Below are 142858 nucleotides of genomic sequence, written 5' to 3' on the forward strand. Positions count from 1 at the left end.
GAGCAGTGACTTCAAGTGAGGTTTATCTCTAAAGGACAATTATAAAAATGATAAGCTTGCCCTGCATTTGGCTTTCTGCTAAACACTTTCTGCTCTGACTTGCTCATGATGCCAGCTCCAAAAGCCCCTGTTCTCACTGTTCAGGGAGCTCCAAAAGCCCCTGTTCCCACTGTTCAGGGCAGCAGTCAGTGCTGGTGGCTGTGTCCATGCCAGGAGCCCTGCTCCCGTGTGCTGCCTCGTGTCACACAGATGCTGGACAGTTTGGCAGTGCCACTACAACACACTGTGCTACGGCCAATTCTGCTGAGGATTCACAAAATGCAGAGGTATGTTCAATCTGCTACACTAATAGGAGTTAAAAAAACCAAAAAGCCTCACAACAATGATAATAAACAGATTATTTTCTCAGTAAAAACCATCTCTTTAAATGGCTGTTTTCACGTGTAAGCCTGCACTCAGAGTTCTGGATCTTTTTAGTGGAATGTGGCATAGTTCATCTCCATAGGATCACTTACAGAACTTAGACTTTTTTTAATTAATTTTTTTCTTTTCATAAACCCAAATCTAATTAGCTTTGTTAAGAATGCTTACCTCATGATTGCTTGTAGCATCATTCCTCATTGCTTTTCTCTTCTTGTAATCTCATTATTATAGGGTCAAAAAAGCATGTAATTCTTTAGGAAGGAAAAGTGAAGCAGTTAAAAATAATTTTATTCTCATGCAGCCCAATTCTAAAGCATTTCAAGCACTGAGCTGTTAGTGCCTTCAGTGGACAGCCTTGTGACACCTGTGAGGAAGGCATTTATATAAATGACCTCTCTCTTGGGCCATGGCACGGCCTTTGCACACAGGCAGGCGTGACCCAGTGGACTGGCTGTTCCCAGGAGATCCCTTTCTGCTCCAGGGAGAGTGCCCTGACATCCTTCTGCCCACTCAGCTTCCAGGTAATGTGTAACAGGCTGCCTGACCTTTTGGGAATCATCTTCTCCATCCACTTGCAGCTCTGATCTGAAAGCCTGTGAGAGCTGAAGGTTAAGCAGTTCAAGTTCAGGCTGGAAGATGCTGCTGCCTTTCTATGTGAACTCTGAAATAGGCACTCAGAGCTCCGTGGCACAGTTGCCTCCTACTCATGCCCTTGAACTGACAAGGCCAGGAGGCAACAGAGACAGGGACAAACCAGCTCTGTCCTGCTCTGGGCAGGCTGAAGCCAGTCTGCTCTGCTGCTGCTCTCTTTGGAGCACAGCAGTCCCAATATGGAGTTTCAGTAGTGCTCAATTCAAAACTGCTCTGTGTCTGTCTGTCTGGGTGACAGCCACCTGGTGACTGTACTGCTTCTGCCTTCATCTAATGCAGTTTTTAAGGTGGAGGTCTCAATGTGCCAATAAATGTGCCCTAGACATGAGAAGCAGGCAAGAGACAGAAACAAGCTGGCAGAAGAGCACAGCTGTAATGCTGTTAAAGGTGCTCATTCTTTTTCTCCTCCTTGTGATGTTTACTTGGCAGCTTTTGAGCCAATTCTCTGCAATCTATTTGGGGCTACAAAAAAAGGCTACCAGCCTTTTTTCAGAGCTACTGTGTGGGAAGAGCACTGTTCCTCACAGTTTTCTTTTTCCATACAAGCACTTATCCTGAGCCAGACTCAGTGCCATTCAGGTGGGGTGTGCCAGGCAGCCAGAGCCTGGCCAATCCTCAGGAAGTGATCAGCAGCAGTCCATCACACAGATCCTTCTGCTTGTCCTGAAGTACAGGGTCATTGGGTTGAGCTGGTGGATGTTTCAGCTCATTACCTTCCTAAGTTAATGGTTCTTGTTACTCAAATTAGTACTGAGATGTAAATTAACCTTTTCCCTCTTATCTGTTAAATAAAGTGTATAATCTCTATATTCAGGATGTTTCTAGAAGATTATTACTTACTAGCACGTGGTTTCATTGATCAGTTCCAGTTCTAGCAATCATTAACAACTACTGGTAGTTTAAGAATTACTTCTTATTTCAAAGGGTGGAATTCATTTGGCTTTACACCAAGGCAGGTGCAGTAAACCCTGCTAAGCAGTTACCTTTCTCTTCAATCATACTTCTGTATAAAAAGGCAATGCATTCTACTGCTTGTGCCTTTTCAACTCTGAATTTCACCTTTACTGTTAAGAAAACATGTTGACATATCAAACAATGTAACTAACAGGCAAAGAAGAACAAAATGAGTCACTATTTAGGCTATTTTTTTTTCCTTTTAGACTATGCTTTCCCTGTTAGCATGTATCAATCAAAAGCCAGAAATACAACCTAAAAGGTAGATAAGCAGAAGAAAAACTTGCAGAAATGTGCAAGGTGAGATAAACTGGATAGAAGAATTGCATGGAAACACGCATAATGAAAGTGCAAGAAATGAAACAAAATGTAACTTCTTGATTAAACATGACTAACAGGGCATGTGTCTTCCTATCTTGGGAGTTTATAACTGCTGAAGTCATGATACAGTAAGTCAATGCTGGGGGGGAAACAGAAAGGTGGCTGGATGATGTTTTCCTAACCATAGTTATGTGAATAATTACATGTATCTGTTCTACATGCCTTCTGGCCCAAAATACTCAATACAGTCCACTTTTTACTTGTTGTCTTGAAGTATTTTTAGTTGAAAATATCCTCCCTACCACAGCTGGGCTGCTCAACTATGCCACTATTCCCCAACTCTGTTTTAGCAGAGCCAGTCCTCAAATATCCAATGAGACTTTAGTAGAACACAGCACATATAGCAAACAGCCTGGAAACAAAACAAAAATTCCTACTGCATGCACCCCAGTAGGGGCTTAGATTTGTTCTCAAATTAGGCCCATGATGTCTTGGGTGATTAGTGTGGTTATTACAAGGTTACTCTCTCTGCAACTATATGGCAGAATATGAGGTGTTCTAGTAACTCCAGAACTTGTATTTCCTAAAATCAATATAATCATATTATTCAGATAGGCAACTGGTTTGGCCTTATGCCTTATTATAGGGGTATCTGATTGCCCAAAACTCCATTTGTTGATCAAAGAACCAGATGAAACTTTATCTGACTATCCCAAATATCCAAGCCACGTGGTCATAGTTTAAAAACTGCCTGTGACAGGAAGGCTGTGAAGTCTGTTATCTGCCAACATCCCTTTCCTGCAGTACAAGGCCAAGTGTACAGAGAGAAACAAAATTATCAGCATTTCTTGGCTGCTGCTCTTCCTTTGAGCCCTTCTACAGCATGCTAATTCAAAACACCTCAAGACATGTTTCACAGCCTTATCATGTGAAACTCCTCTTTCTCAAAGCAGAGAATGGTGACCTGTCAGTTTGTAAGGCAGCTTGTTTCACTTCTGTTTTGTAGTTCAATAGCTGTCTCAGGACAGCTGTGGGGGAGTGACAAGCCATGGCACGTGCGTGGGAATGAGTGATGTTGCCACCAGCGTTCATGCCATGTTAGAAACACACCAATTTCCACATCACAACCCAGTCAGTTGAGGAAAAGCTCGAATAATTTGGTCTAATACTGCTATGAAAAGTATGCTGAGGGCTAACAATACTATTTAAAAGGTAGAGTTTCTTGTCTTGTATGATTTCCCATCAGCTCCTGACTTCTGAGAGTTGTTTCAAGCCCTGTCTGAGAAAATGGAGCATTATGGAGCAGTTAAACATGATGTGAAGAAGTTCTGTGATAGCAGTTAATGTTACTGAAGCACAAATCTTTGGCTTCCACAAGTGTTTCAAGTGCACCAAAAATACCATACAAAATTTTTGAATGTTTTTCTTCTTGGAATTTAGGATGAGCATACACATGTTTAAGCAGTAGACTAGTTACTAGCAAAAACATGTACTTAATCCAGATTATTTTGAAGTCTTGATTGCTCTGCCTTTTAAATCTTGGGATTCAGTTTTGCAGATCTTCAGTTTCCTGGCCTACTGTTGTGGAACTGTTCAAAAGTCCTTGGATAAACATTAAATACCCTTGGAGTATGAGGGTACACCATGTACTACTGGAACTGCTGTTGGTCTTTCTTGCTTTCACCTCGCTAAGAAAGTTACATGTTTATAAAGAGAGACTTAGATGTGGGGGGAGGAGGGAAATCTTTCAAGGTTACATCCTTCAAGAACTAAAAAAACTTGTCTGTTTTCTCATTAGTCTTTATGGGACCTTTTGTTTTTAAGTAAACAGGAGACTGAAACACTCTTGCAGCTTGGGAGGAGACTGGCGACTCACAGCAGTTGCAAAGGAAGGCTGAGGACTCGATCACCTGAAGCGTACATTCCTCTTCCCTCAGTGCAGCAAAAGAAATGAGAGGGTGCCAAAAATATCAGGGCAGAAAAGAAGCATGTGGTGTTGCTGATTAATTTGCCATTTCAGAGGCAGTGGGATTGTGTTGATGCTGGCATTATACCCTGTACCCAATCAGAGTGATTTCTCCTCTTCTTCCAGAGGAGCCTTCTGGAAGTGGAAGACTTTGAAACTATTTTGACTACCACTTATGATGAGACAGTTTCCATTACAGTCTGACTGCTTGTTTTGCTTGCTTCATTTTACCTTGTTTTATTTTGTTTCTCTGCTTAAAACTGGATGTTTTGTCCAGCTTAAGCTTCTACACGGCCACAAGTGTTTGTGAAAAAGTAAAACCAGGGCTTTTGCTTCATGGGATAATTTAATTGGAAGCACTTCTATGCTTTGGATTGAAAGCTTGCATCTTTCCAAGGGTCTTTTTAATGTGCTGAAATTCAGAGCTGAAAGCAACCAGCTTAGGACAAGGGAAGGATGCAGCACACACGGTCTTCTCCATCACTGTAGGGCTGAGGTGGCACGTGCAGATCGTGGAATGGATTTGGGTTGGAAGGGACCTTAAAACCCCCTCATTCCAAACCCCTTCCATGGAGAGGATGATCTTTCACTAGACCAGGTTGGTCCAAGGCCCATCCTACCTGGCCATGAGCACTTTCAGGGATGTGGGATCCACAGCTTCTGTGGGCAACCTGTGCCAGGGCCTCATCAGCTCACAAATGAAGAATTTCTTCCCAATATCTGATCTAAACTTGTTCTCTGTCAGTTTGAAGCCCTTCCTCTTGTCCTGGCTCTGTGTTCCCTTGTCAAAAGTCCCTCCCCATCTTTTCTTAAGGCCCTTTAGGGGCCTAATAACTAAGGTGTTAAGTCAGCCAGTGACTGCCCAGTGCTGTGGAGCTCTGTACATGACAAGGCAGCTGGGGCCAGCCCAAGTGCTCTGACCTCTGCCAAATGCAGGCACCAATTTTCCATGTCTGCTCTGAAGAGCAGCAAGGCATGAGCCCATGGGCTGCCCTGAGCTCCCTCATGCATGCTCATCTCAGGCATATGATGGGGCAGGTGGATGATGTTGTCACTTGTTTCTTTTTGCTTGCACAAGATCACCTAGGTGATATTTGAGCACTGGGTGTACAAACAGAAGATCCAAATTTGCTCCTGCTCCCTGCCTGTGTTAATATCAAGACTGCAGTTTGATTTGTTATCAGAATTAAGCATTAAATGTGACTGTGAGTGGAATGCATGGGGTATGTAGCACTGTGATTTAGGTATATTGTAGTGCAAATAACATGCAGTGTGCTGGATGCAGCAGGGAATGCTTTTCTGTTAGCTGCTCAAGGTAGATGTTCTGATTTGTGAAGAATTTTACATCTGAAAAACGCTAAGACTGATAATGAGAATGAGGAACAATGGTGCTGTCTCACCAACCAAGATGAAAGGAAGCAGGTTAACCAACAGAGTAATGGGAAAAAATTGTGCCAGTCTTTGCAGGTCATCCTCAATAACTCTCTTGTGTGATTTGCTTGCTCTTGTTAGGTATGCTAGAACACATCATATGCTGTCTGCTAACCACGCTAGGAATGTCCCAGGCCCTTGTAGTCTTTCTTCATGTCAGTCTCAGAAAATCCTCCAAATATTCTTGCCTTTGAATTAATTCCTCACTGCCTCTGTTTGCCTGGAATGTGAGTGATATGTACTGAACTATTGACTCATCAATGCGCTATGCAGGGAGGGCATTTTTGATTTTATTTTTATTGCTTGTCACTTGAGGTCACTCCCTCAACCATTTCTTTCCAGTTAAATAAATCCTCTGAATGTTTTCCTCCTTGTTGGATTTCTGAGCTATGATGCCCAAACATTTGAACATTCATTTTCTTAGATTAAATAGTAACTATGTACTGCTTATGCTTCCAGGCTCAGAGGAAACTGTTCTGTATCCTCTGTACAATCCAACGGGGAATGTTTGTTGTGACTGAGCACTTTTCCCTTGAATCAATATAAAAATGTTACCCAGAGGTGCAGCAAGTTAGCCTCACAAAAGAAAAGTATAGTCTTAGGAACTGCTGCTAGAATGGGTAGAAATACTTGAATAGATAATAGTTGTCTCTGGTCCTTAGTTCACTTTTGGAAAGTATCACCCCACAACAAATGAAATGGAGCCAACATAACAATTTAAAATAGTAAAGTAAACAGTTCATGTCGTAGTCAAGATAATCCTTAATTTCTGCTGCTTATCTGAGATCTGCCCTGCTGATCTGATGGGAGGATTTAACCTTCCTGAAAGCTGTTATCAGTGTATGTGCTTGAACTGGGAAGACCTCTTTGCACCTGCTTTTCAGAGCCCTTTCTCCTAGGAGATTAATGCTGCTATGCCCCTTTTAGAAAGGAAAACCTCTGAAATATGGATTATTTTTAGAGAGCTATACTTGGAATATTTTGCTACAATACAGCTTAAGGGAAATACTTTAAAAAGAATGCCTATTTAAATGATCCTCTTTTTTCTTTCCTGAAGAACCTTGTTGCCTTAAATTCAAATAATTTTTGTCTTACAAAAGAACATATATAGTTGTGGGAATTAAAAAGAGAATAATTGGCTTATGGCTACTGCTGGTTATGTAACCAACTCAAAATAAAAGCTATGGGGAATTTTAATTTCAAATTTCTTTGCTCTGTGTGGAAACCATTTTGTAATTTTCTGTTTCTCTTGGGATACTGTGTGAAACACAGAATGGCAGAGCAGATGGCGTGTCTTCTCTTTCCAGAGAGACAAGCAATATCACTGTGTTCAAAGGAGAAGTCTAAAGGGGGTTTCACAGGGATATGGGAAAGCCCAGTCCAACATCTGGATCAATACAAAAATCAGTGTCAGTTTAACAAGTTTAATGTATAATGCTTTCCCAAGCAAATGGTGGTGGTTTTGATGCTGTTTTTACTGCATTTCTTATGGCTTATTTTAAATTGGGGAAAAAAAAAATCTGTCTTCAGATTAAGAGTCTCTGGTATACCTGTGCCAGTGGGAGGAGGGGAGAGAATCAGTGGGTGAAATGTCTCAGGCTTAGTCATAGTAGGAGCAAGGAGTGATGGCCTGAATTATGCAGCAAAAGTTCTCAGAATAGTGAATGAGTCACTATTGCCCTTGAACTTTCTGGATCTGAAACTATATTTATCATTTTGCATTGTTCCCAAGCTGTGTAGCTGCAGTCCCACACAGAGCAACTTGCATTTTCTGCCCTCACCAGCTAAAAACACAGACAGGGGAATTTCCAGGGAGAGAAGTCGAGGATCGATTTCTTTAAGTGAGTTGTAAGAAAAGCTTTAATGAAGAGTACCTGCAGTAGGAGATGACTAATGTAGTAATGTGAAGGCAATACTAAAGGTTAAATACAGGAATAAGGCAATAGTGTACAAAATATTTTATTTTTTTTTTTAAAAAGGAAGTGAGTAAAATTAAAGAGTTCCTGTAGGGTCAAGTATCGTGGGGTACTGTTTTGAGAGGCAAATATTTTTGTGAATGTAGTAGCCTTTTCTTTTCCTTCCTACCACCTTATCTGAAATGTTCTGAACAGAAACCAGAGCACTGAAAGGAAAGATCCAGATCATTACATTTTTCATTCTTCCACTTCTTCTCCCCCTACAGTATAAGAGATGAATTAGACAAGTTTTTGCACCAGGTTGTGGCCAAACAGCTGGCTTAGAAAAGAGTGCAGCTGTCATACTAACAAACTACCTTGGCACTAAAATTCTGAATCTTGTAGTGTCTGCAGAACTGTGTGTTCAATCAGTGACCAAATGCACAGTCTGGAAGAGACAGCACTCAGAGTCTCTGGTCTTAGAACAGCAGACTCTAGAAGAAATGAAAAAGGTGCTTGAGAGACTTCTATCTTTAGAATATTTTACGTAACACAATTTTTAAAATGAGAAATATTATTATTGGTCAGCAGGATAAAAGAGGCAGTATTGGCTTGCCAAAAAGGACTTAGCAAATGGAAATCCAAAATTAGTTCCAGGAAATATAATAGGTAACGTAATAAGTACGTGAGAAATGCAGGTACTTTGCATTTTTGTATGTGAAGTTACTGCAGCACAGGATTACACATCCCACACTGGTATTTCTGCCTCCCTGGGGCCCGGGTACAAAATATTACTGAGAGACTTCCTGGACTGATTCAGCCCTCTGATTATTATCCACTGCTGATAATTCAGGCTGGCAGTGATGAGATCGAGAAGAGGAGCATTAAGGTAATCAGGAAGGACTTCAGGGTACTAGGTCAGGTAATTGACAAGGCAGGAGCACAGGTAGTGATGTGCTCAGTCCCTTTGGTGGCGGAGGATAAAGATGGAAGAAATAGGAAAATTCGTATCATTAACAAGTGGCTTAAGGGTTGGTGTCATCGACATAATTTTGGATTTTATGACCATGGCGAAACTTTTACAGCATCTTCTTTGCTGGAATCAGATGGGGTACACCTCTCCGTTAAGGGCAAAAGGATTTTAGCTCATGAACTGGCAGACCTCATTGAGCGAGCTTTAAACTAAGCTCGAAGGGGGAATGGGAACCAGCTGAGCTAATTGGAAGCAGGCCCAAGAATTGTAAACGTAAGATAGGGGTGAACTCAGTTGCCCAGATGAAGTGCATGTATACAAATGCACGAAGTTTGGGCAACAAACAAGAAGAGCTGGAGGCCATGGTACAACTGCAAAGCTATGATGTAGTTGCCATCACGGAAACGTGGTGGGATGACTCATATAACTGGAGTACTACATTGGCTGGATACAGACTCTTCAGGAGAGATAGAAAAGGAAGAAGAGGAGGTGGCGTAGCTCTTTATATTAAGCAAACCTTCGATGCCATTGAAATTGAAACAAAGGAAGAAGGTGTCGAATGTTTATGGATAAGAATTAAGGGGAAGGCTAACTACGCCGACATCACATTGGGAGTCTGTTATCGTCGACCTGATCAAGAAGAAGAAGTCGACGATTTATTTTATAAGCAGTTGTGCAACGTTTCAAGAGCATCAACCCTTGTTCTTGTTGGTGACTTTAATCTACCAGATATCTGCTGGGAATTTAACACAGCAATCAAGAGGCAATCAAGAAAATTCTTAGAAACTATGGAAGATAACTTTTTGTTACAGCTGGTAGATGAACCCACCAGGGAAGGGACTACATTAGATTTGTTATTTACAAACAGGGATGGGCTGGTGGGGGACGTGATGGTTGGAGGTCGTTTAGGGCAGAGCGATCATGAAATAATAGAGTTTTTAATACTTGGCGATGTTAGGAGGAGCACGAGTAAAACTCGTACATTGGACTTCCGGAGGGCGGACTTTGGCCTGTTTAAGAGATTAATTCAGAGTGTCCCTTGGGAAGCCGCCCTTAAAAATAAAGGAGTTCAGGAAGGGTGGGCTTACTTCAAGGCAGAGATCTTGAAGGCGCAGGAACAAACCATTCCTGTATCCCGAAAGATCAGTCAACGGGCCAAACGTCCAGCCTGGCTGGGTAAGGAGATCTTGGAAGAGCTTAGGAATAAAAAGAGGACGTATCAGAGTTGGAAAAAGGGTCAGGTCTCCAAGGATGTATTCAAGAGGGCTGCTAGAGTATGCAGGAAAAAAATTAGGGAGGCCAAAGCCCAGTTTGAACTCAGGATAGCGACCGCTGTTAAGGACAACAAAAAATGTTTTTATAAATATATTAATAGTAGGAAAAAAGGTAGGACCAGCCTTTGTTCCTTAATGGACACAGGTGGGAATTTAGTATTTACAGACGAGGAGAAGGCAGAAGTGTTCAATGCCTATTTTACCTCGGTTTTTAAAGAGAAGATGACTTGCCCTCAAGACTCCCGTCCGTCTGGACTGGTAGATGGTTTTAGGGAACAGAATGGTCCCCACATTATCCAAGAAGAGGCAGTTATGGAACTATTGAAAAGTTTGGACATTCACAAATCTATGGGACCAGACGGGATCCACCCCAGGGTGATGAGAGAGTTGGCAATTGAGATTGCAAAGCCACTCTCTATCATTTACCAACAGTCATGGATTACTGGTGAGGTTCCGGATGACTGGAAGCTGGCCAATGTGATACCCATTCACAAAAAGGGTGCAAAGGATGATCCTGGCAATTATAGACCAGTCAGTCTAACATCTATACCTGGCAAAATAATGGAACAGTTCATATTACGTGCCATCATGCAAAATTTGCAGGATGGCCAGGGTATCAGACCCAGCCAGCACGGATTTAGGAGGGGTAAATCATGTCTAACTAACCTGATCACTTTTTATGACCAGGTAACCCGGCTAGTGGATGCAGGGAAGGCTGTAGATGTTGTTTTTCTGGATTTCAGCAAGGCCTTCGACACTGTATCCCATAGCATACTCCTACACAAGCTAGCTGGCCGTGGTCTGGATAGGAATACCCTTTGCTGGGTTCAGAACTGGCTGGATGGCCGGGCCCAGAGAGTGTTGGTGAATGGTGTCACATCTAGCTGGCAACCAGTCACCAGTGGTGTCCCTCAGGGGTCTGTGTTGGGACCAGTTTTGTTCAATATTTTTATTGATGATATGGATGAGGGCTTAGAGTCTTTTATTAGTAGTTTCGCCGACGATACCAAATTGGGAATGAGTGTAGATCAATTAGAGGGGTGTAGGATTCTTCAGAGGGACTTGGAAAGGCTGGACATATGGACAGAATCAAACGGGATGAGCTTCAATAAGTCCAAGTGCCGAGTATTGCACTTCGGCCATAATAATCCCCTGTACCGATACAAGCTGGGGATGGAGTGGCTGGATAGTGCCCAGGTGGAAAGGGACCTGGGGGTGCTGGTTGACAGTCGATTGAATATGAGCCAGCAGTGTGCCCAGGTAGCCAAGAGGGCCAATGCCATCCTGGCCAGTATCAGAAATGGAGTGGCCAGCAGGAGCAGGGAGGTCATTCTTCCCCTGTACTCGGCACTGGTGAGGCCTCACTTAGAGTATTGCATCCAGTTCTGGGCCCCTCACTTCAGGAGGGACGTCGAGTTACTTGAGCGTGTCCAGAGGAGAGCAACGAAACTAATAAAGGGCTTGGAACACAAGCCATATGAAGAGCGACTGAGGGAGCTGGGGTTGTTCAGCCTGGAGAAAAGGAGACTAAGGGGCGACCTCATCACTCTCTACAACTTCCTGAAGGGTGGCTGTAGTGAGCTGGGGGTCGGCCTCTTTCTCCAGGCGACAACGGATAGAACAAGAGGACACAGTCTCAAGTTGCGTCAAGGTAGATGTAAGTTAGAAGTAAGAAGAAAATACTTCACAGAAAGAGTGGTCAGAAACTGGAATCATTTACCTAGTGAGGTGGTGGAGGCATCATCCCTTGAAGAATTTAAAAAAAGACTGGATGTGGCACTTGCTGCCATGATCTAGTTGAACAGTTAGAACATCGGCTGGACTAGATGATCTTATAGGTCTCTTCCAGTCTTGAAAATTCTGTGATTCTGTGATTCTGTGATTCTGTGATTTCAAGTTTCCTTGATCAGTGGGAAGCAAAACCATTGGTGTGTGGAGGCTCATTTTATAGGCATAGATTATCAGCTATCTTTGTATCTTCCTCCAAAAGCCCTCATGGCTGTTGTGACAATTTATTAGCATAGGGAATTCCTGTGGGTATTTGTGCTGCCGGGTGAGTGGAAGCACAAGGCAAGACTACTCTCCATGTCTATTTGTAGTTATCTCAGAGTGCATGAAAAATGGGTAACAGAACCTTCTCTGTTTTATGGGGTCTGTAAGAGGAAGTTACTATGCCTAAACAGCTGAAACTTTCAATCTGGAGGGTGGTGGAAAACAAAATATCAGTATCTTCAGAGTAAAGCATTTCAAATAAAGTGTACAGCAAGATCATTTCAACTCAGAATTGCAGCTTTTCCGCCCCCACCCCTGCCAAACATAATAAACATAGCAGATGAAATAAACCTCAATGCATGGGGAAATTGTTCACAAGGAAATTTAGCAGTAATAAACTCCCAGCTCCACAAGTATTTACATTTTTGCTCCGAAAATTAAGATTCCTAAACTGAGAAGACTAGGGACAATTAAAATCTGGTTTGCATGTTGGCATTACTGAGGAAGTAGGATGATAGGAAATCTTGTCTTCTACTGTTACCCATAATGGATAAAATTTGCTAATATAGATTTGTACTCATCCAGGACAAATTTAGCAGTTGGTGATGTGAGCAAAGTTTCACCAAGTAACTGCAAAATCTGTGACTCCCAAAATGCCATATCCTGACAGCTGTGACAGAAGCTTAAGTGTATATATGAAGAGTGACATTTACACCTTGTGCTGAAGCCCTGCAGTTATTTTCTGCTACTTTTCTCTGCTACATTTTTTCTTTTAGGACTTCACAACCATGGGTCAGTTGCTCCCAAACTGGGACCTGTAGGTGAGCAGCAGCAAAATTTCCACACTCTGATTAAATGTTTGATAATGTGAACATGAAGAATGGCCACACCCAGTTCACCTAGGCAGCCAGGTGGTTGATTTTTGTGGGTTTGTGTTTGTTTATTTATTTTTCTCAAAGCCCCCAAAATTTGAGACATTTGACCAAGCCTTACAGCCTCCAGAGTAAGTTTTGGCAATGAGCTATGCAGTTACCCTTTTATTGAAAGTACGTGGAAACCCCTTAGGAGCTCTGCTCCTTGCCAGAAGCGTTTGACCCCAAAAATGTGGGAACAACCATTTCTTCTGAGTCCATTTCCAAGGGGCTCCTGTTCCCTGAGCCTTTTCCTAAGGTGTCTGGTGGGTGATGGATGCAGGCTCTGTGCATTCTTCTCTCTCCTCTGGGCTGAGCACTGCAGCTGTGTCAGCAGAGGTTTAGGTTGGATATTAGAATGTGTTTCACCCCGAGGATGGTCGGGCATCCCCAGGGAAGTGGTCACAGCCTGGCAAGAGTTCGAGAAGGGTTCGGACAAAGCTCTCAGGCACAGGGTGAGGGTCTTGGGGTGTGCTGTGCAGGGCCAGGAGCTGGATTCCATGATCCTCGTGGGTCCCTTCCAACTCGGCGTATTCTGTGCTCCTGCCGGCACGGCGGAGGCGGTGCCCTTCGTAATCAAAAACATACAGTTTTAAAAAATGGCCATATCCATGGCAACCTGAACCCGACACCGCCGCAGCCCAGCCCGCTCCCAACGCCTTTACACGTCGCAGAGCGAGGGAGGGAAGGAGGAAGGGAGGGAAGGAAGGAGGGAGCAGAGGAATGAGGGAGGGAGGCGGCGCCCCGGGGCCCCCCTCAGCGCTCCGGGTCCGCCCGCTTGGGGCGCTGCTGCTCCCGCCCGCCGGCCGCGCGCGACACCAGCGGCCCCGCGGGAGACTCGGCCCGCGCCGGGGGCGTGGCAACGGCCTTGAGTGACGCTCTCACTGACCAATGGTCGCGCCGCAAGCCTGACAGTTAAGTGGGTTCGGCCAATGGCGCGCAGCGGGGGGCGGGCGCGGCGCGGTGCGAGAGGTGCGGCCGGGCGGCGCGGCGGGCAGTCGGCGCGGTGGCGCAGGATGATGCGGCTGTGGCGCTCGGCGCTGCTGCGGGAGCTGCTGCTGCTCGGCCCGCCGGGGGCGGCCGGCGGCGGGGCCCCGGCCCCGGCACCCGCCGCCGGGACCAGGCGCCTCCAGCCGCCGCTCGCCGCTCTCGGCGCTAGCCCGCCTGCCGCCCGCCGCGGCCCGGCGGCGCTGCCGGCAGCGCGAGGTCTGTGCACCCGCTCCGAGGGAGCCTTGGAGGAGCCGGGGAAGGGGGCGCAGGCGCCGTCGCCGACTCCCGGCGAGCCCCCCGCCGACAGCGGCCACAACAATAACCACGGCGGCGGCAGCAAGGAGATGGCCGTAGGCGGCGGCGGGGAGAAGTGAGTGTGGAGGGGGCAGCGGGCGCGGGGGATGATGCGGAGGCGCCATGTGAGCGCCGCCTCCCCCTCGCACGCGTGGTGCCTGCGGAAGGGGCCGGGCCGCGCCGGGCGGGCGCTTCCCCGGCAGGTGCGGGGACCCCGGGGCTGCCGGGTCCATCGCGGCCGTTCTCCGGGCGGTGCGGGCCCCGCTGCCGGCGGCTCGCAGCGGGAGCGAGGCGGGCAGGCGCACGCGCGTGGCGGGGGCGTGCGCGCCGCTCGGGGCTCCGCTCCCCGCGGCGTGCGGCCCGGGCAGTGCCCCGGCACCCCCGGCCATCCCTCCCGCCTGTGTGCGCGGCTGCCGTCCCTGGGGAGGCCCGGCACAGGTGGTAGGGTGCCTTCGGTAGCGCTTCCACTTGGCTAAAAATATTTTTCAAGAGGAGCGAAAGCTGTGGCACCTCGCATTAATTATTAGAGGCAGTGTGCACGGTGCGTAGTGCTGCCTCGGAGGTTTTGCAGCAATGTCTTCTTCTCCGTGGGTGCGTCCCTGTGTAACCTGCCCTAGGGTGACCCAGCCTTGGCAGGGGCATTGGGAACTGGGTGATCTGCAGAGGGCCCTTCCAGCCTTAACTATTCTGTGATCTAGTGCAGCCAGGCACAGATCCGTCTGTGGTGAGTACAGATGTTTATAGGTGCTGCAGGATGTGTGCCTGTGCCAAGGTCCTTGCTTGTCCCTTAGAGACAAAGGTATGTGCAGGTAGTACAATGGTGGGGCTGTATATTTCTATGAAGTTAATATTCCTTTAGTCAAATCGGAAATACTCCTTAAAAAGAAAAACCACCCAAAACCCGTGGGAGACAGGTGTATCAGCTCCAGTTTTTACACCTGGCAATGGATACTCAACCTCAATGGAGGTTGAGTATAATAATGAGGATAATGGTTTGATAGAGCATTCTTTTCTGTTAGTCTTCAGCATTATGCAAGTCTTGAGTATTCATTTCCTAGCATCCCCTGTCTTGATAGTCTGTACATTGGCTGGTTGAACCTGGGTACATTTAGAATCTCAGAAAACCTTTTACAAGAAGTTTGACCGCTTAACTGCCAGCCCCATGAAGACTTCTCCTTTGTATATGTTTGAAATGTACCCCATGGCATTTCTGTAGGCACCCTGTGCTCTGATTATGGGGTGGCATAATTAAAATTAAACCCAAGCTGCTTTCCCAGGCTTTGCTATGCTTATTACCTGGATGAAAAGAGCAAATGACAGAAGAAACAGGGCTGAGAAGGGAGTACCTTGTTTTGACACTGAGCAAAGTCTCTGTTAGTCTAACGCTAAGAGGAAGTCTGGGGAAGATTCCACAAAGCCAGTCAGGAAGCCTTCAGCCCTTAGCTTGTTAATAGTTCTGCTTTTGAGCTGTGGTTTGTGGGGTTTTTTTTAGCATGAACTTCAATATGACAGGTGGGGAGAGAGGCTATGACCTTGTTCTTTCCTGCTTTTTCCCTCCAGATGCATCAGCTACTCAGCCTGGTTCAGTGGGGTACAGCCTGCTTAAAAGGCATCACCAGTTACTTCTGCTGTCAGATGCCTTAAAAAATGCATGCCTGTCAGGTTATGTAACCCTGCAATATAATACACAATCATAACGGGTAGTATTTCTAAATTTATGCCCTTGTTCAACAAATATGAGGTCTCCTCTTTGAATTAGCTCTCTAGATAATGTTTTGGAACAAAAAAAAATATCCTTCTGTAGTTGAATAGGTGTGGTTTATAAAGCCTGCACTTCTGTTTTCAAGCAGAAATACAGACATTAAAAACTTTGGAAAAAACCAGCATGCCAGCTGTGATGGGTTTTTGAGGATATTGCAAAGGTGATTTATTGAGGAGGTAACATGTTAAACCAAGCTGTTAGCTTCCTACAGCTAGCATCAATTAGGGAAATTCTTTCATTTCTAACATGTGTGGTAAAGCTATGTAGTCACAAACCAGTTAAACAATTTAAATAATTTTTGGCTTTTGACAAAAGGATGTATTTGAAAGTCAGATGTTTGTTCTTTAAATCTTACTGCAAAATGAACAGGGAGAAATTCTATAAAGCATCTGGCATGTAGTTACAAACACAGAAAAAGCTAGAAACTTTCTTTTCATTTCAGGTTGTGCAGGAGTTCCTGGTGGCACATCAGTCAGGCTACTAGATACTTTCATTTTTACTTTTCTTGAGGCAGAACTGTGAAAGTCTTCCTTCAAGCATTTGTCAATGGTACATTCCATGTGGAAGTCATTGCTATGTTAAGACAGAGTGCAGGGTTAAGAAGAAAAGTGAGGTTCTTCAAGAGACGGGTGTCTGAACTGCACTGACACCTGGGCTAAGTCACTGCAGTCTGTGTCCTGCTGATTCCAGTGCTTTGCCATCCTTAGTGTCTGAACATTTCAGGGGTGTTTGACAAGTGGATTATGGACCTAACTGGCAATAGCCTTTTTCTTTTTTAGTTAGTGTGGGGGGACTTTTTTTTCCTATTTGATTACAAGGTCATGGTTCTGGGATACTGAAATAACCCATGATGTCAAAAGACAGCAGTAAGGTTTTCCTGTTTATTTGCTTTCCTAACACTCCTTGTGTACAGAGTAGGAGTTGCAAGTAAAAGCCTAAAATGTTCTCTGCAAAGATTACACAGAAATTTAGAACAGTTCAATTCCTCATAGTGAGGATAAATGATGAGGTCTGTGGCTGATGAAATAACTAGTATCCCATTGCATAACCAGATCCTCTGGTGCATTTTTTTCCATAACATCTTCCACCACCTCCTTATCCCTGCTTTACAGCCTTCACACTGTGTATCCAACTGAAACAATGTATTTTGGACAGGAAAAATAACTGAGCTTAAACTGAGAGTGGTCACAGACCGGTAAATTTAATTAATAGGAATTGTGGATTAAAACACATTAGTATCTATGCTCATGCCTGAGTTATTAAAACACAGTAGCCTAAGCCACTCCTCAGTTACAGATGTGTATAATATTTAATACCCTTTGCTTCTGCTTTCAATGTAACTGTTCTTCATTTGTTTTTACTTTCAGTATAAGAGTTCATTTTGTACTAGACAGTAAAGAGATGAAATAGTTTATCTTAGTAGAAGCTATTTCTAAATTAAAAAGGCCTTGATTAAGGTGAGAGGGAAAGCAAAATGTGAGTGACCCTAACTTTTGAAAGCTAAATTGGTCACTTTTTTAGCTAAATTGCAATAGTGCTAGACAGTGGTATATAGAATATCACAAAACAGTTAAACGAAATGGTTTTGTTTTGTTTTGTTTTTAATGACAAGGGAGTGGTAGTGCTCTTTTTTTAAGGGCAGGGATAAATTCTGGGGACACTTTTAAAAATTAATTTGCTTTTACAGACCAGATTAGAGAGGAATAACAAGTAACCAGGCAGTGTTTCATTTTGCTGATACTTCTGATGGAGTGTGGATACAATACTCAGCCCTGTGAGAAACAGAAGTGCACTTTTATTAGACCTTTCATGACTTCTGTAGAGGCCAAGGTTTTGAAGCTAGAGTTTGTTGTTTTTTTTTTACCAGAAACACTCTAGCTACTAAACATGTCTATCTTTGATCTAAGTTTATAAATATGTAGTTTGCTCTTGAACAATGGCAGTTCTTGGGTAAACAGCTGCCCGCCTCTGTTACGGGACCAGTGTTTCACTGTAGGAGTGGACAGAGAGCAGTTGCTGAGTGACTTGACAAGTGTTGGGAGATACAACCAAGATAGACAGCATCTGTAGTATGGTGACAACTTCTTCACAGTGCCTGTCTTAGGTAGAATGGCTGCTGACTGTGACTTGGAGCTTTCATAGAATCCCAGAATAGTTTGGGTTGGTAGAGACCATTTAAAGGTCACTTAGTCCAAACCCCTCTGCAATGAGCAGGGACATCTTCAGCAGCCAGATCAGGCTGCTGAGAGGCTCATGCAATCTGACCTTGAATGTTTCCAGGGTGGGGACCTGTTTCCAGGTCTGGACAGCCTGTTCCAGCATTTCACCACTCTCACCATAAAATTTCTTCATTATATATCTAATATAAAGCTGCCCTCTTTTAGTGGAAAGCCATTATGCCTCATCCTGTTCTGACAGACTCTGCTAAAAAGCCTGTCCCCATCTCTCTTATAGACTCACTCTAGGTACTGAAAGGCTGCACTGAGGTCTCCCAGGACCCTCCTCTTCTCCAGGCTGAGCAACCCTGATTCCTTGAGCCTTACCTCCTAGGGGGACGTGCTCATCCCTCTGGCCATCTTGGTGGCTTCCTCTGGACCTGCTCCAGTGGGCTGATGTCATTCCTGTGCTGAGGGCCCCAGAGGTGACTGTAGTACTCTGTGTGGGGTCTTGGCAGGGTGGAGGAAAGGGGAAAATCCTCTCCTTGACCTGCTGCCCACATTGCTCTGCATGCAGCCCAGGACATGTTTGGCTCCAGTGCCTGTGCCTGGGTTGTGTCCAGCTTCTCCACCAGCACCCACAGATCCTTCTCAGCAGGGCTGCTCTTGGTCTGTTGTTCCCCTGGGATGTGTTGATTGCAGGAGTTACCATGGCCCAGGTGTAGGACCCTGCACTTTACCCCGCTGAGCTTCATGAGGTTCGCACCTGGACAAGCTTCTTGAGTGCATCCAGGTCCCTCTGGATATTGGCCCATCCCTCAGGCTTGTCACCTGCACCTCTCAGCTTGGTGTCTTTGGCAAACTTGCTGAGGCTTCATTTGATCCCACTGTCGGTGTCACTGATGAAGATCTTCAATGGCCCCTGAGGGACCATTGTTTGTGACAGTAATTGTAACCTCATTTTTATGACTGGTGTCATATTTGTTACTAACGCCAGAAACTATTACTAGCAATATCATATCTGTATATCATTTGTTGTTCTGTAAATCCTGTTCTGCATTTTGGCAGTTCTCTCCTGAAGTACAGAGTAAGAATCTTCCACATTATTTGAAATTTAATATTGTTTTTATCCTAGAAATTCAGCGTTTGTTAGAATGAAGTCCCCCCTCAGAATCTGGTGTAGAAATTGGACTGATGCAAAAGGAAGATCTGAAAGAAGGACTGCAGAGTCCTTGTGGTTGGAATTCCTATATTGGCTTTTCTTTGTATTTAAAAAACCAGTCCACCTGTATTGTAGTCCACAGATTAGTATACTACCAAAGAATTCTAGTTGTTCAATAGTCTAGTGCTTTTTTTTTCTTTTTCAAGAAGGTAAAGAAAAACCAAGAGTCATTATTCATGAAATCAGCTAAACTGGAATTTCCACTTAATTTGACTGTGAAAATTGCAAGTTCCCTGACCTGAAAAACAGCTTTTTGCCATGTGTGGAACAGAATTATCTTGCTAAGTGTGTTCACAGTGCCAAAACACATCTTTTAGGTTAAGCAAACATCAGTTACTGACATCACTGATCTGATAAAGTGCAGAGCAAGCCTTTTCACCCCTTTAAACTTTACCAAAAGATGGACTATTTGACAAGGAGCAATTTTCTGTAAATATATTGAATGTCATCCTCTTTGCTTTGGTCGTCTGTGCAGCTCCATTGTTTAATTAGGCTGAGTGACCCAATATTGAACAACAGCAGATGTGAAAGATATGAAAACCACGTTGAGAGGTTTTCTGCTGTGGAAGGTGCACGTCTCTAAAATAGATTAAAATCTTGTGAAGAGGCAGGTAAAATCTTGGTTAAATGGCTGAAGTACTTTTCTGCATCTTTCCAGATACAAATTCCATACTTGGAACAGCTGTAAAATTGAGTAATTGCTCAGAAATGTGTAATTAAATAGGTTATCAGATAACATTTCTCAGTGTGTTTGCTGGCTGGTTTTGCCGGGGTGAAATAGGAAAGTTTCCTCTGCCAGACCTTAAGCAGTCTAGAAATCACTTGTGTAGCAGAGACACTGCTAAAAACATGAAATCTCAGCATTTTGGGGAGCTCAGTTGAATGCTTTGTATAAATGATGAATATGTAGGGGTGTAGATGATGTAACCTAGCATAACTTTTAGAATTAGTTCCCTACAGAATTAGGATGCAGACATCCTAAAGCTTTTGTTGCTGTGTTGGAAGTTCTGGTTCTGTTGGCTTGACTGGACATACAATCCCCAAAGGACTGAAAATGAAACATGCTGCCTGGAAGACCTGAATTTTCTTTAGCAAAAGGGCTGCTCAGTAATTTGCTTGAGGTAGTTGTAAGCGTTTGTCCTGGTTGAATTGCCAGCCTGTCTGTGCATTAGTCAGCCAGCATAATTTAAATAAAAAAAAATAATTCTAGACTGTAAGACAAGGAAAGTTCTGTTGGCTTACAAAGCTGTCTTCTGTTCTTAGTATGTAATACAGGGTTTTAAATTGGAAAATGAGAGGTGATATTTTTTACTACTGGTTTTCACAGCTAGTTACAAGGAAAGGAGGGAGGCAAGGGCAATCTAGAGGTTGTCTTAAATTTATAAGGGTTTTTGGGTACAATCAGATTTTTATTAAAAATTGTGTAAGTATTGGGAGAGGAAAGGATTAAACGTCAGCCAGTAAGATTGCATTGGCCTATCTAGGGTCTGTGCTGAGCTGGAGCATTTTGTTTTTGCAGTTGTAACCCTGTGTTCTGTTATTCAGAGAATTACTAATCTCTTCAAAACTTCAGTGACTAGAATTTGGACCCCCTTTTTGTAAACACATGCATAAATGTATAAAAATACATAAATTGCCATTGAGCATTCTAGTTTCAGGCAATGGTTTCTCTATTGCTGTATAGAAACAAAGTATTGCCAGTATTAATAGATTATAAGATAGACCTTTAAAACTGCTGGTTAAAATAATGTAAGACTGCATACTCTACATTTAGTTACTATCTACATATTTATTTCTTTTGGTTTGATGTGTTTTTGTTTGTCCAACACTGGAACATTGGCTCTTTTGTCTGGAAACAAACCTGGGCACTTCAGGTGACCAAAGAATCAGAATCCCTTTGCTGTCACTGCCCCTCAGTCTGGAAGTGCAGGGGGCACTGCTTACAGGGCAAGTGTAAAGACTTGGGCTCCTGCCTGCTGCAGGGAGCTCTGCAATATCAAGGAATATTTTTATATTTTTTACAGGTTAAATCTGTAAACTTCCAAGGGAAGGGAAAGCTGTCAGTACCACAGCTTTCTGTCGTAGAAGGAATCTGAGTGCTTTGTGTGGTAGGTTTCCTTCAGATTTCACATGAAATGGAGATGCAGGTAATGAAAACCTGCAGGCTAGGGAAGCACATCAGAGTGAAACAGGTAACCTGGGAGAGGGGTGTGTTTACACTGATAGGCACAGTGACCATTAAAGGTGCATCTACACTGGGTTTACTTAGCTAAGTAGGTGTGATGAGAGTCACTCCTTCTGCTTCAGGTGCTCGATTATGCTGCAGATGGCTTTGCTGGTCTCATGGTAACTGATGGGGCTTACATAAGCTTCTAGAAGGATAAGGACTTTAGGACTCCTCTGTGGAGTCCTGAAAATGGGATTGTTTTGAAGAAAGTATTACACATTTATCCTCTCCTTCTCTTGCCTGTAGAACAGTTGGGTCGGTATGCTCTACAACTTCATTATGAGGCATATACGTCCTGGGATCTTATAAATAATTTATCCTCTGCAAGTGACATACCTATCCTTGGTAACATCAAAAAGAGGGATATGTGATTAATCTGCTCCCAAGAAAACCTAAATATAATCTTAGTGGTAAATGTGTGACAGTAAAAATATGACTGAGTTACAGTTAAGAATGTCTGCTGCTGTTAAATCTATGTATGCTGCTTGTAATATTACCATTTTTTTCCTACTTGAAGTCTAACTAAGCTTTGTGTTCACTGATGAAAACGTTCTTTGAAATTAGTGGTAGCAGTGAAAATGTATTTGCCTGAGGATAATGCAAAAATGTGTATAAATAAAAAAATAGTCACTAAAATAATAGATTTTTTTTCTGTTTTCCAGTAAAATAAAACAAGGTCTCCTTCCCAGCTTAGAAGATCTGCTTTTCTATACTATTGCAGAAGGACAAGAAAAAATACCAGTTCATAAATTCATAACTGTAAGTTTACTGTTCCAAAGTGCTGTATGAAAGCTAACTACTGCAAGGTTATTTTAATATTTTAAATGCAAGAATGCAAAGAAAGAATTTCTGTTGTACATGTTTATCTAGAAGGAATGTATTGTTCCCCCCAGTGATGTTTTAGTAGTTAAGTAAGAGAATGAGTATATTCATGTTATTATTCACTTCTTTGATGTGCAAAAGAGTATGCTTGAAAGCAGCTGTGCCTGTGGCATAGCTCAGTAGTATTTGTGCTTGTGTAAAATCTATTTGGACCACTGGATTTCAAATAACATTAATGTTTTGACATAAAATGCAGCCAAAATGGCCAAAGGAAATTGCTAAAGAATCAGTAAAATGTCACAATGTCTCTGTTGATGATGCAGTGGCAGATCTCTTACAGTGTTAAATGCTGAGCAGTAGATAACTTGATTGTAATAAGACATCTTTTCACTTATTAATTGCTGTTTTATTGTAACAGGCACTCAAATCTACAGGATTACGTACATCTGATCCTCGATTGAAAGAGTGCATGGATATGCTGAGACTGACTCTTCAGACTACTTCAGATGGTGTTATGCTGGACAAGGACCTTTTTAAAAAGTAAACTTTCTGTCAATTATGTAATTCTGAATGAATGCTGTCTGTGTGTTACTGAGGGTGTCTTAAGGAGAGACACAAGGTATATAAAGCGATACAAGTTGTTCTCAGATTTCATGCAGCAGACAGGCTGTGTGATCTCCACAAGAGCTTAAATTGTCAGTGTTGTTTGCATGTGTGTCTGAGCCCATACTGCAGCTCCTGGTCAGGTGCCAAACAAAATTAATTGATGCAGCATGAAGTGTTTAGTATGATTACATAAAACTGCTCTCTCTGTATTGTCAGTTTTTAATCAGGAGTTCAGGATGCTGCTTCTGTGTGGTAAGATGTTCAGAAGGATGTATGTAATTCTCAAAGTGAGTGTGAAGAAAACAGTGACATTAAATTTCAGGATAGGTGGGGGTGAGAGGGGTTAGCATTGCTGACATTGGTCTGTTTTGGAAAAGATCTGTGTGCTGTATTTTAGTGATGCTTTTGTTTGGTTATTTTTAGCAAAGTCTGTAGTCAGCTGAAAGTATAAGCACTGTTCACGTTGTCTTCTGCTCATTTCAAGCACCCTTCTTTGCTCCTCTGCTTTACAGCTTTTGTGTGCCAAAAGACTGGAGATGTTGAGGCTCTTAAATTTTGAAATGAAATTTTTAGACTATTTTTCTGTCTGCATTTTTATTCCATTTGCAGGGTAAATCATAATACCTAAAACTTTCTTGCACATACAATTTTCTAAGTACATATATATATATATATAATACATACATTTTATGTACACATAGGTATATAAAATATATACAGTATATGCTTATGCTATACTATGTATTGACATAGCTTATATAAGCATAAATATAAATATAATTTTTTTGGAAATAGATTGAGAAAAAGTTAATGCCTGGATGTGAAACAAAAAAGCCAGTCAACTCCTTAAGCAGATGGACCTTTACCTTGCTTTGTTAAGGTCCTGCATGGACTAACTTTACTCCTGTGTTAAGTTCTAGACCAGGTCTTAATTTTTTAATTGTCAGCCAAGTAAGAACTCTAAATTGTTAGATTCAGAAACCTTCCTGGGTGCATGGATGGATTGGAAAGGAAAAGCCTTTGCTGTTATCTGTTATATTTGTACTAAAAGGCTTATTTGTCACAGTAAAGTGAATTATGTTTTAGGCAAGGGCTCTTCATTTGAAAAATAATTGATTGCTAATTAGCAGGATTATCTTATGTTCTGTGTCACATCTCTGGGATTTGATCCTCTGTGTGAGGACAGTAGTCATTACTGTAACGATTTGTGGAAAGATTACATGGTTGCTTCCTGTGTAGGCAGAGTTTTGAATGTGAATCTTGTTTCACATAGCAAGTTTTTCTCTGCAGTAGTAGAAGGTTCCTTTGTCACCTTTTTTTGTGAATTAAAAACCCCTGAACTTCAGTTACCTGTTTCTTGTAGGGACACTGCATTTATTGTGAAGAGGCTTGCACAGGGTCCCTGTATTTTCTTCTATGAGGGTTTAAGGTGTGAAATATAATAATGTGTCTAGTCAGCTGTACTTACCTCAGGACTTGAAAGCTTCAGTTCCCAAAACATAGAAGTCAGGGATGTAATTCTCCTCTTGAATTTGAATCCAAAGCTGCCAGATCAAATAAAGTATCAAGATTAAGTGATCTGGAGTGGTGGTAGCATAAGTTTGACTAAATCAATCAAGTCCAGTAGAAATTACCTGTAAAATACACCAGCTCATGCACCTGTATTGTCTGTCATTCTGTATGCCTTTTTAGTGGTTCTAAACATTAGGCTGCAGTTTGACTAAAATTGCATTATTTTGAAGTTTTTTTGGCTTTACAGCACTCTCCGCATTAGAAAGAATCTCCATATTACAGGCAAAGCAACTTGGAGTTTTAATCTTTCGTCTGCAGAATTTCATTAAATGAAGATTTCTAGACTGCACATTTCAGAGAGAGTGTTGATAAATTAATGAATTAGCTGTTAATGTTGCATTTGTGTAGCATAATGTGGTCCTTGCAGGGTGAGACCAGGCTGCTGATGAAAGCAGTGCAACATGCTGCTTAGCTTGCTATCAGATTTTTTTTTCTTCCTTTTTTTCCTTTTTGGTACTACTTAATATAATAGTACTCTGTTATAACAATAGTACTCAACAAATTCATCTGTTGTTAGATGAAACTTGGGCTGCTTTATGTAGGGAAGCAGTAATAAGCAATCTGAGTCAGAACTTGAAAAATAATAGATAAACCTAACAAGGTGGTAAAGGAAACAAAGTGATCCTAACTTTGTGCTAAAGAACGAAGATGCAATTTCCAAAACCCTCAAACTGTTGCTTTCAAAGTTGGTTATACAAGTCACGGACAGTTAATATTGATCATAAGACTTGCAGCCAAATCTTCCTAACCAAAATGTATCGGGAAAATTTATAGTTTGAAATTACATTTTTTAAAGCAGGGCAAGAAATACTTGGATTGGGATTTGGCAAGTGAGTTCTGGGGGTTTTTTCAGGCTGAGATTCTAAAGTTTGTTGAAATGGAAGAATGTAAAGTAGCACCTTTTAGAGTACCTATTCTGATCGCCACTAAACTATGCGAGAGATAAGGGCCAAGTTGTTCACAGTATTTGACTGTGGAAAGGTCTTTATTTATCAGTATAATTATTTACTTAATTATAATTATTTACTTTATTTATCAGTATAATTATTTACTTAAATTCCTCCCTATGATCTCTTCCTATTGCTCCACTTCTTCAGAGCCTGAGGCCAGCCATCTCCAGAGAGTTACCTGGAACATAATTAGTTAATTACCTAGGTGGGAGGAGATGTCAGCTGCAGAATTTTAGAGGCTGTCTTAGCTCATGTCCTGCCTGCCTGAAAACTGTCAATCCTGTTTACTGTCCTGTTAAAGGGAGACCCAAGAACTCTGTTATTTTGTCTGTGCACCTATTGTTCTGAATGCCCATCTAGATAACCTGAACCCTTGTATTTAATTTAGTCTCTGAATTCATAGGATTTGTTTGGGTTAAGGAGCACCAGGATAAATACCCAGAGAATGACCTTGGCAGAGCCTGGGAAAAATTGGTAACAATAAGTAAATATCCTTCACCAGCACAGCCATTTCTGTAGTGAGTTTTAATCCCTACATTAAAAGGATTGAACTGCTGAAGTGAGCATCATGGGCTTGGTGTAAATTTTAACTATATAAATGCCCTTCTTGTTTCAGAAACATAATGTCATCTTAAGAGAACTGTATTTCAGTGCACACTGCCTTCTTGTTTTCCAGACTTTGCATAGAATTGTTCTAAAAGGTTTGGGTGAACTTCAGATATTTGTTTTTTCTTATAGGAGGGCTTAATGCTGTCCAGGTAGTACAGACAATGTAGAAGTGCATCTGAAGTTTGAACCTAGTGCATGTTGTGTTGTTAGTCCTTCTGCACACATAGCTGCCATCAGTCTTATTAATTACTTTTGAAAAGGGGTTTTGCACCTGGACTAGGTGACTGTAATTGGAAGCTGTTGGGAACAAAAGTAAACAGCAGTTTTTGCAAGATACAGAAAAAAATGACAGATTGCAACAAAAACAACTCAACTGCAGTTTTCACATAGGCTAAGAAAGCAGCGAGTTACAGCCTGCAGTTTGTAAGGTGACTGTACATCGGAAACTTCAGTTTCTCTTTCACTTTCAGAGGAGTGCTTATCAGCATTTGAAATGGATATCAGTTCAATTTAAGATAAAGTCCTCGAAGTAGGAGGAGTTTAAAGGCCTAGAAAAAGAGAGAGGATTCAAAGGGAAGATAATTCGTAGCATGTGCCTAGATGTTCTTTACTTTCCATTTGCCTGCGGTAATAGTATGTGCCTGCTTCTGTCAACAGTGGCAGAAGGCACGGTGTGAAGGTGTTAACTGTTTGTTTGCTGTCAAACCTGCCTTTGTCCTCCTTGCCCTGGATGGGGCTGTTAATGCCTTTTATCAGGTCGTATTTCAACTGACTTGATAATGCCTGCCAATTGCTCCCCTCTCTCACCCACAGCACACTGCTTTGAGCATGTCTCAGTTTGTGTTTTCATCCTTCCTTCTGTTTGTCCTAGATAAGTCTCTTCCTTTTTACCTCATCGTTTTTTCGCTGTCCCAGATGGGCTGACGTTCAGAGGGTGTGGCCGATAGTGTAACTGTGTTTTCTGGGCTAAAAGGCAACAGAGATTCCTTGAGTACTGGGGATTTGAAACAAGAAACTTGCAGTATGGCTCGCTATTAACTTTTGCTTAGTGCAGGAGATGTTATCAAGTTTTTCCACAGGGTTTTTTCCTTATTAAGAGTGGAATCACATTCCAGTTCGGTCTGTTGGCAGGGTTCGCACCTCAGTTAGTGGTGAAAGGGTGAAATGAGTGAGAGAAAGCAACCCTGAACCTCCCAAGTCTGATTTGTTAGAACCTTTTTTAGACAAGGACTGGGTTAGATAAACTTCAGATAATTTGATCCCAAGAATTGGGTGCTTTAGATCCCTTTTGCAAGCTGAGGTGCTACTTGAAGGCAGATTGGTAATACCTTGCAGTTGAAACTTCAGAAGAGAGCTTTAAGTAGAAAGGAATAAAAATGCATGCAGTAAAGCTATTACAACTAATTTTAAAAAATGGAGTGGCAAATTGGAAAAGTAATATAGACTCCTCCTCTTAGGCATGTAGCTTCAAGGGACTGAAGGTCCTAATTAAATTACATGTAATTGCTTTTTCACGCTACATTGTCCAAGTACTAATAAATGTTTTGAACTTTTTGCAGGTGTGTACAGAGTAATATTGTGTTGCTTACTCAAGCTTTCAGAAGGAAGTTTGTCATTCCAGATTTTATGTCGTTTACTTCCCATATTGATGAGCTATATGAAAGTGCTAAAAAACAATCTGGAGGAAAGGTAATCTCTGTGTAAATTCAACTTCAAACTTCTGTAGATTTTCAGTATTAACCAAATGCATAATTTGTTAAGTAGACAGGTTTTTCTTAACATTTTTTGCAAAATTAAACTGGTAACTTGATGAAAGAGTTTTGAAATTCAGTTATGCCTGCACTGTGTAAACTGTGTTAGAAACAAAGTTCACAGCCTCTAAGAATCTTGTAGCATTTTGATGTTGGAATATGAAAAGAGCATTATTCTTTCTTGATATTACATAAACTATAAAGCTGTTGAATAATTTATCAGACTACACTTAGGCTATAGAAAAATTATGCAGCTCTACACATCTGTCTGGATTGTGTAATGAAAATAATTGTTAATACTGCACATTGGTTAGTAAATAAAATTTATTTTCATGCTTATTTTGCATATGTTAGTTGAAAAATCCCAGACTGTGTTACAAACTAAAAATTTTATATTACTTGAAAATGATGGACATGCTGTTATACAGAACACAGATACCTCTCTGAATAAGCTGAAAATTTTACTTAGAAAAATGTGTTTTATTTGATAATGATCTAGTGAATATAATAATTTCTAATGAAATTTTAGGTATATCAAGTGATAATTTATAGAATAAATCAGTTGTACCTTTATGTATAGAATAAATCAGTTGAACCTTGATATTTATTTTAATAATTGTAGAGTTAAGTATTTTGGATATTGTAATGTGTGTCTATTTCACACTGTGATAGGTTGCTGACTATATTCCACAACTGGCCAAGTTCAGCCCCGATTTGTGGGGGGTGTCACTTTGCACCGTGGATGGACAGAGGTATATTTTAACTTCTACATTTTGTAACTTCTGTATTTTGTTCTTGGAGTAGTTGAAGGAAAGATAGAGGCAATGCTTCTGTAGCAGTAATATTTGGAAGTTGAAAAGCTTTGTCTAACAGTACCTGTGCATCAAGCTGTATAACTTTCTGTATAGGTCACAATGTACTTAAGTGTTAGCTCCTTCTCTGCATTTTAATGTTTTAACTGTAACATTGTTATATAATCTGTGTGTCACTGAAAAAATGCGGATTCATGTTCTTTAAAAAGAAAAAGATGATGTGGGAACTGGACAGAGCTGAATACAATTTTGCTTTTCAGGTTTATCAAGCTTTCCCCTGTAAGGGTGTCTGTAGATCTTAGATCTGGTCAGAGTGATTTTATTTTTCTCAGTATCAGTAACTCAGAGTAGCAGAGACAGTAAGGAGCCTAGATGCAAAGGGATACCTTGCACCATCTAGCTGAGAAGTAACATGAGCTCTGTGTCTCCCTTTGTGAGTACACAATGCAAGGTGCTCATCAGCTCTGCTGACCTGCAGTTTGCTGTGCTCCTGCTGCAGGTTCTGGAAACTTCAATTTTTAGGTGTGTTGTTTGTGAATGGGGCATTCCTGAGAGCATCAGACTTGCTTCTGGTGACTGTGGCTTGGAGTTCATTTTGGAGTTCATCTTGCCACGATCTGTTGAGATCCATATGTTTGCTTATAATTAGCCATATGTTCTGTAATCTCAGGGGAGGAGCTGTAAAAGTAAGCAGAAGTATTTTTTTTCATCTCCCTGTTAAGGTGTCTGAATTAGAATCTATTAATAGTAAAAAACCTTATACTTTAAATTGACATTTTGCTTTGTTTTGGATATTATGTGCTAATGAAAGTTCTTATACTGTTAATTTTTGTAATGCTTAATGTTGTGTAATGTTAGCTTTTATAATGCCAAAATGGTATTGTGATTTTCACTGAAGCCTTCTAGTGTTTTCTGCAAAGAACAGAAGCAAATCCACTCCTGATTTTGCCATCAGACAAGTGACTGCTGCAAGCCTTTTGCTCTCTAGATGTGGCATATGCTGCTTGCATGAGTCACTCTTTGGTGCAGTCTGACATAGATGCTGAAAGTAAGCTTTCCAAAAGATAGCATGTAATAAGTGCTATATCTTTGCCATTATTAAAGGAAATGTAAATATGGCCATTTGATGATTGTGTTCAAATGGCAGAAGCAAGCTATATCTCATCTTTGTTTATATAGACATAAATCAGTATAGTGGCTCTATCTGGGTCAGCTGTACCCTGCTGAATATGTAGGTTGCAGTTGAGTAGGATAAGTGTAAGACTAGAGCTTTGAGGTGATTTTTGCTCTGGTACAAACCCATTTCTGAACTTTGTTTTAATTTTGTTATCTCTGCAGTAGTCAGCAACTGACTTTGTTATTCTTGGCTTATGGAGTCAGTTGCTGACACCTCTAAATCTCATCGTTATATTCTTTAAAATCAGACTTAGTAATAATATACTTTGGCTTTTTGGGATGTTTTTGTTAATAGTCCTTGTATGTTGAAGGATAGATGAAGCATTTAACACTCTACTGCCACAGCTGACAAACAGGAAATTTCAAGGCTGTTCATCTGTGTTTTCCCAGGCATTCTGTGGGTGATACCAAAGTTCCATTTTGTCTCCAGTCCTGTGTGAAACCTTTGAAATATGCGATTGCTGTCAATGATCTTGGCACAGAGTATGTGCACAGATATGTTGGTAAAGAGCCCAGTGGATTGAGATTCAACAAATTGTTCCTGAATGAAGATGGTAAGAGATACATTATACTTAATAATGCAAATACTCAGGTTTAGAAAATTAGGAGGCAAGCCTACACAGTTTTTTCAGTCTTTTTGGTTTTACTGTATCCTCTTAAATATTATATTTATATGTTTTGTCTTATTATTAGGCAGTGTCCCAGAAAATTTTGCTATCAGCAAGGTATACTTGGTCTCTGTTAGTCACTTTTGCCTCATTTAGAATGCTAGTGAAAGATGTTTTATTGCTTCTGTTCTATTTGCTAGTTACTGAGCTGTAGGAAAACCCAAACAGTGCAGGCATTTGAAATTTGTTTAGTTGAGGTGGTAGCAAGAGTTCTAGGTTTCTGTAAAATGGTGGTGAAAGAATCAAAAATGTTAAATTGATTTTAAAAAACATATCACTTGTCAGCCTTCTGAGAAGCAGGTGCTGGTGCCAAAGGCCAGCACTGACTAGTTTCCAGAAGGCAAAATCTTCCCACAGTTTATTCTAAATGGAATTTGGCTACTGATTCAAAACAATGTGTTTATTTTTTTCCCTGTGGCAGGATTATTTTAGCAAGAATTTCTCCTACAGCACTTACCTAGATTATTTATTTTTCATATTATATTATTTTTTAAGCATGGAAATGTTTTTTTTTTTAATTTTATGGGAAAATTTTGATAAAGATGACTCATGTAGCCTTAGAGGAAATACTGGATGTTATCTCTGAAACACAAATGTTTCTTCTAGTGGGTCTGTCTCAGTAAAAGAACAGGCAATGTTTCTGTTGCCATGGTATTGCAATTAATATTTAATTACCAGCATAAGGCTTGGATGACATTTTTGTCAAGGGCTGTATTGAATTCTGACTTAAATATCTGTAGTATTAATATATTAATGATACCTAATTATATCTATTATATTTTAAATAAATGCAAATGATTTATATAAAAATTATTTATTTATACCTTAAAATCCTCTTTCTATACATAAAATTAAAATATGTCTTTGCAATTTATTTCTTCTCTTTTATTATGTTAGTAGGAATACATTGCTAAGAAAGGATTAAGCATTTTGTCAAGTTATGTCATCTTGGTTTTGCTTTCCTAGTTTTTCCAAATACAGTGTTGTACAGTGTGAAGACTTGTCTTGCATATCCTACAAAAGCTCTACTATAAAAAAAGCTTTGATGGTGCTGAAAATTGCCCCTTAATTCCTTTGAACTAATATAGGTGTTCTATATTTTCTCTTTTTAATAACATGACAAAGCGTAGTAATTATTTTCTTCTTTTATTACTACTTTTAAAATTGAACTATTGGAGGAGATGAATTGGGGGGCTGTGATCTTTTCCATTTCTGTTATACTTCCAGAGTGTTTATAAGGCTGTTATACATAAGAGGATTTGGACAATTGAAGTTTTGACCAATGAATATGAACTTAATAGAGAAGACTTAATTGACATGATAGAAAATTGAGTTTTTAAGTATGTACTTCTGTGGCTGATAAGAGAAAAAAAATGCTGGAACTGACCTCCTTTACAGATGGCCTCTTTTACAGTCCTTAAGAAAAGACTAAAACAGAAAGTAGAAGTCTAATAAATAGAAACATTTCAGTAATAGTGAGAGAAAGGGAGGTTGAGTTTCTCCAAGTAAAGGAGGAGGAGGGAAAAGAAGGATTTAAAAGGTTAAATCTACACTTGTAGATTTAAACCACTGTATGAACTTCAGATATGCAGAGTATTTGTGAGTTTGAACATCCATAAATACTTTGAAGACGAAATTTGAAAATAAAAAAAAAAAGTATTTAATCTATTTACTTTCTAAATATTCAGACACAGTTAGATTTTATGTTTGTAATCCAGATTTTATGAAGTGATACACAGGTGTTTGAAAAGTGTTCATGCATCTGAAGGTGTTTTTTCTATACTAACTATATGGAAGATTGCTAAAACAGGATATTCTTGCATTTCATTGTTTACTAGTATTGAGATTCAAGCTGGAAAGAATGAAGAATATTTTAAGACAGTTATAAATTATAGCTAAAAATGCCAACTTACAACAAAAAGCTGTTGCTGTGTTTTGAGTGTGATCTGTGCTGTGTGATGGAAATTTGGAAACTTCTGCATGCTTATGAATATTGACTTTTAAAACTTGTTTTTGAAGATTGATAGTCATAGATAGCTAAGTGCCATTGACCATTGTGCAGTTTTTGAATCAGTATTTTTTCAGATTTGGAGGTAAAAGAACAGCAAATAAAGAGTTCAAACCTGTCATGGTATTAATGTACTGAGAATTGTTTGAAGTTTTCAGATACCACAATGCCCAAAAGTCAACATCCTAGTTAAAAGGCACATCAAAAATGTTAGTTATAAAAGAGAAGGGTAATATGTGGAAGGTAGATGATATGGGAAAAGTAAGATGGGTGATGAGAGGTTTTTGAGATAAAGGAGACACAAAAGCAGGTGATTTATTCAGCAGCCAAGAACAACTTGGGAATGCAAAGATACTGTTAATATGGAGATCAGTGAGGAAAAAGGAAAATAGAAGTGTAGCAGGTATGTGCAAGTCAGCTATGAAGTAAGCTAAATTCTTAAATGAGAGGATTTGTAATTTTCAAGAAAAGAAATGATACCAAACCCCCCCCAAAAAAATTACTGGATTATTAAGTAGCATAAGGCTGAGTGTGTTCTAAGCTGTAAAATATTGTGCTTATAATGGTAAAATATTGTGTATAGTGTTGGATGACAGTATTTTTAAAAGGTTTAATATTATATAATTGCTATTCTGTAATAGTAGCTTCTCAGTCATACTTAAATCTAGAATAGTTTTTCACTTAGGCACCTCACTGGTTTTGTTTGACAAACATGTCTTGGAATATATTTGTAATTGAAAACTTTATTTCACAGACAGGCCTCATAACCCTATGGTGAATGCTGGAGCAATTGTGATCACATCTTTAATCAAGGTAAAAAGTTAATTTTTAGTTTCTCTCTGAGTATTTTAGTAGAATGTAGAAAAAATATTTTGTGCACATTATAAACTATATTTGATTTTTGTCTGCAGTATCTGGTGGCACTTTACTCATTGGCAGGTAGACAAACTGATATTTTGGGAATTGTAACCCTTCCAAATGAATGCAATGTTAGAATGGCAGTTTCTAACAAGTATCAGTGCATCTGAAAAACTCTTTTTCCTTGATGGTATTAGATTTGTTTCCTTCTTTAGCTGCACAACACTTGATATTCTCTTGAGAGTGTTGCCTTCTACTTGATAATTGCTGAGGAAGTATATTTCTCAGGAATATACTTTCTAGAACTCAGAAGTACATTTCTGAGTGTCTAAGTGCTCTTAAAGAGCATAAAGTTACAAGAGTATTTCTTGCAGTGCAGAAGAAATGGAAGATGCTGTAATTTGTACAGGAGCAATGCTGCTATATCTGAATGTCAGCCTTATGTTGAATTTGTGTGTCATTAACATCCTGCACCACTAAATTATGTTGAGCTTCTATGGTACATAGTTGCTTTTGGGATGTAAGTGTGCTTTCATAAACAAGAGTGTTTGAAAAGAGGAGCTTATTTTGCCAAGCACACCAGGTCTGAATGACTTTACATCTTCAGTCCATAATCTTGATACTTTTGGAAAGCTCTATTTTATGTTTTTCCTAGAACAGCTGTATAAATGTCTCGAAGTTGTTAATGGTATAAACTCCATGTAACGTTAATGCTTGCCTGATACTTGACTTGTATTTTCTGCTGGTTTTAGTAGCCATAGGTACAAAAAATTATTTTTTCCTAAGGGTACCTGCATAGAGTTCTGGGGAACATCTCAGTTCCCTGGAATTTTTGAGTTGTGAACTTGATACTGTTACTTCAGAGGTCTGAAAGTCTTGTTTACAATCTGTTTCTTGGTTGCATTTCCAAGTCCATTAGCTACAGTGTGTTTCCTACCCCCTATTTCCAAAAGGTTGATTTTAAAATTACTTAGATCATGATTTTCTGTTATTTTATATTTAAAGAAGGTGTAAGAACTCCTGCTTAAAGACATTTATCTTTGATAGCTGTAGGTGAAAGAAAATGGCCTTAAGTATGACAGGTAAATTTATTCACATTTAATATTTTTTAAAGGTTGACTGAGCATTGAAATTCACTTGGATAATAGTGAATTTTAAAATCTGACTTAACACATTTGTCTGAAATGTTAAAATGTTAGTCCAACTCCAACTTGCCCTACTGATCATAAGGCAAAACAAAAGCCTGTGCCTCTTGTAGAAGGCACGTAGTTCTTGATAAATGGTGTACTTCTGAATAGATAACATGGATTTGTTTAATGCATGCAACTGTGCTATTTGTTAGAAGGATTGGGGATTGGTTTTGCTGGGTTGCTTTTTTTTAACTTTTATTTGGGTTTTCTCTGTAATGTTTTATAAAGAGTATTGCATTGCACTAACGTTTCTGCATGTGGTAACTGCACGTCTGGACTCGTATCTTACTTATCACACCATTATTTGTTCTCAGTGTGATTAAAATGTAGATTTTCTGTACTGCTTTCACTAAGATCCCATTTATCATTTGAATAACTAACCAAGCTAAATATATTCTGAAGGCAATTACATAGAGGGTCACCAGTACAAAACTACTTACTAGTTGTAATTTTTGTGAAGTAACTTCTTTACAGTCTGCAGCTTAACATTATTGCTACTAACCAGTGAAATACATAATTCACATTTGTATTTGATCTAATATCAAACTTACCTTTTTTTCTGAAAAAGGTGGCTTCATTAACTCATGTTTTGCCCTCAATTCCTCTGCATTTATTCATTTTATTTAAGGTGTTACTTACATGTCTTGAAAACAGTGTATGGCTCTTAAAGTACAAGAAAATTTAAATTCACTGTGCATTGCAGATTTATCTAACTATAGCATGTTAATAACCACAGAGAGATTGTTGCTGTATTTCATGGTTAGGAATGCTTTTACCTCCTTTGAGATTCATTATCTCTGTCTGAGAAATGGATCTAAGAACTCTTTCAGTGTTCTCACACATTGTACACATTGAGTTGAGCAGCTATTAGTAGATGTGATCTTGCACCCAGCTGTCCTTGGAGCCTGGCACAGATTATGACTGTGGATGAGGGATGATGCTTGGAGTAATCTCTATCAGAATATATTAACCTGCAATATGTTAACATTTTAGAGTTAAAAAAGGCTCTTGGCATCACATACCCAGCAGTTCTGAGTACTGTCAGAATTTGGTCTTCCTGCCTTGGAACAGATCAGGGAGCTAAACTATAGTGTTACATTGTCTTTGCAATCCATAATAATAAATAATTAGGGGTATGTGCATGTTAAGTGACAGGTTTGTTTGAGTTGCTTTGGCATGGCTGTATCCTACTCCTGTCATCTTAAGTGATTTTCCAACTGCCCTGTGTTTGGGATTATGCTGTATTTACATTTTGGTGCCTTAACCCCTGCCCCTGTTCTAATTGTACATCCATTACACTCCACAGACTGTTCCAGCAGTTCAAAGCATGTGTCTACAGTAAAAATGCTTTAGCAAAAGGACATCCTGCAGGTCACTTTTAATGAAATAAAGTTTAAAAAAAACCTGCTGAGGACCTTTTCCCTTGTTGATAATTGTACAGCCATTTGCCTGTATTGCTAGTTATATAAATGACATAGTTACAACAATTTTCAAATAATTTTTATCAGAAGAAAATTGTAGTGACAATTACAGGAGTTTATGGAAAAGTGGTATGAGATAAAACAGTATTTTTTATCATGTCTCCAAGGAAATATAAGTGCTTGAAAGAAGGTGATTCAACTCCTTGTATGGATTTAGTACAGATCCAGTGCAGCTTTCTGTACATCACATTGGCTGGGAAAAGTCTTTATTGCCTGTAGTATGGATAGATTTTACTGCTTTGATCTCTTTAAGTTTTCTTAAACCTAAACTCAATTCTCAAAGCTTGTTAACTCCAGGAATATCAGTGGTTTTGTCAGGAACTTCCCACTTCCACATTACCTTTTCTGTCACATTAGAAGCACAGGTGAGAGGAAGAGGAAGGGTTTAGATAGAAATATGTGGAAGAAGGCAGATGGCAGTGGGTGGAATCACCAGAGAACAATGGATTAATATTAAATATTTTTTATTGTATGCTTTAACATTCCATCTGTAGAGAAAAGTTTTCCTAACCTAACAGCAAAGGTTCAGGCAAATACAGCATCTTTAGATCATCTAAGTGCTGGTAGCCACATGCAGGACCTTTTTTAGGAGTGGAATGCTCATTGAAGGGAGGTGTGCTGTGGTCTTGGATTATATGGGAAGCATTTAGACATGTTGGCAATAGCAAAATTCATAGTTTTTGCAAAAAACTTGGTGTACTAAAAATGAAAAGGCTGATCTTTCTGACCTTTAAAAAACCTTAGTTCAGTGGAAGCTTATTTTATTTTGTATAAACATGAAGAGGGTTGTGATACATTTAAGAACTTGCTAAATATGCTGATAAATCACAAAGTAAATGAGGCAAAGAGTGGTAGAAAAAACGTGTCTAGCTGTGCCAAGGGTCTGTTTGCTGTCAGGATTCAGGTATTAGGAAACCTATGCAGTTACAGTTCAATACTTGAGACGTGGGAAAATGCATGGTTTATTTGACAATACAATTACAATGAATAGTACTGATTTAGCTTAATTGCTTTATGCTGTCACTGGAGTTATCCTTCCCGAGAGGCTGATGTGTGAATGTGCATACAAACCACTTTACAATGTGTTGGTGTTGTGATCTTCTCTGCCAGATACTTGTCTTCACTTTGGTGACATTCCCTCTCTTCCTAGATTACTGATTTTCTTACGGTAACTATTTGGGATAGAACTTACATCCATGTTCTTCTCCACTTTTTGTTAAAACTCAAGTATATTGGATGTTATCTGACATAGAATATGTAGTGGATTCTGTGAAATAACATGTGTTAAGTGATCACACGTGCACAGAAGTGAAGGATACAAAAAAAATCTTGCAGGTGTTTGAAATTTTGATAGTGTTGGACTTAGGTCAAATACTGTCTGTCACAGTGTACTCTCAAGTATTTCAGAGCTGAAAATGATGCACTAAACTGAAGACACAGAACAGGACCATCTTAACAAATGAAATATAAAAAGTGTGTAAACAGAGAAAGCTAAAATAAAGACATCAGTAGTTAACTTCATGAAAAATGCAGACGCGTTTTAAAAAAAGTTTTATCGCACTCTGATGTAGAATTATGATTTTTTTTGTTTCTGGATATTTTCATCACAGTATAGTGTTAGATTATAAATTTGGCTTTAAATATTGCAGAAATTAATTTTTAATTTATCTTCTATTATTAGAAGATTATGAACTTCTCATGGTGCAGGTGTATTTATTAGTTTTGCTTAGGTTCAAAATCGAGAAGTTGCTTTAACGAGAGACACGTGGTAAGAGCTTATATGTTCTAATCATAGAAACAGTGTTGATCAGTGAAAAGTGGCTAATATTAACTACTTTTCTAATAAATTTTGCCTAATTCTGTTGTTGCAAGCTCTGGTAAGTATCCATGGGTCTCTCTTTCCTATGTAGACATGTAGCTTTTGCAACTGTTTATATGTTTTAGTAGAAATACAAGTAATACAGTACAAGTACCTTTTTTAGAAAAAAAAAAGGGAAGATCACTAAAACCTGACACAGTCAAAAAATTCAAATTTATGATTGACAGCCATAGTGTCCATTGGGGTTTTAAGTGTTTACAAAATTGTATTGAGCTGTCTTCTGAAAGTTTGAATTTTCTGCCTATCAAACTGCTTCAGTCTTAACATTGTAAATTTAATTTTGTATTCATTTAGAAGTGTTTTTTCATATGCATATACACACAAGCATGTATAAGTGTGTATATGAACATGTTCCAGTAAATGTACAAAGTGTTTGTGGAGTTTAGTGCATGGAATGTTTTCTTTGGTGTTCTAGACAGGTTGAATTGCATCTGAACCTTAAAAATTCTGTTTAAGAAATGTTGTGCCCCCAAACTCATAGGTTTTTACAGTCAAGCTTAAAATAAGAAACACTTGTGGAAGAACAGAAGTTCCCTTGTCCCTTTATATTTGTTTAAATTATGATGGAAAAGCTGCTCAGTACTCTGAATGTTAGGATTTTATATTTGCAATTGAATTTTAATCATAGAATGTGTGTTGCCACTGTGTCTCTCCAGCTTTTTAGGAGGAGCAGGACACCTCTGTCAGCTGCTGGAAGAGGGGAAATAATCTGTTGGGGTTTTTAGCCATCATGCGTATGGAAGCAGAGTTTCTCACTTCAGTGACGTGTTGTAGTAAATCCCTGCTGAGGTTGTGATCATGTGGTTGCTTCAGCAAATAGTTCAGGTGTATGAGCAGTCTGGTTTCAGTGACAATGCTTTTGTGTGTGATGTGAAATACCTCTACAAGTGCGTGGAACATCAAGGACTAAAAACTCATCATCTGGCTTAGTGCGCAGAAGATTTGCTTCCCAAAATACGAGTTTAGTTGGGAACTTTAAAAGGAACTTTTTTTATAAGAAGTCGATGTGGAAAAAGTTTGCATTGAGTCTTTTGCCCACCAATTTTATGTGCTGCTGGTAAAGCCATGTTTTTGTTCAGGGAATATTTTTTCCACTGGGCAGAACAAAAAAGTAAAGTATTATGTATTTATATTTTTGCAGAAAGCATGATCCCTTTCTCCCTCTTTTCTTTTTTTTTTTAACAAAAGAACCTGTTTCAATTTATTATACATGTCTAACCATACAATTATCAATGCAGCATCCCATAACTAATGCTGACCCACTTTCCCAGAAAAAGATGTTCATTGTGCATTTGAAAGGTTAAAAAGGTTTTTGTGGTTTAAATGTTGTTACATATTTTACAGCATTAGGATCTATGGAATATTTTGACAACTGCAACAGTTCAATGAAGTTGGTAATTTCTTCTTTTAATTATTTTTCATTGAACAGATTTGGAGTTAAATTTTTAAGATTTGTGTTCTGGTATATTATACAGGAACATTTTGATAAAATGTATCATGCATTTTTTATCTAATTGCAAATTAGCTAGAGTTTATTGCCTTTAGGAGTGAGGTTATTAGCCTTTAAACATAAGGTAACCACTGGCACATAATTTTGAGAGAACAGTGTGGTGCTCCTTTCACCAGTGATTGTACGTGTGTGTCTGCACATCTTCCTGTAGATGAGCTGAAGCATGGGCTTCCAAGATTATCTGCAACACCCTAATCCACATACAGAGTGGGAAATGAGACTGGCTTTATGCATTTAATTAAGTAAAATACTGGTTGATATAAAGCTTCTGTTTTTTCCACTTTCTTCCCCATCCCCACACTAAACACAGTGCAAGTAGCGTCTTGAATTGTTTGAGATTTGTTAGTCTTGTTATTCTAAATAGAATGTCTTTAATATTAAAATCCTGTATTAAAATATCTTCTCCAGATACATTGTTCCACTTGTGTATGTGATGCCATTGGTTTTTAAACTTCCTCCAAAAATTCTACTTGGCTACTTAAAAAAAAATTAAAACTCCCCCCAGTGGACCCCGTGCTATCTTTTACCTCCCAGTCCTCTTTGAATCTCTTTGTATAGGAATTTGTGAAAGGTCACCTATCAGAGACCTCTAAAAAATTAATGTCTTTAACTGGCAGCTACTAAATTTGAGAATGTTCTTGAACAAGGAAGGAAAAAAATCCTCAAAATAACAACCCCTCATCCTCCCTGAAAAACCAAAATCAAGCCCACCCTAAGAATTAAGTTCCACTGTCATCCTTATTAAGTTGGGTTTAGATTTTCCTGTACATTGTTAGCACAGTGATGTGCCCTATAATGGAAAATTCTGTTTTTCTAGCTGTTCGACAATTATTAATAGGTAGGACATTATTCAGATATTTTTAAATTAATTGCATTTATTTTCATAGTTAGGGATAACACTTCATTTTAAGTCTTCAGTCTAAATTCTTAGTATGGGCGCTGGCTGTGGAAATATTTTAACTTAAGTAGCCTGAACCTCCCTATGCTCAGCTCTGTTGGTAATTTGAGAATACCTTTGCCTTACTAATCTATAAAAAGTTAGTGTTTTTACTGTAATTATCCTGTTTGTAGTTACTTTTGTATGTTTTTGCTTTAGCTACTGCATTTACTTATGCTAAGCATGTAAAGTTGAATAGAGAGCACTTAAAATAAAGCATACCTTTTCCAATTTAAATTAATCTCCAGCATACAGGTGTTTAAGATGCATAGGATTATTTAAATGATAATTAAAGATTTACTTATCTAACATGTAAATTTTTTCATTAATTTATGAAGTGATTGTAGTACCTTATTCTTAATTAGACTCATACCTTAGTTATTTGCATTAAAATCCTAATACTGTTAAGTGAACTAACTTTGCTCCTTTGTTAACAATTTTTGTAAATTATTTTTCTTTTCTTGCAGCAAGGAGCAAATAACGCAGAAAAATTTGACTACGTAAGTTAACATTTTAACTTCTCTTTTTAAACTAATTTCAGTGATAAAAGTTTCAAGATGGCAAGGGAATTGAAAGTGAAATTTTAGTCATAGCCTGGGCTTTATCTTTGTAGATGTACTTGGTTGCTTAAACATTTAGTTATTTGTATTGCATTTCTAAGATGGTGTTGCAAGATTTAGGGTAAGGCTGGGTTGAAAGTTCATAACCTTTTTATGTGTAAAAATATTGCTTTTCTTTGTCTTTGTCTCTGCCAGGTGATGCAGTTCATGAATAAAATGGCTGGTAATGAGTATGTTGGATTCAGTAATGCCACGTAAGTATTTTTTATTCACTTAGTAAGGTTAGGTGGAAAGTGGTTCAACTGATAACTGATATTTTGAGCCTATGAGAAATTCAGTTATTTACATTTCAACCAGCATTTCATCCCTTTTATTGGAGAGTGTCTTTCACTTACAAATTTACAACTAAAGTTGTGCATGTCTCTGACATCAGTGTGGCTAAATTTCACCTAAAAGTGTTGGTTACCTCTTTGAAAATGTCATTATTCTGTCTTAGTGCTCTGTTGGTGCTATGGCAATGAGAGCTGTAAGTGCAACTCTTCTCTTCCTGGCATTCATATTAAAAATTAAACTCTGCATGTTGGTGGCTGCATATCAAATATTTAGGAGGTATAGTTGATACAACTGGGACTTCTGCTTTTTTTACTTTGCATATTTAAATTCTTTTCTCAAACAAACAGTTCCCCTCCTAAACTCAGTGTATAGCATTCCAAAAATCTTGAGAGCTTTTTCAGGCAGCAAAGGGTAAATTATGAAGATCTCTTTAGCAGAGTTGTTTCCAGTGCATGTGCAGAGGTGTTTTCCTGAGCTTTGTTTCAGTAAAAGGTGTGTACTGCAGAAGGAACTGGGCAGGAGTTCCTCCTTTAGGCTTCATCCTTTGCTCTGTCATCCCAGTGAGGAGTGCAGCCTTTGTCTGAGCTGCTGTGTGATCCTCACATTCCTGTGCTTTGGGCAGGGAATAGTGACCCTTCCACTGTCCCAGTGTGGGATGGTCCATCCCACTCTGGCCTATTCAGAAATGCTTCCAGGATGAGGATTTTACCTTCCTTTGCCTTCTCTCCAGGTCAGCTTGTGCTGTGTAGGTAACCAGTACTGTGTGTATTTGGACGTCAGTGCTGATTCACTCCAGCTGGGTGAACTGGGATGAGCTGCTGTGGCCACTTCTGTCCCATTAGTAGAATAGTTGTGTTCAGAAGTGATGGATCCTTTACATGGAATTTTACTGAATTACTTTATACATCTTGATTTTGGGGGTTTTTTGGAAAGTCTGACATGTTGCCTTGTCTTTTTTTTTTTTTTTTTTTCTTCTCTTTTAGGTTCCAGTCTGAAAGAGAGAGTGGAGATAGAAACTTTGCAATTGGCTATTACTTGAAAGAAAAAAAGGTTAATTTTTTTTTTTTTATCTTAAGTGTATTTTGAAGATGATTTGCTGGGTTTTATTTGTAATATGTGAAGCCTTTTAATTTATGTACAGTATGGCACAGATTCATACTGGACATGTCTTACCCGTGTTATTCAAATGCTGTTGTTTAAAAAGTGTGATATTTATGCCATTCTTATAAAATACCTCTAATATTTTTCTGTAACATAGCCATGGCAATTTGTTTTCTTTGTTGTAAAAAGTGTAATCTGTGCTATAGAGGTGACTTTATAAATCTCCTGGATGCATTTTTCCATTTGCTTATGTAAACATGTTGAAAACTATACTGGAAAATATTTTAATACCTAGTTTATTGATATTGCTGCACTGTGTTATTTTTAAGTCTGATGTCATTAAGTATTTCTACTTACTACATTTGAATATTTATATTAAAATACACCTAATGCTTAGTATGCTGACAACAGTATAGCTAAAGGTATGTCTATCTAAAAGTGATAATTAAAGAAAAAATCATTTTATCTAAAGACTCTTTCTTTTTCTTCCTCAGTGCTTTCCTGAAGGCACGGATATGGTTGCTATACTAGACTTCTATTTTCAGGTAACTGACTTTAAAATTGAGACTCAGCATAGGCTTAGAATTGCTATTATAAGCAGTAGAAGCTGATTTGTGCCTAGACATGGAGGCTTTAATGACGTGCAGTTAAATGTCAGCTTCTGTTTAACTCTGGAAATGACAGATGTATGTGTGATGTATCCAGATTTGCTTTTATTTAGGTGATCTACTCAGGTGTCTTTGTTGCTAATACAAACTAGCAATAGCCTTTAAACCACTTGAAGTTAGAAGCTTGAAATGTCTTGTATTACCTCAGTGAGTTTGACAAAACACTTCCTCTTTGGGTAGCTGCTTCTTATGGTGCTGTGGAGTAGTTTAACCTCTGTGGCTGGAGAGTGCATGCTGAGCTGTAGGCTTGAGGGAGTGCTACAAGGGAAGGAGTGGGAATATCACCTCCTTTTGGTTTCATTCAATGCTTTTGAGTAAGAATATATATATATTTTTCTTTTTCACTTTCAGCAAGTTATTTACAACTGTCACAAAATGAGAACTTGCAAGTGTGAGGTATTTCCTCAGTAAGAGTTTCCTAATGTTTAAATGCTCAGCCCTGCTGTGTAGAGTTCTCAAGAGGCAGTTCAAGTTGTGTTACTGATTCACTTCATCTGGGAGAGTTTAAAAAAAGAAATACAGAGTTCTCAAAATCTGTTTTTGACTTGGAGATTCGTGTTACTTATGCAAATTGTAAGGCATTATTTTCAAAATGCGAATTTTGAGTTTTTTGTGGGGATGCACCTGCTCTCTTATGTTTAGATTGGATGAGTGTTTATGAAGTAAGGTATGTGTGATTAGGTGTAGTTGACCTCCTGTTGAGTTAGAAACTAGGTACAAGCTAATGGTCTATTATGAACTTGTGACAGAAGAGAATGTGTAATTTATATGAATTTACTGTATAAAAATGCTTTTTAAATGCCTTGTATCCCACTGCCTGATGTGTTTTCTAAGTGGAAGCTATTCATAAGTTAAGAAATGCTAAAGCTTACTTTTCTGATGTATTTTAATTTGGCCTCATTTTTGTGCATTCTAATCTCTGATTTAATGACCGTGTGTCATTGTTTCTTTTTTCCCTTGAAAAATCCCCTTTTCACTCCATGCTCAGGAAAAGGGTAGCTCATACACGAGCAGCATTTCTCTTTTCCTGTTAGGGTACAATGCCTACCTTTCCAACACTCAGATTCTACTTAAAAGTCTAGTTGTTTCTTTTCTTTGGGTTTTCTGTAATGCTCCTTCTTCCCTTTTGTGACTGGGAACTTTCTGAGCAGGAATAAACGTACTTGCCTATTATCTCTGTAAAGTGAGGATGGATTATTCTCAGTTTAGACAAAGGAGGTACAGAATGCAGGTGCTTAAACTGAGAACCTAGAAACAATTTTTTTTTTGAAAGTAGGTGATATTATGTAATACTTCATATGTTTAAAACACAGTTGCCATTTTAGATGCGTCTCTGACAATCTCTTGATTTGCAACTCCAGTTGATTGGACTAGGATGTATTGAGTTTGGCACCCGGAAAATAAGAATTCCAGGTAGTAACTACTCATGCAAACGTGGCTTAGGTAACTTCATGAAGTATCATGTAATGACTGTTTGGCAGAAACAAGGATAGGAGCACTAGTTTGTTTACTTTTTAGAGCAGCATTTCAGCTTCAGGTTGAAACCAACTTATCTTTTGGTTTCTGCAGAATTGAGACAGCATCAGGTGATGGCATCTTATCACATTTCCTGATGTGTCACCAAAGTATGTATAGTCTGTACTGAAGCAGGGATCCTGGGAAAAACTATGGTGTGGTTGTATCATTACTATATAAGAAATTAAATATGAGAAAGGTGAAATAAGGCTGCATCAGCAGGAAGTGCTGGCATTAACACTTGCATGTGCTAGAATTTGCAGCTTTAAATTGTACTTCTAATAATGTGTGGGATCTTCTAAAGCTTTAAAATAAAAAGAACCCACCACACGAAACAAGCTCAAATTGAAAAAAAATAAAAACCAGTCATTCTGTGGCTTTGCCATTTAAGCAGATGCAAAATACTTTTTTAGAGATTGTTTTACAGACCTCTTCCTCTCAAAGGAACATAAGGGGGGTGGGGGGAGGAATCGAGCAGAGACACTAACCCATAAAAATACTGTCCCCAGCTTTTAAGAGGGTTTACAAACACTGTCACTGGGATCTTTATAGCAGAAAGATTCAGACTGTAGTAATTGATGCTACCAGTGTAATCTGTAAGAAATGTTATGCTACAGGTGATTCTGAGATGTTATTTTAAGATTTCAGTATTTTGTTGGTCCTGCTGTAGTTGGCCTTACTCTGCTAGAAGTACCAGTGCTTATAATCTCTATTTCTTTTCCATAAGCTTTGCTCAATAGAAGTAACATGTGAGTCAGCAAGTGTGATGGCAGCAACTCTGGCTAATGGTGGCTTTTGCCCAATCACTGGTGAGAGAGTCCTGAGCCCCGAGGCAGTCCGGAATACCTTGAGTTTGATGCATTCCTGTGGCATGTATGACTTTTCAGGGCAGTTTGCCTTCCATGTAAGTACTTCACAGGTTTAAATTACAGCTGACCAGGAAGGTTAATTTCTGCTAGTATTTTCTATGTTCTAAGGATTGCTTCCTTGTTTTGAGGCAGAAGAGAAGGTGTTACACGAATTGTTTAGAAATTGAGCGCACTGTAAGGGAAAGTCTCACCAAGGATTCATGGCTCTACTAGTGTCACATACCCTAGAGCACTCTGCCTTTACTTCAGGGAATCCTTTTCATATCAAAAGATAAAAGTGTTCCTTAGGAAGGCTGTTCATGAGAGCAACAGAAGCAACATTTCTTCATGGCTGAAGCAATCCTGCTGTATGGGAGTCAAGGATAGCAGAAAGCCTTTGCAAACAGTTGCTTTTTCTTTAGTAACTCAGGCTCAGAAATTGTCCTTATATGTGTGAAAATGGCTGTCACACACACGGCACATGTACTGTGCTCCTGTTTTCTAGCAGTGTGTTCCTTACATGTTTATAATTCAAGATGGAATGTATCTTATGCTTTCAGTATTTTTTTTTCAGCATTTTTAGTTTTTCCTTACTGCATACACATAAAATTGATTATGGTGCATTGTGTGACATAAAAGTTGCTGCTTGGAGAGCCATGAAGATATGTGACATGTTAGTTCCTAATAAAAAAAGTAATGCCTTTGATCAGATTGTAATTAAGTAGGTTATTGTATGATTTCATAGATACTTTCCAATTTTCTTGTGGTTTTTTGCTTTTTATCTTTTCCAGTCAAGATTTTTACAGCTTCATTCTACCACCTTGTTGCAAACTGTTTGTGAGACATACTCTTGTGTAGTACTGCTCAGTCATAATTACTTTTAAAAAAAAATAAATTTAAATTATGTTCTTTCACAGCATTATTGACCCACTGTATTCCTGTGAGCAAATAGTTTTATGATTGTGAACCTTGGATTGTCACAAACTGCATCAGATTATTGTTTATCTAAAAAGAGATAAGTAATAATGCTTTCCCAGCTTCAAGTGCCTTCCAGATACATGTTTTATTAATGCTGCACAATAATCTTCAGGAAGATGCTGATGCATTGTGTTACAATAGTGAGGAACAATTGCAGAGGCCAGTAATTCTCTGATTATTCTGTAGGTTGGTCTTCCTGCCAAGTCTGGAGTTGCTGGTGGGATTCTTCTGGTTGTTCCTAATGTCATGGGCTTGATGTGCTGGTCACCTCCTTTGGACAAGATGGGCAACAGTGTTAAAGGAATTCACTTTTGTCATGTAAGCACCATTGCCCTTGGGGTTTGGGTTTGTTTTCTGGGTTTTTTTTGCTTTTGCAGCTGGTGTTTACTGAGCTTCAGTTGGCATAGCTGAGATCTAAGTGAATTAAATAGTGATTTCTGATTGTTCCCTACATAGCAAGTTTCATCTGGTCCAAGGGTGAAAGTCTAAGAATAGATGTTTGCTTTTTAGTAGTAAATAGCACTTGATTTCAGTGAGCACTGAAGTATGATGCCAGAAACACTGGAGAAATTGTTGTGAAAAAGCTTTGAGAAGGACCACATCATGGGGAAATGAAAGTGCTGGATTCCAGTATATACATTAAAACTGTAGAGCTCTATTTAGAGACTTGTTTCCATTTCTTGTCATAAAGTGCAGTTTTCAAACACTGGAAATGCAACTCTTATTTCATTGCAATAAAAGAAAAAGACTGCAATGAAATACTTCCATTTTGATGTATTTTTAAACTGATTATTGTAAACCATCTGACATAAAAGATATCTTCATAGATGATACCCAGATGTTGGGCAAACTCTTCCATGCTTCATGTTGAGCCAGTGAAAGAACTGTGGATAGTCTGCTGATAGGAGCATTAGAAGCAGGAGAGATTTTGGGGAGGACTTTGCAATGATTAATTAAGGTGTTTTGTGGGAGAGGAGAATGTAAAAAATTTCTTCCTTTTTTCTCCCTAAAACTGCCTAGTAATGATGATTGCTTAATTATAAATGGGAGGTTGAGCAGCAGTTAAAACTTTCCCTGCTTCTATTTATCTAATATTTACATAGTTTCAAATTAAGAAGTTACTGATTCTAGTTAAAGCTCTTTAAAGCTTCATATTAAATGGTGTGGTAATGTAATTCTAAATCCTAGAATAGAGGGGTGGGTGAAGGATGTACTGCATCAATTCTGCGTTGCAATGAGACCTAAAAACTGATACATGATTGTGGCATACAAGTAACATGAATGTAGCAGTCACTTTTAAAAACAGAACAGCATTGCCAAGTTTTTTAATTATAGTCTTTCATGTTGTAATTCATACTGATTGAGAATCCCTTATGTCACTCATTTCCTTGTTTCACCCTTTTGATTGAAGTTTTTCTGTTCCTGAAGGGTTACATACAGCTCATTTATGCTTTAAATCCCTCCCTTTTTTAATCTAAAACTCCAGACTTTTGATACGTGAGTTTTGCCTAATGGCAGAGTTAGTTTTTTCCTGCCCCTTTTTTTGACCCATCTGGATTTTCATGATTTTAGGAAGATGCATAAAACAGAGCTGATGTTCTCTGAGAAAGCAAGCTGCTCTTAATTAATTTGTTTAGGTATTGTTAATTTTGCATAAACATTTGAGAAAGCTCTGACTAAACCCTGAATAATCTTCATTTAGCAGAGTATTGTAAAAGGATGGGCTTCCTGTCTTCAAGTAGGAATGTATTAAAATAGATATTTTGCAAATTTGCTCCTTGTTTCATCCTTCTGTAAGAAGGAAGATGATATTATAAAGGTATTATTTAAAGGTATTATTTCAAGGCATTATTAGAATTTTATCCTGTAGATCTATTATGTTCAAAGTGCCTTATGGACATGGGTATTGATTTATTAAATAAACTTCTTACTGTTTAAGTTACTAGGATATGATGCAAAATGTAAGTGGTAGTATTATTATTAAGTGAGAAGCATTTGGCTATCCTATGCAGATAATAATGCATGTTCTCTAAATACTTGCAGGATCTGGTTTCTTTGTGCAATTTCCATAACTACGATAATTTGAGACACTTTGCAAAAAAGCTTGATCCTCGCAGAGAAGGAGGTGATCAGCGGGTAAGTTACTGTCTGTGTGCAGTGAGTATTGCTCATAGACTTCAGGGGAAATATGGCAAGTTTTTCTCTAAATGCCAAACTGCTCAATGACATGTATTGCATCAAAGCTTTCAGATCATCTAGTTAGTGTACATTATTAGTGGGCACTTACCTGGGTGGACCACACTGTCACAGGGTTTTGTGTTAGGAGAATTCATTACTAAATTTGTAACTCCATTTCATGCAGTTCATCCCCCCTGCTAGATTAGGTAGATGGTATCTGATGGAGGTTGCCAAGAGTTTTACTGTACTGGTTGCCTTTATTAAAGACTTGACCAGCTTGTGGGCTTAGCCTTTCTGGTGTGTGCTGCAATGCACGAGATCTGTGTGTAGCTGTGTTTTCACAAGGATATCTCTAACAGCACATGACCTGCTGAGAGTTGCACAGGCAGTGAATTCAGGCATGAATAGTGCTGCAGACAAGAGCCTGCTACTTAGGGAGCAGCATAAGCAGTGTCTGGGAATGAACTGAATCCACTCCAGCTGCATTTACAAATGATACAAGCATGAGGGCATTGAGATAAGGAAAACCTCTTTGTTTTCAATACCATTAATGTTTTGACTAAGGCATGAAAATTTCAATACAGTAGAATGATTATTAAAGTGCTTCTATTTGCATGTATACATCTAAAAATCACCCAGTTTTGAGTTTAATTTTTTTATAAGTGGAAAAGTGAAACTAACAGTTTAATTGAAGAGCTGAAACACTTGAGTCTGTTAGCAATGACTGCAAGTATGGATTTTTTTTTTCCTTCAAGTACACTAATAAATAATGTATGTTGCTTGAACAACTAGCATTCCTTTGGACCAATGGACTATGAGAATCTCCAGCAAGAACTTGCTTTAAAAGAAACAGTATGGAAAAAAGTGTCACCTGAATCAAACGAGGACATCTCCAGAACCGTAGTGTATAGAATGGAAGGTCGGGGAGAGCAGAACTAAACAAATGGGTTCTAGCTCCATTAAATTCTTCATTTTAAAAACCCTCAAGCATCTCTAGATTTAATTTTGATTTGAATATTGTTTACCTGGTGTTTCATTTATATATATTTTTTGTGTAAATTTTGTATGCTATACCAAAAAGATTGTCAAAGTTCAAGGGTGTGTGGGAAAAAGCATGTGCAAACAACCCCAAAGCTGTAAACTGACTTTTGTAGTTACTTAGAACACGTTTAGTTAAAGAAAAAAAGTAAAGGTAAATCTTAGTGTTTTCAAAGATACATACCACTTTTGTGGTGTATCTGTTTATTTTTGTTTATATCTGAGATTTTTAAGTATATGAACTTTGAGAATGGGCAAAAGCTTGTGTCCACTGAGCAGGGTCAGCATGTAAAGATAGAATATTAATTAAAATATAAAATAGTATTTGGCAAAATACAGCAAATTCCTGAATTTCTAAATAATTGTATATTAAGTGGAGATAGGTTCTGAGTCATATTATTACCATATCAGACTTTCTTTAATATGAGCTTTCAAATTTGAAGAGAAATGGACCTTTTACATATGCCATGCTAGTGAAGATCATTTTTTCTTTTTATCAAACCATTAATAATTATTAATGCTAATATTGTAATAAAGGGAGCAAAAATGCCTGGGCAGGAGTGGGAGAAGTGGGGAAGAGGAGGAGGAGGAAAGAAAACCTGTCTTGTTTGCAAGTTTACTAATGCAGCAGAGAGATTTCTGTCCCAGCTATTTGGAGTGTCTCTCTTGCTGCCTGTGCTGCCAGCTGGTAGTTATGACTCAGAAATCTGCCTCACTAATAGTGCTGTGCTCCACCCTGGAAAGGAATGTAAGCAATCTGGGGCTTCGACTGGTAACCAACTGAGCAGTGAGCAGGAAATATGTTCACAGGGAAGCAGATAGGTAGATCTTATTGGGACTGTTTAGAGCTGTTTTTCAAACATAATTCTGTGCATATGTTCATGTATGAGGTTTCATGTACACAGGAGCAAATTCTTAAGTTGTAATTAATTGCTATTTTTTTGAAATGATTTTGGGTTTGCAGCTCTGTCAGCTTACTGAGGAAGAGGACTTGCGTTTTTCCACAGCCAGCTGCATCTCTTAAGCTGCATAATTTGATAATTTGAGTATCATGAGTAGGGTGTAGCTCTAAATGATATATTTAAGCTTCAGATAGGCTCAATAGGCAGTTCTGAACAGAGGTCAGCAACTTGCTAAATTCTTAACACTTGCAGGAATTAGATTCTTAATAATGCAGAAAGTCTTAGAAAAGCATTCTCTATAAAGGCTTCTCCTCTATAAATAGGCAAATAATCTGATGTGTGCCATCCCTAGTACACATCACACAGAGTCCTGGTTTATCAAACTGGAGAAACTTGTCCAAGCCATGATAAATAGAATTAGCTGGTAGAGGATTTTAAGAGACAGTGACAAGCAGTTCTGTAGTAACACCTTCACCTCTTCTCTCTGCTTCCTTCTCCAATCCCTCTCCCTTTTTTTATCTAAAACTCCAGACTGTTGATACGTGAGTTTTGCCTAAAGGCAGAGTTAGTTTTTTTCTGCCATTTTTTGACCCATCTGGATGTTCATGAGTTTAGGAAGATGCATAAAACAGAGCTGATGTTCTCTGAGAAAGCAAGCTGCTCTTAATTAATCTGTTTAGGTATTGTTAATTTTGCATAAACATTTGAGAAAGCTCTGACTAAACCCTGAATAATCTTCATTTAGCAGAGTATTGTAAAAGGATGGGCTTCCTGTCTTTGAAGCCTAGGATGGCTTTAAGCAAAACAGTACAGAACATCAATTTTCAGTGAATTTGATGCCCTACTGGGATGAAGAGGTAAATCTGTTGTGCAAATGTCAGTAATAAGTGTCAGTCATGAATTGCTGAATAATAACTATTTTATAATCTTATCTCTAATGGTAAGGTTAGGTTTGTTAGTGCTTATCCTCAGAATAAAGGCAAAGTCTTCAATTATAAAAATGTCTTGCCTGTTTGAGGATTTTGCAGTAAACTAGTAGCTAAGAGACATAACAAGTATTCAGATCCTGCAGAACTACTTTACCTGAAATACCCTCAGTTGCAAGAGGGAACATAATGTGTCTGTGCTGCTAATGGAAAGTATTTACAGTGGTGACATGTTGCTGGATGACTTGCTGATTTAATTAAAAATGGAAAAGGCATGATGCAGGATTTACTTGGTCTGACTCTACCCACCTTGATTTTCAGTACTGTTTGAAGCCACTTCTAAAGATGTGGTTGAAGATGGACAATTTTTCCATATGTGGTAAAGTCCTGCATGGGAAATACAAAAATGAGAAAACTACTAGGTCTTTAATATGCATAATAAGAATATTTAGGGTACAGCTTAAACAATCTTTAAATATATATATATAAATATATTACAGTTCTGTAATATATGCTTTTGAAGCCTGCCTCAGAATTGAAGGCAGCTTCCAGCTAGGAAGGGTCGGGAGGAGACTCCTCTGAACCAACTGTTCTGTAACTTGCCCACACTTGTAGTTTCCTGCCCTGGCTGCTGCCACGTGTGCAGATGGCTCCTGGTCCTGCAGGGCACCTGGGGGCCAAGGTCACCACCACGGGCCAGGGCCACCCAGGTTCAGTCATTCCATGTGTGAAGTCTGCAACGGTTCTAGTGTTCACCTGTGCTACAGTAATAGCAATTCTTGATATTCAAGCATTTTAGCTGTTTGTTTGTTTTTCTTTGTCAGCATCATTAACATTTCATTAGAAATGTAAATGCTTTTTAAAGATTTATTTTAGCATTTGTGTTGTACCTTTTGGCTCAGTTGTTAAGTTACCTGTCTCGTTTTCCATTTTTCATTTGCATTGTATGTTATTTATGTATCTTGATTTCCAGCATGCTTATTTTTGTATTGTTTAATAAATTTATTTTAAGCTGATTTTTTATTGTATTTTTTTTTCTCAATGGAGAACAGATTTATTCAAACACATTTTTTAGATTGAAGTTGAGATAGTGAGTACTCTGTTCAAAAAAAGATTCTGGAAGAGTAGGTGGAATAAGCATTTTTAGTTAAACCAGTCACTGAAAACTTTCCTAAGATTTTGTAAACATTTTCTACAATAATTATTTTTCTATTTGAACTGTTATCTTAGGAAGTTGAAGGCAAAAAATCAAGGTAGCAAAACTTTGTCACTATGATTTTTTAATAAAGAAGTCCTGGTGCAGGTGAATTTTAACATCACTGTGCTTTTGTCTGGTTTTGAAGATACTGATTCAGTCACATGGAAAATGTATGGTTAATGGTGCCAGTGTAGTAACTGCTGATCCTGAGCATTATGAAGGGAAAAAATACAGCTTGTGTAGCAAGGGAGGTGGTCCAAGCCCCACATTGTTCTGGTAGTGATGCTGGGGCCTGCCTCTACTGAGGATGGGTCAGAATTGTTAATTTAGCTTTTCTGCAGACTGGTTTATAAGCTGAAGTTCTTTGTCCTATGGTTGTAAAATGAGCTGTATGTTCATTATACTTAAAAACATCACATATCAAAAGAGTTTATTCTCTAAAAGTCATAAAGATGAAGAAAAGAAAAACATTAGTAGGTACACAGAGCCACAGGTGATTTACTGTAGAATTATTTTGGCTCTTATATTTTGGTTTTCAGTATATATTTGTGTCAGAAGACCAATGGGTGGGTAGATGAATAAAAAGGCAATGGATTCTGAGGAGGGAGGGTGGGAGGGGGAGATGGATTATGTTGGTTTTTTATTGCTCATGTATCTCTTGGTCTTGATACATACATGTCATTGATGCACAGTAATTTGTGAACAAAGGAATTAATTATGAGCATAATTAATGTATGATGTTTTAGTATCCTAAACATTGTTTGTAGGCATGTACTGTTTTTCTTTTTTTTTAAATTTTAAATAATATTTCTGTAGTTTTTTTGAAGGTTCAGAATCAGTTATTGCAGTGAAACAAGAATAAACTTGTTTCAGCAGGTTTCTTATTAGAATGACAAATACACCTAATAATTTGCCTTCAGTGCAGTCTCCTTGAGGATTTGAGTCACGTGTGTCTGTGGTGGTTGGAGGGTTGGCAGGAGGCTTTAAATTGGGTAGAAATCTTAACTAGAGCTATTTTTTTCAATCATGCTGGTACCTTGTCTGTTCCACATTTGTCTAGTCTGGAAAGTGCATGACTAACTAATATATGTAAAGACATGGTTGAGTCATGCATAGCTCCACTTTCTTTCAGGAATTCATGTCCTAGTGTGTTGAATAATTAAAATAGTCTAAATTATTAAACTACCTGCCTTGAATCAAGCATGGTTTCTGATTTGCTGTTTGCTCCTAGAGTATATTGTGTGCAAAATTAAAAATGCCCTCTTTTCTTTTGGTTTTTTTGCAAGTAGGAGTTAATTTTCTTATGGGCATCTAATCTTGCTTTATGCAGACTTTTTGGTATGACTTGGACATTGAACATTTAAATGTTTCTGCAAGGCTTGAGTGGCAGCACTGTGCACATGGCTCAGCTACTCCTGAAAATGCCACGTGCATTTCTCCTGTGCATAGCAGGGGTGCCTAATGGTCACATCTGAGGCTGCAGCTTAGCTGAATAAAGCCTGGAATGGAGTTCAGTGGCAGAACTGTGGTGGGGGCAAGGTTGTTGGGTATTTGGTTTGTTATTTTGGTTTTTTACCAGTTTAATTTGAGCAGGACTTAACTGAGTCAGTAAAGCTGGCATGGGTGCTTGACTGAGGACAAGGCAGGTGGATGTCTGGAGAATAATGGACACTTTGCACCTCAGCACTAGGACTGGGGAGGAAATGGGGTTGAAGGAAGGACAAGGGGAAAAGGAAGTACTTCCAGAATGTCTTCCTATCCTCAAAAATGTTCCAGCCAAGCAGACTTTGATGTATTTAGTGCCGAGCAGGCACGTGAGGCAGTGTATCTGCTGTAAGGTGCTGCTTCCTGTTGGAGCTGCTGCTCTGCTCTGACTCTGACTCAGCTGGCACACAGTTGTGCCTTCATCTGGTTTTACTAGCTCATGTGCACACTGTGAACTGGACATTTATCTTCATATTGTACCTTGCCTTAAAGGTCAGATTTACTCAGCTGGGTGCAGTTATTGTAACCTATCTGAGGTTCAGGGAGCGCTAGTGACTGTCAGCAACCTGAGGAGGAACCCACGAGGTGACAGAGGCTGGGAGGGATCTCTGGAGATCTCAGAGTCCGGCCCCTGCTCAAAGAACCATCTCGTGTCACTTGGATTGTGTTGCTCAAGGGCTTTGCCAGTCAAGTGTTGGAAACCTCCCGTGATGAGGTTTTATCATCTGGCTGGGTGAGTTATCCCAGTGCTTTAATGCTTTGATTAAAGAATTTTTTCCTAGCCTACAGTTGGAATTTTCCCTTTCTGTAGTTTTTGATGGAGACTTCTGTGTTTTCACTGAATGTGATGATTTTACCATCATGCTGTAATCTGTTGGCTTTTGGAGAGTCCTAGAAGTGGCATAGGTAAAAGTGGCTTTTGGGCAGCAGTAATTAGTATTTTCACTTCCTGCTGTATTTTTCCTACCAGGTTCTAAGTATTTTTTCATTATGTCATTGGAAATGAAATGATTTAGGGATTTGAACAGGCCATATTCCCTTTATTTTTCTATTGAAGCCCAACAGGCTGAATGCAGACATGGAAGTGTGCTATTTGCTGAGGGATGGCACGGTGCTGTTAGGACCCCTTGTGATCAGAGCACTTGTCAAAACAATGAACTGAGAGCACAAGTGGAGTGATAGGAAGAGATAATGCTACTCATTTCCTGTTGATGTCATCCACTAGCCCAGCTTTTTCCTTGAGGCAGGCAACTTTATTGTTTGTTCAGGAATTACTCATGCAATAATCAGGGTTTTTTTGGACTCATAGACCTGCTTTTGGTTATATGTGTAGCTTTTACTTTCTGAATGCAAAGTACATTTCACACTTCTTTTCAAGGACCTCTCTTAGAATTCTTCAGCCTGTTATTATTGCAAATCAAATAATTAAAATGTAATCTTGATCTGAGAATGAACTGTTTTGATTAAACATGTTTTAAAAAATTCTCACTCATTGCAGAGCAGGATTAACAATTATGATTGAGAGTATAGAAAAGCAGGCTAAAACAGCTGAGTATATTTTATTCCATATACCAAGGCTGCTGGGGAGTAATATGACTGTTTGCAGTGTTTAAAGATAAAAGCAGGGAGGAAAATAATTTATTTAAGGTAATAAATATTTTTAATACAAGGAAAACTTACCTTTCAATACAAGGTATTGAATGCATAGCCTAAAAATAATAAGTTTTATAGAAACTTGATCAGAGTATTTAGAGAGAACCTTCTCAGCAAGAGCAGAGTGCAAGCATCTGGTAAGATTTGCCCATTCTGCTTTCAGCCTGTAGGGTGGAGTCAGTCTGTTGGCAGTGCAGGTGCCCTGTGTCCTTCTGGAGCAAAGTCCTTCCTTTTGGCTATAATTCCAGTTCCAAACCTGTATTTAGGAGTAAACTGTCATCCCCAAATTGTGAGTGCCTACAGGCTGGGAAGCAGGAGCATTGCCCCGCTCTGCTCTGTTGTGTGGGTATCGATGGTGTCAATAGGTCCTTGAAAAGGCAGACATCCTTTTGTGCTGTCTGCTTAACACAGCTCTGTCACTAAAGCAGCCATCAGCATTCCACTGGATTCATGTGACAGCGTTGATCCCAGTCCTTTGGTCCCAAATCTTGCACTGTTGGTGATGTCTGTATCCATTACTTCAAAGGCTCTTGTTATTTTCCCCTGCATCCAGGATCAATGGCTTAGCATTCATTCCCCCTTTTAAGGTTTCTCTGTATATTCCCAATGCTCTTTGTTGCAGGGGTTTAGTCTTTGAAAAGCAGCCACCAAAGTAGGTATAACATTTCTGCAATAGTTGACTGCAAGAATTGTTTTACTGTTTTTTAACTTCCAGCCATCATTGTTTGCTGGCAAAATGTTTTATTGCTGATGAGAAGTACTGAAAATGTTTCACAGTGTGGAGTAAGTTAAACTCTTTAAAAGGGTCATTTTTAAACAAAAATTGGATTCTTTGGACATTGGTGTCATTACTGAAGTATTTTCATCCAAGCTGCTGATGGCAAATGCATGCCACCTAGAAATGAAAATTTGGTCTTCACCTCAAAGGGTGGAAGTCTTCATGCTTTAGATTTTTCACTTGATCTGGTGAACTTTTTGTTGAAAGGATTAATCGACCTGCCGTTCCTTTGCCATACTGTTCATGGCCAGCAATGCAGCAGTAACACTTCTGGTCATCCAGGACAGGAGCCAGGCCAGGTTTTTCTATGACTCCCTCTTGTTAATTTGCAGTTCTGTGGAATTGCCTGATCCATTATTATTCACTACTGCTATTCTAATTTGGTTTTCTTTATTAGGTGTTCAAGAACTTCTCTTGCTGGCACAATTTATGAGATTATGGATGTCCATGAAAGATCTTCTTTAAAAATACCAAACAAAGTGGAATCAGCCAACTTAGCTCTTAAGTCTTGTGAAGGATAATTCAATTCTCACTTGATATTTTGGGTGTCTTTTCAGTGATGTGCTTAATTCTGTTGTTTCCAAAAGCAAAAAGAGTGTTCATTCATTGGTACCAGAAGACATTGGGAACAGCAGGTGGAGGCTGTAATCTAGTGAAGGCAGCTTTGGTGCTCAGTTTTCTCTCTTCTTCCCAGTATTTGTACCTTCTGAAATCAACGGAATCATCCCCAAAATAGAGGGATGGGATGGATATACCCATACCAATGTGGGTATTAAGCAAAGGATAAGACATAACAAGAAATTGTTAGTGAGTAGCTCTTGAGATCAGCTCCTCTTCTGCCAGGCTCATCTGTTTGTCCAGGCACACATGGAAAGGGGCAGGGGAGCTCTCCAGTCACAACATTGTCATCTGAGCACTGGTGAAGCTTCAGCATTAGGTGCTGTAAGGCCTCCTGTGTTGAAAAATTTAGGATGATCTCTTTTTCAGGGGTGTCTGTGACAGCAGTATTGGCTGGGTCCATCCTAGTACCTGTTATTGATGCTTCATATCAGGCTTTTTTTTCCTGGAAGTTTCTTCCAACTAAAGAAGCATCTGTTCCTGGGATCCTGTAATCTAATACTGATGGAGTCAATGGCTCTGAATCTTGAGCTCTGATTTCTGTGGAGTTTTTTTTCTGTGTACCCCTTGAACCTAGTTCATTGTTAGTATTGGTTTTATCTGCTAGAAAGGGGAAATACAAACCCAATCTGCTTCCTACAACATTTCCTGCTGTCCTGTTCCTGATGATGGCACTGGAAAGGAGAAACTGCCCCATCCACTCAACCTGGACGTTCTTATGATACTATGTAATTTTCTTGTAAAATTGAGTTGGATGCCTTGATTCCTGGGGGAGAGGAATCACCTTGTGTGCACTTTGCTTTGCGTCACCCACCCTCCACCTCTGGAGATCAGGATTAGGGAATGGTTGTTTCTTCTGCCTCCATCAGGGGAGGCAGAGGTGGGAGTGGGACAGTTCAGGAACGTGGCTGGCCAATGTTCCAGCTTGTCTCACCCTGTGGGGTTTGCACATCTCAGGAGTGGAGTAGATGGGCATGGTCTTTGTGAAGGAATCTCAGTTGCAGAAGGTAAGTAGATGTTTCACTTATTCTAGTAAACATTTTGTTTAATTACTTAACTCTTAATTCATCATGATTAAATAGTCTTATCTGTAATTTAAACAGCATCAGTTTACTAATACTTCAGAATGAATCAATAGTCAGAACTGTAAATAACAAGGCATTACAGATTCCCAGTGTGTGTTGCCATGAAACAAGGTTTCTGCTTCCATGGCTTGTCATCATCGAGGGCTGTTCTGTATTTCAGGCTCTTGAGTAAAACCAAACACAGCATGAAGCAGCCTATACCTATGGAATCACACACTATATTGGAAACACAGATGATTTCAAATTTCATTTACAGGATTCTAAATCCCATTTAAAAATTAGAATAATTAAATGTAATAATCTCTGAGCATGCACTCGTTGAATTAATGGTAGAACTGAGCTCAGTCCTATCTGTGACTCTTTATTCTGTATTAATCAAAGAATATTTTTGGGCAGTTGAAGAACTTGCACCTCCTGCCTGATAGTGTTTAGGGTGATTTCACAGGTAGAGAGATGTTGTTTTGAGGAATATAGGTGTTACAAACTTCTTCCAGAAATTTGTGTTCACTTCATGTCCATCTTATGAGCATGGGGTTGGTGCTGGAAGAGAGGAATTCTGTCTTTCATGGCTCCAAATGTGATTGGAGGAAAAGCACCTTCTACTCACTGTTACTATTTCCTGTCTCCTTAAGCTTTTTAAATTTTGTGCAAACTAGTACAGTAGCAGAGAAGAAAAAAAGGGACAAATTCTTATGGTATTGTGCTCATTTTTAGTAAATGCAATTTTAGATGCTTTTGAATACCTCCATTAATTTAAAGTATTTTGACAAAAAAAAAGGGCTTCAGGCAGAGATGGATGAAGAAATGCAGTTTACTGTAACATGTGGTTTCAATGCTGTAATTATTTGCAATTTTGGGTGGCATAATCCAGTTCTTATCTCAAAAAGGCTTGAATCAGAGGAAACTGATGAAATCCATTTGATGGATTGAATGATGAAAATCCATTTGATGCCAGTAGATGGAAGAGGGGAGCAAACCACCCCTGCTCAGCCTTCCCTCCAGGAAAGCTGCACTTCTCCTTTAGTGGCCTTTACTGTCTGTTTGCCAGTAAAGCAGACTGACACTTGTTCTTAGGTTGAAGAAAGGGTCCTGGTGTCAGGACAAACCTTGGATGTGTATATTTGGTTTAATTATTTCTTACATTCAGCTGCATGCACAGCTTCTGTGACAAGCTCCAAGACCGAGCTGCTGGTTACAGGCTTGTTTCCATGTTCATGAACTGAACCTAGTCAAAACTCCTTGCTCTGTTTTTGGGTTTTAAACAGACACTTTTAGGACCATTGAAAATTCTTTATTGTCAGTTCTACCAGCTAGGATTTGAAACAAAGTGAGTAGTTGAATTGCAAGAAGATATTTAAATACCTACTGGGATTTTGCCCAGCTTTAAATAAAAGTAATAGCTAACCAGTGTGCAGGCCTGCCTGAGGGTTTTGCAACGCTGGCAGCACAGTTGCTTTAGAGCTGCTTTGTGTTTGAATACATGAAAATACAGCCTCTTGTGTGCCTGCAGTCTAGACATCACTCATGGGAGAAGCAGCTTTCAGTATTTCAGTACATGGGTTGTGTTTGAGCAGGGCTGCTGGAAACTGGAGTGAGGAATAAATAAGCTTAGTTTTGTTAGTCTGTTAGTTTGATATCAACAGCACAAACTGTATGGGTAATTGCTGTGCAAATGGCATTTCAAGTTAATTCCACCAGGGAGACTCCAGAAATAAACTCTGTGGTAGCAGCTTTGAAAGTCACTTGTGGCAGCTTTGAGTCCAAAAATAAACCCTGCACCCACGGCTGGTGGAACTGAAGGAGCTGGGTGTTGTCCTCTGTCCCCAGCTGTGAACAGGGAGGACCTTGCACCATCTAGAGGAAAAGAAAGGATAGTCAAAGGGTTAGAAAAGGAAGTGGGGGGAAAAAACGGACAAAATCTTGTTTCCTATGTCAGTTTTAAAGCATGGCAGAGCAGATTCTAAAGTTAGTTTTGCACTTTCGTCACATTACATGAGGAAACAAGGATCAGTAGTGCAGAAAATAGCCTGAAGAGGTGGTGGAAGTTATCAAGAAAAAATGTGCAAGTTTTATGGAATTAACCTAGTCTATATTTTCAAATATATCAATATTTTAATGTGTGAAGGGATATGCATTAATTTATTCACACATCATCTAATTATTTATAGTGCAGTGGGAACAAAGGCTCTCCCAGAGAATTCTAAGTTTATAACTTCTTAAGACCCTTGTGTTTGTTTGAGGTCAGGGCAGGAGGCTCTGTCAGAGGCAGTAGGTGTTGTAGAGCTCTGTGAGATCATTTGATCACTTACTGAAAGCCTCACTTCTGTGTGCTTCAGGAAGTTATTGAGAGAAATTGCCTGTTCTTGTGGAACTGAATTTTCTGTAGAATAAGGTAATGTTGAGGCTTAATCCAGAGGGTACTTCAAGTGCCTTCAAGGACTGTCCATCCCTAAAAATATTCATGGGCACAACCTCACTAGCAAGCTCTGAGACCACTTCAGAGCCAGTCCTCCCCTGGGTGAGCATCTGAATTATTCTGGGATTCCTTTAGTGACTAAAACATGGCACTTAGGCTGGGGGTTGTGTCCTGGCAGGCAGCTGGCACTGCACTGGGGCAGACAGGGCAGGTGAAATGGAGATGGCTGGGCTTGGAGGGCTTAGAGGTTGGTTGGGTAGTTGTCTATAGTTCAGTCATAGTTTTGACTCTGTAAAATATGTGCTTTACTTACCCTTAGGTAGTAACTTTGACTTCATTTCATGAGAAACAAAGCAGAAGTTCAATTGCAAAAACAGGCTTTGAGATTTCTTCCCTTATGCAGTACAACTTACCTTCATATTGAACATGGTATTTTAAAGGAGGACTATGGCTGTCTCTCTTAGATCTGGATTTTTTTTCCCAATAATAGCCTTGTATGTGGACACTGGAGAGTAGATTCCAGGTTATTGAAAATTAAATGTAAATGCAAAACTGGCCTATTTGTAAAATAAGTGATCCTATCTAATGTCTGAACATAGAGATACCTGTGTTCTACTTTCAGATCCATCCCTGGTTTATTTTTGTCCTTTTAGGGACTACTTGCATTCTAGTTTCGGAGTTGAAACACCAAAATTCATTTTGTGCAGGTTTGAGGGTGTTTTTTTTCTGTTTTTACTTTATTTTTAAGCCCTCCATGCCAGGAAAAAGCCATCTAAAGGCTGTGCTCCAGCATAGGTGAGTTACAAGTTCAGTGTGTAAAAACTGGATGACTAAATGGTTTGCTTTGTGCTCTAGGTTTGCTTTTCATGGTATCTGTAGGTCAGCACTGCTGTTTCAGAGTTTATATTGGCATCCTGGGTTTCAGGGATTGTTTTCCATTAATAAAATAAGCAGCTCTTCCAAAGAGCAGGAGGAAAGATTGCCTTTTGGTGGTGACCCTCATCAGGGCATCAGCTTTAGGGAAAGCAGCTGACCAGTGCTACTGTGAAAGTGAATTCCTGTTGACTTTGGAGCTTTTATGACTTTGTGAAATCACTAGTGACTCATGTAAACTCCTTGCTCCTGCCTTCCCTGTCAGTGCCTGGCCGTTTGCAGAGGATGGGGATAGCAGAGTCCCTGTGTGGAGCATTAATCCCTGTTCCCTGGCCGGGTGCTCACCTTGGGCAGCTTATCAATCTATTTTCTGCCTCCTGAGCTAATGCCGTGCTGAGCCGGATTAGCCTGGCCGTGTGCTGGGAACAATGGAGGGAGCCAGGCGTGTGCAGGGCTCCTGTGTCCCCTGCCAGGCCTCAGTGTGGGACAGCAGAGCCTCCTGGCCTGAGGGAGCAGTGTGCAGCTGGGCTGTGCAGTTTGGAAACGCCACCTGATGGGTTTTCAGTCTTGTGTGCTGTGTCAGCCTCGGTGCAGGTGGCCCAGGGAGGCAGCCAGGCTGTCACAGGTGCAGATCAGCTGTGCTCAGCACTGTGGGGGTTAGTGGCTTGGAGAATTGTGCCTTGGGGACACTTCCAGACAGGGCTGGGCTGATTGGATATGAGGAAAAAAATTCTAACTGAAAGAATAATAAAATACTGGAATGCTCTTCCTATGGAGGTGGTAGAATCACCGTCTCTGGATGTGTTTAAAAAAAGACTGGACATGGCTCTTGGTGCTATAGCCTGGGTGAGGTGTTAGGGCCTAGGTTGGACTCGATGATCTTGGAGATCTCTTCCAACCTCATTATTCTGTGATTCCCTGGTGAAGAGCTGCAGGAGTGCATTCCAATTGCTGTGCAGCTCTCCTGGGGCTGGGATCAGGAGCCTGGGGGGACATAACCCAGATCCCTGCTTACCTGGGGGGACATAATCAGGGGTCCCTGCTTACCCAGGGCCCTTCCTGAGGTCCCAGTGCGTCAGGCCCTGGGGTTGGTGTGACAGCCATGCGTCATTAGGCACTAAATTTAAATGCCAGTTTATCTCTGCACCTCTGTGCCATGCAGGGGAACATTTAACTTTGTTCTTCAAGCCAGTTGGCCAGAAGGGCAGGGTTCCCTGAGAGGAAGCATTGTGTCCCATTTTAAGCACAAAAATGGGATGTGAGAGAAGAGCGTGGTGCATGTGTTCTCTCAACCAGCTCTGCTCTCTCTTTCTAACTCTTCTTGCTGTATTTGAAAGTCTCCTGTCAGCACACTTGGTCTGGTGCACAGTAAAATTCAGATACAGCAAAGTTCCTGAGAAACAATATCCATTCAAATATTTTTTCCTTAATATTTTGAACATCTCTTCAGAAGGCTAACCTGTGGTTATCCCTAAATGTCATGGAAAGAGCATTGGCAAGTTTAGGGGAGTTGTTTATTTATCCTTGTTTGGCTTGCCTTGAGCAGCACTACTATAAACTACAGAACTTGACTATATTGCTCAGCCACCTGGAGAAACATAAAGTTGGAAGTAATACTTTTTGTTGAGAATGTTAATTCTGTAACATTTTCAAAGAAATTATAGGGGGCGGAGCGTTCTCAGGAAGCAGGACACGGTAGGAAATTAAAATCCAGATTCACTGACCTTTTTAGCTAAGAGCTTCTCATGGAACTAATCCAGCTTTGAGCTAAATTAATTTTTCCTGAAGGATTTGCTTTCTGTACGCGCACAGCTGTTTGGCTTTTCTCTCCTGACCCAAGTGCAGTGCGGGGCAGAGGCTCTCCCTGCCGTGCTGGAGGCACTGGAGCCATGGCAGAGCAGGACAGAGCCCTGTGGTGACAGGGACACAGCACAGTGTGCTCAGCTCCTGCTCGAGCTTTGGGTGTTGTGCATTATCAATGAAGGCAGTGGGCAGGCAGAAGGTGACAGGCCACTCTCCCTTCACCATGAGACTGTAGCAGTTCATTTCCATCTCTGGGCCTCAGTTTCCCATCTTAGTGCCACTAACAGTGTCAGGGTGCTGTCTCTGAGGTGTTTGGAGAGGTCTTGTGTGGATGGCATTAGAGCCAGGGAGTGGTGGACACCCCTGTCTTCAGTTAAAAAAATTATCCTCTGAACTGGTCTCTGTTAAGAGAGGAGTGATTCTGTCTCAGTCTTGTGTGGGCATTTGCTGTTAGTCATTGTGAGATTATTTAAATAAGTCTGGATTTGGGTGTGCAGCTCAGGTAGGAAGTTACAAATACTTTTTTTGTTTTGTTGCAAATACTGCACCAAGGCAATTCCTACATTCCAGCCAAGCCTTTTAGATCAGTTAGATGATGTTGAAATTTCACTTGCAATGAGTAACTTCGGCATATTTATACTTAAGTTAAACTTTTTTGTTTAAAATTTAATTTTTCCAGTTGGAAATTGAAAACTGTGAACTGAGAAATTGAAAACCAGCCCTGAAGCTCTCCTGTCATGCCCAGGTCCTTTGTGCTTGCAGAAAAGGGGAGCACAGCCATGCTCTTGCTGTGTGCTGGGCCACGTGCTCCCCTCTGCAGTTCCTCTGTCCCTGTGCATCCGCTCGCGTCAGCACTGCTGCTTGAGGGAGGCTCCTCTGAAACTGTCACCATAACCAGGCTCTGGAGATGTGCAAAACAACTGATTGAGGAAAGCTTCGGGCTAGGAGTCACTGACACTGAGTTTCACTTTGTAACTGGCCCTGTGGCTCACTCAGTTTGTCCATCTGGGTTTTGGAATGGTGTTTTTGCTCTTTCATTTTTTGCCTTTTTGTCCCCCGTGTTTGTCTGAAGTATCTGCTGCAGCGCTGTGACTTCCTGCTGCTCTCAGCTCTGGCTGTTTCCTTGCTTTAGCTTGACCTCAGTGCAGTCCTTGAGCAGCAACACTCTTGATTTTTCTTTCTTGAGCTGCTCACGTGCTGACCCACAGACTCACAGAGCCATTAATTGGAGAGGTACCTTGGAGACATTGGTCACTTGGCCACCTCTGATGTGAGGCAGGACTTGGCTCATTCATTGCTTTGTCCAGCTGAGTCCAAGACCTCTAGCACCTCCTAACCTGACAGTGAAACTGTGTTTCTGATTTCTGCCATTGAGTGACGTGAGTGTTTGTGAGGAACCTTTCCTTGCTGGTTTCACTGCCTGGATAACGAGGATTGTACCCAGTGCTGAGGAAAGAGTGCTGAACAGAGAGAGTCCCATTGTAGTGAGTGAGCCGTGCTCTGTGCTGTTGGTGTGGTGAGAGGAGAGCTGCCAGGTCCCTCTGATTCAGTGCATGCAGCTTTTCCCTCTTGTTTCACACAAGGTGCAGCAGTTTCTGCTCTGGTTTGGTCCTGCCATGCAGCTGTATGGCAGTGTCAGATCCATCCAGCTCCTAGAAAGCAAAGGGACTCCATCCCTTCTCCTTCTGTTGCATTTTCAGAGTCAGGGAAGTACATGCAGTAGGAAAAGGTGGTGAAAAACAAACTTTGTGTTTCTAAACATTAGGGAGGCTTGTGTTCACCAGGGCAGTTATCAAAACACCAACACTGAATGTTCATGAACCACTTGTTTAGAGACTCTGCCAGTGAGTTTCTCACCACTTAAATTAGTTGCCTTGTGCCCTACTTAGTTTGAAGGAATGGAGCTCATCTGTCATGTTCACTCTTTTTTTTCTCCCCAAAATCGTATGTTTGCTGCTGCCACTTCAGAGTTTCTTTTGCTTTTTTTTTTTTTTTTTTTTTTTTTGCAATGAACCTGTTATTTCAAACTAGTGCTGTGAGTTTTGGGTAGAGGATTTGAACTTGACTTTGTGGCAGCCTGCGTGAGATTCTGCACAGATACAAAGCTTATGGCAGCAAGTGCTGTTCACTTACTAAAGGTTTTCTCACTGTAAATGATAACCTCTTACATAATGATTTAGTATATGTGCTGCTTTGATTAATATTCTCTTCAAAGCTAAGGAAGACCCATAAGATGCTTGTGGAGATGGTATACTCTTACTTTGAGTTCAAAATGTATTTTGTATTTGCAGTTTCCTAAATTTTATTGAATTCACTTTTTACGTGGACTCAGTAAAACTTCTTTTTTTCATGGCTGCCTTCCTAGTAGTTTCATTTCATACCTTATGAAGTTTGTTAATTTTTTGGCCTGGTCTATGCTGCTGTCACAGTAGGGTGCAGTTATGGGGTCAAGGTGTGTTTTGTTGGTAGCAAATCCAGTCAAATTCTCCCATAAAATCATTGAAGTCTCTCTTAGAAGCAGGAGGGAGTTGTCCCAAAAGGATTTTTTCAGCTATGATGGCCACGCTTGCCTTATTTTAATTTGAGTTCACCTTTGACCAGCTTTGGGTAATTACTCTGCTAATAATTGTCCCACTGAATTTGTTGTGTTTCTCCTGCTTTTAAATCCCATTACTTTTAATGTTGGACACAGAACAAATTTCCTTCTGAGGTAAACAAGCAGAGATGTTTTTGTCTGGACTTAGATCAAAACAAAAACAAACACATCAAGAAGTTCAGTTTTAAAGTAAAGTAACCTTTGATTCTACTTTATCTTAAGGAAGGAGCAGCTTTGGCCTCTCCCAGACTGCTGAGAGATGTAATCTAAGGTGATTGTGTTACAAAGCCTCAGGAATCTCCAAATTACATTTTGTCACATGTTTATAGAAAACAAAAATCACTTTTTAGCAAAATGTTCAGCTGAATCCAGGATTCTGGGTTCTGCCTGCACTTGGAAAGTTTTTTTTTGAAGCAAGGAATGCACGCTATTTTTATTTTATTACTTTACTATATATTTGCGTTTCCCAGAAACGTCAAGAAGCCCAGCCAAAATGGTCAGTTAGCTCTGAAATGGCTTTTGTGTGAGACAGTGTGTCCTTTGCTCATCCCAGCCCCTGGAAAGGGAGATTATTCACCACCTGCAGGAACCCTGTGAGTGCCCCAGCCTGGTCTGCCTGTGGGTTGGAATGCCTGACTCATCTCGCTGAAACGCAGAGATTATCCAGCCAAATTCCCCCTCTCACCTGCACTCAGCTGCTGTCTCTGGGACAGCCTTTGGCATTTCGGGCTGGCTGTGGTGCTCCCCATGGAGACCCCAGGGAGGGTGTTTGGGTGGCTGCTGCAAGTCCGTGTGTCCATGTGTCCGTGTGTCCGTGACCCTGCACGGGCAGAGCCCAGCCCTGGGTGCTCCCAGCAGCTCTTCCCGAGGGGCTGAGCCCTGCACGGAGCTGCCGTGGGGTGAGGGCTCAGCTGGCATGGCTGGCTCTGCCTCCCCAGCAGGGCCCCACAGACCTGCCTCGAGTCGTGGTCGCTGCTTTGGCCTGTGGCAGAAACTCTGAACAGAGAGGTCTCTGTGGCAGGAGTGCAATCCCTGCATGCCAGCCCTCTGTAAGGCTGGAGAGGAGGCTGTGGGGTGAGATGTCAGGTTTGCCACAGCTGAGGGTGGTGTGGGGTCAGAGCTGAGGGAGCCTGAGCAGGGCCCAGCCTTTGGGGCCACTCAGGTGTAGGGACAGCCCAGCCCTGAGAGGGGAGGGAATCCTACAGATTTGCATCCCACAGCCCCCACAGTGCCAACTGCACAGGAGCTGCAGGGTTTGTGGGTGGCTCTGTGTCCCCTTTGCATTTCCATCCTGGCCTTTGTGCCTCCTTCCCCTTGCGTCTCTCTTTGCCTCAGTGCATATTTACACAACAACAAGCAGCTCCACAGCTTTGGTTTAGAAGAGACACAGATGCTGGCTACTCTGTGGCCCTGTGAAAATACACCAGTGTTCTTGCAGAAATCTGTGGGAGGCTTGCTTGTGGGTGGGGATTTCTCATTCTGTTTGTTTCTCCTCCTTGGTGTAGAAGGTCAGTGCATCATCAGCTCCCTCTTTCCTCTCTGTTACTTTGTTGGCTCAAAAAGCAAAGCAGCCTTTAGGAAGTTTGCTGGAAATTACTGGGAAATGGTGCCTAGAAGTGGCTCTGTCAGTTTATGAAAGAAGCTGATGTGGAGACTTAAAACCATCTAGCATGTCATTTTTGGCTCTTGTTAAAACCTGCAGAGTTGTTATAGCCAGGATGTATTAGAAATATGCATGGGACAAGGTTGGTGCACCCTGACAGTATAATTTCTTACTAGAATAATTAATACAGCTGAGAAAAAGCACTTACTTAGCAGAGACTTTACCTGTGTTGTGCTTTAAGCCCATATTTATCTAAAAAGATCCCACTTTATCTGCCTGGAAACCTTGCTTGTTACATAACAGAACTGCTTAGAATGGTTTTTTTGAGCAAAAGTGTGTGCATTGGATGTGTGCAAGGATAGTCTGTAATACATAGAAAAAAGGGTAACATTTAAATAAATTTATGTCTGCTGACATAGATTTCTCCTGGCATTAGGAATCTTTGCAGTTAATAACAAAAATAATCCTACTTTTCCAGAGGAGTACTTGTGAGGAGTTCATGGTTTTATAAATTGGGCAGAGTGATGCTGTCTGTGCAATTCAATACTTGGGCAACTGAAGAGAGAAACACAGTTTGCCTGTAGAGCAAGGTTCATATTTTTTTCCCACAACAGAGCAGAAATTAATTTGTTTTAGTTCTTTTACTGTCCTTAAGGACTTCAGCCTTGGAAAGACAGACCTTGCAGTGCTGGTAGCAAAGCAGGCTGTGCTGCAGATTGTGGTCAGGCAAGGGGAGGATGCAATTCACAAGTTCATAAGCACTGGACCAACTGGCCCCACTGGGTTTTCTGTTTGAGGGAAGAAGATCAGTAAACTGGAACTTGATCTCTCTTTGTAGGTGAAGTCTGTGATAAATCTGCTGTTTGCTGCCTACACAGGGGACGTGTCTGCGCTCCGGAGGTAAAAACCAGTGGGGGTTTGGGAATAGGAATTTGGGAACAGGAATGCTGCTTGTTTGGTTCCTGCTGTTGTTGTTCAATTATGAACATGCACATTCACTGTGTCTGGGTTGGGGACATTGAGCTGCATGAGCTAGAGATTGAATGTGTTCACCCAAAACCCAACCAAAATCTAACTATCAAAAAGGTACCCTGACACTATCCTGAATCCCACTGTGTTCCATTTCTTTATATCATAGTAAAACAATTTATTTAACCATTTTTTATAGCAATGGCAGAAAATCCTGTCTATACTCTTACCTGCTCTAATATTCAATTCTGAAAGTGCCACAAAAATTCAGATTGGAAAATGCACATTGTTATTGGACAGGTTAGGGCATCTAGCTTTGCTTTTGAAATCTGGAAGAGAATCTGGTAACATTTAAGGTAATAATGATAGTAGACTAAATAAGCATTAATTTATCTAGAATATATCTAAATATAATTAGTGGGTGGGAAAATCTATGGTGTATAGTTTAACTCTGCTGTCCCAAGGAATCAGTGTGAAGCAGGAACCCTCCCAATCCCTTAATGCTGCTCAGGATTTTCAGACTTGGGAGACTTCCTGGGATTTTCTCACCTGGTATAAATTTACTTTGCCTTAGGTGGCTTGGCTTGGCCATGGATGATTTTAAATCAGTTGTGTTGACTGTTACGTTTTCTGCAAAGATGTTTTATTTTTATTTATAAGGAACAGAAAGGAAGTTAAGTTACTGAGCTGGTTTTCGAAGCCAAAGCCCTTTTCATTATTAGCAAAGATACAATATGCTCCTGGTGCTGCTTGCAGCCTCTTGTGGCAGGGCAGTGTCCTGCCATGCTGGTTTTGTGATGTGCTCTAAGACTTGCCTCTGCAATCTCCTTTATTGTGTTTTATTTTGTTTTTAAGGTTTGCTCTGTCAGGAATGGATATGGAGCAAAGAGACTACGACTCGCGGACAGCCCTGCATGTGGCAGCTGCAGAAGGTACTGTCTCCTCACACAGCATTTGCTGTCTGTCTGTCTGTCTGTGTGCTTTAGCACATCCTTGCTGTCTCTGCATAGCTGCTTTTATCTGTACATAAATGGATGTATGGAAGTACAGGCACTCACAGAGCTGCTTTTCCTGCAGGACACGTGGATGTTGTCAAGTTTCTGCTGGAAGCGTGCAAAGTGAATCCTTTCCCCAAAGACAGGTGAGTGGTTTTATTGATGGTTTGGAGGGAAGGTGCTCCCATAGCAGTTCCCTAGTGTCTGTGAGGAGAAATAAGAGTGGAATGTGTTGAGCCAGGCCACTGGAGCAGGGGAATGGGATCCTGCTGGTTCTCTGTAGGTTCTGCAGACTGAGCAGGAATGAAAAATGAGCCACTAAACCCATTATTTCAAAGGTTATGCTCAGCTTAATGAAGTTCCACAGTTACTGTACTGAATGGGGTCTCTGTGCTGAGCCATTAGTGCAGAATGTAAAGAACTGGATTTGTGGTGCTCTAATGTGCTGATCTTAAAAATCCTGTGCTGCTTTTTGTAGGTGGAACAACACTCCTATGGATGAAGCTTTACATTTTGGACACCATGATGTTTTTAAAATTCTTCAAGAGTATCAGACCCAATACACGCCATCAGAGGATAACAACGACGGGAAGGAGAACCGAACGGTTCATAAAAATCTGGATGGCTTGCTATAATCATCTCCAGCTAGACCCTAAGAATCAAATCACTTACCTATTTAATTGTGGTATGCATAAGTAATGAAGAGCGTGTGTGTTTCTATCTGATAGTGGTATATATTTTACAGAAGTCTCTGTTACTTCAGTGTTACGTTACAGGAGTTTCTATACGCACAGGACAAATCCAATCTCTTCAAAAGAAACAAAACCAACTAAGAATCTCCCTCCATAATGTGAGCAATATTACCTCATGCTGCATATAATTGATGTATAAAAATATTTAGCTGTTGTTGGCTTTACTGTGCACTACTTAATTTATTTTTGTGTTCTATGTGAACTCTAGTCTGTGGTCAGGAACTTTTCTGCTGAATTTTTGTTTCTTTAGCCCTCTGTTTCCAGTATGGCCAGGATGAGCCAGAGTACTGTCAGGTGTGAGCGTCAGTGAGGTTTTTTGAAAGCTGAGGATGCTGATGTAGATGTTTGCTGGGTGTGTTAAGTAAGGATCTGCACTTATCTTTGGGAAAAAAATAGAAAAAAGAATTCCACACAACCTTGTTTACATAATATAAATATCACAGAGTATATAGGTGACACTTGTCAATGGTCTAGGCTTGTTCTTAGAGATAGTCTTGTCAGGGAACGTGTTTTTAAGGTTTGTTTGACCAAATGGTGTAGGGGAGTGTGACGTGTAGCTGGGTGTGTAGTGGGATTTGTGTCTTGGGAGCGTTTCTCTCAGTTCCTCTGTCTTGCCTCCCTCCTCTCTCTCCACGTTCAGCTGCTAAAGTACTTCCCTGTGGCCAGGGAATGTGGGTGCTTCCACTCCGTGCAGGTGTTCCTTGCAGGTGTATTTGCACTACCCTGGGGGGCTGGCAGGGGCTGCTCCCTCCTGGAGGCTGCACCAGGAGCCAGCCAGGGCATGGAAGTGCTTGAAAGGCAAAGAACCAAACCAAATACAATCTGAGCTCATTGAGGCTTGTGGCAAGGAGCACGCGTGGAGTGAAACAGCTTTAAGGAGCACAGAGCCAATCCGAACAGGAGCAGAGCAGGAGATAAGCCAGGTTTTGGGATATGTTCTCTTCTTGCACTGCCATCAAACCAGGGAGCAGGATATTGCATCACTGGGATTCCCCTGGTGTAGGACAGGAGTTCAGCACCAGGAGCACAAGTGAGTAAATGCCTTTTGTGGTGAATGGTGGCATTGGTTGTCTTGCCACTGAAGCCAGCACGACACGTGCCCTGTTGTGGAAAACGTAGATGCAGGTATTTGTAGTTCACACAAGTCCAATATTGCCACAGCTCCCTGTCCCAGGTACAATTGCTTCTGCCAGTAGTGTGGCACAAACCTCAGAAGTGGGCAGTCACTTCAGATACTCACAACACACTGTAGTTGTTGGATGCAGGCAAGGATTTTAGCACAAGAGTTTTAGGCAGGAATCATTTAGCACATGGAAAAGGAGATTGTGCTTGAGAGTTGTGTATATGGTGGTATCCTAGCACGTAGTGTACAAGTCATTAGTAGATCTCAGAGGTCAAATTTTCTGTGTTTTGGCACCAAAATCTCCTGGAATCATGCCCAAATTCTTCCTAGAATGCCCAAGCACTTTATAAAGATGATCTGAACCACATTACCCTCCTTTAGCAACGAGGACACTAAGGCTTGGAGAGAAGTCACTTCTCCAGAGCGACCCAGCAGGTCAGTATAGCTGAGAACTAATCCTTTCAAGTTCCTGTACAGTCTCTTGTCCAAATGCCATACTGCCTCCCTGCAGGGAGGACAAGCCACGTGGAAAAGTGCTTGGTACTCATCACAAGCTGTGACTGTCTTCACCATGAACGAGTCTGAAAGTCTAAAGCCCTCAAACAGCATGTCGAAGCTGGCTGGCATGGTTATCAAACACTTTTTCTTAAGAATCCTCCTCTTCTTAAGCTGGTTGGGTTTGTTTTTTCTTTTTGTTTTTTCTTTTTTCTTGTGTTCTTCTGAAGATCAGCTATTTTTCTGAAGGCTTTTAACCCATTCTCTTCACATCCTGTGTCTGGCCACCCCTGTTGTAAACAAGAACTAAATGAAATGGCCTCTGGCTCTTTGTTGAGCCACGTCAGTCACTGGGTAGCACAAGGGAACAAAATTATGAGCTTCAGTGTAAAGGAATATTTTTAGATGGATCCTAGTTCAAAATGATGGATTTCAGTGCTAATCTTCCCTATCTTGCCCCTGTTACAACACATTCTGCAGCTTCTCAGAAAAATACCTGATGTAGCTTTATTTAACTGACATTGTGTTGTTCAAACTGGCATTTTTAAACATAGGTATGTTATATAGTACACATGATATAAACAAACCAAAACCAAAAGGATTGTAACTGAGCTAACATTGAAGATCTTGGCTGTCCCTAAATTAATGCTTTCATCTGGAGTGCTTTTAGCCAGTCCTAGCTTCAGTGCATTTTTGCTGGTTAGTTTTAGTATTTTCTCATTGTGAGAAGACGGATTATTTTGTAATGTCCAATTCAGCGATGCAGCTACTTAGACATGGCGTTATTTATAAATAGAAATATATGCAGTACTGCATTGGTTTGGCTGTTCATCATTCATGACACTGACATGTAGATTTTCCAGTAAATAGCTTTTGGTTATCTTATCCAACGCTGACTTCCTTACGCTCCAAAGAAGATTCCCCCCACTCCTTTGTTTTTATGTCATATATGTTTCTTCTGTATCACAACCTACAATCGTTCAGCTAACTTAATGCTTTGTACTCAGAAATATTGTGGTAGTCTTAGCATTAATTAGCCTTTGTGAACAAACTGTATTGTACCAGATTTTTTTTTGCTTCAGAGCTGGACTATCCGTGACTATACTTACTGGCAGTGTACTTCTGGTCATTGTAACTGACTGGGCTGATCTTGACTTTTAGATTCTGTATTGTGGGGACTAGACAGTGATGAATGTATTTCTAGCAGTTTCCCATGAATGAATCTAAACTTGAGCTGTACTGGTTCTGAAAATGAAAGTTATTTATTTTAAGAAATAAAATCCAGATAGTGTTGCTTTTTACAGCATAATAAATGGAAATACCAAGGTGGTGGTGGTGCTGGTGAGTTTTATTGGTTGTCTGTGAGATTGCCATTGAAATAAGTCTTCATTTGTGGGAAGGCTGTCCTGGAAAACCTACTCTGGTCATTTCTATTGTTCAAAGTATGCAGGAAATCAGAATGAATTTCTGCAATGCAGTGTTTTCCTGATTTTTTTGGAGTTTATTTTGAAACCTACATTTCCAGAGCTGTGGCCTTTCACTGGTGGTTGCTTTTTGTTAATGTTGGAATTCTGACCAGGTACTCTGGACAGGTTGAGCTTTCTCTTGACTTACTCTGTTGTCCTTCATCACACCAACAGTTTCCTGTATTATTTTTGGCTGTACAGTTCATGTAAAACCTGACAAGTGTGAGATGAGGGATTTTGTCACTTACTAGCCCCAGAGAAAAGCAGCAGGCTCCAGCTTGGTAGCCCACAAAGATGAGCCATGGATCAGTTATCCTACTGAGGACTCAAATTAGAAATTCAGGTTCAGTTTATTGAAGGTTGTGTGGGGATAGAAACAAATGAATGAAGGGATACAACCAGTAATAAAAAAAGGTAACAGCCACCTTCTAACAACTGCAGTGCAGACAGGCCTGCCACAATACAGAGAATTAAAAGCATGGAAACTGCCTCAGGCTTCAGAGCTGTAACTCTTTAGTTGCACAAGCAAGTTTAAAATGAGATACAGAGTAGTAAAATACAGACTGGCACATCCACTTTATCATAGACGTAGCCAAAACATGAGAGAGGACAAAAGTGGCAACTGAGAGTTCCTTTTATTTAAAATATATAAAAGAATATTCCATTGAGGAAAAGTCACTGCTTCTAGAACTACTGGCTATGGAAAGACCAAACTGTAAATAAGGCCACTGCTTTAAGTCCCACAAAACTGAAGAATAAAATGACTTGTAGAACATGAATACAAAGCATAGCTCAAAAAACAACTTGATTTTTGTATTAGCAACAGATAGACATCCAGCTGTTACAGTAAGATAAAAGCATTAAGTCATTTCCTGTAGCACTGTTAATCCCAGTAACTCAGGTCACCAAAAAGAAGTCAGTTTGCAATGCTTTCATTTAAATACATGTGTTAAATGCTCTAGGTCCTTTAGTTTTTCTAGGAAGCTTTTTCAGGGGGCACATCAGATGTCTTGGGCACAGCACACCAAACTGAAGCAGCCCTTTTGTTCCCAAGCAGCAGCTGATGGGTGTGGAGGGGCCTCTGGAGGTGCCCCTGTCCGAGCCCTGCTCAGGCAGGGCCCTGCAGTGTCCCTGTGCCTGGACAGAGGCTGCAGCCCCTCTGCTCAGCTCCTAACAGGGACCCTCAGGGAGACACAGCTGCCTGAACAGCCTTGCCTCTCAGCTGAGAGCTGATCATTGCCTTTAACGTGCTGAGAGACCGACCTGTTCCTCCTCTGGTTCATCCTTTGGGTACTGCAGACTGCATACCCTGCAGCCACTGCTCTGGATAAACTTCTTCACTTTCCTGTGCCTTACCCCTAATTACAAAACCACCTCATTATCAAAACCTGTAAAGTATTTTAGCCATTTGAATTAACAGTTAAATAAATGCCCTAGTTCATGATGCATGAGAAAACTGAGTTTCATTCCACCTATTATAACCTACAGGGGCTCTGTATTATTGCAGAAAATGGAGGTGACCAGATCCTCACCTTGGCAGATCAGGCACAGTAAATAAAATCATAATTCAATCCCTTTTGCAGTCCTCTAAGAGGAAATTCTGATTCTGTCTGATGACTGCAGTCTGCAGAGGCTTTAGTCGTGATTATGCACCTTGGGCTCCAAGCTCAGCATGTGCCAATGCAGCTTGAAGGTGGTGTGCTAAGAAATGCTTTTTTTGAGAAAGACTGTGCTAAACATCCCTACACATGCCTTGTGCCTTGTGAAAATGAAATGCAGGTAACATTTTGGGCTTCTGCTCTCTCCATGGGCCATGCCCAGAAGAGCTAAAAGCACAACAAACCAGCAGCACATGGATTTGCTGTGGCATGCTATGTGTAGAGCGTTTCCCTTTTGTGATGCAGACAAAAATTCAAGGTGTAACCTTTCTGAACAGAACCTCTGTAAAAGAACCAGCTTTTCTTTGAAGCCTTCTATGTACAGTTAACTGTTTTAAACTTTTAACTAATTTCTTCAAACAATGAATGCATGTTTCTGCCATCACTGTCATTGAGGAGCTCACAATCTCACCTTCCTCTTCCTCCACTCTGGCACAGTATCTTGCTAATTAAACAAAGATGTGCATGGTATCTTGCTAATTAAACAAAGATATGCTTGTAGGGAGGCTGCTCAGGCTGCTGCTGTTGGTACTGCCATCAGCTGAAACTGCTGCAGGACCTTGAGGGCGAGGAACCAAGGAAGGGAAGCGCTGTCCCCAAGGCACTGAGTGCAGCACGGGAGGCGTGAAGCGGATGATGGGCCGTGTTAATGACGCAGGGGAAGCTCAGCCAAGCTCAGAGCTGGATGTGTGTGCACATCTGCCAGGAAAAGGAGAAAAGGAAACCTCATTACAGAGCCCCAGCCCTGCTTCTCAAGTCCTTGCTAACCGCAGAGCATGACCACCTTGTGTTCCAGCCACACTGATTCACATCAGCATTCAGCTGCTCAGGGTGGGGATCACTTGAATTTGTTTCTTTTTCTGAAGCACACCCTGGCAGGGCAGCACTTCCAAACTGCACTGCTGCTGGGGCCCTCCCCACACAGCCCCCACCAGAGGCACCACAGGGATGCTCCTTCCTCCCCTGCCATCTCTCCTCCACCTGCAAGGCCCACACAGAAGCTTTGCTCTCCTGTCCTTCTCCTGCAGACACATGTGAAAAGCAACTGCTGGCAATCCCAGTCTAACTCTGGATCCCAGCTTTTCCTATGCTTGTGGAGAGATGTGTTCTCTGCCTCAGTGTCTGAGGTATGTCTCAGGGAAAAAAAAAAAAAAGGGAAGAGCAAGCTGTGTCTGAGGCCTAGAGCTCCTGGCACATACCACAGTATCGATCTCTGCGGGGCCCACCATGCGAGACACCTCATCAAACTCCTCGGGAGACATGGGCAGCAGGTTTTCTGGAGACTGCAGCCTGGAGGGGTGCCTGAGGGACAAGAGCAGGGATTAAAAGGTGCCTGAGGGACAAGAGCAGGGATTCACTGCCACCGAAGAAATGAGGCACAGCTGGGCTACTCTGCCTGGCCACTAACCAGGCCTCTTGAGGAAGAGCAGCCTTTGCAAAGCCAGCCTGGCTTTAAATGAAACTCAGACTACTCAGGGGTGCACATCCTAACCAAAGAAGTCCAACAAATGTTTGAAAATGTGCTTTTCACGAAATTACTTGCCTGTAAAACTCCCTGCAAGTATTTTTACCTAAAAATGGTGTTTTGAACACAGCAGCGCATTAATGTGTTGTGATCAGATTCTCAAAGAATCTGGGGCATCTACAGCTTAAACAATATGAAGAGACATGAACTACAGCTAAAAATCTTATGATCAGTTCTTAAAAATCAGCATTTTTGTGAGAACTTACACTTCTGATACAGAGATTAACTCAGTCTTGATGTAGCCAGTTCCCTTGGGACCATCCAAATCCATTGGCTCTGGTGCTTCAAGGAGAGAGAAAAAAAAAAGCTTCTGGGTTTTTTTTCCCAGTAAGTTTACATCACATTTTCACCTTTATTGTACCAAAAATACAGCCTATGACCCAGATAATGTGCAAATCTCTCTGTTATGCATTTTATAGCACTATGGTTAATTTATCCCATTTTTAGTCAGTTTTACATCTTTTCCTATAGAAAATGGCAAAGAAACCCCTCCCATAACCAGTCATGGTCAGGGCTGTCAGTAGGAGCCTAAATTTCTGCAACAGCTCACGGGCTCACATGGCAGCCAGTGACAATTAGGGGTTTCAGTTTTTGGTCTGATTAAGTGTCATGTTGTGCCTGTTTAAAATCAAACCTTTTCTTAACCTATAACCATGGGATGGGCTGCCAAGGCATTCAGGCCAACTGCTCCCTTTCCTTCCATGCCCCAGGAATTGTGCAGTGCCCCAGCAGCTGAGGAGCAGGCAGACAAGCCAAAAGGCACGAGCCCCACACAGCACTCACCCTCCTTGGGCCTGGAGTAGTACTTGCCAAAGGCATTGTCCTTGGGGATGTTGGGGTACAGGAACCTCAGAGGGTTCTCGGGGATGTTTTCGGCCGCCATCACTTTGTAGTTGCGGATGATGTCGGGGAAGGTCACGGCAGAGAGCTCCTTCTTGGTGTAGGGCTCCACCGAGTGGAACTGGGGCTCTGCTGAGGAGAGAAGCAGCACTTGGTAAAGCTGGCTTCAAAGTTTATTTCTGAAAGTGTCCAGAAAAGCTGCAGCCACTTCCAACAAATTCAGAGATCACGTGAGCAAAAGCCTTGCATGGATGGCACCTACAGTGCTGCAGGGAATATTTAATTCCTGCCAAAGGGAGCACAATTGTTCTGGGGGTAGGGAGGTGTGGGGGGATAGCACACAGTGAGGGCTCTTGGTGTGTTGTGTACTCAGAATGACTGGTGTGACTTGTCCATGGAAATTAACTGCAATATTTCATTAAATAATTTAGCTTGTGCTGCCTTTTTAACCTTCTTCCAAATTATGTAATTCAAACTCTGCTGTCTGTTAGGGAGTTTGATCCAAATACACCCCTTGAGGCTTTTATGAATCATCAGGAGAGACATATAAGCCTTCCTGAATGCTGCAAATACTATCAACCTTCTTTGAACTTTTGGATGTCTCAGGAATGAAGGCAGCCAAGGGAAAGAAGTCACCCTTCAGTACATCAGCAGTTTCTCTTCCACCTGCTGCTGCTTTTGGGCCCATCAAAGTGAAGTATCAACAGCTGCCCCATGCAGGCAGGTGGGGCTGGTAGGGAGTGTGATAAGGGGAGAGCCCTGACTGGGTACAAGGGAGGCTTTAACTTGTGGCTGTGATGCCTCCAGGTTTCCTTAGGAGAGGATGAGAACTAGTCCAGCTCACAGAAGAAGCAAGCTCTTCACTGATCCATTTGGCCAAGGGGAGGAAGGAGAATCACTTGGAAAATGAGTGAGTACATAATTAATCCAGGGGGAGTGTGGGAAGGAACAAAAGCTGCATTTGGGCTTGGAAGGAGATGCAATTGTGTGTGTACTGAAGGCTGGGAGAGAGCCTAAGGAGGCAAGGAAGACAGTCTGGGCAGTTTTTCCTTTCCAACTTCCAGGCCAGAAGCAGGGCTGGGAAGTGCTGCTTGTCCTAGCTGAGACCTTGATCCATTGATTGTGTGGTTGGAGTTACCCCAAGTGTGGTGTGTCCCTGCTATTGCCTGTGCCCCACTGCTGCCAGGGGTGTTGTGCTGGTCCTCAGGGTGGAGGAGAAGGGCCCAAAGACTTCTTGTTCTGGTGCAAGCAGGTCAGCAAAGGCTCTCTGTTGCTGACTTACCATTCTGAGACTCCTCTACCCAGGTAAAGGTGATTGCTCCCTCCCTGCTGCTTTCACTGAATCTCAATAAAAATGTTCCTGGGCTCTGGTCCTTCAGCAGAGCACGTTCTCTCTCTTTGCTGATGAAGCCCACAATGCAGCTGTAATGTTGAAAACAAAGAGCTGAGTTACTCCCCAACATAAAAACCAAGCTGTGCTGTGCTAGCTGGGAAAACTAAAAAGCTCTCCCTCACTTAAAAGAGCTGAAGTGCTGGTGGAAGCCTCACAGAAGGCTTTGTCCTGTGGACAGCTGGCAGCAGGACTGGCTGGCTGCAGTCAGGGGGTGATTCATGCCTCGTGGCAGTGTGAATCACCACAGCTTCCCTCAGCACTCTCACTTCAGCCTGGGGGCATAGACAAACATCTTTCTGCACTTGGAACAAGAATGATTGTCCATTCTGCTCTCAAAGCTGGGCTGTGGGAGCAGAAGTGACATTACATGTGTGTAACAGGGGCAGACCCCAGCCAGCAGTAAGTCTTGGGTTCAACAATATGTTCAAGGATAGTTGTTTCTCCTTTTTGGCTGATGAAACAAATTTTGCTGGCTGGCAGATTACTCTCTTACAGGTGTGAGGTTTGCTTTGGGCCTTGAGCTTGTTTTCTACAGGAACTGTTAAACTTTTGTGACTTTTTCACTGTACTCAGCAAATGTTCCTGTATGGACTAGGAGGCTGGTGTGGTAATTGTAAGAGATGGATGGATCTGGACAGGTACTGGGGAGGGAGTTGTTCAAGTCAGCACCAGGGTATGACCCTGGCCAAGCCCCAGGTATTTGGTTTGGGTTGCTTTGTTGCTTGGTATTTTGCTTTTGTTGGTGGCTTTTTTTTTTCCCAAAGGTTTTCTCTGTTTCTTATTCCTCAAAATGCTCCATCAATAATGATCTTTTGAGTACTATGACTGTCCTCGAGTGCATTAAGTTAGAGAAAGTGGGGTTTGCACAAAAACTCCCTAAACAAGCATTATTTTGCTTAAGAGTTTCAGATGCAGTGAAGTGCCCTGTTTTATGGGGTTTGATTGGTGAGTTTTGTGTTTTGCTTGGTTTAAATGCCATGCTTTAGGTAACAAATGTGTTCAGTAGTTAATATCCTGTGTGTGAGGGAAGTCTTCTGCCTTCCTATCTCTCAAGTATGAAGAAAGGCAAGTGTTCCTGAGGTTGTATTTACTCTTTTGTATACAAGGGGAGTCTCTGCTCTTCCAGTCTGTCCCAAATCCACATGTAATCCCAGGCCCAGAACTGCCACTCTGCTTCAGGAATGGTGACAAATATTGCCACTGCACTGCAGCACAGAAAGGGGGAGGTGTGGGGCAGGGAAACCTCCTTGCACTGCACAGGGCTTTGACAGAACTCTTCTGGAGTTGGGGGGCAAAAATGTGAAGGCCACTGCTGAATGCAGCAAGGCAAAGCAATCCTGCTGCTGCAGAAGTGTGAGACACTAGGATGCTCCACACTGTGAGTGTGCTGTTTGATGAGGTTTCATAACGTGGCTAAAATTAAAACCCAGGATTGTGACCTTGGATAAGCCTAGTTTGGGCAGAATTACATCTGAAATCGGAAATCCCAGAATGAAAAGTTTCCTAAACCAGTATTAAAAGGGCAAATGGAACTGTGTTCCCATCTGGCAGAGTCCTTCTACTTGGTAATACTCTAAAAAAATCAGTGAAGACTGCCGGGTTCTGGGCACACGGCGCAGGCACAGCGCTCCGAGCCTGGCTGCTGCCACCTCCAGGCAGCTCACGGTAACTCTCCTCGGGCAGGGAGCTGGGTTTGGGATTTTAAATGGATATCACCAGCACTTACACTTTCTTGTGCTTCAGTGTTTCTTGGCTGTGTTCTAGGATGTAGGAAGAACCGACTAAGAGTGGGAGCAAAGGCAAAACAAAATCTAATCTAACATTCAAAGCCCTGCTCTGTGACTTAAATGGGACGAGTTGGTGATCTGATGTTCTTGCTTTTACCAGTTCCTCTTCAGAGGATTCCTCCCTACTAGAATTCATTTGCTTCAGATTTTTCCAGTTTCAAGATCCACCCTCTGCACAAACAACCTCCCAGCCTGAGTGTGCAACTGCTAGCCTAAAAGTGAAGTCTGAGGCAATGACCACATCTTTAAATTCACTAAGGTCTTACCCATCGTTCCAGAGACACAGGAGATGTTTCTTAATAAGCTCCAGGATTCCCTCAATCCACAGCCAAAAGGGGAAATTTTTATCATTTATATTTTCCTGAAATTCAGAATATAGAAAGGCAGGGATGGGAGGGGGGGAACAGGGATAATGAGACATGAGTTAAAATGCCTGTCTGAGCCTCCAGTACCCATAAATGTGTGATCCATCACCTCACATGTGACAACACTGGTCTGAGAGCAGATAAAAGGCTCTTGTGCCAACTGGGATAGCCTGGGTGCTACTGGAGTTGTGGGACATGCCAAACCCATGCCACTGGGGTTTTTGAATGGGTTGGCTAGCAGAAAACCTTAGAGACACTTTCTGTTGAGACCTGGATCTCAATGTCTCATGAGGCATCCGTATCAATGGATTAAAGTGCTTGTAGGTCACCAGAGCCTTGCTCTTCCCCTGGAGCCTGCTCCTGGTTTTTGTGATCTTCTATTTATCTACACCAGCTTAGGGTCTAAAGCTGAAAAAAATGTGAAGAGTCCTCCTGTCTTGCTTCAGCAAGGGTTGTGAAATTCCTGATGTGGCTTTGTCATCATACTGACCCTCTTGGCCACCCCATGTTAATCCTCACCCTGGTCCAATTTCCCCTGGTCTGGGGAATGTCCTTCACTAAAATACAGAAGATCTGTTCATCTTGCTGGCTTTTTGTTTACATTTTCTGTAATAGTCAAAATGGAGAGCTATTCTATTAATAGCAGCTGCATTAATAATAATGGAGATGCTGTGTTTGAAAGACACATTTTTTTTTTTTTCCTATGGAGTTTACATGGATCAAAAACAGTCTCAAAATCATGTACTCCTTGCCACTGCAAGCTCTTTTTCCTCCTGCTGCTACTTTAACCTCACCACCAAAGCCTCCCATGAGCATGTAAGGGCTAGAATAATCAGGGGATGCTACTAGAAAAGTAGGCACCCTAGGGGGGAAATCAAACAAAACCACAAAAAGGTGAGATCCCTCTTCCACCTCAGTTTTTACAATGGTGTGCATACCTTGCAGAATCTTGTCCAAGGAATAAGGCCATCCTGAGATCCTCCAATTGTTGGCCCTGAACACAATAAATTTGAGTTCAGTCATGTTCCAGAAGTTAGTAAGGCTAAAAGTACTTAGCAAACCAAGTTCAGAGTGTTTGTTTGGAAGGCAGCTGTTGGACTAAGAAAGAAGAGGAAGGGCAGGCTGCTGTGCTTTCACAGATACTGCAGGGGAGATTTCCAAGTTCCTCTCTGGGAGGTTTTACTGTACCCCAACCTGTGTGAGCAGCCCTGGTGTCATGGGAACCAATCCATCCTGACACTTGCTGTGCTGCACCAAACACTTGCCAGCTTCAGAATGCTTCCAGGAAGGAAATTGAATCCTGCACAGTTCTTGCCAGCACAGCAAGAAGGCTGCAGCCCACAAGCTCCTCTGCAGGCTCAGCAGACCCTGCAGCATCTCTCTAAGATTGAGCACAGCACTTTCTTACCTTGATTCTGGTGATTTGCAGGATTTTGCCCCAGAAACTCTTGACTCCTAGGTCTACCCCAACCACAGACTCATCTTATTCCTGTTGCAATTGTTTCCTTCAGCCTTGTTTGTACGTTCACAGTGTTTCATAACCACATCCAAAGCACAAAGAAAGGTGCTATGCTGGGCTTACAGTAGCTGGGAGCTTTGCAGACCCTGACTAGCCACAGCCAGATTCTTCCCATTAAGGATCATGCTATGGCTTCCCATAAATATGCTTTTCTCTGTCATTTTTCTAAAAATAAACTGGGATAGGGAGCTTATTACTGATAGTGCTGGTGTTAAGAGATGAAGATTCTGCCAACTTTCACATTGCAAAAACAGCAGCCAGGTTGTGCCCTGGCACCCTGCTGGTTCTGTCTCCTTGCACTGAGGAATCCTGAATATAGTGTTCAGCAAGCAGGATTTTTTTTCAGCTGGGTAATATTTTTATTTATAGAGATAAGATTTAAGTAGCAACTCTACCAGAGCTCAACAAAGCCCCTGTAGTTCTGAAAAGCAAATTTGCCATAGAAATAGATCACTGGTTGATTTATGTTGGTTAATTAAAAAAAATAAAATTATTCTCCTTGTAGAAATTTGAAAAGAAATCTAATAAATTAACAGCTTTTTGTCAGATCTTATGTCTGGGGGAATTAGAGAGTGGAATGCTGCACACTTGCCACTTAGACACACTAATCTCAAATCCTTTTAAATATAATTTTTTCCCTGAAACTTAAGGTTGATGAAACATACTGAATCAATAGTATTTTTCATCTAGAGTCTACTGTGCAAAATCAGTAGCAGTGTAAAGTGCTCTGCCTATTCAGGCAAACTGCAAGGAGTTTGGAAACAAAACCCATGGCAGATGAGGCTTTTATTAAGGACCCTCATGTGGGAGATAATTCAGTTTGCTGTTCTTTAGCAGTTTCATAGTGTTTGCATGCTGATACTGCAACTGTGTTTATGCAGAGTGAATCACCACTGTAGCTGGGGGCATGCATGAAGTTAAAATGAATGGAGGTGGATTTAAAAAAAAACCCCAAGGGATGCCAAGAAACATCCACTTCACAGACTGACTAAACATGAGTGTTACTTCAAAAGGCAGAATTAGGCTCAGTCTGTGGTGCTCTAATGCATAAAACTCCCAAGTTAGAACTGCAGATTTTTTTCATGATGTGATCTCATTTACAAACCCTGCCATACTGAAAAGTGGAAAATGCTTCATTGCTACAAAGTTATATTGTAGGAGGGGGAAAGCTGTGAGAGGAAAGGAAAACTTAAAATGGGTTGCAGGAAAAGATGCAGAATAGCTTCAGTTCAGACAGGCCATCTGTGATGAAAGCAGACCTTACCAAGAAGTTTCTCCCCCAGCATGCTCAGCTGATCTGCATTAAGTCCTCTCTTTGTTACAGAAGAAAACTGCCAGCTCAGAACATCAGAAAGCTTAGACCACTTTGCACAAGGTGGATTCAGAAAGAAGGACAGGTTCTAGAATTGAAGAGAAAAATACAAGCTGTAGTTAACAAACATTAATTTTGGAATGCCACTTCAATTTTTGCAGTGCCCAAACAAGCTCCATGTTTAAGAATGGATGTCAGCTTGAAATAACTTTGCAGAAGCAGGCAGCTGTACTTCCAGGCACTCTTTACCAGGAAAAGCAATCTCTGGGGTTCTGGACAGGTCTCCTCCCAGCAGGCAGAATTGCTGGATTACTTAAGTGCACCATAATTGAGTTCTTCAATGTTCATTTGGCTTCTCACTGTGTGCTGTATGCCCTGAATACATGTACACCACCCTTCTGTGGGTTTCAAGCATTGCTCTGTTTAGGTCAGGGAAGTCACTGCCCCCCTCCACACCTGAAACTCATTAAGAGTCACCTGCAGAGCTCAAATGCAGCAGCCACTTGCAAACAATGCTTGAAAGCTAGACATAGTACCTGATCTAACATTTTTTTTTTCTTTCAAATACCTTGGGATCAGTAGACAGCATGTTGAACCACAAGATAGAAGCCCATCCACTGGGAAGCTGGCTCACATTTGAGATCACAACAATGGGAAGGGATGTGGTCTGAAAGGAGCACAAAAGGAAACATGTCTGGTTACCCTGCACTGTTGCCACAGCCCTCCTTGAGATTATCCACACACTCATTTCTGTTTTAATTCCCTGCTTGCATAATCTTGACTTTTTCTGTAAAAGTTTGTATGTAGGGGAGAAAGTATGATGAAATACTGGAAAGACTTGGGTGATTTATGTCTAATAAGGACTTTCATTTAGTGTCAGTTATCCCAGTGTCACTATCCCTGATAGTGACAGTAGAGTTCACAGCAGACTGCTTCTGAAATAAATGTAAACTGATAACCAACCCTGTGGTTTCAGCCCTCTAGGTATCAGACATTTTGCAAAGTACATCTATTCATATTTACCCAGAGATCTGACAGAATTCTTTCTGTGTCTATACAGAGTTGTGAAGAGTCATTCCCAGAATTTGAAATAACTGAAAGTACGTGATATCCCAGTACTTAAAAAATAAAAACAAAAAAAGAAAAAAAAGAGAGAAAAAAGTAAAGATTGTTAGCACAAGTGACACACAGGAACTGAAGTGCATCTGTTTGATCTAAGACTTACCTCTAGGTCTATTACTAAACCAGGCTGGCACAGCTGTGTCTCAAAACTCAGAGAATGAAGCTCTTCTGTCACAATCAGAGGACCCTTGAAAAAAATATAAGAACTTTTCAGGGACTGAAAATTCCTAGGGTAAAGTAATGGGGTTTTATCATGGGGAAAACCTTTGTCTGCCCATGGTCACAGGCTCCAGACCTCAGTAAGAGCTTACAGTCAAAGTCAAGTGACAGTGCTGGCTTCCTAAAACTGCCTATCCTGGCATGATTTTTGGTTTTTTTTTTTTTTTTTTGTGGCAACTACCTGTAAGTCATAGAAAAATCTGTGCTTGCCAGGAAGCCCTGTTAAAGGCAGATGCCAGTGTGGGACAGTCCCTCACTGCCATTTTGGCAGTAACTCTCCTTGCAGGCTCTTCCTATATGGATCACTCTGCAGAAACACTGAATTCCTCTCCTATGGTCTCTCATCCCACGTGTGTCTTTGTGGGTCTGAGCAGAGAGCATTGTCTTAAATGAATTCCTTGTTAGTATTCTGCTAAAACTTGTCAAAGCAAAGGTTAGTGCTGCTTACCTCATTTGTTCTGCTCCCTGTGTTTTTCTGTTCTTTCAGTTGCTGCAAACAAACAAAAAACCTGTCACTTGTTTATGGCAGCCACAAATGGAAGTGGTAGAGTTCCACTTGCTCAACTGTATGCCAACTTGCTGCACTAGTGTCTAATTCTATTTGGCTCTAAACTGTGGGAGCCAAAGGATTAAACTGTAGGTAACTACTACTCTTTTATAAACTGTTCATCTGTGAAAAAAGATATTGCACAGTTATGTTGCAGTGCCTTTATGCAAGAGGCCTTTTAAGAACAGAAGCAGTATGAAATCAGGATCAGATGGAATACTGGTTTATCAAAGTACCCCTCTGAATCAGATGACAAGCTCTAGACAGTCTCAGCTCTGGACAATGAAGGTAGAGTTCCATGTTCCCTGGTTCTGGACTTGCATTTTTCCTGCTGTAGTGATGGAACCAGAGTGTTCCCTCACAATCTGCAGATCAGAAGAGCCCCATAGCCTGCCAAAGGCACTGACTCTCTTGCAGCTGCACACTCTTTGACAATTTTCATCTTCCAGACTCAAAGCTCTGTAAACTATTCCAGACTTCCCTACCTATGGACCTTCCTCTGAAAGAACCAAACCAGCCTTTCTAGGCTTTCTTAACTTCCTTCTCCCAAGAACCCATTTCTGCATAAGCTGTATGGCAGCAAATACTTTTGTTTGCACTTCTGTCCCTTTTTGAGTGACAAGCAATCACATTTTGATTGATTCTGATTTTGAAACAAGCAAAAAATATTTTAAAAAGGACAGAACAAAGAAAAAGGAGAGATAATCACAGTTCCTCTTTACACAAAAAATGAATGACTTCAATAACAAAAGCAATTTGTTTCCTTCCTACAATGCTCTACTGCAAAATTAAGTGGCTGTATCAGTAATAGAAAAAAACAACCCCCTACCAAGTGCCTGAATTCTGCTGATAGACTTCCATTAGTAGATTCTTCCATGTTCATTACTTTTGTGTTTGTTCCCAAAATATTAAATTTCCTGAACCTACACAAAGAGAGAGAAAATGTAATGACATCTCTCATTCATTGAAAGAACCTAATGTTAATATATCAAACTCTGATGCCACATACCCTTTGACCGAGTTCTTCTCAGTTACATCTCTGTCAAGAAAAAAAAGGACAACATAATCTTTTAAAGATTCTGCCAAAGACACAGAAAATGTGCATGTTTTAGTAGCTGACAGTGCTGACTGAGAACTGGTAAAATGCTTTTGTGAAAATCTTGTGCAAAAGATGAGGCAATTGGTTAAAGCAGTCAAAATAAATATTGTGCTACACAGCCTGTGTTTTACTGAGGCTTGGTGTTGCTATGGGGGCTTTATAATCAAAAGAAGTACTTTCTTTTACTATAAAGATTTTAATTCTTGCTCTGAGAAAAAAAAAATAGTTCTGCCACTCTAAATCTGCATTTAAACTTGTTGGATAAATTGCTGCATCACTTGAATTGGTTTTCCCAGCACTTGGGATTTTACTGATTTGCATTCTATCTAGCACATTTAAAGACTTGCACATAAGAACTCCTTTTTTTTACTTTTTTACTGTTCTATGCAAGTTTCTGGAACCTAGAGCCATTTCAAGTGAACAAAAATCACTTGGCTGGGAAGACAAAAGCCCACTTGCTTTTTTGAAAGCACAGTCCCTGCCATCATTTTGGACAGCCTGTCACATTTCTTTCCCTGTCCTTGAAGTAAGTGCAAAACTCATCTGAACTCCTTACAAAATACAACAGATTTGTATTAATCTGTTTCAACTGCTGTAATTTTTTTCTCTGATTGAGAACATGACATATGTTACAGGTAGGCAGATTACACCCCTTATTCAAAGGCAGCTTGAGGATAACTATATTCCTTACTAAACTCTACCCAAAAAGGGATTCTAGAGGTGACTGAATTATGTGATGAGGAATGGTGGAGTCCAATTCCACACTGTCACTCCTGCTAATCCAGGTGAAACAGCCCAGCAGAGTGGCTGTTGCCCAGGTGTTGCCCTGTGTCTGATTTAGCAGTAGTGAGCTCTTCTCTGTGGAGCTGATGGTGAGAGGCTGAGGCCATCTGCCCTCTGTGACATGTCTCTGGTGGCAGAGAGAGATTTAGAGCAAGGGAATGGGTAAGGAAAGGGGAAGGATGTACCTGCTGCCACAGAGAACCAGCCTGCTGCTGGCCTATCAACACTTCTAATGTGACTGCTTTTGGGTTTCTGACTGTGGGAACTGTTTACCATTACATAAGAGGGATGAAATAAATGCAACATACTTGTCAAATAAAACTTTCACTTTCAAGTTGTAGTTCAGTTCCTGCAGTCTCACCAGCAATCTGGAAAGAGAAGTATATTTTTAGAAAAATATGGGTTCTCTTCTATTGTGTTGCTTACCACAGATATTTCAGCACACTCAGGGGCCACATGCAGGCTCCAAGCTTGCTCCATATCAGACAGCATTTAGAGATAAAACTAAATGGGCAAATGAGTTACTCTTTGGCATGGCAAAGTGCTCTGCATGTCTCTTGCTGTTTGGTTGTGTTTGTGACACACTTGGTACACCCCACTTCTTGGAAAGGGTAAAAGCTGACTGTGAGTCAAGTTCTGGCAGAAGAAAGCCTCTGCCCCTGGCACTTTCCTCCTGCCTCAGCCCCTGGGCTGCAGGGCAGGCTGTGCAATCCTCTGGGCTGCAGGAAGCCAGTGACAGGAAAGCCTTACCACAAAAAAGGAACAGGGAAAGGGGAAAACATACCTCAGCTTCACAGTGAACTGCACTCCTGTCTTCAGGACTAGTGGCCTCTGAGGATGTGTTGGCATGCAAGGCTGCCTCTCTACCACAAAGGAGCTATGGGAAGAATAGGTTAAAGGCACTATGATTTATCTGTACAGTTCTTAAATAAGAAACCATATAAAAGTGAACTTTGAAAGAAAGGTGATTTACCAGTAATACTATACACTTTATTCCCTCAGCTTCAATCTGCACAGAGGTGTGTGACTCAGTTCCTTTCAATTGTTACCATGGGGCTAGAAATGGTGATTTTTTTAAGTATTGCTTTTTCTGCAATACATTGATGGCTTGAAGAGGGAGATTGCTACATCACACTTCTCTGAAATCAAACAGCAAGGAAACACTGTGCTGCAATTAGCATGGTGCAAGTGAGGAATGTTGTTTTGTTTGCCATTCCCAGGGCTTCCTGAATTCTTACAGTAACAGCGCTGTGTAACAACACCTGCCCAAGGCATGGATACACCAGCAGGGGATTTGATGAGGGCCAGCTAACTCAATGAAACCAACTTTTGGGGCTAGCCTGTTTTGATACACCCCAGATTTTTGTCTACTGTGTGTTTACAGAATAGGTTTCTGATCTTATGTGAGGCACCAACCAGCTACAGTAACTTGCCCCAAAAAGGTGGTACAGAGGCAGGGCTGGCCTCCCCATGCTGTGTCCAGTGACAAAGGACTGGAGAATCTAGTGTGTATCTATCTTGGGCACAGCTTGATGCAGATTGTTTCTTGCCTCTCTTTGCTTGAACTCTGAAGCTTGAAGTGAGAAGTGGACTAACAGACTGAGAATTTGACTCTGTAATCAATATGTACTGCAGGAAAGCTCCTGCTAATTTCAATAATGACTGAGCATAAACCCTTTCCACAGGCCTGAACCTGTGGAAATCCTAGATGGGGTAAATCTCAAACCCAGTAATTCAGTTTAATGTTTGACAAACTTAGGAAAACCTTGGAAAATGAAAAGATACTATGTAGGAAATACTGAGGGAATGGTAGGGAAGGTGCTCTTCATCTATTTATTCATGGTAGCACCAAAAGATCTTTATGGTCTATTACCTTTGGATGAGCTGCTGGAAAAGCTTGTGTGTTAGGTCCTGCAGAAATTGTTTATTTTTTGTGATGGGATCAGGGTCATAGGTAAATTTCTGTTCCAGTTCCTCAAGCTTCTTGAGCTGCTGACGAACTTGCTGTAAGCTTTCAGCAACAATGGTGAACCTACAATTGACACAATCTCATTACTTTGAGCACTTTTTAATATTTTACCAGTGCAGAGGCACCAGCCAGGTGAGTGTCCTTGAGGATGTGGCAGTGCCTGGAGTACACTTTGTGGTGAGGTAATAAAATGAATGCAGTTATGCTAAGACAGAATGGAAATGGATCATATAAATAATCAGTATATTTCCTAGATGTGGTGCTCCTTCATGACATGGTTTAAATGTGGTCTTACCAGTTCTGCAGCTGGTCAAGGCAGGCGTTGGGTGGCCCCCCAATGCACGCTGTCTGCTGCCTGTGCTTCCACTCCACCAGCTCTTCATTAATGAGGGCAGCCTGGGTGTGCTCTGTGCTCTGCAGCAGCTGCACTATCTTATTCACCACCTCCTACACAGAATAGGAGATTACCCTGTTTATTAGAAATACTTCACACAGGAGAACTAAGTAATGTTTCAGTTAGTGCTCATCTGTTTTGCAAAACGCTGCAAATATCTCAGTTCAACTGACATATTAAAAAACCTTTCCTACTGCTAATTTATGTCAATTCAATGAAAATGAACATGTGCTTAAGATGAAGAGCTGCTGACTTCTGAAAGAAAACTTGAATGCTACCTTTCTCTTGCGGTCCAGTGATAAGAACATGTGCTGGAGATTCAGCTGCTCTTTCTTGTATTCCTCCTGAGACATACTACTGGACTCATGTTCTGTAAAATAAGTCCAGATTGGGAATGTGAGGCTGAAGGAGTGCTGAAGGAGGGGAGGGGGAAATGCTGAGGTGGGAAGGGGACAAATACAAAAAACAAGATGCTGGCTTAGTGCTTCCCTTAGTACCTTCTGAACATGTCCCTGTTCTAAGGGAGAGTCAGCTCTGCCAAGCTGTGTTAGAAACTAAAGCCTCTTCTGGAACAAAGAATTCAACAACAGAGACAGAGCTGCATAATGAAACCAGTGTGGACTCTGTGGGTTTCCCTTGGTACACAAGAGCCTACAAAACCTAAAGCTGGTTTGGCATTTGTGAAACATCACTAATTAATTAAGTGTATGGTTGAATGGTTACAGAGCCTATAGGGTTTGCTGCTTCTAGTGGCAAAGGAATGCTGTGTTAACAAGTAGACTCTCTTACTTGGAACAAAAGATTCTTACTTGGAACAAAGGACATGCAGAAATTTAGCTATCAGTGTGAAGCAGAGGTAATCAACAAGGGACATTACCAGTAAGTTTGGCTGTGTTATCATTAGGCCCAGTGCCCTGACACAAAGAGCAGCTTACTCTGACCAACTATACACAATAGGGATGTCTTTGGAAAATGACTTACCTCTGTTCTGCAGGGTTTTACATTTGAAGTCATATTCATCTTGCACATCCTCTAATGTCTTGATGTCCTGCTCCACATCCTGTAATGCACAATTGAGGGTGACCACAATTATTGAATATTTTCAAGTAATGCAAGACTTGATCTGATCAGGAACTGCCTGGTACCAGCCCTGACAGATATGAAGTCCAGTTTTATAGCAATGTCTGTTCCTGGACTAACAGGAAATATTTCTACATTTTATCACCTTCTATTCATCCTTCCTCCTTCTCAACTAACTGAAATCTGTTAATTATAAAGTATGGAAATACCCTTGTGGTCAAGCCATCTAAGTTCACAGAGTTTATGAGAACCTAGGCTACACAGCATTTTAAACTTTCAAATTCTTACATACTATTTGGAGAAAAGCTTTCTGTTGTGACTGTATTTATTAAGACAAATGTCTATATGCTAAAAAAGTACATTTTCTAGTTAGCAACAAACTGGTCAGTTATGATTTAAGAGGTTTTTTTCTTTTCCTCAGTTGCTAGTATTTCAGATGAGTAAAATGCTTTTGTTACTAAAGTTTAGGCACGAGGCACTTCCTATGCTCAGGAAATCCCCAGTTTATAGACTTGAAAACCCCACCTTACTTTTATTTGTCATTTTATCAAGTCTAATTTTCAGCATCTGCAAATCAACAAACCCTACTGAGAAAAGTTATATAATACTTACTGTAACACTGGTTTTTACAGCCCTAACTTTGGCATCAAGCTCCTTCTGCTTGTCTGGCATCCCAGTTGCAGTGTTTTGTACATTCCCTACTTCCATCTGAGGGAAGAAGCAGAACAAGTCAAAACAGAGTGACCCATAACTTTTTCCATTGCTGGAAATGAGTGGCATTTGTTGACAACAACCTGAGGAAGCATGGCTTGTTCTGATGAATCATACTAAAATTTTGTAGTGGAAAAAAATCAAATTCAGGTGAATTTGAAAGAAACAAAGTATTTATTTTAGTATAGTGCCAGAGGTCCCCATCACAGATTTAAGTCAACCTGTATTGGGCTTTGAGCCACCCAGTCTAGTGGAAGGTAGATGGCCTCCAAAGTCCCTCCCAATCCAAACCATTCTGTAATTGCCTTTCCCTTTTTGATACACATCTATTGTGTACTGGAAAGGCAGCAGCAAGTGCTTTATGTCACGTGCCAGGACCAAACAGCTGTGCTGCAGCTCCAGGGGCTCTGTCAGAGTCACACTCTTAGAGCAGCTGCTTTGGACACTGCTGCAAAGGGCCCCTTGTTGAAAACCCCTGCCCAATGCTCTTCCCAAGCTGCACATCCCAAAGCCTTTCTATAAATTGAGGTATTTCCTTATTGGAAATTAACATGCTTGCTCAGTCATCACTTCATTTGTACATGAGTGGATTACAGCTATCTATAGATTTTGCATGCCTTTCCCAACTGTGGAATTTTTATTGTGAAACAGTTCTTGCAAAGGGAAAAAAAAAGGTGAGAAGCTGGAGAACAGATGATGAAGGAGAAGATATGGCTTTACCTATAATTTAGAAGAAAGAAAAGGGCTTCACTACAAAACACCCCAAAACACCACCAAAATTAGAAATACTTGAAGAAGGAGAATGCTGCATCATTTTTCCAGAGATAGTCCAAAGAAGCATGCTCAGCTGCTTAATAGAGAGTAAACTGGGGAGTAAAATGCAGAAAAACAAACTTAAAATCTTACTGGATATATGAGTTAAGCACTTATTATTAAAATAAAATCCAATTGGCACATCAGACTACATCGTACTACAAAAGCATTAAAACAACCAGCATAGCTTTTATGTCACTCAAGGAATAAAAATTATTTCCTGCCCATTTATCCTCCAAAGGCTTCATTCAGCAGAAAAAGCCATGCTGTCCAGCCATGCTGGTACAAATTAGTGTTCTCCAGCTGGTACATATCAGTGCTCACTCTTCTCTTTTTTAAGGAACCTCTCATTGGGCAGAGAGAGGATGGCCTGTTTCCCCTGCCAGTCTTCATCCACTTCCCTTGTCCCAAACAACAGGCAAGGGAAGATAAAACTGCAGCAGATATTTCAAGACTGTTACCTCATTGCATGCCTGGGCAGAGTTCAGTATTTTCCTCTCTTCTTTCAGACAGTTGTGGATGATCATTGCCATGTGTATTGGGTCTTCTTGGAAGTTATCCTAGCATTAGACACACAGTCTATTGTTAAAGTCCATACACATAATTTCTTGTCTTTCAGTAACTTTCAGATTGGCAAAAAAAATTAGGGTATGACCCCAGTGTGAGCCTCAGGGAACACACTGGTCATAGCCTGCTCCAGGATTACAGCCACAACCAGCTCCAAGAGTGAGTTTCCATTGTAGCTCACTGGCATACAGAGACAGGAAAGGGTCAGAGACATTCCTGGGAGATGAGGGATACCACCTTGCAGTCCTAGAGAGAGCTCATCCCTCAAGAGGCACCCTCCCACACCTTGCTATGGCTGCTGGTTTAACACACAGTCCAGGCTGGATGCAAATCCCACCTTACTGTTATACCTGCACACAAAGCTGGAATGGGCTGTGGACTGAGTACTGCCCTGCTGTGCTCAGGATGGTGCTGCCCTGGGGGGTTTTCTTTTCCCTAGAGTTCTCAGACTGTAACTGAGCTGAAAATTAAACTCTAACTTTCTAACTGTAGCCAATCAAAACAAAAATGGAGCAACACTTGAATTCTGGCTTTTAAATAAGGATTCTCACACATCCTCTGTGAAAATCCCTCACAGCAGGGTAGCTGCTTTGAGGCATCCAACTGCACTGAAGCAAATGAAGCTCATATATAGGTATACAGATAACACACAGATGTGTAGATTGTACAGATAACCCAGGCCTACCTGAAGGTTACGTTTGCTTTTCCTTATGTTGTGCTGCAGCAAAAAGTTGTTTTCTATCAAGAATCTACTGAATTGATCATCAAGCTGTGACAGCAGCTCATGGAATAGGAGTATAGCAAATGATTCATTGCCGGCTGCATGTTCCCTGGAATCATTTAAAGCATGCTTGGGTTAGATACACTTCCAATGCAAGAGCCAAGAAATACATACAGGTGCACTTGATTTTTAACCCCCAACTCCAGCTGTAGAATATGCAAGCACTGAGAATTGCCTTCAATGTAAGCCAGTTTCATTCTCTTAACTGACTTTACTTTCCTGCATACAGAAGTCTTGTTTCTCTATTATTTTTGCCACATTCTGTTCAACCCAAAGCTGAATTAATTCCTGGGCTTACCAATCCTGGTTTTCCAGCCACTGTGCCAGGTACTGCCTGATCTCCATAGGAAAGCTGTCATCATACAGCTGGTGAACTTGCTCCAAAAACTTGGAATCGAGCTGCTGTAGCTGATACCACTGAGACATTCTGAGGAAGGGGTGAAAAAAAGTCAGTGTAAATGTTTGAGTAGTATTTGGACTGAAGTGGTAAAAAGTAACTAATTTGAAGTTTTCATGAACATCGACAGAATTGGACAATGTGCTGACCCCAGCACCAAGAGTGTGAGTGAAAAATCAGGGACCCCTCTAAGTGCCCATTTTCAGTTGCTATTTGTGTCCACACTTGCCTGCTCTGAAAATGGACTACATCTCAAGTCACTTTAAATGGAGAAGGACTGGAAAGATGTTTTTTAATATGGGTTTTAGTTCTCATGATCATAGTTTTAGGCTAAATTCAAGTAACTTGTGCAGCAGATACAGGGTGATTAAGTGAACTAAGACTGTGCAGAATGCCTTCTCTCAGTCCTAACACTTTTGTGAGAGTAGCTTTAGCTCTGATGTAAGGTCTCTAGAAGCAGATCACTTAGCCTTCTAAGGTGCATGTTATCAGCTTGTAGTGGAAATGGCATGTAAAATACATCTAAGGAACAGATCAGGCTGAGAATGAGTGGTGAGATGCAAATCCACTCACATCTTTGTTTTTTCACGGCTGCTTATAAGACCCATCTAAACAAACAGGGCAGCGTTGGGGTGAAGGACTATCTTCTCTGTCTCTTCCTACCAAATCCTTTAGTTTTTATATGCCAGTGCCCTCAGCTGATGAGTGTGATGTGTGCTAGGTGTGAGAAGCAAAGGAGTTAAAACTGTTATGTTTAAAGTGAGAGCTTGGATGAGGGCTTCTGATGCGTGCTTTTCAGCTTACAGCTAACACAGCATTTGAGTGTGCCCAAATAGCAAGAGAGGGAGACTCCATGACCTCCCTGGGCAACTTGTTCCAGCGCTCTGCCACCCTCAGTGTAAAGTTCTTCCTCATGTTGAGGTGGAACTTCTTGTGTTTTAGTTTGTGGCCACTGCCTCTCATCCTGTTGCTGGGCATCACTGGAAAGAGTCTGGCACCATCCTCTTGGCGCCTGCCTTTGAGTTATTTATATGTAATGATGAGATCCCCTCTCAGTCTTCTCTACCCCAGACTAAACAGCTCCCGCAGTCTCTCCTTGTAAGAGAGTGCTCCAGATCCCTCATCATCTTTGTGCCCTTTGCTGGACCCTCTCCATCAGTTCCTGGTGGTTTTTGTACCTGGGCACAGCGCTCCAGATGTGCCTCACTAGGGCTGAGCAGAGGCGGCTGATCACCGCTCTCGGCGTGCTGGCCACCCGGTGCACCCCAGGGCTCCTTCCTGGCCCTCCTCTACCTCCTTTCCTGCCATTCCCGGGGATCGCGGCCGATGGGGAGCAAAGGGCGCGGGCAGCAGTCCCAGCCCCGGGCCGGCTCCGTGCCCGCGTTCCCCGCGCTGCCGGCCGGCCCAGCCCAGCCCAGCCCCTCGGGCGGCTGTGAGGGAGGGAGGGAGGGAGCGGCGCACCTGTCCGGCAGAGGCTGCCCAGCGGTGCTGGAGGCGCGGGATCAGCGGGAGCGGCGTCAGCCGGGCTGGGCACAGGGTCCGCTTCGAGCGCTGCCGGGCAGGGCAGGTCTGGAGAGGGTGAGCTGTGGAGAGCGGCTGCGGCAGCGGAGCGGGGGTGTCCCTGCCAGGAATGAAGGAGGCGCCTCCTGTTTCCCCAGGTGCAAGGACACCACAGCGCAAAGCTCGGTGTCGCCTCCTCGCAAAGCTGAGGAAGCTTTAGTGACACCGGGCATTCACCCCGCCAGCCCCCGGCCCCTCACGGCCCCTCCGCTCCCCGCTCCTCACCTGGGCTCCGGCTCGGCGCTGTCACGGTGCCGGCTGCGCCCGGGGAGCCGCGCGCCCGCCCCAGTGCGCGTGCGCGGGGGCGGGCCGGGGGCGTTCCCGGGCGGAGGGAGCGTCACGTGACTTCTGGGAAAGGCGGCGAAGGCGAAAGCGAAACCAGCGCGGGGCCCTGAGGGCAGCAGGGCATCCTGAGGGAGGGGGGGTGCGCGGCTGCCCCGCTCCTCGCTCGACCACGCCGGCCCGCTTGGCCAGCCCCGGCGCCCATAAACTGCAGGGGCTGAGCCTTCCCTTCCCTTCCCTTCCCTTCCCTTCCCTTCCCTTCCCTTCCCTTCCCTTCCCTTCCCTTCCCTTCCCTTCCCTTCCCTTCCCTTCCCTTCCCTTCCCTTCCCTTCCCTTCCCTTCCCTTCCCTTCCCTTCCCTTCCCTTCCCCCAGCGTAGCCTTTTTGGGTTTTGTCTGGTGCTTGAAGCCGACAAAGAGCAGGATGTTGAAGTCCAGGCTTTGCTGTGGGTTTTCAAGTGTAGTCTGTGTCCCTTCCCTCCTCAGGTGGAGGAGGCAGGTCTTCATGAAAAAAATAAAGTAGGTCTGTTTGGTGAATGTCGTGGTGTGAAATACTGGGGAGTAGTAGATCTATAAACATGTCTATGAATAAAAGCAATGGAAGAAGGTAACTGACAGGTTTTATGTTTTTTTTTAATTAGGATCTTACACCAAGACAAAGCACAAAACCGTCACATTTTTTTACTTTGTCATTGCAAAACCCAGAAAAAACACAAGCACAGTTAGTAGAACTCCTTAAAAGCAGATTTTTTTTCTGGTTGCATCTCAGCACCCCGTTTTTGTGGTTTTCACTGGAGAGCTGTGTTCTTATTCAACGTGGCATGAGGCCAAAATTCTCACTTTTTTAATGGAAGGAGATTTGGACTGTATGTATTCATCCTACAGATAAATTATTCCAGTCTTCCTTTAAAGCGGTGAAATGATTTCAAGGCAGATTTTTTCAACAATATATTAAGGCTACCCTATGCAGAAATCTGTTCTGAAGCAATAGCAGGAACTGTCATGCCAAACCCTGGTCCATGGTGCTGTTCAGATATTCCATTTATACTGAGGTTAATATTTGGGAGTCTTGAAGGGTTGCCTTGCACGGAGAGCAGGAAAGAAAGAAAAAGCAGACTGGTTCTCATGCCATGTCTGATCTTGTCTTACAGAACTTCTCATGAACTTGAGGTGGTCAAAAATAAAAGTATCCCCCATTTTGTTTGTATTAAAATTGTGAGAAGTTAGAATGAAAGGGCATGCAACAGCTGATGTCAGGCAGGTCATGTTCCCTGCTTTGGAATTGTGCTACTGTCTGTAGCTCAGTTTAAGGTCAACCAAAAGGCAGCAAGACTGTTTTTGTTGTGCCTTGGAAAAAATCCACAGAGTCCAGGTATGCAGCCTGAAGCCAAAATCAGATTTTATTCATGCTGGTTATATAAATTACAGATATGACCAAGCTATATACAGAATTGCTCTTCTTTCTTATTTTCTACATGATGCTTGCTGAACTTACATGCAGCTTGCTTTGAATCACTCAGTGTAATGGACAGAGATGTGCCTGTTTCTTTGAAATTCACTTCCATGTATCACAAAAATATTTCATTACTTTGTTTCTGCTCACTCACTTTCAACTAACCTAAATAGCATGGGTGAAAGGAGAAATGAAAGTAAAATCTATGTCTTACTGATTCAAGGAGGTCCTGTTTTCATCACAGAAGGCTCATTTACACCTGCTTGAGAAAGCTGTAAGGTGCAAATGTTCAAGGGTTTGTGTTTTAAGAGCTTTGCATGCAATAACAATGTGTGGGCAAAGCTTGCATTTTGGTCGAGCCTGCATTTGTGAAATACAGGGACCTTGGAGTTGCCTGTTTATTATTCTATTAACAGAGGTTTTAGGGATAACACTGGGGGAAATAAAACCAAAACAACAAAACCAAACAACCCAAACTCAGCAGTAAACATGTCTGAAAGAAAAATGAAGAGGGCAATTTACTGTTTTTACAAAAACTAGTTGTCCTGCTTGTTAAGTGAGCCTGTGACATGTAATATCCTGTCACACAGCACAAGTTTCCAGGTGGTCAGCATATGCTGCAGCTTTTCAGTAAATGTTTTTTAAAACTGCTTCCCTGTTGCCATTGACCAGTTAGCATCCAAACTGTCAGATTGGGTTTTTTTTTATTTGTAGCCTTTCTGACAGTACTTGCTGGGGTATCTGAGTGCCTCCTGCCCAAACAGATTTACTTCTGCAACTATTTTGTGAGAGGGGAAGTTTTACTAACTCTCTCTTCCAGTGGAGAAATGGAGACAGCCTTTTTAACACCACAAGTTTTATGTCTGCTTCCTTTCTGGAACTCCCTTCTCTCCCCAGCCTCGCCTACCTGTCTTCCACAACTTCTGCTGTGGTGTCAGATAAAAATCTATGCTGATGGCAATTCATCTTTGGAGAAAAGCAATCCCCAGATACCTCTGCAATATTCCAAGTCAGGGGAACAAGAAGCTTTGCTTTGAAATAGTATTTGAATCAGTGGTGTATAAGATTATGAATAAGCAGAAAGTATTTAACATCATAAATCCTAATTTCTCCAAACACATTGTCTTTAGTTATCTTTATATGCTGTCTTCAAAAGCAAAACATTTTGTTCTTATGCTCTCATATTTACAGCAATTCTATGGAAATTAGTTAAATTAGCAAGTAAAATTTATGTCTGCTGGGACCCCACTGAAGTCAAATGATGCCCAAGCCAGAAAGGATTTGGTCTTTTTTCAGTGACAACAGCAAATCTGACTTGCAAAAGGCTGTTTGAATCCCTAGGGAGAAAATTCCTTGTTTATGTGTTGTTGAAAGAGGCCTAAGAATAATGTAATGGTTTCCAGAAAAGCTGACTTTCGAGGTGACAGAAAAAAAAAATTATGTCTTCTTTAACCCATCCAATGTTCACACAATTACTGATTTTTCCAATATGTGCACTTCAGTCAGTTGAGTAAGGAGAACTCAGCTAGAAGGGGAAAAAGGAAAATATTAGTCTCATGGCACTCACAGCTGTTCATTCAAAAGATAATGCAGATGAAAGCTTCTCTGGCTCAAGGTAACTGCAGAGTCACTTTGAAAATGTCATACAAACGGATAAGGATCTGAAAATCCTGTTTCTAGTTGTTTATAAAATAGAGGAATGCTCTTTACAAGACGCTGTGTAGGAAACTGTTGCAGTAAGAATAAGCATGGTATTTATTTTTGTATGAACTTTGTGGTTCTTGAAGCCTGTGGATATGTATAGCAGGGTTCTTCCTGGAGTCTTGTTCTTTTGATGGATAAGGGAAGCTGGATTGGGGGGGAATAGAAGGGAATTCAGCAAGACTGCAGAAAGTATATCTTGCTAAGACTGAGTTACTCAGTTGTAGGATATTTTGTCCTGCTGCAGATTGCACTCTTGTTTTCTGTATCTCACATAATGCTTTTTTATTGGCATTTCATGGTGAAAAAGTATTGCTTTAATAGTGCAGATTATCTGCTTGCTATACTCAGCCAGCTCTTCAGCAGGGTAGATTGTTGTGTGAGTTTGATAAAGACAAAATCTTCCTATTTTCCTCATTTCCATTTAGCAAGGTAAATTGAATGGAAAAGGGATGGAAGGAATTGTTTAAAAATCTTCTAAAACTATTTTTCTCATGCAATTTCCAGCAGAACTTTCTAATAAGAGCCTACAGAAATATCACTTACCATCTAGCAGCACTGAACCACTCGTCTTGGTACCTTTAAAATTGTATTTAACACTGCAGTTTGCTGCCAGGCACATTCTTTTTGTCAGGTTCTGACCTTAAACGATGGCCATGGTCACAGCTAATTTTGAAGCTCTGAATAGAGCTGGTTTGAGATTTACTGAGCATGCAAAAAGAAACCAAAAATGTTTGGAGGCTGATGTTAACTGAAAGTGAATCCAACTGTTCTTTACTCTGACGAAAGTTCAGGAAAGCAAATGCGTGCGTTGTTCGTAAGTGCAGCTGGGGAGGTCAGAACTATTTCCACATGTTATAAACCAAAACAGAAATGAGTGGGGACATGTCCTGGATTGGATTTAATGCAGAATTTTAATTCAGGCTGGTTATTTAGTTTTCAGCTAAAGAACTAATTTGTCACAAGTGCTATAGGAGAAAAATGTGAAGAATAAAAAAAAGATACCTTATTCTTGAGTGGATTTTCAGGTTGCTGTATTAAAGAACTCATCCACTTGTATATAAAGTTTAACTGTACTTCTAATTACTGACAATCAGGATTCTGGTTTAGTTTTGTTCTGTTTGTGGGTAAGGAGAAGTGTTTACAGAGAGGCATTTGAAGGGGAGTTGGCAGGCTTTTAAATACATGACCATTTTAAGATCATAAATCATTGAACATACACAAAGTTAAGGGCTAATGTTAAAAAGATGATTTTCTTCTAAAGCTGCTAGAGCCAAACCACTGTTGTGTTTGCTGAGAAACATCTGCTGGACAAACTCCCACCTGGCTATATATCATTGTTCTAAGGACTCTGAGCCATGATGATTCAGAACATCATTTCTAGTCAATAAGGAAAAGAAGAATTAAAAAAAATATTATGTTCGTGGAGTATTTTCCTAACCTTTCTATATACTAAGATAATATTACTTTGCTGAAAAAGAAAAGTAATATCTATCTTTGTTTTAGTTGACTTTTAATTTTGTACTTTGAAACTTCATGTAAAATCGTGCAGTGTGAAAAAGTTGTGCAAGTTTGCTAAATTGGAAATTATCATATTCCTTGGGCAGCTCCCCTGAGCAAGTCCAGGCTTTTGTGCTGTCCATAGAATTAGTCTAGGTGGCATGTATTTGTCAGGGTAAAGCCTTCATTTGTGCAGGAACTCTGGGATCTTTGTGTTCTGGCATTCATGATTCATTTCCCAGCATGTCAGGCAATTCCAGTGCTTTCAAGATGCTTGCAGTATCCTGCACCATTTAGAATAGGAAATATCTGCCCCATTGTTTCAGCATGTAATGCAGCAAGTGATGAAAGAGCTCTGATTCACAGTTGTACAAGCAGCCTTTCATGAAGCAGCATCTGTGCTGTATCCTGTTTGCTTAATATTTACTTATGAATGGGAAAGTTCACAACTTACAGCAGTTTCAATGGCTGTGGGACTCAGGTGTTCTCTCAGCACAGCATAAACGCTTGGAGACATTGGAAGAAGATCTGATGGAGAATGTGGCTCTGTAGAGTCATTTAAGCTAAAAAGAAAAAAAAAATAAGGCAAAAATAATCTAAGAAAAAACTTGAATCCCTCTATGCATATCAGTGGACTATGATGAATGTTTTTTAGGTTTATTAACCCTGTACTCAGGCTTGCTGCTGGCCCTGTAAGCTCATGCAACAATCTGATATACACTTAAAAATGTAGGAGATTCAGTCATGTTTGTCCTATTTCCTTGCCCCTAACATCCAGCTGCTGGGGAAAAAAAAGGAGTCAGTGAAAGAAAAGTGGATCAAAGTACCATAAAATCTGCAATTTTTACAAATGGTTTGCCCCATTAATGGAAAAAGCACTCTGAAGGTGAAGTCCTTTACTTCCCTTTCTTGTCTTTAGCAGTCCTTGTAAAACTATTTCCCAATAGTTTGGGGAAAGGAGGCAGGGGAAACTCAGAAATGGGATGTAAATGAAATAAAAATAACTGGTAAAGTGTAGCACATCTGTGAGGATACTTACATTTTGGAGACTGGGATAAATACAGAAGGAACATAACCTTTCCCTCCTCCATCTGAGGGCTTTGAGACTAGAATAAAGAGTAGAGAAATTAAATATTGTCTAGTCATTGTATTATCTATTTGAAATAGATTACTTGCTTGAAGTGGTGCGGGCAATAATAAATTGTAAAGTCCCTGCATAAATAAGTAGCCATGAAAGTAAGAGGAATTTCTGAGATTAGTCCTTGAGTTCAGATCTTAGTCACAGAATTGCCTGTGCTCCCTTGATATGAAACGCAATATAATAGTGCAACTGATGAAAGAGATTTTGTTTGGCCTTGAAAAAAAAATATGCAATTCTTTAAGTTTGGTACTCTGAGCCTGCAGATTTCAGTTCTGCAAAGGCTTGGAGCTCTGCCTCTACAGATACAGCTTCAGCAATGTGTTCTGAATTGCAATTCTTCTGCACAAAATTAAGCATATATGTAAGATTTTAGATGATTGGAGCATTAGGCAAAGTCCACAGAGTTAAAATGAAGAGGGAGAAAAGTACTGTAGCCTCCAAATATTTTTGAGTTGTGTAGGAATTTGAGTTCAAATGGAATTGTAACCTTTGAAACTGAAAGTCTAGAAGAATGTGTTTTATCTATTAAAAAAAAGGCTTTGAGGGCTTTCTTTAAGCAAGAATTAATTTTATCTAAAAATGAGCTGACTTGTAACTTGGACATAAAGGAACGTGGGCCTGAACATATTTGGAACCATCCATGTTTGGCCTTTTTGCATTTTCCAGTGCAGTTGCCAGGGGCTTTTGTCTGCCATAACAACTTGGTAATTGTGCAGTATATTGGGAAAAGGTGGTGCAGATAAGCCACCTTTGTTTTAGGGTTTCATTGTTCCATGAAATGAAACAAAATCGGGCTTCCACGTTTTTTGGGAAATACTGAGTTTTCTTGAATTGCAAGAGACAGTACGCTACAGTGTAACACAATCAGACTTTTCAGTTTCCTCTCTGTTAAACACCCAAGCACTGAATTTTGTGATTCATCAGTCAGAGAAAAAAAAATCCATTTCTTAGCTTCTTTTAAATATTGTCACCACCTGTACTGTAACCTGTAAGACCAGGGATGTATTTGCAAAATGAAGCTGTCTAAACGACAGACACGTGTTTAAACAGATCTCTTGAAGATGACTATTACAGGAGGCATCTTAATCTCTTCTCAGTGCTCAAACTGCCTCTTGACTTTGCAGCTGCTGTGCAGGAAGGGTAAATAGAGAAGTGGAGCCTAACCTTCGCTTGGCTGACAGCTGTAGTGTTTGCCAAAGGCTTTATCTTTGGGGATATCTGGGTACAGGTACTTGAGGGGGTTTTCAGGAACGTTGTCTGCCATGATAACTTTGTAGTCGCGCAGTATGTCAGCAAACGGCAGGGCAGATAAGCGACCTTTGTTGTAGGGTTCCACCGAATGAAATGTTACATCTCCTGCAAAAACACAAAGGAAACACAACCTGCAGATGAGCAACTGCAGCTGGAACACGTTTTTGCATTTCTTTTGAGGTTTACACTTGTACAGGCTTTACCTGTTCTTAGCTACGTTAGTATCTTTCAACAATTAATTTCTGCATATTTGGATACAAATCTAAAGCCTGCAGTTAGCAGGTGCACCTCATAGAGAGTTTTGTTAATATAAAGGGCTCAGAGGTAGAATGTCAGAGTTTTGGTTTGTGTTTGAGAAATTATGATATTTGTATCCTGTCCAAAACCATACTATGACATGATACATGTGAATTTTACTTTCAAACCAAACCAAACTCGACTCCTGTATTGCAGGTCTATTGCAGAGTTTGGGTTACTTTTGATTTAGTTGTTGGCTTGGTTTTTAAAAAAATTTAATTATACTTACCATTTTCTAGCTGATCCACCCAAGTAAAGGTAATGCCACCCAGATTGCTCTCACTAAACCTTAATAAGAATGTTCCTGGTGTCTTGTCTTTCAGCAGAATTCGTTCCTTTTCTTTGCTTACAAATCCCATTATGTACCTGAGGGTAAAGTAGAAAATCATGGGTATACTTTTGGGAAAAAATACAAACTTGGATCTGTGCAATGTGTAGAATCATAGAAGGGCCTGGGTTGGAAGGGACCTTAAAGTTCACCTGGTTCCAAACCCCCTGCCATGGACAGGGACATCTTTCACCAGACCAGGTTGCTCAGAACAATCCACCTTTATACAGATGCTCAAAACCTGGTTACAAAGCTTTATAAGGCTTGGGAATTATGACCAAAACTTTGTGTGATTACACATGGAATATGGCATTGAGCTCAAAGTACTATGAAGCCTGGTGAAATTTATCCCAATACTTGATTGCACAGACAGAACTGAAGAATAGATCTAAACCTGCATTTCTACGAGTTCCCATGTTGCTTCCCTTTGACAGCAATTTCCAAAAGTTATGAATGGGAGAAGGGAGACAGAAGTGTTAAACTCATTGCAAATACTCCTCTGCATGGCTAAAACTGAGATGAGTAAAGGACAGAGAAAATGTGGAGAGAGATCAATCTACAACAGTTCCCTTGTTGCTCACCCATCAATCCAAAGGGGAAGAATGTGTTTTTTAATCAAGTCCAAGATTGCTTCGAGCCAAACCCAAAAGGTAAAACACTTCCCAGGCAAATGTTCCTAACAGTTAAAAAACAACCACAAAACACAATCAAAACCAACACACCCGAGAGGAGAATCATGAGAGTGATGTTACCCAACGTTCACATGACAGTTTATTCTCAGTTTCCTAAGACTAAGCTACTTTTCTCAAGTGAGAATCACAATTTGAGCTGTGGTTTTGAGTAACATCTCTCTTTCAACCTGACATAAAACCAACTGATTTTTAAGATATGCATTGGAAGCACCTAATTTTTCAAGGAGAATAAAAATCACATCTGTGGTTTCTTCCTAGTTATACATTTATATTTTGAGTGAAAAGAAGATGAGAAAGTTGAACTTCCTTCCAAGGTTCTGCACATGTTTAAATAATGTAGTTAATATGAAATAGAGGAGCTTACCCTTCTTTATCAATACATTCTCTCTTCCTCATCAAAGTTATTGCATATATTGACTGTCTTGAAAGAATTTAGGTCAAAACTAAGCTTTTGAAAAATCTTACTTATGCTCTATGAAAAATGTATTGCATGTTTGGTAAGACTTTCAGTTGATCATATACAGAAATATATAAGGCACGCTCTAATGGCAGTTTCTGATATCTGTAGGAATATGATTAAGGAGATCCCCAATCCCAACAGTTTCAAGTGTTCTGAAAACACTTTCAGAAGCTTTGTGCTTCTGAAAGTGTTTTTTTCCTAGTTAAATTTTTACAAGGGATGTGATTATGCCGAGCTGAAAGTCCCACATATGGCAAGTGGGAATCTTATCAGCAGCATCAGAGAAACAAAGATAGGCATGGCTGTGCATGTTATGAGAAATAAGAGTTTAGTGTTATTTTTGGCACAGTACCTTGCAGAACTTTGCCCAGGATAGTTGATAATCATTGTAACTGACTTGCTGTCCTGAAAGAGGAAAAAAACCCCAAAACCCCCAAATGGGGCATGTATTATTCTGAAGTTATGAAATAGATATTGCTTGATATCTGTATAGTTGGGTAGGGGGTGAGGGGAGAAGTACAATCCATCCAGACTTGGGGAGGGAGGGATAGGGGCATGCTAAGGGACTGTAGATCTGGTTTTCTGTATTCTTTTGAAGCAGGTGATAATAGTTTTGGAAATATTTGCCTAAAGTAGCCTGTGACTTGGTTTTTGCAACACTCCATGCTCAGTTTCAGTTTTTAGCCTAAATGTTACTTCTCAGCTTTTCCCAGGGCCTTTCCCTTCTGGGGCACACTTGGGTCTCAGAGCACTCAGTAGTTCATCTTGCTGAGGTTACAGGGCCTCTTTGCTGTGCTGACACCAGTGAAGCATCTCTGGTGAGGCCCCAGAAATGAACAGACCCACAAATATAGGTACTTAAAATGAAAAAACCCCAAACCAAACCTCATAAGCAAGCAAAAATACTTCCTTTTGATTTCAGATGTATGAGATAATTGTTAAGGAGGCAAAATAACATCACAGTTCAGTGTGACTTTGATGCCCTCTTCCTTCAGTTGAGCAGCCTGGAAGTTCGAAAGTTGAATTACTTTGTGATAAAGAATAAGCTGATGCCTGCTTTTCTTCAAAGAAAAAATGTCATTGTGACATTTTTGACATCAGCTCTGGAAATGGAGGTCATGTCTTGCTGGTTTTGGCTGGGGTGGAGTTCATTTTCTTCACAGCAGCCAGTGTGTTTTGGATTTGTGCTGGAAACAGTGTTGGTAATACAGGGATGGTTTAGCTCTTTCTGAGCAGGGCTTACACACAGTGAAAGTCTTTTCTGCCTCTCAACCCTCCCATGAGCAAAGGGGCTGGGAGTGCTGGAAGCTGGGAGAGGACACAGCTAGGACAGCTGATCCTAACTGGCCAAAAGGATATTCTGCACCATATGGTGACATGCTCAGCATGTAAACTTAGGGGTAAGGAGGAGGAAGGAGGGGATGTTTGGGGTGATGGCATCTGTCTTCCCAAGTAACTCCTTTGTGTGATGAATCCAGCCGGATTTCCAGGCTGAACACTTGCCTGCAGATGGGTGGTAGTGAATGAATTCCTTGTTTGCCTTGTGTGCACGTGTGGCTTTTGCTTTATGTGCTAAACTGTCTTTAGCTTGACTCATGAGCTGTCTCACTTTACCCTTTTCTCACTGTACCCCTCCAATTCTCTCCCCATCTCACTCTGGGGGAGTGGGTGGCTGTGTGGGGCTTTGTTGTCAGCTGGTGCTAAACCACAGCATGTGCCTGAAGTCCCTACCTGTAGCTACCAAATATAAGAACCTCAAAGAAAATAAAATCTGTATATTTCTACACACTTACCTGTAAGTTTCTCTGCCAGCATGTTGAGCTGTTCAGAATTGAGTCCACGACCAACATATGATGAGAATTGCCAGCTCAGGACTTCTAAGAGCTGGCTCAAAGTGGCAGCAGGGGGGTTGTTGAAGAAAGACAGATTCTGCAACAGAATGAATGCTTTGTTTACATAGCAACCATGAAATACATATCAGGCTGTAAGAGGAGGGTGCAAGTGCTCGAGCAGCATCTGGAAGTGTTGAAAGTGAGCTCTGTGTGTGGGGAAGCACTGGGGCAAACGTGTGGGCCCTCCCACCTGCAGCACCCAGAAAAGTCCAGTGGGGTGCCTGAGCAGGGTTGTAGGGTGAGACTCCTAGAGAGAGCTAAACTCTCTGTGTGCATCTTGGATGTTAAAATGCCTTGCTATGCCTCTGGTAGTGTGGTAGTGTCCTGTGTAAAGGCAGTGACAATATGCTCCCATCCTGTCAAAAAAAAATCTAGATATTATCATTATATTTTAAGGTTTAGTGCATGGAAACTTTAAACCATTACATACTGATATGGTGACGTGCTGTTGAATCATTTGTCTTATCTTAGTTTTTTCAGTTGTGTTTTTTTTTTTTTTAATTCTACACACAATGGACATACTGAGGACTGTGCAAAAACTCTTTGGAGTATCACAGAGTGATAATGCAGTCCAGCCTGGTGGTCAGCTGGCCTGCCACCATGGCAGATTGTCTGCCCCTTTCCCTGCTCTGAGCATCTGTGTGACTGCACTAATCCCCAACTGAAAGCCTGAGAGCCACTGACAGTCCTGTTCCACAGCCTGCAAATACAGCAAAAGTGGCTGAATCTAAAATATGTGCTGAGACAGCTGGAGCCTTAGAAAGAATGATTCTGCCTTTGCTCAGGGTTAGAGCCACTAGAAGTTGCTCTTAACATTTACAATCTTCTCCACAGAAATCACAAGTTGCCATGAAATCCATGGGGAAAAGCAGCATTTAAGTACATTACAGATTCACCTATATGCCTGCTTTCCTGGTCTGGAGTTGTACGGATAGAATTATTTTCTAACAAGGTCTAGTTTTAGTCAGCTACATCTGACAAAGATAAACTAAAACTAGTGAAGTCAGAGAAGTTGTCGAGAAGGCCTGTCACCTTTCTTTAGTTTAAGAACTACTGCTTCAGGCTGCAAAAAGAAAAGCTAAGGGTGCAAGTGGTTTTTATAGCTGGGAAGGGAAAGAAAGATAAAGAGAACAACAATAAAGTGTGATGTTGATAACCGTGTACGTGACAAAAAGGAGGTCAGTTCAAAAGGGAAATACATTTTTTTTTACACTTAATGTAAATAATACAAATGTGAAATTGCAATAATAATAACACAAATGTGAAAATGCAGAAAGTCAGTATTTGCATACTGAGGACCTACCTGAGGGTCGTTGGTTGACAGGTTGTACCAAATAATGGAGGCCCATGCGTTGGGCAGTTGGCTGACATTGGAAATCATCACCACAGGCAAAGAGCTGGTCTGGTGGAGAGAATGAATGCCCTGTGTAAATGCTGCTGAGGAAAGTATTAGTGCTGTGCTGTGCTTTGGGTTTTTAGCCTCTCATTCTTCCCAAAGCACCAGCTTCTTTTCCAGAAGCTCTGGAAATCTTGTGTCAGCTTGTGGTTACTGCTGGGGGCCTCACCGAGGACAGGCAGACCTGTGGTGTGGCCCAGCACAGTTGTACTTCTATAAACTGCTGGAAAATGCCTTCTTCTCCTGCCCCAGGTAATCTGTCCCAAATACTCACTTCCAAGTTTATGGTCAATCCATACAGGCAGACCTGTGTCTCAAAGCTGATGGAGTGCAGTTCCTCGGTCACCATGTGAGGGCCCTGAGGGAATAACCAGGTTATAAAGCTGGGAGTGCGCAGCTGGCATTTAACACTGGTTTACTGATCCAGCTGCTGAAGTTACACTTGGAAAAAAACCCTCATATCAAATATATAAGCAGAACAGGAGAAGAAGTGAAGGAAACAATTTGTTCAACTCTGACATTAAATTAGTCCAGAAGTCTGGTATTTTTTTCTGATGAATCTAAAAGAACCCTTTAATATTGTTCTAGACTTTTATCTTTTTCTGAAATGGTACTTTTAAACACAATTTGCACACAAGAAGTTAACAGATAATTTTGTGTGTCCGATAAAGGTTGCCTCCAACTTTCCTTTTCCTAAAGTTTCCTGACTGATTGACAATTGGACTTTAAACAGAGATCTTCAACTTCAAGGAGAAACAAACCAGAAACAAAGCAAATAGCCACAGCTTTAATGACAAATGGGCCTTCATCCAGGTTTGCTGTGGGTTCTAGTTGAAAGACTAGAGGCCTAAATCATTAATCTGAAGTAAATCTGGTATTAAAACCCCGTGCTTTTCTTGGATGAAAAACACTAAAATCTGTTTGTCATTGTTGATTAAAGTTTGTAGTATTAGCGTTTGTTTTGATTACAAAGCAGCATAGCTCTGCAAAGATCCACATCTCTGCCTCTTAGGAAACAGATTTCTTGAAATACATTTCCATCCCCAGAACTCAAAGTATAAAAATATATTTGTTCTTTTCCAGTTTTCTTTGTTGTTGGTCTTTTCCCTCCCCATCATGCATTTGTTTTGTCAGACTTTTCTTTTAAAAAAAGAAATAAAAAACTGCAAATCAAAATGCTTTCCCATGATGAAATATCCAGCTCAACCTGTATTTCTGACACAAAGTTGATAAGGATTGGTGAAACAACCCTTCTTCCCCCATTATGATTTTGCAGAAGCAGATTTTTCTCATGGAAAAACCACCTAGGCAAAAAGATACATCTGCATGAAAGAACAAATCTAAAATAGAAAACTTCCACTTTTTTCTTAATGAGGCCAGTTATATTTAACTACACTTTTAGCATACTGAACGCCCTATAACAAACCAAGTTTTGAAAGCATTGTAGTTGCTGTTAACAAAGAAAATCCCAACTCTTGTTCTGCTAATAACCATTTTCACAGACTGACTTGGCCAAGGTGAGGCTCTGGTTGAGGAAATCAGCAGTGAACCAGGTCACAGTCCAGCTGTCCTAATTCTCCACAGCCCTATGATAGCTTTATATAGTTTTAAAGGCACAATGTGTAGAAATGGGAGGAAAATGCTGCTAAAACTGGAGTTGCCAACGTTTCTTAACCTACATTTTTGCATTTGCTTGTTGTGGTGTCAGTGATTTTGTAAGCAGCAAAGTAACTGGGAGGTGAGCCTTGAGTTTCAGTCTTGCTAATGGGGTGCTGAGTTGTTCTGTTCAGAAATGTGTGTGAAAAGGGCACACGAATCTTCTGCTTTAGGTTTTGCTCAAATTCCTCATGCTCATTGCACCTTCTGCTTTGTACTTAAAGAATACTGCAAATAACTCTTGTGCTTGTATAAATACAGCTATTTGGGCTGTGATGTGAATGATTTTATTTTTATATATGTTTTTTAAATATGTTTTTTAACAACTTTACTCTCAGCTATGCTGGATTTAGTGCTGTCATGCCATACACAGAGTCACCACGAGAGGGGAATCTACGACCAGGCTGGGACAAGTGCAAGTAAATTAAACACATTTTTGATCCTGGCTGAGGCAGCAAACCCCTTTGATATAAAGATAATGACACCCTGACTTTAGCTCTGAACCTGACCAGCAGAACATATATTTAAAGGACTTTTCCTGTAGGAAACAATTATTTCAACAACAGAAAAAAAACTTTAAAAGCTTATTTGGTTTTGGTTTTTTCTTTTTTTTTTCAAAGTCTAAATGGCCAGAAAGGTAACCTTTGAGTGGAATGCACTCATTTGAATATTACTCTCTACCTTTTATTGTAACTTTTTCAATATACAGACTTCAGGCACAGAATTACAATTTGAGTAATTCCAAAGAGTTCTCATCACACTTATACTCACATAATTATTGGATCCTGTACTTAGTATATATTTCAAAATATAACAACTCTTTGACTTGAATAAAATCAAATCTGAAATACTTGTGAGAGTTTGCAAAAACAACATGCAAAATAAATGCACAAACCTCATTTCCTTTGCTTCCAGCACTTGTTTTCATTTCTTTGGGTTGCTGTATAAAGCAAAGCAATATTTATATGTCAGAGATACTATACACAGAAGTACATATAAAGAACATAATTTATAACCAGGATGTTCTTAGTTATAATAAGATTTTATTTGCAATATGCAAATGAAGTCTAATGAAGACTCTGACACTGCACATTGAAAATTCTATTCAGTGAGGGGCCTTTTGATATTTTTAAAGAATTTTTAGGAAACTAAGTTAATGCAACAAGCATTAATTAGGGTGCTTGCCAAGTGTATCCCACAAAAAAAAAAAAAAAAAGCTAAAACCATCGATCTCAATCTCCTTTTGCAAAACTACACTGATGCACTGCATCTGTGGTTAAGCACCAAAATTACCACAGGCAAGAGAATGTTAGTCACAATGCAGGAGTCACTGGGCTCTCAGAGAAGTTACACAAACACTGCTCTAGTCTCTCACGAGGCTTTATCACAGGCATTAATTTCCGATAGATTTCAAGCATTCAATTCTATCTCCCCTAGAAAATTGTGGTGTGGTTTAAGGTTTTTTGTTTGTTTGTTCTGTGTGCTTGGTTTTTCTGCTTGGTTTGTTTTTTATTTTTTTGCTGTTGTTGGTTTGGTGTTTGAGGTTTTTTTTAACCAAACTCAGTTTCTGTGAAGCTTTTTAATTCAGCAGGATTACTCTTTCCTTTTCTGGTGGTAATTAGGATTTGCTTTCTCATTTCTGTGAAAATGTATAGTCTTATTTTAGAGAATGGATGTGGTATAGAATGGCATAAAGAGGTTCTAGGAGTAATCTTTTTGTACAAAGAGAAAGAAAATGAGTGCGGCCTTGACAGTAATACAGTTCTCCCTCCAGAGTTTCTAAAGAATCTTTTATTTCTCTACTCTCAACAGTAAAAAGGTACTGTTTTTTACCATAGTAAAAAAGTGTCAAACCTACCAAATGTCGAAATTCTACTGACAAGCTCCCATTTGCAGACTCATCCATGTTCATGGCTTTCACATGTGTTCCACACAGAACAAATCTACGGTTACTGCACAGGACATGACAGTTATGGACTCAAATACCAGTGTATTGGAAAAAATTAATAAATATGATATTTTATTGTCTTACCTTACAGTTGAAACATTCCTAAAAGAGAAGAGGGGTGGGGAAGAGGAAAGGGGTCGTGAATCAGTAAATGTGTAAGACAGAACTTGTACTGAGAAGCATATCTGAGATGGTAGATTTTGCCTGCTCAAAGTTGGTTTGTATTGACCCTACAGTTACAGTTTTTAAACTGAAGAACTGAAATTCATACTGTCCACTTGGACTTTTGCATCTGGCCATATGTAGGTAGTGTATTTTATCTTGCTATTTATTTTAGTGTATTTTATCTTGCCATTTATTTTTAAGTATAAGGCTTCAGAAAGAAACAGCCTTGGCTTCTCTTGCTCCCTCCTCATGGAGTTTTTTCCTTTTTCTTGTGGGCCCACATCTACATCCATGCAGCCAAGGTCGTTTTTAGGGGCTTGCAGAAGCACAACAAGCAGAAGGAGGGAGGTAGCTGGTACCTAGGTCTGGGGATGTTGCATTGTGAGAGCTCAGAGCTATTTCAAAACTAACTATTCCATAAATGCAATATAGTTTGATTTCAGGCTTTTGTGTAATGCTGCTGTATCAGTCTGCTGGATTTTTTTCTGTCTTGAGACAAATCTTAAATGGACCTCTTGCCTCTAATTTGAAACCAACAATTAGACTTAGCAGCTTTGTTTTTAAAAAAGAAGTCTTCCACATAAAAAGAATTGTTACTATGATCTTTTCACTGGTGGTTTTCAAAATTTTCTTTTCCTTTTCCTTTTAAAAGCAGTTTAAAAATCAGATAGGGCAGCCACTGAAAAAAAAACCTGCTGTCTCTGTAGGGAGTAAGAGAATAGCTTCACTTTTAAGTTTCTTACTTGTCAATAGTTGCTTTCACTCTGATCTGGTAGTTCAGCTCTGGCAATTTAATTAGCAACCTTCAAAACAGAAAATGAGAGAGTGGATATTAATAAATGTCTTTTATTAATATAGAAAACACTAGACTGGTTGCTCCAGAGTAAAGTATCAGAAATTATTGTCATCTGAAAACAGATTAGGCATCTAGGATTACAATACAATTTACAGGGTTGTATACTCAGAAAGAAGAGCTGGGCTGTTCCAGTGCAGAGGGTGCCCTACCCTCCCTCTATGTGTGTGGAAAAGTTAGCATGTGTTTGAGGGAGTGGCTGGAGTGACACCAAATAATTAGGAAATGGATTTGTATCATCTCTGACTGCATCACAGGTGTGTGTGTGCTTTTCTTCATGTACCTCTTCTCACCACCAGCCTTCCATGAACTTTGTGCTGCAAGGTGGAAATGAAATGAGAGTTCCTCTCCAACCTTTGCTCTTTCACAAACTCAGGGAAGGAGCTTCTGGGAGAGAAAGAACTTGTCTGTGATTCACCCAAGACCCCCAGAATGCAGCTGTTTCTCTGTCCTCTGTGCAGAAGTGGCTCTGAGTATTCTGATTTTTGGCTTGTATGATAAGGATCATTATTTACTCAGTTTGTAAAGTCATGCATACAAGAATTCGATGCATACAGAACCCTGAAGGTGTTGCCTTTAGCCACAATGTGCCTTTCTTCCTTGTGTTTTACTCTTTACTGCCACTTGTTCTGCGTGACAGATTCTGTGGACTTGATATCCCCATTCCAGAAAACTTCCCTGCAGCGGAATGGATCCCTAATACAGGTTGGCCTGCTTTGCTTTCTAGATTCTCCAAGGATAAAATACTGTACACAAATGAAGGAGTTTATATCAGATTTTTTCCCTTACCTTAATTTAACAGTGAACTGTATTAAAGTTTTGAGAACCATTGGCCTCTGGGGGTGTGTTGGCATGCAGGGCTGCCTTTCAACCACAAAGGAGCTGTGTGAGAAGAAGTGAAACAAATAGATTTTTAGGAATAGGTATGAACAAACAGATGGGTTTTTTTGTGGGGAGGGAGGAAGGGAAAAGGGCTGCTATCTCCTAAAGACTTATTCTCTGCAGATGCTGAAGTAGGAGCTATGTATTCCAACTCCCAGTTCTCAAACTGACTCAGTGGTCTAACTGTCCCTGATATTGTTCCCATAAGAAACAGATATTTGAAAGACATTGAAAATTATACCAAATTCTATAGTTCTAAAATACAATGATGACAAAAGTCTTGGTCTCACAAAATTTTATCAGAGCCATAAAATAGAGTATGAAAATACACTGAGCATGGCTCCAATGAAATTAAATTATAATAATTAAACAATCATTGTAATTTTTATATATATAGATAGCAAACAATTGAGACCACTTTAATTTTTATGTATATAGAGAGCAAACAATTGAGCAAACTTCAGAGACTCACTTGCGGTATATCTCTAGTATAGCCTGTACAAAAGGCAAGAGAAATGATGCTAATATTTTATCTACTAATAGAAGTGTGAGTTGAGAGGGCAGCAGGAAGCATAGCTTGGGGAGACAGAGGAAATAAAAGGAACATTAACTTAAAAAAGGTAAATGTTTCTCAGCATTCTTTCTCAGCAGAATGTACATAACTCCTCCTAGAATAAGGGGATTTCTGGCATTTAGTTAAGAGTCAGAATTTGATGACAAACCCTTAAATGCTACCCATGAGAAGCTGCCTGGAAACTTCCGTTTCTATGAATTCTGATGACAGCTGTACATACATCTTGTGTTAGGAACCTGGTGCTTAGAATCCTCAGACATTCAAACTTTTTTTTCCCCTTTTTCTTAACAGTGTGTTCTCATTGTTGTACCAGTTGAGGTAAAGTTCTGCACTTTGGCAGTGGCTTACGCACTTGCGGAAAAGGTTGTAGAGCAGAAAGTTGACTTTTTCCAGCAGCTGAGGTCTTTGCACAGGAATAGGGTCCCCATCATAAGTCAGCCTGGTCAGGAGTTCATCCAGTTTTTCTAGTTGCCTTCTGACTTGAAAGAGACTCTCTGCCAACAGTGTAAAGCTACAGCAAGACAAAGAATTAGTTTGCAATCTTTCTTGTAAACAGTTTCTTGGAACACAAGAACTACTGAAGTTCTTGTTTGGGGAAAATCAGAATCTGTATTGAATGGTGCTTTCCAGCTTTGCCCAAACTCCCATCCATCCATCTTTTGTTTACAGGACTATATAAATACGTTGGGCAAATCACCTGCTTTATCTTCAAAGATAAATGTTTTCACAACAATGCAACACTGTCTGTGATAATTTGGAAGAAATATATACATGGTCCTAGTGTTGTACATGCAGGGCACTTGTGCCAACATTAATTATTTCCTACAGCTCAGGAGTTTTGCAAAATGTATTCTTTAAAAGGACAATATTTATATAGAATGAGCAAGTTAACAAGACTAAAGAAGTGTAAAAGCAGTTAGGAAAAAGAAATCCAAACATACTTGATAACAGTCCAGTAGGATATGTGCGTATAAAATTACAATTTAAAGCTATTTTTAGCATGTTCATCGGGGAAAAAAGAAGTACTCCAGTGAAAAAAAGAAAAAACCTACACAGAAAAAAAAAGCAAATGACCACTTTTTTTTTTCACTTTTAAAATTTTCTTGATAATTTTCCTTCCTTTTTAACTATTACATTTTACTTCAGCTTTTCCATATGAGAGTTTTGATGGGAGAGTAGTGACCAGGATGTTGTGGCGACATTTTGTGAGTACACTATATTTTGAATATAATGCTATTTTCTTTTTATTTGCAATCACTTCAGAGTTGCCATCACAGAGACTACTGCCATTCAATCCCTACACAGTGTAAAGTCTGGAGGAGTGAGTCAAAGCATAAAGCCTCTACCCAGCTCCTGCCTAGACACAACTCCCACTGCCTTCAATGACAAACTCAGTCAGAACCATTCTTACTCAAGCAAAACTCCCAAGTGGGTATGTCTCATGTATCTGGAAGATACAAACCCAAAAATTAGTGATTGCCACGAGCCAGGCTAGTGTTCATTTAGAATGGCAAATGTTGCTTTTAGTGAGCACCTTTTAGTTATTTACTCTCTTAGCTGCTGGTGAATTTGCTGCTGTTGCAGCTGATCTAAAGGAATGATCGTTTCAAGTGCAGCAGACTTCCTGTGGTTTTCGGTGGAAGCACGAGGTCAGGGCAGGTTTACCAGTTCTGGAGCTGGTCGAGCCCCCCGTGGAGGGGCCCCCCGATGCAGGCGATCTGCTGCCGCCTCTTCCAGTCCAGCAGCTCCTCGGTCAGCATGTTGCTCATCAGCACATCGATCTCATGGATCACACGCCCGATCTTACCGAGCACCTCCTGGAAAAGAGCAAAGGTGCCACTAACTGACCACAGGCAACAGCTGCAGAATTCACCAGCCAGCATGAAGCACTTACCATGTTTTTTTTCAATTATTCTGAAAGGAACCGTGTTTAGTTCCTATTGCTTCAGTGACAGGATTCGTCATCCACTGTATATTAATTCTGAATCCCTATGAATTCTTCTTCAGTAATTTTTTTTTTTTTTGGGAGGGTAGGAGGGAAGAGTGTGGCATTATTTGTGAGCATAATATCTCCAAGATTTTGACACTTGCAAGCTCTGTCAAGTTCACTAAGTTCTGCTGTTGTTTTGCATCATATAAAATGCATTGTGTTTTTGTTTGCTTGATTTAATCATAACCCTGCCCTCATGGACTCAAATTGCTTCACTCTTAAGCTGTGCAGAACCATATCCTTGACTGAGCTGTTACTTAATTGCCAATTTCTTAACTTCTAGTTCAAATCACCCCGACCTGCCCAAACATTTTACAAATTTTTAACTCCAGTGAAATGAGTCTGCTCTTCTGAGATGAAAATTTAGAAAGGCACACATATGCATTTGAGTATTTGGTGCGAGAATAAGGGGAGAAAGCAGATAAACCACAAATGACAAAACATTGTCACTAACCTTTCTCTTGTAGTCTAAAGTATTGAGCATTGCCTGCAACGCCAACATTTCCTGTTTAATGAGGGCGCTGTTTTTGTCATTCTGCTCTGCAGGGGACGAAAAAAAATCTGTATAAATACGTGTGGGTGTGTGTGCCTGTTTATAAGGGGAGATGAGGAAAACAAACCACAACCAGGCTGCAGCAAGAACTAGTGAAAAAATAAACTGTGAACATCAGTAGATTATGCAACAGCCTATTTCATTTGAAAGGACTAGCTTTAGTAAAAGTTTAACACAAGGTTTTATGGATCCTGTCTGTAGATGTGTTTGTGGGGCAGGAAAAGGCAGAAAACATACAGGTGATACCCAGAGTTCTCTAAATTTCTCATCCCTGTGCATACTCCTGTGTATTATGTACATCTGGCTTGGATCAATGATTGATCTGTAAACACAAACAGCTCATGGTGTCAGCAGTTAGGCTAAAGCCCTTTGGACTTGATGTGAATTACAATGTCTGGCTGAGAGGCATTTGCAACAGAGATGAAGTGCTCATCACCAGGGGAATTTCAGCAGCCAGGAGCACTGGTCACTGGGCATTTCCCTCTCTGTCTAGTGTTTGTCCTTCTCTGGGTCAGGCACTAGTTTCAAGAGCCCCCAAGCTCACCCATGCTCTTTCACATGCAGCTCTTTCCCACCCTCACTTTCACCAACCTTTTGCATCTCTAATGCTACATTCAAAAAAGAAATTGGTGCCAACTGTGTGCCTGCTAAGCTCTGGATGGATGCCTTCCTATTGAGTCAGGGTAGATGTTTCAGTAGAGGCAGACCAGTAACCAGCACCACCTCAGCCACAGCAATTGCTCCCACACACTCTGAGCTGGCTGTGCTGGAGCAGAGCAGTGAAATTTAAGCCCTGAAAGTCATTTATTGACAGCATGTCTTATGTCAGTCCAGCTTTCAGGTATCTGTGTGGTCAGTAATTATGATTGACCTGATGACTAGAAACTCATTAAGCCATGGCAACTCTTCTGATTGCTGGGTCATATCCAGCCTTCAACATTTAGGACCGATGTGCTTAAGGACTTGGATGTTTTAAGCCCAGCATCTTTGCAGTTTCAAAGGAAGGTAATATAAAGATGTCTGAGCAGACACAAGCAGACCCCAGTTTCTTTTCTGAAAGAGATCATGCAAGGACTGCTCCACATGCAGATCTCAGGCACCACAGGCTGGTCAAACATGCATTCAGAGTGCTTACCAGCTGGTTATCACCACTGTGGTCAAAAAAGAACAGAAAGCCAAGTCAGAGGCAAGAAAAATCAGTTCTGCATGACTCTGGGAAATAGGAGTCCCTTCCACATTCTCCCAAAGAAAGGGCCATGTAAAAGGTGAGGATATTGAGAAAAAGGTTCTTTAAATTAAGAAATGTACTATTTTATATGCCATTAGGTAGCTTATCCATAGGAAATAACTATACTTCCTTTACCCTCTTAACCCCAAAAGAGTAATTTTGTTCCAGGACTAAAACTTTATATAAACCAAAGATCCATTTTTATGTTTACATATATTAATCAAGTAATGCACACAACCCCCTGATGCTGTAGTCTAGCTGCAGAACCAGCCATTTCCTAGGGAATCTTAAAATGAGTATAAAAACTCTTACCTAAACTCTGTATTGTTTTGTACCTGAAGTCAAATTCCTCCTGCAAGTCTTCCAAGTATTTCACATCTTGGTCAGTCATCTTTGACAGGAGAGAAATGAACAAATGCATGATGTAGTATTTTCCTTTCTTACCACTTGAAAACCCCTGAACAGTTCTGGGAACTCTTGTTTACTGTCTTGTAAACTTTATAAAGTACGATTGAATAATAAATTTATAGCTACAGATTTATTTTACTTGTTTAGAAAGTCAAATATCATCCTCTATCCTGCATTTGACAGTGGTTGATTCAGCTTTATCCCTTCTTGTTTACTAGTGCAATGACATAAAAGAAAGTAGGAACAATTGTGTTAGCCTGAGCTAAACTGAAATTGTTATGCCCATAATGCATAACATTGAAACTTTAAAGCAGGGCAAAGGGATAATTTTACATTTACCTAAATGGAAATTTAATAGGGGTGTGCAAAGCCAAAAAAGGTGGAGTCAACAGGAGTAGAGCTCACTGAATTTATTTACAGAATGTCTTAATAATTTGGATAAAGAAATGAAACATTTTTGCTGCTTTGGCATTTTGCAGCTTTCTTTTCATATGTGCTATTAAAAATATTAAAGATATTTTCTAGTAAACAATCAATAATAATTCAAAACATCCCATCAAAAGAAGGAAAATAAAACTGTACTTTGAAGGTCTATTTCTGTGCTGTTTATAGGAAGCCTTGATTTTGCCAACAACTCATAAACAATCCTTTTTGGTTTCCTAAGATGTGCACATTAAGAGTCTGAAAATACAGAAACTTGTTTGCTAAAGGAGCCCACACACAATTAGCCATTTTGGCTTACTCTTTATTTTTGGACTCTAAAGTTTTAAATTATATGTGTAAAGTATGAAATTACATGCACAAGGAGCTGGCTAATTTCTGCGTTCAACTTAATTACCTACTAAAATAACCCAGCCCTGCTATCTAGAAAATGTTCTCATTTTCAGTGGTCCTTCGGGGTGGCTGTGCTTCCCCACACAGGCAGGAGGAGCAGCTTGACAGGCTGCTGCTTTGTCTGCTCTGCAACTCTTTATCTACACATAAAGTTGTAAGATGAGACCTAGTATTACATTCTTCTGAATCTACTTTATCCTTCTAAGGGTTTGATCTCTCTAACCCTTCTTCTCTGTGAAAGAATGATGAGAGAATGCTGCTAGGATCTCTTTCCAGTATACCAGAAGTGTTTCCCTTGAACAACATATGGACAGGTATTTCAAATATAGTTTCTACCCTGAGACTGCTGCAAAGCTGAAAGTGGGGATAGCAAAAAAGCCGTGGGTACTTTGAATCCTTATCCTGCCTTGAACTGAATGGGCATTCTCTGAGCTTTCAAGGTCTCTGGGACATAGCTACAGGTTTGGCTCAGCCCAGCTGTGGCCTGCCATGGCATGAGAAACTCCTGGAGAGTGGTTACCATCAGCTGCCAGTGTTCTTGTCCCCTCATGACTCCAAACCACGCAATTGTGTCACGTAGCCTTCAGCTCGACAAAGGTCTCGGTGCATGACTCAGAGCTTGGGAAGGTTAAGCTACTGCTGACCCAGCTAAAGGAGGTGAAATTGCAAAAATACATTTTCTGAACTTCTCATCTTTTTAGAGACTGTAGCTATGCTCTTACTGCACTCAGTGGTCTGCCTGCAACTTCCCTGGGGATGAGTGTGACATGAGCTTTAAAATAGGGAGCTCTCACACTGAACCCAGACAGCTGCTAATACCCGAGGATCCAGGTGTGTCCTGAGCTGTCAGTCTGGGCAGATGTCCTTGGAATAATGGAAAATGGATGGTGTGTCTGTTGGCAAAAGTTGTTGTGCTACTCAGCCTAAAGATAGCTCAGGTGTGTCTGTATGAAAATCAGGTGGGCAGAGACAGCACACAGGACAAAAAAGGTACCTGAGCGCTGTTCTTGATCGCTGACACTTTGTGTTCTACATTTCTTTGACGTTCTGAAACCACAGAGCTCTGTAGAGACTTTTCCAGTGGTCCCTGGAACACATTGAACAGATAATTGGTGGGTGAGTAATATTAATAATAATAATAATAGGTGATAGAAACTGTACTGCAAGTTCCAGCAGAGGGAGGGAATTCCAAAGCCAGTGTTCAACATCTGCAGACTGCTGTAAACACACAGACAAGTTTAGTTCTAAACATTTGAAAAACATGAAGCTTTAACTTCGAAATCCAAGAGATTAAAAGGTGTGGGTATACTGCAGGTATTAAATATCAGGTAAATGAAATATAGATTATTAGATTTTTTAAAAAATATCCATGGCATAAGGCTCATATAGGAATACGTATTACATCCATGAGTGATTAACAAGAACATGTTTGTCTTAAAAATTCTCTCTGGGTTTTCATCATGTAACAATTTCCCCAAAATAAGTTTCATATGTAATTTGACTTTTTTTTTCTCCAAACAACATAAAAATTATCAATAACTCTATAAATCATCCAACTGTATTGGATGGAATGTCTTTTGCATTTCATAGTTAATATGAATTAATGCATTGCATAATTTATAATACACACATCTGTTTTGCAAAGAATAATCTCTTTAAAACCTTTCCTACAGATTAAAGTCTTTGAAGATTAGCTGTGACATGGAAGTCCCTCATAGCAATGTTTCCAGCAGAAGAGTCACTAATGAAGTTCAAATGTGAGTTTAAAGGGCAACATTTGGCAACCCCGAGTGCACACAAATCACTTCAGTGGAATGAGGAGACAGGATTTGGTTTGAAAAGCATGTGAGCAGATTAACATGGAGCAGATTAGTGAAATGTAATTCATTACCTGTACAGGCATGCTGGCTGCAGCCAATATTCTTCTTTCTTCTCTTAAGCAGTTTGAGATGATCACTGCTATATGCATGGGATTACCATGATATTTGCCCTGCAAGCACAAGTAAATACAACTCAAAAAAATTCCACAATTCAGGATGTCCCTCTGGAAATCACAAGCAACATGATGTATGAGTGTCTATGAGGTGCAGATTGGTGTGGGTGGAAAAGAGTCCCCTTTTCATGTGCTGGTTCAGCCTTTCAGGGCAGCGTCAGTTAGTGCCACCATCATAAAATATTCTGAACAATGTTCCACAGAGATTATAAAGATACAATTCTGAGATATATATAATTTGGAGATCAAATTGCTCCCCTGCTAACACAGCTGTTTTGAAAGGGCTTTCCTGTCAGCCTATTCTGGGCACGATTTTATCACACCTTCGATTTTCAATAGGATGTTGCTGCTTAGCATGTAGCACTTCTGCCAACAAATAAAGTTTGTAAGCATATCAATATGATAATGATGCAAGCAGGAAAGCTTCCTCAGCATAAAGCACAAGAGTTTAAAATTTAATGTCTATGAACAATTTTTCTCTTTTAAAAAATAATGTGCCTGAGATGAAGGAATAAGTAATTTTTGAACCAAGCCAAAGAATGAAAAAAAAATCTATATTTTTATACCACCATAAATAAAGTGCTGAATTGCTGACGCGTGACTGAGGACTGGGCACAATTTGAACTAATATTGGTTTATGCTGTATTTATAAAATTGGAATGATCCAGGACTCTCAAGCCGCTTCCTTTATGGTGATATATTCATTCATTGTTTCTCAGTATCCGTCATGCCTTTCATTCAGTATCATTCATTCAGATACCCTTCATTCACTGCTCATAGTGTTTGTCCATTCATCAGAATTAATCCATTTAATTTCTTTTCCTGTACAGTTCCCACTTCTGGACTTACTCTATTTTTTCCTCTTTATCATTAGTCTTTATTTTCATCATATCTCCCTGCCACTCAGAATCTCTTTTATTCTAGCTATCTCTGAATGTGGCACAGTAAGTTTATATACTTTGATACTTTATATTCTTTAATTGATGCCATATCTTCCTTTGATATCTCACACCAATTGTTATGTTAGACACAAGGGTGTGAATGCATCTGACAGAAATGTGAACACATTGCTTCTGTATGCAGCAAGTACTGTGGCATTAAACATACCTTTCTAATGCTTTTCACTAAACACTTCCTGTGAGCTTATGCATAAAATGTGTAATCTGAAATATGTTTTGACTTCAATTGCAAAGTAAAGAAATACCATATTAAAAATGATAGTTTTGATCACGGCAACTTGGTTTGAGTTGCTTGGTATTAAATACCATGTGTACTGTGGTTCCAGGTATGGACTAAGGCAAAAGATACAGGGCTCTTAAAACTAAATAACCAAGGTACCAAATGTTCCCTTCCAAGAAAGCTTTGACTGCCCTGTCATTGTTAGCAATGAAACAAAACTTTGTTTCTATGGTTTCTGAAATCTTTTCAGGACAGGAAAAGTACATGCCCCACAGTGCAGCCAGTGCACACCCAGAGTAGCCCCAGTGCTGTGCCTCCCTTCATGTCCTTAAAAGCAGTTCAGGAAGGTACTTTGCTCCAGCAGCCATCTGTATCTGAGGAACAGGAGTTATGAACCTGACTGGTTTTAGGAGCTTCTCTGTAAACAAGAAGCGGTGAGTAATACTACCCAGGACACACTATGCCTCAGATCAAACACCAAGCACTCCCTCCCTGCCTGCTCCTTCCTGGGCAGTGGGAGGAGACTCGATTGAGGATACACTGCTGATTTCCATGTCAAATAACAGTGCCAAAGATCCGTCACTACACATTTCTCCCTGGCAGCTCCATGGCTGTGAGGCCAGTAACTACAATGTCGCTGCACGCTTCCTTCAACACCACTGCACTTCAGGTCCAGTAATGTATTCACAGTCCCCTTCACTGGGCATATTCCCAATCTCTCTCTCTGTAGAGTCAGGATGTAGCTTTGGGAAGGAAATAGAGCCATGTGGGAAATGGCTGTGATCTTCTTGCAAAGGACTGAGCGAGGTGTCGTGTGGAACTGAGGTCCAACAGCCACAGCCAGGGCAAATTAACTGCAGCAGAGAGTGGTTGTGCTCCTGGCTGTGCTCCAGCTCAGTGCCTGACTCCTTAGGGAGCCAATCCAGGCTGCTAACTGGCATGGAAATGACTCATGCTTTTTTTACTGACTGGGTTTTCTGCTCCTTGGTGGACTGAAACTGCTCAGCAAAAGATCAGTTTATTATTAGGGATGAGCAGAGGTGAAGTTGGGAGAGGGGGAAACAGTCCTGCCTTGTTCCAGCTGTTGTGGCTAAGCCTGTCTCATCCATCTGTACCTTGATTAGAGGGGAAAAAGTCCTGTTACTAATAAGGTTTGGGATGAAAGCTGTGGGGAGAAATCTGCCACTGCTGTAAGACCACTGATGGGCATATTAATTCCTCTGTTAACTTCTGCTTGTGGTTGTTACTTATTTTTGGTATAAAACAGGGTTTCACCTTCCCCTAGATGACCAGTAAGTGTTCATGCCATACACTGGTACCTGAAGCTACAAAGCCTGAGGTTCTGTAGCTTACCTTTGAGGCTTTCCTTAGTCCTGGCTTACCACTGCCCAACAGAATTCCAGCACTGCAAGGGTTTAAAGGGGTCCAGAAAAACTATTTAACCAAGTCAAGAAGTAAATATCCTCTCTTGGAGCTGGAAAAATGCATTTATGTAGAAGAGGCTCTTAAAAAAAAATTGTGACAGTGGGATGTGTTAAAATTCCCCACAAAGGATACCGGTTATTAGGGACTTCCCTAGCATTTCTAGACACGATTCGTATGCAAAACTTTCAAAAGCTCTTCCTTCCTCTCCCTTTCTTTGTTTCATTAAGAGAAAAGCATCTGAATCAAAAGGTGCAGTGGAAATTCACTTTTTTTTCCTCCCTTTCTTTCTTGTCTAACTCATAAATCTCTAGAAACAAGCTGGGTCCATAGTGATTCCCATACTTATGCCAGGCTGGTGCTTCTTCAACTTGATTCAGCTTGAGTAGATGCCAAGAAGGTCAATGGAGAGCTGCCACCTGTGCTCCTGCAGCAGCCCCTTTTGCAGTAAGGGAACAGATGGATTGCAACTCATCAGTAATAAATGGATAAGTGAATTGTAACACTAAATATCTCAATAATTGCAACTTATTGAATAATGAATGCTGCTAAAAGCCACAACAGCCATGTTTTTGACTCTGGAAAAATAATAATACTAAAAAACTTCTGCCTGTGTTTTGTACTTCTCAGGTGTAATTACACTTTGGAATGCACAGCTTGGTATTCCCTTATTATTCACCTACTGCCAGCTCTTGTTGCTCTGCACTTCCATTTTGTCTTCAGTTGAGGGCAGAAATTGCCCAACATGACCTTGATTTCTGAATGACTATTGAAAACCATCTCTTAGCAGCAAAGAGTAGTTTAAGTTGGAAAATTAAGGAACTTTAACCAAAAATGGCTTGTGAGATGGGGGAATCCTAACTTAGAGTGAGATGAACACTAGCAGCCAGAAGAGGAAGAAGAATGTGGATTCTTCAGATATGCAAACTCGTATTAATAAGTTTAAACACGTAAGGAAAAAAATTATATTTGTCTTTTGACAAATACCAACATAGAGAAATTGACGATTCACTTTTCTTCTTTCAAATCAAGATATCTGGTAATACTACTGTAATTCTGTTGTTCTTAGAAGTTTTCTTTCTCCTCTCTTCTGTTCCAATGAGGTCTTTCCATGCCATGAGTTACAACAAACAACAAATTATCTTATTTGGACTGGATTCTTCTCAAGAACTACCAGCATGATGCTAAATTTAGGCAAACAGGGGGAACTTGAACTTTCATTCTGAACAGGTGACAATTTTCTGAGAATGCTGATGACATTTCCTTGGAGAAAACCTTCCTACTGCCACCCGGCATGCACTCTTTCCACTCCAGGGACATCTGTTGTGACAGTACCTTACTAGATCATGGAGAAAAACAAAGAGGCATTTCTGCAAAAACAGTCTGTACGTCATAGCATGCAGAGCTTATGCCCTTTAGCTAAATTTTAAAACAGCTTGAACTCTTTGGAGTATGTTAAAGGTGCATGAAACAGTGGCTGGGGTAATGCAAGGTTAGGTTCTGTAAGCTGCAAGGTCATGGAGAAACTTTAAAATACGTATTATGACATTTTAAATTCCACGTGCTTTCAAAAAGAACACCAAACGACTATCAGTTTTAGTATCTGCTTACTCTGACAGAAATGAAGAAATCCAGACCAGAGTCTTCTCTTACTCTTCTTTTCTTCCCATTTTTTAAACTTCAACATTTTAGCTGATTTTCCTGTGGGTGGCTCCATCACAAAGTGGATCATTCCCAGCCACACTAACACTGACTGATTTCCATGTGTCAAAGGGCTCTGTACACACCTATCAGTGAATATTGGATGTGCCCTATGTGAGCAGCTGGCTCTGTTTTCAGTGGGTAAAGCAGGGGATTAGCTGTTGGTCTCGACTTGTGATGTAGAAGGATGTGCTATGAAACTTTTAGAAAGTCAGTTTGCCTGATTATCTCTGTGTTTTCAAGGTGACCTATAAAAGGACTTGAGTAAGTTTTGGTGCTTTCCAATTCTGAAAATTGTCTCAGAATTTGGTCAGGTTTTAGCTCCTTTTCTCCTTTTTCTTTTATTTTTCTTTCTTTCTTTTTTTTTTTTTTTTTAACTCTCAAAACCATCAGCTGTATTTCTTCTCATTTCTGCTAGAAAAAGCCCTTCTTGAGCCTTTTAATTGTATACAATAGGAGCTTTACTTGGAGGTGTGGCAGCGTTATTTAGTAAGACCATTGAAGTGTTTGTTCATACTGAATGAATATTTAAAGAAGCTGATGGAAGGGAGGAGAGATAGGAAACAGCAAAACAAAGTCAAGTAAAATTACATTTCCTTCCCTATTGCTTACTTGTGATATGATTCTTTTACAAAGTCTGGTACTCAGCATCTTTCTGGAAAAGCAAATATCTCATCTTTCATAAAATCAAAAACAGGGAGAAAAACCCCTTTTGTCTATCATTTCATTTTTTAAAAGAAAGAGAGATTTGGTATAGCTGTGTATCTCGGATGTGTGGGTGGGAAGGCATAGCTGTACATACATATTTCCCGTTTTCACCTTCAAATATGACAAATAACACTTCACCTTGATTTGTTTTCTATCTTTGCTTATGCATCCAGGCAGAAAGTCTAATGAAGACAACAGCTGAATACAAAGAAAGAGTTGGTCCTTGTGTTAGCCTGATAAATACTAAGTGCTTGGGAGTTTTTTGAAAGCTTGTACTTAAACAGGCAGTATTCTTACTAAAAAATCTTCTACTAGAAAGATGCCTCTGTTTTATCTAGGTCTTTAAGAGGAAGTGCCTGTGAAACTCTCTGTTTAGACTGCTCTTGTTGTACTTTTATTTTTAGATTTCTCCTTCCCCCTCTCAAAATAGGTGAGAGAACTTAAAGGCAACCTCATTGTTTTAGAAAACTCCTATGATGTGTGGGAAGTCCTAATACACAGCTTTGTAGTCTCATAGTTTTCTCATAGTGTATGATGCATAACTTCCAGATGATCATAATTGTTTCTGGGGACATGTGCAACTAAATTGCAATAGGCAAAGCTGTAAAAGCACAGTGAATGAGCTGTGAAGGCAGAGGTTTTTTCTCTACTCCTCAAATTCTACTGCTGGGTCCTTCCCAGCAGACTCTAAAACCACTCAAGGAATAACCTACAGAAACAGCAGATTTCTGTGCAGGTAGGGAGAGATAAAGCTACAGGAAATACATTTCTGTAGAAATCATCATCAGACAATTGAACTGTATAGACAGTGGGTGAATAATGTAGGGTAGTTCTTATTTGATATTTACTTGAGAATAAATAACTTCTTTTTAAAATGAGTTTTATCTCGAAGTGGGCAAAAATACCATGTTCCCGATGAAATAGGGTAAAACATCAGAGGACAGAGATCTCCACATGCCCCTCCTCCTCTGGGCACAAAGACCTGAGTATTATTAACTAATCTCTCAGGCAGATGTTCAACTGCAACTGGGCTCTTAATTCTTCAGAATGAACAAAGCCCACAAGAGGTTATTTAGCTTGCTTGTATTTTTACTTCTGCCTGCAAGTTAACTCTTTTTCATTCTACAGAAACAAACTGAAAGTTTAATAAAATTTTTTTGTGTTCTTTAAATAATAACTAGAAACCCCAAAGTATTTTACTTTTAACAAGTAACTTTTTTCAGCCTTGTACCAGTAATTTTTAACAACCTTTGTTAGCTGCAGTCACCAGGCTGCAGTTGCTAGGAGCAGACACCTAGCTGCTTCAGCAAACAGACTTCTGTGCGGGGTTTCCCATCTGCACGCCAAAATTCTCTGTAAACAGCTTTAATGGTTGTACTGAAAAACTCACTGGGAGCAGTCTAATACAATCTGAATTGTGTTAGGCAGCAGGACATGCTGGTTCAAAACACATCCGACCTTACCGTGTTGAGTTGTTGATCTGGCAGGCTACACAAGTGCTAAATACGTGTAAATAACATTTTGAAATGGATCTTCCGTGGCTTATTAGGAACTTTCTCTATTTTGTTCCATTCTCACTCGTTTGTAAGCTTTAACAGGAAACTGCAACTAAAACATCAATGGCTGTTTCCACTCTTTGCAACTGTTTCTCAGCACAGGGCTTATTAGAATTGTTTGTCGAGCACCAGCTGGAATGTGTTGTTTTGGATCTAACGCTGTTTTGTCCACTTTCTTTGATGTACTGAAATGAATAATCTTAGGATTGTTCCTTGCATTCCTTATGCATGTTCCTTTCTGGTACAGAGGCTTTTGTAAACTGTCACTTGAACAAGAGAAACTTTATTTGTTCACTTAGTTCTATCTGGAGAAGCACAGGGGTGTTCAGTGCCCATTACAGATGGAAACAAACTGGGCAGTATAACCAGGAACATGACACAGAATCAGGAATGCACTGCTGGGTTACTGTTTTAAGCAGCACCATGTAAAGATGGATTTGTAGGAAAAAAGTGCCTTAATATGTGTTGTTTCAGATGACAGAAGATACTTTCAGAAGCTATTCCAGACCTTTCCATAAAAACAGCCAGAGCCGTGTAGGATAAAGTAATGTAACTAAAGAACTATTTCCCAGCTACTTACTATAACTTCCAAAAGCTTGATTTTATATAACTGGTGGGTGTGAATCAGCAGCTCTGGTGCTTCTGCCTGACCTCTCCCTTTGTAAACAGACCCTAAGGTGTTAATGGTGTGTGTGCCCACAGACCTGCTCATCCAGGCATAATCCCATTACCCTCCCTCTCCCCATCTCAGGCTCTAGCAGGCCTGGGGAGGTGGTAAAGTTCACCAATACTGGAGAATCTGCTGTGAGAATTAAATGAATTTCATGAATATACATAATTTACAGCAAATTGTTCCCCAGAGCACACACTATACTCATTAACTCAGGCTTCAATGGTAAATGAGCAGAGCAGCCCTTCTTACTCCTGAAATCTGTTATTTCACTTCTATAAAGGAAAATTTATGTAATCAGATTTCACCCTGAATACCATAAATAGAGAAGTGACACAGATGCATGTTGCCATTAATGAGAAGGGATTGCTTTCAGAAGTTATCTTGAGACTAGAGCATAAATAAGGGCTTCAGTTATGAGTAGGATGATTCTGGGAATTTCTGCTTTTGTCCTGATGGGGTTGTCCTGCACCTGTCACAGGGCACAGCACAGACAGAGGCTCCTCCTGAGAGCTCACCTGAACCCACACTTGGGCCAGGCTGCATTTCATGGAGCTAATCCTTGTCTATGAGGAGTGCTCCAGCTTTCCAGCTTGGAGTGTGTGTGTGGGGAAGGTCATCCCAGAGCTGAACAGGCAGTTGCCATCAGCACCATTCCTAAATGGAGCGGTGGGACATGGGGGCACATCTCTGATTCCCAGGCTGCCCTGGGCTCCCTGGCTGCTCTGCAGCCTGCCTGCTCTCTCCCAGCCCAGATTTTGGCATGTGAGCCAGGAATGTGGACAGTGCCCGTCTTTCATGAGAGTCTCTGAGCACTGAATCCACTGGGGGCTTACAGCAGGGACAGGTGAACGCTGTCACAAACATTCCTTCTGAACACTGGGATGTAAGCGTCCACAGGCCAAGGTCGTGCAGACTCCTACATCTGCAATTTGGTTCCTAGAAGTGCCAGGCAGCTCTTCCAAGCTCAACATCTGCCCTTTACATTTTGTTGTCATAACAACAGCACAAACCACCTCCTTGTGACTAATCTGCTTTGCTTTTCTCCATTTAGATTTTAAGGAGAAAGAACTGTAAGCGTGGTTTCTCCGCTCTTTCCCCCACTGCCTCTGAACATTTTCTCCCTCTTCCCTTTCCAAGACTGCTGCTGGGGGATGCAGGAGCTCTCTAGGAAGATGGACAGAGAATTTAACCTTAGAAAGAGACTGTGCTGTTCTGTCTCCCACTGAAGAGCACAGCAACAAAAGGCTGCTCTGCTATAAAAACGAATCCAATTTACTGACTTGAGAAGTAATAATAATGTAGGAAGCAAATATGAAGGATTTTAACCTAAAATGCTGACCCTGATTTTAATACAGTATATGCATTTATACTAGATTAATGTCAAGAAGAAGAGATGTTTCAATGAAAGTAAGAAATAGAGAAGCGAATTACAGAGAGTTAGCAGTGACCACAGCTGCTTAGCTAAGTTTCTTAACACTATTTTTGAGTGCTTATAACTTTTTCAAATTACATATTTCCTGAAACACTATTCAGTGTTTCCTTTTGCCTGCAGATAATTTTGGAAATGTAAGCAGTCTAAGCAGCAATGACACCCTCCATAGTTATTTCTCTAATGTTGAGAGAATAGCGATGGTCCCTGTGATCTAAAAGCAGGGGTGCCAGGCAGACTCATCTTCCTGCTTGGACTTCTGCTCTTTGCCCTTCAGAACCCCCAAGGTTGCCCAAAACTTTGTATTGCAACTGAGGCAGGCAGATTCTCCCTTCTTTCACTATTTCCATTCTTATTTTCACAGAACAACTAACATATTTATGAATGATGTTTCAGTAAACAGAATAGAAGATTTTCTCAATTTGATAACAAAAATCTCAAGGAAATCTTTTAGGTGAGGTGTGCTTGGTTGTGGTGCTGGAGACTCCTAGCAATAACACTCTCCAGACTCGGGAACAGCATGGGGAATATTGATCCTAAGGAGTCCTTGTCTGTCTAGAAAACAGCTGCAGAGGCCACTTATGAGGTGTGCATTGCTTCCTTTCACTAACCATCCAGTTGTATTTCTGATTAAATGTTAGTCTCTCCTTTTGTGTTTTTTCAAGAACTGCAGGTAGCTTTTGAATAGCTTTTGTGTGTTCTCTAATTGAATTTTTCTTCATTATTGCTATTGTCATAGCCTTTCCCACAGCTCAACACACTATGCTGTGTACACAGTGATAAGTGCTGGTTTCCAGCACTATCTATTTTGTCAAGTGTTACTCAATAGGGTAACACAATTTGGCTCAAAGCAATGAACAAACATTGCACTCAGATCTTGTATTGTGGTTGGACAGCTTTGTGTGTGTGCACCATGCACAAGGGTCTGTGCATCTGTGTGTGGTTCAGAGGGGAAGGAAGAGGAGGGAGCTGTGAAATTTCAAAGAAGTGCTTGCACTAGAGAGCGAACCAGAGATAAAGGTGGGCTTATGGTAACTAACCTTCAGAGAAAGTCAAACCACCTCTGTTCACAGAGTCACCAGATAGGAAAAAATGTTAACAAAAGCAACTTCCTCCCCTATTTAGGAACCCAGTCTTTCCTCATCAGTCACTGAAAAACCTCATTAGTTTCACAGCGTAGCATTCCAGCCTCCTGTTCCCTAGGTGGTGTGTTGGGACAAAAAGGACTGTGGCATCCTGCTCTGTACATCAGTCACATTTTTCTGGTGCTGTCTCACAAAGCTGTCACAAACTAGCTCAAACTCCAAGAGTTAGGTATCTGCAAGGGCTTCCAGCTGTGGCTGGGAAGCCAAATGCCCGTTTCCAATGTTCTCACATATTCAGCAATAAAATGCAACCAGCCATGCATTAACAAAAGATTAGACCCATAATTAGATAATTTGTATACTCAGAGTTAAGGACATTACAGAACATACTGTCCATGCTATGTGTCATATTCAGTCCATTAATAACACTTGACAGTTGATAACAAGGATGGGCTGTCAGCTGATTTCAGCTACTGTAGCATTTCTTTACTGATGTACTTACCTAATCAGTGAAGAAATAACTTTAACAGCTGCAGCAGGAGCTGTGCAGCTCTACAGAACATGCAGCCCACACCTTGGCTGAAAATGCATTTATCCTCCATGTCCTACACCTTCTCACTAGTAACACAGTGGTTTACACAAAAGTGAAAAAATTCTGCTGTCACAGATTTCTTAAGACAGTATAAATTATTTTTCTTATCCAATAATAGGTTGTTATCAAGCTTTGCAAGAGCCTGGTCCTACTTCAGGCTATTCTAATTATTTTGGAGATCAGAATATAGGCTGTGAGTGATAGTGTTCAAGACCAGGAAAAGCTCCAACAGTGAAAGTGCCATCCATGTTTGCATGTGTATTTTGGAAGTGAATGGACAGCTTTTTTTTGTCTAAATTCAGGTTATGTGTTGTCTTAACACAATGAGGAAAGGTCAACATTAATTAGTGATGGGGAGAGCTGCTGTTTTGTTTTTTTTTCCTCACCTAGAAACATTCTACTGCAATATTCAAGATTCTGATCCTGTTTTATAAGCAGTATAAATAATTGCAGTATCACACATGTGCTCTCAAGGACTTCATAACACTGTTCAGCTGTAATGGGGAGGCGGGAGCATTTTGGCTTGTTCTGGAATTGCAACTCAGACCCTAGCACCTGAGAAACCATTTAATTACAAATCACCTGAAACTCCCCTCCTCTGGCCTTTCTGGAATGACCCTCCTTTGCTTTGTGCTCTTGCTGAAGCACATAATTATACAATTTCCAAACATGACAGGACTTGAAAGAAAGAGTTTTTATTCAGGCCATTTTCATACTGATTATTACATGAACTCAAATGAGTTCACCCAAGGCCTGATTGCTTGGCTTAGTGTGCCCAGTTTGGCAGAGCACACAGAGGTGATGCTTCAAGATTTGGTAAAAAAATTAGAATAAAACAAATGGGGCAGAGAGTAGAAGGAACAACAATGAGAGGCTTTAATTTTGTATAGCTTGTATGTAAATATGTTCTAGTCCTTCTGCCTGTGCACATTGTGATGGTACAACCATAAATGCATTGTCTTTTAAGGCAGGAATACAGTAGTGTAACTGCTTGGCCTCAAATGCTCTTTCCATGGATCTGCTCCTGTAGAAGAATCCTTTATAGGGTGATACAGCTTTGTGGTAAAATGTGCCAAGATCATTACAAAAACAACAGGATTTCTGCAGTTGAGTAAATCTAAATCTGGTGTTTGAAGAGTACTGAAGTTATGAAAAGTGCCACTCCAAAAACCAGAAAAGAAACAAACAGGAACTTTATTTTTAAATTACAGGAGGCTACTTGCATAGCATAGGATGAAAAAGTGGCAGCAATGGAAATAGTGTCATATTTTTAAGAGGCACCACTAGGGATAATGAGTAGAAAGACACAGCCATGGAGAGAACCAAGTAATTGATGAAATCATGCTAAGATTTTCCAGGCCAGTGTGTATGTATGTACATATGTCTCAAATAAAGAAAATGTTTGGCAAGCAATGTAATTATCGTTTAAGTACTTATGGAAAACACCATCAAAGAAGAGAAAATCCCCCACATTTTCATTGAACTCCATGGCATATCTGCTTTGTGCAGAAGACAGATAGGTGTCAGGAAGTAGGTGACTAATGAAGTGGAACTCTGAGAATCCTTGCCTTAGATACACAATTATTACAGAAACATTCAGCCAATCAAAATAAATATCATTTTGCAGAAGCCTAACGGTAAATCCTGTACGTAATTCATAACAAATAATCCCAGAAAAGCATAAAGCAGCAAGCATGCTAATGATTTACAGAGGTTCCTTTTTCATGGTGCTGCCTTAAGCCCCAAGCATGTATTTTATTCCTTAGTTAAATATCTGTAGGTGTCTGAGAGGTGGTAATTACATTTGTAATAAACATGAGCATCTATAAGCACTGTATTTGTAAGAGCTCAGTGAAACACAGATACGCACAGAGCTAAGAAGTCACAGCATTTGTATCCAAGCTGCATGCATTGAACAGGAATTACTGCTCCACAGAAAGACAGTGGAGCTGTTATTTGGAATTATCTTGCGGAAGGCTCAGTTTTCCCAGAGCTGCTCGGAGTCTGCGGCAAGCGGGGCAGCTCTGAGCTGGGCACTGGAACAAACTGCACTGCACAGAGCCCGAGCACTGCCTCCAGAGAGCAGGGAGAGTGTGCAGGGCAGTTTGGCCTTGGAAGCAATGACCCACCTGCAGCAGCTTCCTGACTCTCTTCAGGTTGTGGATCAAGAGCAGATTCTTCTCCTGCGAAACCCGGTCCAGCTGTTCGTCCACCTGTATTATCAAATTCTGCAAAAGGATCATTGCCATTGCTTCATTGTTGGCTGCAGCCTCCCTAAAGAGTCAATGAACAACAACAATGCACATTTTAAATGCTGTATGATGTGTCAGCCTAGCAGTACAGAAAATTATAATCTATTCAGAAATCTAGGCAGCAAAAAAAAAAAAGACTTTAAGTATATGGTGACTTGCCTATAGTAAGAGCTTGTGAATATTGATTTTTATGATTTTGTGGGTTTTTTTATTATTCCTATAAATATGCATATAGAGAGGGTGAGGTGTTAGCACAGACAGTAGAGTCAGCCAGAGGAGACAACTAGGGTTTTCTAGCCTCTGGTCCAGTGAATATTTAAATAATTCCAGCTCACTTGTCAGAGGAAATGGGGCTTATGCAAACTGTCCTTCTCACTCAGTCACACAGATATAATTTCTGAGTTTGCTGCCCAGTTTCAGACAAAGTTGGCAACAGGCTTGAAGTCCAAAAGATAGAATTCTTACAAATTTCATGGCAATCTGGCAGGTTGGTAGAAGAAAGGAGTCCAAATTAGCGCCTCCACTGAGGGAAACAGCAGCAATAACTTGCTCCAGGAGGCAACAGCCAGATGGCCAGGCAGAAGAGACATCTCTTCACACCAGGCACCAGCTGAGCCTTCCCCCAGCCAAACTATTTGGGGATACAGGAGGACTCTGAGGCTACTGGTCAAGGGTATGTAGGGGACACAGGACACAGACACATCCAGGCTTTACTGGCTGTGATGATTGTGGTACAGCTTCGTATGTGCAGGGCAATGAGAAAACTGAGGAGGAAAAAGTTTGGACAGCATGGCAATCTTGTCCTTGGGATAGCCTCTCTCCTTTCCTCACAAACAGCAGGTGCCTGTTTGACATATGCCTGCTAACTCCAGGTCTGGCAAAAAGGAGATTTTAATGTTACCCATGTTGCCACAGCCCCATAAAGATGGAGCTACAAACCATAAAGAAAGATTCTATTCCTTAGCAGATTTTTCCCCTCCCTGCACAGTAGTCCTCCAATAGTCCTGTGGAGTTAGCTTGAAAAATTGATATGTCTCTTTCTGATACGACTAATAATTTTTTTTTCTTTGCATTTAGTTTTGAATCTTCTTAAGATAACTCTCAAGTGAATTGAATCCAAATTTGGACATAAATGGACCTCCTAGAGAACAGTTCCTGTAAACAGCTGGCTTGTTCCCCAGAATTATCCAACTTTAAATGCAATTCTGGACAAGTGAATAATTTTATGCTGCAAGAGGTAAGTGTTTTAAATTTCCATTTAAAATTAACTTGTATTTTCTTTAAATCAATTTTTACTGGATTTTGTTTAGGAGTAGGTTCCATTGTGAATCTTCACCTCGCAATATTCCCTAAATTGAAATGGCTAAATCCATTAACTAGTGAAATAGTATTACTGGAGTGTAGATACCTGCACAGTTTGTAAACGAGCACCCTAAAGCCTTCCAGCAAACAAAAGAATTGTTGGTGATTGAAATAAGAGGAGACAGAATGGATGAAATCCTACCAGTCCTGGCTTTCTATCCATTGCGCTAGCAGGTGCCGGATTTCCATGGGGAAGTTATCATCATAGAACTGGTCCACCTGCTCCAAAAACTTTATTTCCAGTTGTTGAACTTGACTCCATTGGGACATGCTACAAAAGAAAGGAATTAATGTTTGCAACTGAAAAATGAACATGAATTACTAATGTAAACTGCAGAAATTGGTTATTTTCATTGTTGCTCTTATATACTTTGACGTTTTATTCTGTCTTTCAAAACAGGTGGTACTTGAGTAATTTTAGTCAGTTAAAGGGAAGAGGGAGAAAAGTGAGCAATGCCATTAAAGAAGTTTTGGTTCTTACACTTGAATGGGCACATCTGTCAATTCCCTCCCTTTATGTAAATTTTTGAGATACTTTACGATGCTTATAACATGACAGAATTTACACACCATCTCTCATCAAGAGAAGAAGTTTAGGATTGTACTCTTCAAACCTAGGTAGAACTATTGTTATTGAAGGGTAGTGGAAAGCAATGATTTTGCTCTCTTAGTGAATTCAAACCACTCAAATTTTTCCTAAAGTCATCATGGTTATGTGTCACTGTGTGTTCCTAAAGCCCCATATTTTCTGTTAGGAGAGTACTGCTTTGCAACCTAAATCTAGTAAATCTCTACCTTAAATTGCCATAGAATTATATTTGATGTGCCCTGGGGTCTGAGTTTAGTGGGCTCTGCCAACATCCTGGTTCCACAGCAGAGGTGTTATTCCATTTCATCTTAACAAAAGACACAAAATACATTCAGGGCTAAAGACTGAAGAGAGTCAACAAACTATGGATCTGTTGGAACACTTTTGATAGAAACTTTTCCTGAAGAAAAAGACAAGATTTCATCAAAATGGACATTTTTGTAGAAAGCTGACCTTTTCATATGCAGCTTTTCTATTTCCAGTTCCAAATTTTAGTTGCAGAATGTCAACAGTTTCAAATAAGGACATCATATCTTAATGCTGTAGTCTTTCATTTTGCATTTTTAAAGCCAGAAAAAAAAAAAAAAGTAGTATCTGAAGGTTTAATGGAGTCCTGAGCACTTACTCATGCAAAAGTAAAAGTGACAGGTTTTAGTTTCTCAAGAAAGGCTGACAGGATGATTCTGTGTGTGCTATGAAGAACACTGTATATAACGTCAGTGGAAATGTGCCCAGTGACTTTTCCCTCCTCTTTATTACTTCCATTCTGACAGGAAAAAAATATTGCCTGAATATTTACTTTGTTTTGTAAAATTGCTGAGGAGGAGTTAGGCACAGGAGTGTTTCACTGTGTTGCTGTATTGACAGTTAGAAAAAATCCCAAATGTTATTTCTGGTGATACATACAAGGAATCAAATCAGAATGCAATAATAATTTATAGAATAAAATCTGAGAATTGTAAAGGTTTGGAAGGGACCTCCAGGATCACTGAATCTGACTTTAACTTTTTTTTTTTTTTTTCCTGAACTCGCACTCGGGAAAAAAAAATGAAACAGATTTTAAAGTCTGTTCACTTTCAGTGGGAGTTTTTATTGTAAATGCTAGTGACTTCTGGTGATTATGATATCCTGAGAAGATTAGTAATGAAATTTAATATTTTTATCTAAAGTTTAGAAAAATAAAAGAAAAAAAAGGCAAGATTTTGTCCAGCCTGCAGCCCCCTTAGGGCTGCCATGTAAGTTGCAGTGATGCTCCCATGCATTTGCAAAGCACACCGGTAGCGTTTGTCCCTGGGATTTTTGTGATGTGCTCCCTTTGCACAAAAGGTTTTGCAGGGACAGCTGAGAAGGTCGGGCAGTTGTAGCTCTTCGTGAATGCCCCCTGAAGGGAACTGAAAGAAAGTTTTCAGGAAAGATGGGGCAACACTGTCTACAAGAGAGGACGGGGGAATAGTCTCAAAATGAAAGAGAGTAGGTTGCGATTAGGCATTTTAAAAAGTTCTTTACTGCGAGGGTGGGAACAGGCTGGCCAGGGATGTGGACTCCCCATCCCAGGAGGTGCTCGAGGCCAGGTTGGATGGGGCTCTGAGCATCCCGGTCCCTAGTGCAAGCTGTCCCGTCCTAACCACCTGTCACCGTAAGGCGGCCGGCAGGGAGCGGGTGCAGCGGGGATGGAGCCGTGTCCGGCCGCAGACCAGCCCCGCTTTTCGGCTCCCCGGCTGCCGGCTTTGCCCTGAGCCCGCTCCCTCGGCCCCGCCCGTGCCGGGGGTCGGTGCGGGCCCCGTCCCACCTCATCCCGTCCCACCTCATCCCGTCCCATCCCATCCCTCTCGGAGCGCTGCCCCCGCGCCCCGCCGCTCTTGCCTGTGCCGGCTCGGGCCGCTCTCCGCCGCCGCTGCCGCCGCCGTGCCCCGGTGCCTCCCCGCGGGCTTTAAGCGGCCGCGCCCGCCCCCGGCCCGCGGCAGCAGCGGCGCCTTCCTGTGCGTCAGCCCCGCTGGGCCCGGCTAGGCCTGCCCGCCGCCTCTCGCAGCAGCCCTGGTCCCCACAGGGAGCTGGGCAAAGATCGGAGCCTGCAGGGAGCTGCTGGCCTTCAGGAAGCTGATAAATACCGAGATCTTTCCCATTCGTGCTGCCGGGGCAGACGGCTGGGTCCCGCCGCGCCGGGGGACCGATGGCATCCCAAAAGCCCTGGAGGCACTGGTGTCCCCACGGCCTGAGCTCTGCTCAGTGAAAAGGCAAAGGGCAGCTCTTGGACGAGTTGGGCCGCGGAAGAAACTCCCCAAACTCTTGTGACTTAGAATCACAGAGGTTGGACCACACCTCCAAGAGCATCGAGTCTAAAATTTGGTTAAACATCACCACCATATCAACGAAAGACCCACAGTCAATTGTTTTATTCAACACCTCCAGGTGTGGTGGCTCCACCACTGCCCTGGACAGTCCATTACAATGCTTGGCCACCCTTTCCATGAAAAAATTCTTCCTGATGTTCAACCTGAGCATCCCCTGGTGCAGTTTAAGACTCGATCTCTGCTCAGACCTGCCCTCTGTCGTTCAGGGTTCAGCAAGCATAGGAGGCTGGTTAGATTGTGTGGACCACGTCAGGACAGCGAATTAGTAATTTGAGGACCACCCAGGAAATATCATTGATTAGCAATGTGATTTTGTGCTGTCAGTAGGGGGAACTATTGCACTGTATTTCTTTTAAATAAATATTGGTAGCTATTTATTTTTCTTTTTACATTTAGCACTCATTTTCTGAGCATCCTTAAGCAACTGCTGTCTGTAATGATGAGAACACAGGTAGTTCATACCATTTGCAACAAAACAAGATAGTAACAGGTTTTCAATCCCCTTTTTGCTTGCTGTTTCTCTGCTTAACTGAGAAAATAATCTGTATGGTGGAGTGGTTGATATTAATACAATACAATGTTTCCTATTACCTGATGGAAGTATCTGTTCAGGCTTCCTTCAGGAGGCCATAACCCAGAAGTTCAGCTCGGTGACCTCAAAATCCAGGGTAATCAGAGGTCATTCTTCATGAGAGGTTTGGAGATCAGTTTCTAGGAAGATTGTTCCTGTGCCCTTCTTCCCTCCTTTCTCCCCCACTTCTTGGCAGGTAGGGCATGAATGCAGGGCAGTGGCTGGGATGGAGACCAGCTGTGGAGCCAGCTGTTGGGGCTGTGGAGCCAGCTGTTGGGGGTGCAGGATGCTGGATGGGAGCCACTGCTGTGGAGGCAAGAGAACAGGGGCGTGATCCTCACAGCAAGGGGAGCAGGAGGATGGATGGAGTCACTTGTGATGTTACAGTGAGGCAGGGACCTCTGGGGCTTTGCAGAAGCTGGTTGGAGAAAGAGGAAGGGAAGGGCACTTTGTTTGGGGGAGAGGAATAAAGAGGATTGTGGTCCAAGGGCATTAGAGCTGGATTGTCAAAGGCATTGAGGTGTGGCTGGGTGTGAAAAGGCCTGAGGTGTGCAGGGACAGCCTGGTGGGGCTGTTTGGGGACCACGGGTCGGAGAGGAGGGTGGGGAGCAGCAGGGTCAGGGTGGGGAGGGCTGAGGGCTCCCTTCTGAGCTTGAAGCATAGCTGAGGGCTCCCTTCTGAGCCTGAAGCATAGCTCAGCTCTCTGCTCTTGGACAATGGTCAGAGGGTGTGTTAGCACACTGTGAAGGATGTGGTGGTGTTTGGAGGTGTGAGGGAAGCTGCTGAGGAGCAGGACTGAGGTAGGAAAGGATGGCCTAGGTGAGTTCAGGTAAGCTCTGGAGGAGATCTGTGTGGATAGGATCCTGAAAGAGCTGGCTCCAGGCGTGTGGTGGATACTGCTGGTCTAGCACAGGAGGAGGCTGTGAAGGGGCAGTGCCTGGGCTGAAAGGAGAAGTTTAGGGGCAAGGAGTTGTGGCTCACACTCAGTGAGGAGTTCAGTGAGTACAGATAGGGCAGGCCAGGAAAGGTTAAAACCACCATTGGGTTGGATGGGTCAAAGTTAATCTTCACTGTGTAACATTTCATTCCACTTCATCGGTGCTTCAGCACTGGTCAGAGCAGAGCACAAGAAGCTTCAGCACTGGTCAGAGCAGAGCACAAGAAGCAAGTGTCTACATTGTTTAGGCTGTTAAAGGGAAGAAAAGGTCTCAAGAGATGAAAAAGGAATTCAGGACATAGTAATCTTCTCATCAAAAGTTCACAAAGGTTTTTCTAGGAACACTGAGCCAATTTATTACTTTGATCTCTCTGGCCAACCTGTAATCAAGATTACCATCTCTCATGTTTGGCCTCTAGTCATTATACTCCTTGACTAACCTTTAATTAGAGTATGTGTCATCTGTCTTTTACATAAAGGAGACACTCAGCTTGTGCATGCTCTACATGTGTTATGTCTTGTATCTGAACTGTCCATAGCTTTTTTCTGTGCAGTCAGAACATGGACTTCTGGTCTCAGTGGGGCAAGTAAACACTGCAATTGTGAGAAGTTGTCCTGCTGGCAGTGTAGTTTCCTTCTAGTCAGCACAGCATAAACCAGTAGTTTTGTCTGTAGGTCACATCCCTTATTGTTCTCCGTTTGGAGAAAAAAGACAGAAACTGTTGTAGGCACACACAGTTTGTGGTGGCTGGGAGTGGGGCTGTGGCCCAGCCTCATCCCCAGTGGGCTACAGCTGTGCAGGACAGGTGAATGCTATTGAAGGGAACGAGCCATGGAGTGCCCAGGGGCACTGACCAACCACCACAGGGAACAGAGGGCACACAGGTGCAGTGCATCAACAGGAGGGGATAAAAGGTTGGGCTGAAGAACAAGAAAGAGCTGTGCACACTTGAAGCTCTCTGCAGTAGTATGGTGTTACTCTGGATAGGAAGATGCCTGAAGCCTTCTTTGGTGTTGGTTGTGCCTCCACTGTCATTCCAATAAGGAACAGCAGCATTGACCTAAAGTTAAGTGTTATAATAATCTGTTTATGAATACTGAAAAGAATTCTTATTTCTGTGTTTGTATGTAGCTAAAATAACAGTTGTTATGCCTAGAAAAAGAGGGGCTTGGCTGTTTGGTGGTTCTTAACTGCTGAAATAGTTACTGCTTTCCTTCTTCCAGTGGTGAGCGAACTATACGTGTAGATGTTTAATCTATCTAAAGATACATATCTTGCCCAAATTCAATGTGACATCAACTAGAAAAAAGTTGACTTGCTACATGGAGAATAATGAGAAATAAGGAATTATAGAAGCTGAAGTTTTCTCCTGCTGACTTGGGTTCAGGTTTCTGCTTTCAGGGCAATTTGGCCTTTGGATACTGCAGTCTCTGTCCTTTCTTTTTTTGGTAGTTGCAGGTATAGTGGCCGCTTGGCAGTGCACAAGCAGGTCAGAATGAGTGACCTGAAGGGAAATGTCTCCCGTCCTTTTTGCTGCCCGGGCCCTAATGGAGGGTCCATGCCCATCCCTACCACTGGGGAGAGGATCTTCTACACCAGTTCATAGCAGGTGAGAAGTTCTGTTGAGCTGGGACAGTAGGAATTTTCATCTTGTATTGTCTGCTATCTTTGAACAACAAGTATGTTGTTTTGATGCATGCCTTTTTTATCACTTTACCTCTTGATGTCATATCTTCAATTTTGCACTTGGTGCTTCCATGTGTATCCTGGGAAGACCTGGAGGTGTTTATTCTCAAAAGAAAAGATTTGTATAGTTCTGGTGAGACTTTTTTCTTAAAGAGAAAAAAAGCCTGTGCTTCTTTCCAAAATATTGTGGAAATTAAGGCCAGTGCCACTTGGGGTCCTACAGTCACCATACAAAATTCTACACTGACAAAATTAAGGTAGGAAGAAATTACACAAAAGGCCTTAATTCCACCAGAGTGGCAATCTGTCATTGTTTATGGAAAGGACAGGTGCAGAGAAATGTAGGAAACAAGGAAAGAAGTGAGGGTAAAGACAGAAATTTAGAAGAGGCAGAAGGAGAGAAATTCTGGGGATCTTGTATTAATTACCTTGTAGCATAAATGGAATATTGCATATGCAGAACACCACTGAACATAAATTTTGCCCTGTATGTCTGCTGCAGTCATCATTTTTTCAGCAGTTTTCTCTCTTGAAATGTGTGATTTAACCTGTCCACTTCCTGAATGATATAATGCAATTTTGAGTTTTACTGTTCCTGAATTACTCTAGAGTCAGGTTTCCTTTTTTGGTTGTGATTATGTAAATTGTTAGGAATGCTGGTAGTGTTACCTTAACAGGCTTTTTCACTCAGTATCATCTGTGGGGGCTCAGGAAGCTTTTCTCTTACACAACAGCTTCCCTGACAATTGGCAATGATTACTTTTGGTTTGTGCAGATCTTGAAGACTCTAAGATTAGTGGTTTCCAAATTAGAATGTGAGAAAGGAATACAAAATCAGTGTTATCTGGTGAATGCTGTGAGGTTTTTATATATATGTACCTGTGAGGTAGAGTTTGGAGGGTAAAATGAAGGCCTTTGCTGCTAACTTGGTTAGCAAATAGGTTGGCTGGACAAGAGAAAAGAGATTTTTTTCATAGTTAGCTCACTTGGGATTTGTGCTGTCAATAGTTGATTGAGTTCTTACTGCCTTCCTTGCCTGGGGTCAAGATGACCGTGCATAATGGGAATTTCTGAGCCTACTTAGGAATATTTTCATTTTGTAGTCTCTTAGTGGAGACCTTGAGTTTTATTAAGCCTGCTATGCTAATGCTAGTCTATGCTAATTGCAAAAAACAGTTTGATGCCAAGCTATGATTTCCAAGTGCAAGATCAATAATTTTAGAATTAGTAGTGTATTGTGGACAGAGAAGACAACTTGGTTAATTAATTTAATACAGTATTTTCATGAAGGGAGCAATTAAACTGAAACCTGATCATCTCTGCTTGATAATACTTAAAATATTATATATCAAAGTTACAGGTTTTACCTCTGATGGTACCAAGAGGGTTTCTTGATTTGTTATTCTCTGAATATTGGTATTCTTTGTATAACAAAGCACCCATCTTCAGAAATAATGTCAGCTTTTTGCTTGGCTAGGCAATAAGACAGCAACAAATCTGAAGCAGTTGTACAGTTGATCATAATTATATTGTTGGATATCACAAGCAGGATGGCGATGCCACGCCTGTTATGGACTAATTGTCTTTCTTTGGGGCTGGACAAGAAGTGGTATTTGATTGGA

At 40.9% G+C, this 142858-nt stretch overlaps 3 protein-coding genes across 5 annotated transcripts; 1 reads left to right on the plus strand and 2 right to left on the minus strand.

The window, feature by feature from the left end:
• Positions 1-13723: 13723 nt before the first annotated feature.
• Positions 13724-73088, plus strand: GLS (glutaminase). The gene is made up of 18 exons (XM_058027939.1): positions 13724-14151; positions 22105-22201; positions 22683-22804; positions 27561-27690; positions 28425-28504; positions 30131-30294; positions 33171-33229; positions 40739-40771; positions 41027-41085; positions 42148-42214; positions 42760-42810; positions 45176-45352; positions 46461-46592; positions 48318-48410; positions 68265-68326; positions 69251-69327; positions 69473-69536; positions 69869-73088. Exons 1-18 carry the CDS (start codon positions 13724-13726, stop codon positions 70023-70025), a joined length of 2052 nt encoding a protein of 683 aa, XP_057883922.1. The 3' UTR covers positions 70026-73088.
• Positions 73089-74510: 1422 nt separating this feature from the next.
• STAT1 (signal transducer and activator of transcription 1) lies at positions 74511-95954 on the minus strand. Of its 3 annotated transcripts, none has more exons than XM_058027937.1 (25): positions 95893-95954; positions 95569-95728; positions 94009-94137; positions 93615-93759; positions 92824-92922; positions 91451-91546; positions 90740-90818; positions 90037-90128; positions 89660-89811; positions 89269-89427; positions 88180-88272; positions 87704-87763; positions 86523-86552; positions 86343-86436; positions 85415-85456; positions 84851-84934; positions 84194-84292; positions 83578-83713; positions 81733-81788; positions 80696-80790; positions 78532-78671; positions 77193-77378; positions 76616-76691; positions 76084-76186; positions 74511-75583 (listed from the first exon to the last, which is right to left on the minus strand). In XM_058027937.1, exons 3-25 carry the CDS (start codon positions 94134-94136, stop codon positions 75560-75562), a joined length of 2268 nt encoding a protein of 755 aa, XP_057883920.1. In that variant the 5' UTR covers position 94137; positions 95569-95728; positions 95893-95954; the 3' UTR covers positions 74511-75559. The 3 variants fall into 3 exon arrangements, with proteins under 3 accessions (XP_057883920.1, XP_057883918.1, XP_057883919.1); XM_058027935.1 differs by having other exon boundaries at positions 77193-77381; XM_058027936.1 differs by lacking the exon at positions 95569-95728 and having other exon boundaries at positions 77193-77381; positions 95893-95940.
• A 1379-nt stretch (positions 95955-97333) lies between these two features.
• STAT4 (signal transducer and activator of transcription 4) lies at positions 97334-137606 on the minus strand. The gene is made up of 24 exons (XM_058028208.1): positions 137554-137606; positions 135244-135372; positions 133617-133761; positions 121041-121139; positions 120144-120236; positions 118220-118298; positions 116581-116666; positions 115802-115953; positions 114489-114647; positions 113470-113562; positions 112571-112630; positions 111747-111764; positions 111573-111666; positions 110610-110654; positions 108333-108416; positions 107966-108064; positions 106564-106699; positions 105123-105175; positions 104200-104294; positions 103520-103656; positions 102907-103098; positions 101641-101707; positions 101056-101164; positions 97334-98925 (listed from the first exon to the last, which is right to left on the minus strand). The coding sequence occupies exons 2-24, from the start codon at positions 135369-135371 to the stop codon at positions 98899-98901; spliced, it is 2250 nt and encodes a 749-aa protein (XP_057884191.1). The 5' UTR covers position 135372; positions 137554-137606; the 3' UTR covers positions 97334-98898.
• Between the last annotated feature and the right edge of the window lie 5252 nt (positions 137607-142858).

The sequence above is a fragment of the Melospiza georgiana genome, chromosome 7, assembly GCF_028018845.1.
Source record: "Melospiza georgiana isolate bMelGeo1 chromosome 7, bMelGeo1.pri, whole genome shotgun sequence".
Taxonomy (NCBI): domain Eukaryota; kingdom Metazoa; phylum Chordata; class Aves; order Passeriformes; family Passerellidae; genus Melospiza; species Melospiza georgiana.

Excerpts from the sequence above, each read along its gene's own strand:
- GLS (XM_058027939.1), top strand. The coding sequence starts at position 13,724 with ATGGCGCGCAGCGGGGGGCGGGCGCGGCGCGGTGCGAGAGGTGCGGCC. Across the intron at positions 14,152-22,104 it reads GTAGGCGGCGGCGGGGAGAA|TAAAATAAAACAAGGTCTCC; the intron begins GTGAGTGTGGAG and ends TCTGTTTTCCAG. Across the intron at positions 68,327-69,250 it reads GACGTGTCTGCGCTCCGGAG|GTTTGCTCTGTCAGGAATGG; the intron begins GTAAAAACCAGT and ends TTTGTTTTTAAG.
- STAT1 (XM_058027935.1), bottom strand. The coding sequence starts at position 94,136 with ATGTCTCAGTGGTATCAGCTACAGCAGCTCGATTCCAAGTTTTTGGAG. Across the intron at positions 83,714-84,193 it reads TGCTGTCTACTGATCCCAAG|AACCTGTCCTTCTTTCTGAA; the intron begins GTATTTGAAAGA and ends CTTCAATTCTAG. Across the intron at positions 81,789-83,577 it reads GCTGGGGGAGAAACTTCTTG|GGCCAACAATTGGAGGATCT; the intron begins GTAAGGTCTGCT and ends TATTGTGTTCAG.
- STAT4 (XM_058028208.1), bottom strand. The coding sequence starts at position 135,371 with ATGTCCCAATGGAGTCAAGTTCAACAACTGGAAATAAAGTTTTTGGAG. Across the intron at positions 118,299-120,143 it reads CGATCAAGAACAGCGCTCAG|ATGACTGACCAAGATGTGAA; the intron begins GTACCTTTTTTG and ends CTCCTGTCAAAG. Across the intron at positions 106,700-107,965 it reads TGTCAACCAACGACCCTCAG|AATCTGTCTTTCTTCAACAA; the intron begins GTAGGTCCTCAG and ends ATTCTGTTGCAG.